Source organism: Diabrotica undecimpunctata, chromosome 6 (genome assembly GCF_040954645.1).
Source record: "Diabrotica undecimpunctata isolate CICGRU chromosome 6, icDiaUnde3, whole genome shotgun sequence".
Classification (NCBI taxonomy): Eukaryota; Metazoa; Arthropoda; class Insecta; order Coleoptera; family Chrysomelidae; genus Diabrotica; species Diabrotica undecimpunctata.
The window spans coordinates 117,968,032-118,112,210 of NC_092808.1; the positions used below are offsets into that span (position 1 = coordinate 117,968,032).

At 33.1% G+C, this 144,179-nt stretch overlaps 2 protein-coding genes across 3 annotated transcripts; both read right to left on the reverse strand.

The window, feature by feature from the left end:
* Window positions 1-21,166: 21,166 nt before the first annotated feature.
* Cad86C (Cadherin 86C) lies at window positions 21,167-97,805 on the reverse strand. Its single transcript, XM_072536343.1, has 9 exons — window positions 97,572-97,805; window positions 89,931-90,326; window positions 82,275-82,539; window positions 44,841-45,149; window positions 42,743-43,721; window positions 37,182-37,623; window positions 26,919-27,173; window positions 23,600-24,333; window positions 21,167-22,266 (listed from the first exon to the last, which is right to left on the reverse strand). Exons 1-9 carry the CDS (start codon window positions 97,803-97,805, stop codon window positions 21,759-21,761), a joined length of 4,122 nt encoding a protein of 1,373 aa, XP_072392444.1. The 3' UTR covers window positions 21,167-21,758.
* Window positions 97,806-137,829: 40,024 nt separating this feature from the next.
* LOC140442799 (uncharacterized) lies at window positions 137,830-139,697 on the reverse strand. Of its 2 annotated transcripts, XM_072533776.1 has the most exons (7): window positions 139,546-139,694; window positions 139,105-139,337; window positions 138,875-139,041; window positions 138,718-138,825; window positions 138,595-138,666; window positions 138,291-138,537; window positions 137,830-138,222 (listed from the first exon to the last, which is right to left on the reverse strand). In XM_072533776.1, the coding sequence occupies exons 2-7, from the start codon at window positions 139,335-139,337 to the stop codon at window positions 138,216-138,218; spliced, it is 834 nt and encodes a 277-aa protein (XP_072389877.1). In that variant the 5' UTR covers window positions 139,546-139,694; the 3' UTR covers window positions 137,830-138,215. The 2 variants fall into 2 exon arrangements, with proteins under 2 accessions (XP_072389877.1, XP_072389876.1); XM_072533775.1 differs by having other exon boundaries at window positions 138,595-138,825; window positions 139,546-139,697.
* Between the last annotated feature and the right edge of the window lie 4,482 nt (window positions 139,698-144,179).

Below are 144,179 nucleotides of genomic sequence, written 5' to 3' on the forward strand. Positions count from 1 at the left end.
GCTGGTATTTTTGCGCCACTTTATTATTAGGTTCAGTTATTTGGAGCATATCTTGCATCCTGAGCCTTTTTACATTTTAAAGCCATCGGTGGATATGCAGTAGGCATTTGCCACGTTTGACTCCTTATGCTGTGTTGTTTTAATTGTCTAGGGTTTGTCAAAAACAAACAGGTTTAATTTAGTCGCTGCCTGCCTGCCTGTGGCGCATGAAGCTCTCCCCACCATAGACGACATCTTAATTTTCCCATTGTTACATCAATGTTTGCACCCGCTGAGCGCAATCTCATCATTATCACCAGCGCTACTTCTTTGACATATATGTCTAGTGAGGTAATGCTAATGAGCAACTTTATTGCATGAGTTCGTATTGATTTAATTACACCTGACATATTAAGGTCAGCTATTCGCCGAATATGGTCTGTTGATCGCTGTTGCAAGTAGCACTTTTAATACCCCAGTAATAGCTCTGTAATTTAGCATTGGCCTAATGACACCCTAAGTGTAAATCCAGGCAATCACCCTGGGCAAAAGTCCCCAGGTGCGTCCGACCGTTCGTCGACACTGTTCGTAGGCAATATAGGCTCTTTATGCTCTACCATCTAAGTGGGAGTTGCATGTTATCTTCCTGTCAATAGTTATACCAAGGTATTTCTCCTCTTTAGAAAAGTTTGGACTGCAGTTTAAAATCCTTGGCGGTATTAAGCCCGTGATCCTTCTTTTTCTGGTGAAGAGGACCATCTCTGTCTTCTTAGTATTTATATATATATATATATATATATATATATATATATATATATATATATATATATATATATATAAATACTAATATTAATATACTTTCACAAAATGATGTTGGTCTTTGAGAGCACTTTTTGTGGGCTGAAAGCCTGCGGAAAATCTTTAATTTCCTCAAAGTAAGCTCTACAAGCAGTTATTTTTTGTCAGCAAACTTTCTTAAACTCGCTGAGGTTTGATTGATAAGAATCCCAATCCTCTTCGATTTAAGGACATTTTTCTCTATTAAAAGCTGTTCTTGTGGTCTTCCTAAGATGTTTCAGTTCAGTCCACCACCAAGAGTTCATTTTACGACTTCCCTTATCGGACAGGATTTTTTGTAAGCATAGCTTATTTTGTTTTAGATAGATACCGTATACCTTTCCAAAGCTGTATTATTTTTAGGAATTAAAGCCTTTCTATTCTTTATGCATCTTCCAAGAATAGGTTATAGACTTCTATAGCCGTCCTCCCAGGGTCGTGATATTTGATAAGGCTATGCTTACTTAATGGCGACAATACTCGCCATGTCACGACACTTTCTCTGTGTTTCTGTAACATTTTTAAGGTCGGCTTTTCTAAAAAATAGCAACTATACTGTTTGATTGAAGACTCCTTATTCGATATATTCGCAGCTGACCTTCATATCTTAAGATCATTCACTATCCGCCAGCAGTTACCCCGCTGATAGCCTGAAGCTTAGCTCCAAACTCGAACCAGTCTTTATTCAACTTCTTCCTTAAATTGAGTCCTTAATTGAGTCCTTAATTGAGTTATTACAATACAACATATTTTGAACAACACAATACTTTTAACAATTCAATTAGTAAAACACGTAACATATTTCGTCTTTTTACTTTTTACATACAGAGCCCCTGTATACCTACGTTCCTTGTCAGTCATATTTATAAAATTCTTATTTGAAAGTGAAACAACTTTTTGGAGTGATCTAGGTATCTAGGTACCTTTCACTGAATAAGCGACAGTAAGGTAGAAAGTGAACGACGCTGACTTTTTATAGAAATTAGGAACAAAACCATATGGATAACCCATAGAAATTAATTTTTAATTATTAGAATGGTCCACTTACTGCTGTTTACTAATCAGAGCGAAGTATTTCTAGTATAAAAGAAACCTTTTAATGGCATTTATTATAATTTAAGTTAGTCGCTTTGTACTAATAATTTAAAAAGTTAATTTTTGTATAGAATAACATATATAATAACGAGTATTCTGCTATTGTTAAGGTCGATGACATCGACATTATTTTATGAAGTCACTAAATGATCGCATGTAATAATACCATTTCTAAATTACACTTATTCTTTTAATTAAAGTATTTTGAAGTCTAAATTGAACTTGAGCTATATTATGTAATTTATGTTTATCAAATCAGCGATTTATAAGTTGAATGTTGTGGCAATTACATTACTATTTATCTCATATTTATATCTCATCGTTGTATGTGCTAATTTTAATAACGTATTTAAAATATCTTAGAATGTACATATTTTTTGCTAAAAAATATTTAGATCCAATACAGGACGATATTAAAATGAATAACCGTCTTATTACTAGTTTTGGTCGAAATCATTTTAGCTGTTATCTTTTCTATAAAAATAATACAATATAGAAAATACAAATTAGGGGAAAACTAAGAAACAATGTATGAAAAACAGATCTACAGAAAATAGACACAAATATAACAGAGCAACTATAGAGTTAAAATAAGCACTGTCTAACTATAAAAACGAAAATATTCAGAATTATCTAGAATCTTTAACCCCGACGAAACTTCAGATTATGCCACAAAAATGCTTTAACACCCACTACAGTTTAATCCACCAATCAGAAATGGAAAATCGTGCACAAGAAATTACCAAGAAAAATAGAAATCTTTACTGAACCACTAAAAAATTTATTCCATTCATACGATCCAGAGCAATACTCAAAAGATAAAGAAAAAACACTAAAAGCACCATTCCAAATTAAGTTACCAAAAAAAAAATTGAATTGATCTTTAAAAAAGCCCTTATTATATGATCTTATCACAGGTATCTACAGGTATCTACAGGAATCTGCACAAAAATGCTTTAAATAAATGACATATATATTCAATGTTGTAATGCAAGTAGCACAAATAATAATAATTCCTAAACCAGGCAAAAAATTAGAACCGGTTACCTCCTATCGGTCGAAATCTATAGCAGAAGTTATGCATTTAACTCCAGATATCAATAATAATTCCTAAACCAGGCAAAAAATTAGAAGCGGTTACCTCCTATCGGTCGAAATCTATAGCAGAAATTATGCATTTAACTCCAGACTATCAATTTGGGTTTTGAAACAAGCATGGTACCATAGAGCAAGTATATAGAATCGAAAAAAAAGATTCATGATGACTTCCAACAAAAACGATACTGTTCTGATTGCTTCATTGATATGTCAAAAGCATTTGACAAGGTCTGACATACTGGTCTCTGCTACAAAATTAAGAAGCTATTCCTATACCCTCATTTCCTGCTACTAAAATCCTACCTAACCAATAGATGCTTCCTTGTCAGATAAAACAATGAATATTCTCCCTTAAGTTCCATCGAATCAAGAGTATTACAAGTCAGCGTATTTAAACGCTTCCTATATCTGCTGTATACCAATGATTTCCGTACTACTCCAAAAGTTACAGTAGCTACGTTTGTAGACAATACACCTGTTCTATCCTCACATGAAAACCCAAAAATGGCATCAAGGCAACTACAAACTGTCTTAACAAAATTTAGAAATGGATGTCGAAATGGCGCATGGAGGCAGAAAAACTAAAGTTCACCCATGTAACATTCACACTCCATGAAGAAACTTGTCCCTCAGTACAATTCTTCTTTTCTTCTTCTTAGAGTGCCGTCTCCCTACAGAGGTTGGCAATAATAATGGCTATTTTTATTTTTGAGCTTGCTGCTCTAAACAAATCAATCGATCTGCATTGATACCAATCACGTAGATTCTTCAACCATGAGTTCTGCCTTCGGCCAACAGATCTTCCTTCAATCTTTCCATATATGAGCAGTCTCAAAATTTCATATTTGGGTCCCCTCATCAAGTGGCCTAGGGATTCCAGTTTTCTGGTTTGTATAGTGGTGATTAGTTCTGTTTCTTTATCAACCCTCTCCAGTACTTCTTTATTTGTAATTCTATCAGTCCATGATATTTTTAAGACTCTGCAGTATAACCAGAGTTCGAAAGCCTCGATTCTTTTTAAATTGCATTATTTTAATGTCCAAGTCTCAGCTCCATATAATAATATTGAAAATATATAACAGCGAATGGTACGTAGTCTGATCTCCAAATTTAAATTTTTGCACGTAAGGAGTGGCTTCATTCGTATAAATGCTGATCTGGCAATCTCTATTCGGCTGTTTATTTCTGCATTATTGGTTTCATTGATCAAAGTTACCAAGTACTGATATTTTTCTACTTGTTCTATCACGTTACCATTGATTGTCAATAGGTGATGTATATTTTGTGGTCTTTTTGTAATTAGCATGTACTTCGTTTTTTTAGCGGTTATAGTCATTCCCGTCTCAGCACTATTCACACTTAAGCTTTCGATAAGATGTTGTAGATCTTCTATACTCGTTGCTATGATCACAGTGTCGTCTGCATATCGTAAGTTGTTAATTAATTTTCTGTTAACGGTAACTCCCGCTTTGATATTATTGAAGCGTATTTTGGAAAAATTCTTCTGAATATAAGTTAAACAAAAGTGGCGATAAAACACATTTCTTTCTAACTCCTCTACAGATCTTCATTTCTTCTGAGTGCTGCCCATCAATTTGAACTATGGCACTTTGGTTCCAATATAATGTTTGCACTAAATTTATAATTTTACTGTCAGTGCGCTTGTTCATAAGTATTGATATTAGTTTTTATGTCTCACTTTATCGAAAGCTTTTTCGTAATCAACAAAGCACAAGTGTAGATCAACGTTTACATCCCGACATCGCTGAATCAATATGTTGAGGGCAAATAGTCCTTCTCGAGTACCCATTCCATTTCGTAACCCGAACTGCGTCTCGCTAATATCCTCCTCTAGCCTTTCGTATATTCTCTTATGTATTACTTTTAGCAGTACTTTTAAAGTATGACTCATGAGGCTCAGTGTTCGACAATCAGAGTACTCTTTTGCCGCTTGTTTTTTAGGGATGGTTATAAATGCTAACTTCAGCCACTCTTGTGGTATTATTCCCCTATCGTACACCGTGTTGAATAAATCTGTCAATACTTCCAAGTTATTCTCTTCCACTAGTTTTAACAGTTCTACTGGTATTTCATCTAATCCAGCTGCCAATTAAACAATCAGTACAATTTATCAGTACAATTAAACAACCACAATTTACCTCAAGATGAAGATGTCAAATACTTGGGAATCATAGGTTTAGTTGAGGTTCATTTAGTTGAATTGGTTACCGAACAACCACTTGATGACTTCTTCTTGTTATGATCAGTCTTCTGACCGTTCCCCTGTTTTAATCGACGTAAGTTCAGAAATCCTTTACAGAACACCATCTGCTACATTAACTAAATCCAGTAACTGGAAACAATTCAGGGAATTATTGATTGTACAAATGGCAGCTGACCACCACAAGAAAAGACCAATCTGAATAGAGCTACAGCACAGTTAAAAGCATTATTAAATAACCACACAACCACAACAATATTATATATTCTTATCTCAGACATCTTTCGGCTACAGAAGCTGCTAAGTATTCACTCTGGAAAGCAACCAGGCAAACAAAACGTCCTCAATTCTCCAACACTCCAATCCGCACTGAAGATGGCGCATAGGCAAAAAGCAATAAAGAGAAAGCCGAAATTTTTGCTGAATATTTTAAAACGGGTTTTCAGCCTTTTCCTGTAAATAAACCTATTCATATAGATAATGAAATTCAGATTTATCTAGAATCTCCCAGAGTTAGTAGAATCAACATAAAACTTCTCTAAAAAAATTTAAATTGAACTAAGTTAATAATATTATTTATACTGAATTAAACCCTAAAAAGTATTCAAAGTATGATCTAATTACCGTAATAATCTTAAAGGAATTACCAAGAAAAAGCACCACTTTATTTTATACAACTGTATAACGCCGTAAAAATCAGGCCATTTTCCTCTTTTATGACAATTGACTAATTGAAAAACAAATAATACCTCATCACCAGTTTTGCTTTTGGCCACAATACGCTACCACTGAACAAATTCACGGGCTTTACCAACAAATACGCCAATCATTTGAAAAATTACTTCGGAATCTTCTAAGACATAGTTTTTATACAAAATCAAAAAATCCATTCCTAACAATTACTTCTAAATACTAAGGTCCTACCTGCAAGTAGTCCCTCAAGGCAGTGTTTTCGGACCAGTTCTGTACCTGATATTCACTGCGAAATACCTATCTATCTATCTCATTTTTTGCGTATGGTGCAAAGTATTCCGCGGCAAATTCCCAGTGCTTCATTTGCCGCGGAAGCGGCAAATGAAGCACTGGGAAAAGTTGAAAATCGGAAAAAAGGAAAACCTGAATGGTTGTCAACGGAACTAGAAGAGAAAGTTCTCAAGAAAAAACAAGCATATCACATATGGCTTCAATCCAAAGATCCTCAAGACAGAGAAATATACGCTGAATGGAATAGAGAAGTTAAAAAAGACGTGGATAAGGCGAAAAATATAAACTGGGAGGCTAAGTGTGATGAACTGGACAGATTTATGGGTGGAACAAAAGTGGCGCAAGCTTGGAAAACATTAAAACAGTTTAGGAAAAATGAGAAAAATGAAGACAACATTTCTCTCATAAAGTTAAATGAATGGGAAGAATATTATACGAAACTGCTGAAAGAGGATAGAGTAGAGTACAGATGGGAAAAGATAAGGGAATTAATAGACAACAGAGACGAAAGGCAGGAAATCCCTATAATAACATTATCTGAATTGACGGAGACCTTAAACGAGGTTAAAAACGGAAAAGCCGCAGGGCCTGGAGACATTCCCATAGAGCTGGTTAAATATGGGCCGACTGCACTTTTAGAATTAATAGTAGACCTTTTCAATAAATGTATGTGTGGAGACCAGGAAATTCCTAAAGATTGGAATAAATCTTATATAAGCTCCATATATAAGAGAGGGAATAAAAGAGACTGTTCCAATTATAGAGGTATTAGTATGACGAGCTCTGTGAGCCGGGTGTACGGCAGAATATTAAAGAAGAGGGTTGAAAGACAGATACAAGATATTGAAGAACAAAGCGGCTTTCGTACCGGGAGATCCTGCCTTGATAATATATTTATCCTACGACAAATAATTAAAAAGCGTGTCGAAAGAAGTAGAGAGGCCCATTTGGTATTTATAGACCTTGAGAAAGCATATGATAGTGTCCCGTTAAAGAAAATGTTTGAGGTCCTCAAAAGGTCCGGATTGGATTCGACGTATATCCGAGCGATATATAAATTGTACGAAAATGCAGTTAGTTGTGTAAAAATTGGAACCAGAACCTCAAATGAATTTAAAGTCACTAAAGGCCTAAAGCAAGGATGCTGATTGTCACCGACACTCTTTAAAATATACGTCCAAGAAGCATTGAGGAATTGGAGAAATAAATGTAGATTTATGGGCATCGAAGTGGGACAAGAAACTCTGTATACATTGTTGTTTGCAGATGATCAGGTGGTGGTTGCAACCGATGAGGAAGATATAAATTATATGAATCGAAAATTATTTGAGGAATATGCCAAATGGGGGCTTACTGTAAACATAAGCAAAACAGAATATTTAAAAATTGGAGGAAATACCACAGATCTGAGGCTTGAAAACGCAGTCATAAAAGGCTGCAACCAGTATAAATATCTAGGAAGCATCATATCAGCAGATGGCAGAGTTAAGATAGATGTACAAAACCGAATAACCCAAGGGAAAAAATGCATCCGAATACTGAATTCATTACTGTGGTCTAATAAAATAAAGATGCATACCAAACTTCGCGTATACAGAGCAATTGTAGAACCAATTACCACATATGGTGCCGAATGTTGGACGATGACAAAGAATGAACGAGATAAAGTAGACGTTGTGGAAATGGATTATCTTAGAAGGTCATGTCGAGTATCGAGAATGGAAAGAATCAGGAATGAGGAAATACGAAACCGTACAGGGATTAGAGATACTCTTTCAGATAGAATACAAGGAAGGCAATTACAATGGTATGGTCACGTGATGAGAATGGAGGAGGAGCGGTGGCCAAAGAAAGCCTTAATGTATGTTCCGCCAGAAAGAAGGAAAAGGGGAAGACCACCAAATTCCTGGAGAAGAGAAATTACAAAAACAATGCAATCTAGAGGCTTAGAAGAGGGAGATTGGAGAGATAGGAAAAGATGGAGGCTGAAATGCGGGAAGCGGCAATCGCCGTAGGACCCCCGTTATATGATGATGCAAAGTATTCCAATTACTGGGGAGGGCTTCCTGTGTCCATATTTTTTATGAGCGGTTGTACTGCCATTATGGTATCGTAACCCCTTCTTTGTATAGTTTAACTGGGAGATTATCTATTCTGGGTATTTTGTTTCTGGCTAGTTTTTAACTGCCTCTTTAACTTTAAGAATCTTTGGTGGTATCTCTTACCTCTTAGTCTACCCGACTTATCTCATCTCTTTCGTCTTCCAAGTTTTTTTCCTTCTCTATATTAAGTGCCCGGTGTTAAAATATTCGATCCATTGATTCAATACATCTCTCCTTTTTGTTAATGGTCACCGGTCGGTTTTCTGCATTGGTTTGTGGTTGCCTTGAATTTTTTTCTGTTGATGTTAACTATCTTATACAATATTCTAAATGTTTTCTCTTGGTTAAGGTTTTCTATATATTTAAGGTACTTATTTAAGTAGTTTCATTGTTTCTTTTGTGTATCATATTTTCTTCTCTTCTCTTTGTCTGGTAATTCTCTGCAGTTGCTCTAGTTCATCTAGTAAACATTTTTCTGTAGGCTTCAATTTTTTGCTGTTATTACATTATTGCGCTCATCGTCAAACTCCGGTCTTCATTTGTCAGGAGAGTTTCTGGACACCCTGTATAGTGGATAATGTATTGTAGATTTCATAATAATCTGGAGTAGATCTACGAATTCCCTATATTACTTCTATCTCCACGTTTTACAGCCTATTTCCTAGTTGTAAACCCATTTTATGTTTTTTAACAATCCTCAATATGTTTTAATCATCCTCAACATTTACTAGTTAAGCTACAATTATCAAATTTTGCAAGAATTAAGTAGACACCAAATATTAACCTAACTTTACAGGATTTCTCATGTGTTTATATTTTTATATAGACTTTTAATCACCAACTAAATTAACATAAATTTTATCAAACCAGATAACAAGATAGCTGTACATTCTGATGTGTTAATCTACATACATTATACAAAAGATTGGCTATTACCAGAAAGTGAATGAGTATTAAGCAAGGCCAAGGTCAATAAAGTTCGAGGTTCTTTTATTGTATAATATGCGAGTATAAATTATCATTGCTGGTGTTAAAAAGAATCAAACCGTATTAACTAGATCATAAACGTGTAGCAGGTTTTTATTATCATTTTATAATGACACGGCTGATTTTATTAGATCTAATCATAGGCTTAACAAATTTAAGTAGTTTGGTATTTTACTTGTCCTAAAAAAACAACGACTCATTAAATCAAAATAGGATTTTCTGCAATCATTTATTCACGATACCTACCCTACAAAATAAATAAATTTTGTGAACATTTTATTTACCTTCATTTTGTCCATTAATATTTTTCTTTTATTAGTTTATGATACATGATATGACATGCTTCTTCATACCAACAATTTCATTAAAAATTATCCTCGTTATAGTCTTTTCTATTAAGATTAGCGATCAATATGACAATTTTTTTATTGTGTATCTTATTTCATATATGATACGTAATCACGTAATTTTTTTTAGAGTAATAAGGGGAGCTCAAGAAATAATTATGAGTACTGCAAGACATCCACAATATGATCCAGAAAACAACAGTGCCTGGATATGCTAAGAAAAACTTGCCGTTTATTCAGGCCGACTATACTATATTTAAAAAGTAACATAAAGTAAGTCTTTTTCTTCTTCTTCTTCTTCTTTCTCTTTATAAGCAATTCTGCTTGTTTATTGGCTGATTAATACCTTTATTGAAAGTTGTCACTCCATCTTTTGCGCTGTCGTCCGATACTTATCTGCCGATTGGTAACTTATCTCTTACTATTTTCACGACAAGGGTCTCCTCCATTTTGCTTATGTGGTTATTCCATTCTTTTTTCTATTTCGTGTCCATTCATTTATACACCGTACGTTACATTTTCTTCTAATGTCTTCACTTCTCTTTCGATCTCTCAGCGTATTTTCAGTAATTCTTCTCAGTATTTTCATCTCTGCTGTTTCTATTATGCCTATGCCTTTGCGTTGTGGCTGTGTCGGGTTTTGTTTCTGAGGCATATGTCACTATTGGTCTTACACTGGCTTTATAAATTCTTGATTTTATCTCAGTTTTAATGTGTTTGTTTCGCCATATAGTGTTATTAAGGCATCCTGCCAGTGTATTTGCTTTTTGTACTTGATCTCTCACCTCTTTGACTAGATCTTCATAGCTAGACAGTGTAATTCCCAGGTATTTTATTTCCATTACTTGTTCAGTACTGATGCCATCAATTTATATTTTATACCTGGTTGGTTCTTTGCTGACTACTATTGTTTTAGTTTTCTGAGATGAGATTGTCCTATTAAATTATTTTGCTCTTATGTTAAATCTGTGGACTAGTCCTTGTAGACTATCTTCATCTTAGGCTATCAAGCTGCGTCGTCTGCGTAACAGAGTATTTTTATTTTTTGTTTCCCATTCTGTATCCTCTTCCTTTGTTAACGCTTTTGATAATTTCATCCATTTTGTTGACTTTAATTTTGTTGTTTTGATAGATGTTTTCGATAGTTTTTAAAATATTTAGGGGAACTTTTCTATTTACAGAAGATGGATTACATATTTGAGTCTTCTCTGTTAAACGCTTGTTTTAGGTCAATCAGGCACAGAAATGATGGTCTATTACTCAGTAATTTGCTTTGTAACAATGATTGCATCTATACACGATCTTCCACTACGAAAACCCTGTTGTTCATCTGCTAAAGTTATCCTCTGATTTATTAGCACTTAAAATTTTAGTTGTAAGTTTTAGCGTAGTACCTATTTAACAAGTTTATACCTCTGTAGTTTTCTGGATGTTTTTTCTCCTTTTTTGAATAGCAGAATTTTTCCGGTATTTTATTGTGTTTTATAATTTTATTAATTAATGTTGTTAATTGTTCTGTCATTGCTGCTCCACAGTAGTTCAGTAATTCGTTTGGTATCCCGTCTTTACCTGCTGCTTTTCTGTTCTTCAGGTTTTCAAGTATTTTCCGAACTTCCTGTACATTTTTATTAAGTTCTTCATGTGTGGTCATTTCTGGTGTTTTCGGTTCTAGCGTCGTTTGTTCTTTCTCTGCATAGAGCTTTTTTAGGTAGTCAATCCACGTATCCTTTTCTATGTGTTTTGGTTCTTACTATTAGTTCCTTTCCTTCCTTTTTTTGACCTCTTATGAAGCGCCATAGATAATTTGGGATCTACGTTACTCTAAAAACTAATACTTCCAGGAAACTTTAAGGGTGTACAGTCTTAAAGGAGTTCGAAAAATCCGATTGGTTAGTAACTGCACTGGTGCGCTGACTTTGGATCCCAAAGGGATAGGCCAAAGCTCGAATATGGCGCATACTACCAATCGGATACACCCTGTACAATTAGCAATCACTATTCGCCGAATCAGAGAACTTGCTCTAAAAAGTGCTAGTATTTCTGATCCAATGAATATGGATTCCCAGCTCTACCAACGAGGAGGTTTGTACTATGATGATTTTATGTGGTAAGGATGAAACAAGACGTTCACCCAAACGCAAATAAAACTGAAGGCCGCTTACGAGAAGTTTGGATAACTCCGGTCGCACACACTTCAGTCAAGTATGGTAATGGTTAATGTAATTATGGTATGCCTCTTGTGTTTTGGTTGACATGTATTTCAGGTATGCTTTTTTCTTTTCTTTACATTTTTCCTTCACCTTTGTACAAAACCATGAAGTTTTTCGGCTTGGTAACGATTTATTTTTATTTTTATTTCTTTCACCAAGAACTTCCTTGGCCGAGAGATATTAGACTTAATTTTTGCCCAGCTTTCTTCTCCTCCATCACTTTCTGTGATATATGTGTTACTGCTTTTTTTGGTTATTCTTTTTTGGAATAGGTATATTGTGGAGTCATCCTGTAAGCTTTCGACGTTTATCTTTGTGGTGTATTCTGGTGTTTTGTTATCACATATATCTGTTTTCATTCGGATTTTGCACAATACCTATTTATGATCGCTTCCTATTTCTGCTGATGTTAATGCTCTTAAATCCAAGATTTAAGAGGGCTATAACTCTGTATTCGACAGAATAGTCTATCATAGATCTTTGTGCTCTACTGTTTTCAAAAGTTAATTTATATTGTTCTTTGTGAGAGAAAAATGTATTATTAATACGTATCTCGTTTATGCTGCAGAGGCCTGTCAGAAGGTCTCCGTGTTCATTTCTGATATTTTCGTCATATCGCTGTTTTATTCCTAAAACTATATATGTAATTGCCAACACATGCGTTAAAATCACCCATAATGATTATATATTCATCATTTTGGGTCTCGTTTATTACAGTCTGAAGGCATTCGTAGAAGTTTTCTCTTGTGGTGGTATCTCTGTTGTTCTCTGGTGCATAGATTGCTATCACATTCAGAAGTTTAACATTCAGTTTAACTTTTACAATTACTATTCTTTCAGACGTATATTTACATTGTTTTACTTGGTGTAAAAATTGTCTGTGTACTAACAGGGCGACTCCTTCTTTGGCTCTGGTTTCTTCAGCAACATCACTGTAAATCATCAGATAGTCATCTAGTATAATTTGACCCTTTCTTTTTTTCTTCGTTTTTTGTAGTACACATATGTCTATATTTTTTTCTACAAGCTTTTTCTAGAGACTTTATGTTCCAAGTACCGAGTCGAAGTGTATTTCTCGTTTTCCATAAATTCGTTGTCCTCTTTCTCGCGTTAGTCATCGTAATGAAATTATTCCTGTTTCGATGCATATTCCTGTTTCTATGAGCTGTATGGTTTTAAAGTCTGTTATTAGGGTGCTAACCTGGCTGTAGACTCCTCCTCCTTTATCCGGGCTTGGGACCGGCAACAATTCTGTCGAGCTACTTGATCCACCCAACAAAACTAAAGGCGGAGTTGTAAAGTAAGTAAATTCTCAGAAAAAAAACTAATTTGCTATGCATACCTGTGCTTGCCCTACAATGGCAATATTTCCTATTGGTAGTGTAAATGAATTTCTCGTGGAAGATATTTGTTTGAATCAACCAATCAAAGAGAACCTGACATTATCACAAAGAAATGAACGGAGGTGTGTTTGAAGAATATTTGTAACAAATAATTGCATTTCTACCTATACATGCCTATACATTTAGTTATTGTGATGGACAATACAAGTTACTACTCCAGATTACTTAAACGGTTGATAACTACGCAATGAAAAAAAAAATGAAACATGATTAATTTTTAAGTGACTAAACTTTAACGATACCCTGACAATGCCAAAAGCAAAATTATTAAATATACCAACATCCATAAACAAATATATAAAAAAAAAACGAGGTATTGAACTACTTCGCTTACAGCACATCATTGCGAGTTTAATCTTATAGAGTTGATGGTTGCTCAAGTCAAAGGTCACGTTGCTCAAAATATTACAACTCGAATTCATTCCATGAATAAATTAATATCGGAAGTAACGACAGGAAAATTGTAAAAAATGCATTTAAATACAAGAGATGTTTTTGAATACAGAATATGAGGCAGTATCCCAGCAAATAAACATACCAGTCGATAAACGATATAGAAGATAATACATCACTAAGGTATTTAAAAAAGTGTGGCACAAAGACTTATTTACAAAATGAGCCAACTTGGATACAGTGCTAGTATGCCTTCTCTCGTCGCACCTAGCCAATAGAAAGTTCAGGGTTCAATGGGACACGTCCTGTCTGAAGTCGGAATAAGTGAGGTTGGGTGCCGCAAAAAAAGTACTGTCACCCTTTCTGTATAACATATATATCGCAGACACCACAACCACCCAGCGAACCATGCTCAGTCTATATGCCGATGACATGGCAATAGCAGGGAGAAGTCTGGATCCAAACCTAGCAAGAAGATGTCTCCAAGATACACTAAATCACTTGGAAGATTGGCGCATTCAATTGAAAACCGCAATAAACTCAGAGAAGTCACAAGCAGTCATGTTACAAAAAAGAAAAAGGATGTTTAACACGTAGATAAAGATCCAAGCAAGCAAAATATTTAGAAGTGCTAATGAATAAAAGAGTGGCATGCACATGACATGTAAACAGCGCTATGATTAAGAACAAGATATTAAGAAGTGAGCTACGATCTCTTATAGGAAGAAATAGCAAGTTAACCCTGAAAAAGAAGATAAGAATGGCAAACAGCATTATGATCACAGCCGTAACATAAGGATCATTAGCTCGTGGCCAAACCTGTAAAACCAACAGAAATAAGATCCACGTTGCTCAAAACCACATTATAATACAGCTATAGGCTATAATAGACTATGAACATCCCCACATACCTATCTAAAAAGCTAATATACAGAGAAACGAACGATGTAAGACTCCTAGATAAAATAAATAAAAAAAAAGTATGGAATCTTCAACGAAGTAAGAAATTATTCAAATGAAAGTCTAAGAAACTTAAACTACTATGACAAGAATAGACCGGCTAGGCACAAAAAACCCAGACACCAACTAGTAGGGTATCAATCCGAAGAATGAAGAATGAAGAGAGAAACATGAAAAGATAGTTTCTATTAAGATTAGCGATCAATATGACAATTTTTTTATTGTGTATCTTATTTCATATATGATACGTAATCACGTAATTTTTTTTAGAGTAATAAGGGGAGCTCAAGAAATAATTATGAGTACTGCAAGACATCCACAATATGATCCAGAAAACAACAGTGCCTGGATATGCTAAGAAAAACTTGCCGTTTATTCAGGCCGACTATACTATATTTAAAAAGTAACATAAAGTAAGTCTTTTTCTTCTTCTTCTTCTTCTTTCTCTTTATAAGCAATTCTGCTTGTTTATTGGCTGATTAATACCTTTATTGAAAGTTGTCACTCCATCTTTTGCGCTGTCGTCCGATACTTATCTGCCGATTGGTAACTTATCTCTTACTATTTTCACGACAAGGGTCTCCTCCATTTTGCTTATGTGGTTATTCCATTCTTTTTTCTATTTCGTGTCCATTCATTTATACACCTTACGTTACATTTTCTTCTAATGTCTTCACTTCTCTTTCGATCTCTCAGCGTATTTTCAGTAATTCTTCTCAGTATTTTTATCTCTGCTGTTTCTATTATGCCTATGCCTTTGCGTTGTGGCTGTGTCGGGTTTTGTTTCTGAGGCATATGTCACTATTGGTCTTACACTGCGCTCTTAAACAGCGCTATGATTAAGAACAAGATATTAAGAAGTGAGCTACGATCTCTTATAGGAAGAAATAGCAAGTTAACCCTGAAAAAGAAGATAAGAATGGCAAACAGCATTATGATCACAGCCGTAACATAAGGATCATTAGCTCGTGGCCAAACCTGTAAAACCAACAGAAATAAGATCCACGTTGCTCAAAACCACATTATAATACAGCTATAGGCTATAATAGGCTATGAACATCCCCACATACCTATCTAAAAAGCTAATATACAGAGAAACGAACGATGTAAGACTCCTAGATAAAATAAATAAAAAAAAAGTATGGAATCTTCAACGAAGTAAGAAATTATTCAAATGAAAGTCTAAGAAACTTAAACTACTATGACAAGAATAGACCGGCTAGGCACAAAAAACCCAGACACCAACTAGTAGGGTATCAATCCGAAGAATGAAGAATGAAGAGAGAAACATGAAAAGATAGTCATACATTAAACGAGACTCTATATTTTGGAATTGCACTACATCTGCCAAGTGAAGTAGTTATAATTAATTAGTTAAAAAATAGAATAGGTAGGTTTAGGAGGAAAAAAAATACAAAAACACATATACGAGGCATATGAAGGCACTATCCAGCTGGGAATTAGATTGATTAGACACTAGGTCGTGAGGTGGGCACACATTTGGATAAGAGGCAGTTCTAGGGGATTCACTAAAAGAAAGCTAAACAAGGGAGAAAGGAGCATACCCCCATTAACGAGTTGTCTCCGCAAACAGTTTTCTTGGATTTCTCACCTCCCAGGCCATTGAAGATCAAAAACAAATTAACCCTCCACAACTTTATATCTGCGATTGTAGAGAGTTGGTAGTATCTTGGTGGTCAGGGTGTTACCGACTTCACAAGATAGGAGAATGTTAGCTTAGAAAAAGATCACTACAGTAGCAATGCGACCAATTTGTGGCAATCATTTTAGAAGACTCTGAGGTTTCCAGAGCAACAATTAACACATCCACGAAGGAAGCTACAGCTGCCTGAGAAAAGCAATGTCAAACATTTAAAACGTTTCAAACAACAAGAAAAGGTTAATGTGAGTTTATAGTAAAATAAAGGTAGATTGTATCGACAGTCATAAATACGTATTTACGGTTGCTTTACAATCTTTACATCTTATATACATATTTTTTCTCTAGTTGTGAGCTAGGCGAGCTATGAGGTATATAATATTTTTTTATACTAAGAAGAATTTTTAAGTAAATCTTGAAGTTTCTATGTGACTTCTAAATACCTCAGAAAGATTATTGAAAAAAAAACCTTTTTTAAAGGTTTTTGCTAATTTTGCGTCCACATAGTGAAATAATTATCATTTTTTATAATATTTCAAATCGATTAGCAAAAAAATATTATCATATACGATTTATCCAAATGAGAGTGTTTTAGAAAGATACCGCCTGGTCTACTTGGGTTATTCGTGAGCCAAGGTATTTTAATTTATTGACGTCTTCCATGGGGATATTCCAGAAACTGCTGTTAAAATTAATATAATTAAGTTTACAGAAATTTTAATCTTCTCAATTCCATGATTTAATTTACATTTATTTAAGTTGTCAGAGTTGGTGGAGTCCATAAAGAGTTGGGAAAAGTCAATGTCAGGTTCAAGACATTTTTTTATAATATTTCTCAATGGGTGTTAAAACATTTTAAAATAAAAACAAGATAAAAAATTATTTATTCTACTAAACCAATACAATCACTTTTGCAAATTAATATAGAAAAGACATTATATAATTTTATCAAAGTTCAGTGAACTAATTATTTACAGAACATGACATAGATTTAGTATAAAAATACACTTTGATAACCATGTAGAGCAAACAAAACAGTGGCTTCTTCTTGTTTCAAAGTCAATACTTTTTACAAACGTTAAGTTTGTTTAGCAAGCCATTTAAAATGTCTAATATGATGTTGAAAATTCTTGTTCCTTGTTTATATTTATGTCAAAAATTGTCTTAAACTTATCTATTATTATTATTAAAACTTTTGGTTAACTATTCTTTGGATACCATGTGGAAATCTGCAACTGATTCTGCTATAAATAGCATAAGAAACAAATTGGTTATTAATTGTAATGAAATTATTTCAAAAATTCAATGAAATTGGTGCAGAATTAACCGCCTGCAGATATTCACTCATATTACTTCTTACTGTTAGCAGTGTTAAAGGTAACAGCTAACTAAACAAGTATTAATCCAGAAACAACACAGTGCTACGAAACAGCTAAAAGATAATCAGATTTGAGGAAATAACTGCATAATACAGCCATAATCGATCTATAACAAACACAACAAAACCAGATAAAAAATCTAGAAATCCACAAATCCATAAAATGATAGAAAAGCAGATATTATAAGAATGCAAACAAAACAAATACCTACCTAGACAAATATCCAGAGATAATAAAAAACCGAGGTGCGAAGGAAAAGGGCTGCTTTGTGGGCATATGGAAATAAAAACTATTTAAGAAAAGCATGATAGTTTTCTATCCATTATATGCCAGGCCATGAAGTTGGGATGTCCACATTGTCAAAATGACGGGCACTCTATGCTCCATGCTGTGGCATGCTGAACGAGAAATATAGTCTGTAGTCAACACCCCGAGGTATGAGCGGGTCTCTATTAAGGGTCTTCACATTTTACTCTTTTTCAACTTTTACTCTTAGCTAACTCTTGTTTCTTCTGACCCCGAATGGCTATTAAGTTTCCGAGTGCAGAAGGGTCACTATATTTATTTCTACTGCACACTCTAGGAAGGCAATGGGAAACTACCTAAAGCCTAACTTTACCAAGAAACAATCATGGAAATGGCTGATAAATACAACGGACGCTATAATCTGGCAAAGTAACGTTAGACGATCACATTGTATTCTATTCTGAAGAAGACAGTTTAAAACACAAAAATGGGGTAGCAATAATTGTAACGGAGGAAACAGATAAAGCTGTGAAAAATGTTGTCCTATTCTCAGACAGAATACTAATGTTACAAATACAAACAAAAGCCATAAATGTGAATATATTACAAGCAGATGCACCCACATAAGACTATGAAGAAGAAGAAGAAATTGAAAAATCATGATTTGGAAAAAGTATTAGCATCTGCGCTGTTCCAATTTTGATGGAAACTTTTACCAGTTAATGTTAGTTTGTAGTTTTCCTGTTATTTGATCTTCCACTTATGCGAATAAGTAGGGCATAAGCAATGAGTCTTGATGGCATTCTACTTTTACATAAAATTTAACAGTATCTCCCACACCTGTCTGAGTTGGCTGGTATCCTTCTTCGGAGATTAACGTACTTGTTTCGAGTAGGGAACAGTATGTTCCATTAAAGCGAAATATTTGAAGATCCACCTCGTATCATATCAATTTTAATATTTAAGAATTTCAACATGAAATGTAGAGAGATCATTAGACTTTACTATGTGGTTAGTTACAATTACTTTTAAGATGATTTTACTGATAATGGTCTGACAAGACCAAAAATGTTCTGAAATTATTTAAAACGTTTGGATTATTTAAATTTTATAATAAATATATAACATTATACATTAAAAGTTGTTTACACAACAATATATCTTTACACAATAAACAATATTTAAACTTTAATGTGAAACTAAGCACAATGTGAATAATGATCCAAGTTATTTGATAATAAAAATAACAGTGACTGATGATGCTTACAGCGATGCTGTGCCTCAGAAGCCTCAGAACTATAATAGGGGACACATTAAAAAGTTTTTAACAATGGCAATGAGAAGAAAAACAAATGTAATATCCGTGAACATATCGTTTTCCAAAAAAATAATTGATATAAATCATATATCATAAATGATATAAGTCATTGATTGATATAAATCAGATAGTTGGGATACATATGAAAAAGAGCTGCCAAATAGAAAAATATAAAAATGATGAAAAGGTTGCTAATGTCCATAATACTAGTATATGAGAAATGAGTCAATACTCACAATCTTAAGTAGGTTTTATTTAATGATGGTAAATTTTGGACTACCGGTTTCAATATTGTTTACAATATTGATGCCCCATCATCAAGCCTAAGTACGTTAGTCTTATTTATATTAAAAACTACAAGATATCAGATACAAGAAAGCTCTATAAACTAAGGTTATCCTGAAAACCACCTTCTCCCACAAGGAATCCATTCACTTATATCCAGGAATGTATAAATTTTATATTTCATATATATTATTATGTTAATTATGTAGCGAGATGGTTTTTTTAATATATTTACCAATTGTTATAGCTTTTTTGTTAAGGTTGTAAAATTAAAATTTATGGACGTCCCTAAACGCCAGGTGACTGAAAAAAAAACATACCGAGTTAGTTATAAACAAGACGAAGCAAAAAAAATAAAAAATAAAATCCAAAATTGAAGTGATCTAATGACGATGCAGTCTTGAGTTAAAGGGTATACACAGCCGACCTCCCAACAACTGAGTATATAGACCTAAATATATATACAAATCACACTGATATCGCGGTAAGAAGCTGCAGGCCAAATATAACAGCCAAATATCTACAAAATACACATAACGTTCTATGGAGAACTAATGGTGTATCTGGAAAAATAATCAAACAGTCAAAAAGAGAAAATTCACCAAACATCAAACCAGAAATCTTCAACATACAAATTTAATGAAATAGCGAAACCAAATAGCTAAGAGTAATAAAGGAGAAATTTCATTCACAATCAGGTGAAACCACCATTATCAAGACAAAAAATGCCAGAGAAGCTATTTGAAGTGTATATTAATATATCTGAAGTGCCTGAAGAATGGAAAATGTGTAAACGTATACAGAACAATTTGGGTTACTAGCGCCATTAGTAGATTGTATAAAAAGAACTTAAAAATCGGATTGAAGGAGAGTACGGGAATATGGTAACCGAAAAACAGGTAGGATATATAGCAGAAATTTTTATAACAGATCACCTTTTCGGTGTAACTCAAGTGGTTGAAAATAAGACTGCGTTTAACCAATAAGTTGACTTGCTATACATGGACTTGAAAACTAAAAAAGCCTACAACAGAGTGCCTCGTCAAAAGCTGTGGAAATCATCGAAAAACCAAATATTAACATTGAGAGAGCATTACAGCAAACAAAAACTGGTATTTTATCATTAAACTCAAAATAAAAATTAGATGTAGAAGAACGCAACCAATTAAAAAGGTAACTGAGGAAACCCAACTGAAGTTACAATTAATCAAGAGTAAGAAGTCGATTAAACACAAAGATTAATAAAAAGCAAATAAGCACGCACTATTAAAAGACTTATCAAAATTATTTACATATATAAATAGTATTTGAACCAAAACAAAAAATTTAAATAGTAGGATGTTAGGTTGCCAAAAAGGGCATAAACAATAAGAAAAGATACTTTGATAGTCTAAGGAAAAAGGTTCTAGCGACGCAGTAAAAGTTTCTTGAGCCTCTTGAATACTGAAACTGCTACTAGTAACGCAACCAGTAATACAAGTGTCTGTAAAAATATAATGTAAAATATAAAACTAATGTAGAAAGATAACTAGTTTTGGGTAGCTTAATGTGGAAACACGTACAGTCTAATATCAAATTGCAAAATAAAACTGCGTGTATTAAATATGAAATTACACATTAAAAATACTCTAAAATAATGATTCCTTTTAATTTACTGTCTTAATACATAGGCTTTGAAAACCATCAAAGTCTAAGTCTAATATTTATATGTGAGCAAACAAATTAATTTTATTTTCAATTATGGTTAATTCTCATGATGTGGTAATTACAAAAGACTTAAATTGAGAGTCTCAATCGGAATATAGTTTGGTTTCCTTTTATCCAAGAGAGTTTATGAAATTCAGGAACGGGGTGAAAATGTAAAAAAAAGACTGTATAAAAAATAAATCAAATTAGGTATAAGTACAAAATCTCGGATTGAAAAAGTATAAAATATCACCAAAAATAGCAGAAGTGATGGCAAAAGTGGCGGATGCACTCTTGTATGCAAGCCACAAAACGAAGTGAAGTTATGTGATGACAAATGTGGAAGGAATCTTAACTGTTTGATTTCCCAGAGAAATTCCATTGTTTCCAGCGAAAATTTATGATAGGCATATTTGATAAAAAAATCTGCAGTCTTGGATCTCTAGAAACTGTTGTTCAGGTTTAAAAATGTTTTTAATGTAAGAAAACATATTGAAGATATTAAATGGCTTACTAAATAAACATTAAAAAACGTTCAGTTCGTATACTATCAAAATTATAATATAAATTATGGAGAAGTGGTACTGTCTGCTCTAAGTTGGTTAGTATGCATATCGTCATAAGCAATTGTGAACACACTTTTTTTCTGAGCTATTGGTGGTTTAGTTAAAGCAATTCCAGAGTCATTATCTTCATCAGGCCTTTTGGGTTGATTCGGAGCCGCGAGATGCGGGCCTTCAAATCTGTATTCAGAATGTTGAATAAGGGGATGATCGGGACCAACAGAATTCTTTTTATTGTCGACTTTTTTATTTTTACTGGATTCGGTATCCATTAGTAGTCTTGAACTAACTGCGGGTTTGGTACCGGAATTTTTGGAATCTTTGACTTCTTTCTTAGGTTCTTTTTTTCTCCCTTCTTGTACTTCTTTGTTTTTTAATTTGTTTTCATCGGATTTCTTGTACCAATCCATATATCTAGGTCCACCGTTTATTTTTCTAGCAGACGATTTGGATTTTTTACTTCCTGAAATTTGAGTAAGATCCATCTGGCTTCTTGATTTCAGTTTAGAAGGTCTGAAACATAAATATATTTTTAAAAATAATTAAAAACTAATAACAAATAAAATTTCTTGTTCGCCAATACAACTTCACTTATTCGACCGATGGACCAAGGAATAATTTCTGCTTTTAAGAGAAAATACAGGGTGTCTAGAAATTCTCCTGACAATAAATACCAGAGATTCCTCAGATAATTTTAGGACAATTTAATCCAATTCACCTAGTCCGAAAATGCTTCCTGTGGGAGCTAGAGTTCTTTGAAGATGGCGCCTTGTAAGTAGTTTTTTTTAAATACCTCCAGAACCCTTCTATTTAGAAAAACGAAAACTGGTACGATTAATTATCCTTCAGAGTTGAATCGATTCCAATAATTAAGAATTTCTAGTACTGTTCATAGTCGTCCGTTCTGGGTAGGTCAACCTTAATCGGGAAATTTTTCAGCGTATCTACGTTGTTGCTCAAGCGTTACACCTCATTTTGCGATCAACTAAATGCACATCAGCGTATTCCTCATTAGTAAAAACCATTTTTTTTTTAAATTGAAATTCTTGTGTTTGAATCCCACAAAGTAAAAACTAAAAGAGAAACTTCACGAACTGACAACAATTTGAGAATTAAAAACGTAGGTTATACTTCTGTTAACATTTCAAAGCCAACTAATGCAAAAAATAATAATTTAACTTTCATGATAGAAAAACGAAAAATTTTCAAATTAATTTTTCTCGAAAACGGGGTATCCTACCGACTTAAAACAAGAGTACCTTTTAATACTAGAATACCTGAAAATCTAATAATCTACTATGACAAATGCTTAAAAGTTAAAAATAAAAAAGTTATGCGGTAAAATAACCATTGACCTACCCAAAACGGACGCCTATGACCGCTACTAGAAATTAGCAATTAGCGGAATCGATTCAACTCTGATGGATAAATAATCATACCAGTTTTCGTTTTTCTAAATAGAAGGGTTTTCTGACTAGGTGAATCGGGTTAAATTGTCTTAAAATTACCACCAATGCCACCAATGATCGGTTATTAGAATATCCCGGTATAGGAATACTTTTCTTCACTAAGCGGGTTCGAATGTAGAAGAAATAATACACCACTAGCTAACAACTGGTACTCCCATGTAGATAGAATAAGTAAAGACCGCATACCAAAAATAGCAATAAAATACTACTCACGAGGAAGCATTTATCTTGTCGAGCTATTTTTGTTCAATAAATTGTTTTGAATGTTTGAGAATTACGGAATTCTAAAGGTAATCTATTTTTTCTTTTAAATATTATTTGAAAATACATAAAAACAGAATAAACTTAAAATTATTCAATAAAAAAAGTTAAATTACCTTGTTGAACTGTCTGATGATTTTCTTCGATTTCTGGAAGATATTATTCTTAAATCCATCTCCGAATGGTATCTTTGTTTACTAGAATCTGTGCTAGTCTTCTCGTCAGATTTTCCACTAATCTCGAGACTATCATCAGAAAATATGTCTTTTTTTAATAGGTATTTTAATCTTTCTTTTTTTCTGTGGTATTCTCCACTATCACTATCAAAACTTTGTTCTAAGGACGCTAGCAATTCTTCTAAGACTTCTTTTTTTAGTTCTGACTTGGAAGAATAGGTATCGATTGACATTGTTTCACTTGGAGCTCGCTTTTGCCTTACTTCACTAACTCTACTCTCTCTATATTTATCGATTTCCTTATGAGGATGTTCTATTTCTAACTCTACTTCTTCTTGAATTGGTGTTTTAATTTTTCTTTTGATATGCGTTTTGCGACCATTCCTCCTCTTTGCTCTAGCTTTAATAATGGCTAATTCATCTTCTTCGTCACTGTACTCGCTTTGATCGTTATCAGAACGAATTTCTCGCTTTGGAGGTTTGAGGAGTTCTGGTTCTGTCTGTGTCCCAGCATCTTGATCGGTTTGCGTACCGGCAGGCAAGGACTGGGTTTCTAAACGTAAATCTCTTTCTCTATCTAAAAGAATTTGGCGCAGCAATGCATTTTGTTGACGAAGCGACGCTTCTAACAGTTCATGCTCACTTTGAGCTCTAACTGCATTTGGTAGCAGAACCTAGAAATATATTTTTATTCAATAATAAATTGCTCTTCGAAATCAAAAATTAAAAGTGATCTATAATCTAATTTAGTTTAGATTTCAGACCCTTCATATGCTTTATTAATGACCAGAATATTAATACAGTTAAGTGAGAGTAAGTTTATAGAATGCAAATGGTTAAATAAAAACATTTTAAAATCATGAAACTGAAAAAAAATGAATACTTTTGAGTATGTAAGTATGTCTAAGTCAAATATTAAATAATAAAGATATATAAGTTAACGACTAAACATCATATATTAAATTACGTCATTTTAATTTTTGCCAAACATTTATAAGTCGAGATATCAAGTTTTGTCACAATCAGATTAAAAAAAACGGGTGTGGTAGTCCAGTGGGACTGCCGGTGGAAGTTACACTTCTATACACGCATTCGGCGTTACAAATTTATTTGGGAGTCAATCTGCACAATCATTACACATGTAATACTATGGGTAAGGCATAGCAGAAAGAGAAACAGAATTAATAACAACTTACTAACAATTATTAAACAACTTTTGACCTGTAATAGGAGTATAGTAAATGAAGGATTGAATCAATATTTTGATGAAAATGTATATTTTTATTTTTATTTTCATATATGTATGAAAGCAGTTGAATGCAAAAATTTTTTTACACATACTCTGCAGTAAAATTCATTGTTTATTTTGTTATTAATATAATAATACAATACAAATTAAAATGTAATATTCATAAGTATTTAAAAATGACAATAATATATATAAAAAATACACTACAATACAGTGCAACATAATTCAATATAATAATACAATACAAATTAAAACGCAATATTCATAAGTATTTAAAAATGACAATAATATACATAACTTTTTTACTTACGCATATATGTTTAATTTGCCTTGTAATATTATTAATAAAAAAGTCCTCCCCGACTGGAAATCGAACCCCGGTCTCCCGCGTGACAGGCGGGCATACTGACTGCTATACTACCGAGGACATGGCACAAACGTATTTCAAAATTGACAGTTCTACATCATACAGTGATTTATTGAGATTATTATTTTAAAATACAAAAGACTAATATAATTATAAACATTTAATAAATAATACAAAACATATGACATAAATAATAATATTAATAAGTATTTTATTATATATATATATAATATTATATGTATATATATATATATCTTTATATAATATATATATATATAATATTAAATTATATATACAAAAGGAACATTTTTATATTCGAGAGAGGAAGAGAGAGAAAATATATCTTCTGTCTCTCTCTTACTCATTATCTTACATATGTAATGATTTCACAGATTCACTCCCATACAAATTTCCAACGTGGAGCGCGCGTATAGAAGTATAACTTCAAAATGTGGACGGATGTTTTATAGACGTATCCAGTTTTGGTTACCAGCTAACATATTTATATCGCATAACCTAATTTTATTGTTGTGCGTTTTACTAAAACGTTTTACTAAAATGAGGTGGTTCTTTGATTCTTTTAAGAAAAGTATCAGTAAAAAGTATGACGCGTGGAAATGTGTTAGTTGATATAGTTATTAGCCAACCTGAAAATTTTAGTAAATATCGAAAAAACAGTATTACACACTGAAAGTGAGGATTTAAAAAGATCAGTGGGAAGTGATATAAGAGGATTGAAAAAGGTGTTTAGTTGATGCCAAAATTAAAGTAATAAGTTCAACTTCTGAAGCAACTGGTCATTCCAAAAAATTGTGGTCATTCTAAAAATTTGGGTAGTGATAATTCAGATGTAGATGAAAATTATATTCCTTCGGACACTTCATCTAACACAAGTGACAATAAGAGGCAGGTAAATATCAAGTAATTCAATCTAAAAAGAGTAAAATAATAGCTACTACCAGTAGCACAATGTGTCACATATGTGTGACAACGAAAGTAAGAATAATTTTAAAAATAAAAGTGATGATGGCAAAGACCAAATAAATAACTCTAATGTTCAACCTAAAAAACCAAACAGAGTAGAAATGAAAAAAAAAGAAGATTTTAGGAGAAGAACGTATTACAAGAAAAGGTATACAAAAACTTGCAAAAGTATTTCAAGCGCTTACTGCATGCTGTCGCAATAAATGTCACGAGAAACTCTCCCTAGATGAACTAATTTTTTTATGATTTTCTTAAAAAAGTGCAAGACAAAGTTCAGGTAATTCCTGAAAGAATGAAGATAGAGTCAAAAAAGACAGAACGAAAAGATAAAGGCAGAGGCGGAGATAATAAATACAGACAAATTGTGGTTTATATTATATCACATATAACGACAAAACATTTGCAAAGAAATGTTCCAGAATCTACATAGTATCACAAAAGGAAAAAATTGATATTTTGATAAAAAAGAAACAACTATCACCCTCTGGTTTTATAGAACTTAATGATGGAACCTCATAATGGAAAACTCCAACCACATAACGCTCGACCAAATAAAAAAGCTAAAGTTATAAAAAATTATATTATACTATAGAACCAGCTTTTTCATAGAACGTTATTTTTTACAATTTTGACAGGCGTGTAAGAAACTCTATATTTACCTGAGACCTAAGATCTGCTTGCTGCTGCTCAATATAGCGTCGCATTAAAATATCCTTTCCGGTATCAGTAGCCATATACTGTTGTTCTGTAGCTATATTCATTCCCCTTTGAGGCTCACCTCCTCTGGTTATCAGTCTTAAAATATCAGCGTTGCCTTCTCGTGTATAATATTGGTCTCTTAACGGTTCTTGTTGGACTTCACTCTGTCTTTGCATTGTTCTTTTTACTCCTCCTTGATCTGATCCTCTATCAACCTTAAACAGACAATAAAGTAGCCTTAAGTTAATATTTATATAATCGTAACACATCTTAACACGCAATATTTAAAAAATATTAAATAATAATACATAAAATATTTTTCAATTATGGAAAAAAGAGGACAGCCAATATACCTGATTAGAAAAATCAAAAGTATGTACAGAAGTATAAATCATCATCATTGTCATCATAATACTGTTCTGTAGCTATTTTCGTGTGATTACTATTTTAGTTGGGAATAAGCTACAATATAAGTTTAATATAAATTTATTTTTGACTTTTCGATTTCCACTTCGGAAATCGTTCTCAAAATACAAAACATTAATAAATTAAACAAATTTTGTTTTTTGTTACTTGGTGAAAAATTCTTCAAATAATTTTATTTTATCTGACTCATTCATATTGACAATTCAGATATTTATTATACATTTTAAAATAGATGACTTTATAATTATATTGCCAATATTGTTGAGTTGCGTTCCTGGGGCGACTTTATTGTAAGATATTGTATATGTTACGAGCAATGTCCGAAATTGGACAATCCTAGCATTGTACGGAAAATATTGTCCACTTCTAGCATTGCACCCCTTTACTGTACAGTCTCCGAAATAGACATGAATATCGGACTTTGTATAAAAGAATTGCTGTACAATGTTCGAATTTCAATAAGTAGCGATGCGTCAAAATTTGGGAGAATATGACAGGTATCGATTCATATCGATTTTTACGATTATTCCCCATTTGTTTTTTGTTTTTAAAGTTAGAGGTAAACAGAAAAAATCGTCACTGTGAGGCGTGAAGTTATAAATCCATAATTAAATTAATCACGGTTTCTGATTTCTTGATTGTAGGATTAAATTATTCTTGGAATAATCTACCAATAAGTTTAAAATGGTCCAGGAAGATATTTTTAATTTTAAAGTAAACGAGCTAGGTGGTACTATAGTTTTCGAATTAAGACAGAAACAGATTATAATACCCTTATTAGTGAAGTTATGGAAGCAAAAAATAGAAAAACCAAAACTTCATCAGACTATAGACGAATTAAGAGGTATGATGTTTTAAAAGTAGGAGATACATATAGGTTAATTGTTCCCATGTGCAAAACAGACAATAATATTAAGTATTTTGTATGCAATTCTGAATTGTATGGTATAATAAACAGTGCTCACATACAGACAGGTCATGGTGGCATTCATAAATTAGAGTACAATTTAAAACAAAAATATGCCAATATAACCAGGGATGTCATAAAAATCTTTCTTGAAAATTGTGAGGTGTGTGTAAAGAAGAAAACACTTCTAAAGAAAGGTGTTGTAGTAGTAAAGCCTATGGTGTTCAAGGAAGTTAATGAGCGAGAACAGGTTGATTTCATAAACTTTCAAACATGCCCAAGTGGCGAATATAAATTTATATTAAATTATCAGGATCACCTGAGTAAATTTGTTAGTCTACGCCCTCTCAAAACAAAAACTGCAGTAGAGGTGGCTACACATTTAGTAAATATATTTTGTATTTTTGGATCACCTTCTGTCCTCCAGAGCGATAATGGGCGTGAGTTTGTAAATAGTATTATAGAGAAATTAAAGGATGATGTGGCCACAATTAAAAATAGTCCATGGCAAGCCTCGACATTCCCAAAGCCAGGGAAGTGTAGAGAGAGCCAATAGGGATGTGCAAGAAATGATTGTTGCATGGATGGAAGATAATAAAACAAACAAGTGGGATGAGGGTTTATGTTTTTGCCAATTTCAAAAAAACAATAGTTTCCATCTTGGAATTAAGCAAAGTCCCTTTGAGGTGATGTTTGGTAGAAAACCCAAGTTAGGACTTGAGTCTGGTAGCCTACCAGTAGCTCTTAGTGTCAGTACGGAGGAAGAATTAGAGCAAGTCATTAGTTCAATGAATGTTGTGAAAAGTGGTGGGAAAACACTTTCTGAAGCTATATTAAACGAAAATGAGGTCCAAGTAGAATGTGCCATTGTTGAAGACTCATCACCAGATATGGAATTTATTGACTTGTGTCCCATGCCTGATTTAATATTAGAAAAAGAAAGCCAAGAAGATCCTGAGTCTACATCTACACCTGAATCTCAGCCAACTGTTGAAGTAGATGAATGTAACCAAATTTCTGCCATAAAAAGTAGTATTTCAAAAAACAAACATCTGGCAGTTATTGCTTTAGAAAAGCAAGCAAAAAAGATGAAAGCCAATAAAAAAAAAAATTTCCACCTATTGATGGAGGCTCTTCAGTTATTGTACCAGTGCCTTCTTTAGATAGGGGGAAAGGGGACCAGAGAAATATCCTAGGTGTTGTCTTAGACAATACTGATGGATTTTACAAAGTAGGAACTTCAAGTGGTATCCTGCCACAATTATTTTCAAGGAACCAAATTGCTCCTTGCAAGGCAATGTTTATGTCTAATACTGATGTTCCAAATACAGAATTGGCATTAAGAACTATAGTTAAGAAACAATCAAGGTTTGGTGGTCAAGGATTTATCAAATGCAATTGTAACAAGAAAAGTGTAGATGGAAAATGTCATTGCCGCATAAATGGACTTATATGTAACTCAAAGTGTCATTATTCACTTGATTGTTTAAATAAATAAAATAAAAGTTAAAGTTCTTTTTTATTTATATTTTATAATAAATTAATAGGATAATGGCATATATTAGTATTCAATTTTACTAAAGTTATTTTTTACTTTTATAGTGTTAGGTATGTATGCTCCATAACCAATTTGTTGTCAGTTTTTGAACCACTATTAAAGTGGAACAGGAAGTTTTGTTAAAGGTTACAATTTTGCTATGTCTTTAGTTAATTTAGTTCATAGTACATATTTTTATTTCAGTTTTGCATTGAAAATTTAAAACCTTTTATGAATTTCTCAGATTTCATTATTTCCTTTATATTGAATAATTTTATTCAATACTAGTGGAGCATTTATGTGGTAACCTGTGCATTACTTTCACTGATTTCCTAATTTTTACTGAATTTTTATATAACATTTGTCAGCATCCATCACTATCCTATTTCCTTGGTGCAAACTTTACACCATCCTAAAAATATGCATTGATTTATCTCACAATAGTTTTTCTTTTCGATGAACATAGTTTATAATATGTTATTGAATGTCAGATATTGAATATATAAATTTAATCTGCATATTTTAATTTTTTCTTCACTTTATATAATAATAAGATACTAGCACAAGAAAATAATATAAAGCAGTGGTGGAAATGATATTTTGAAAACTTATTAAATGTAGTGTCTGATACAGCAGCAGTAGTACAATTAGATACTGTCATGGCAATGGTACTTGACATTAGAAGGTAAGAAGTTAAACAGACCATAAAAACAGTTAAGAAAGGAAATCAAAAATAACTAGATAATATCTTTAGATACCATCTAAGGCATTAGATGAAAGTGAAATACATTAGCTCATAGGATTGTTCAAAAAAATTATGAAAACAGGACAAATATCAAATTAGTGGAGAAACAGCAAATTAAAGCCAGTTTACAAAAATAAAGAATTTATATAAGGTTGAATGCTCGAATAAATGAACTTTGATAAAATGAAAGGCAGATATCGAGCACACTTTTCTTAATTTAATCTTGCCCAAGTACTTTTGCTATCTAAAGCATCATCAGGGGCATTTTGTCAATTTTGAGCTATCCAACAAGTGCAGAATGTAATAAACATAAAACTGTACAAACACTACACTAAACAAGGACAAACAGTTTAAAATTACTTATTTAAAAATTGGTTAAAGCTACATTCTTGTGGCAACAGGAGAGAGAATGAGAGAATTCTCTCTCCTGTTGCCGACAAGAATGTAGCTTTAACCAATTTTTAAATAATTTTAAACTGTTTGTCCTTGTTTAGTGTAGTGTTTGTACAGTTTTATGTTTAATGTTATGTTTATTACATTCTGCACTTGTTGGCTAGCTCAAAATTGACAATTGAGGTACAATGCTAGAAGTGGACAATATTTTCCGAACAATGTTAGGATTGTCCAATTTCGGGCATTGCTCGTAACATATATATTTCAGGAATATGTCCAACAACTCTAATCCATGAGGCCATATCGAGAATACATCATCTACATATCTCCACTATACTATGGGTTTTAAATTTTGTTTAGAAATATGTAATATTTGTTTCAAAATCTTAGATAAATTCATCAACATTCAAAACAACAAACACATTGAGATCTATTCTGTCTAAAACTAAACCTAACAATGAACAAGAAAGAACAGTGAATTGTATTTATAAAATACTAAATCAAAGAAGCAGCTCTAATTATGCTAAATGAGACCAATTGCGTCGCAGAAAGCAATAAAAAAATATCAGGGTGAAAAGAATAAACTAAATATAAGACCATCTACTTACCATGTAGGGATCGTATCATGAGGTTTTTTCCTGTTTTTTTTTTTATCGTCATAATTTACTACAGAATCACTAACGGTAGAATTTTACTGTCATCATTGCATGTGATTGTCTTTTAAACAATGGATCACATGCTATGATTTTTTCTTACGGGTGCTTTCAAGTTAAAGTTGATTTCATGTAATAGAATGAACTATATTACAATAAAGTCGTCCCAGGAACGCAACTCAACAATATTAGCAATGCCATTTTAAAGTCGTCTACTTTAAAATGTATAATATTGAAGCATGTTTAAAATTTCTTTAAATTATTCCCCTTAGAAAATTACTTTCACGCCACCTGTGTCTATATATTTTGCTAGGAACCTTAAAAATAACCCAAAAGCAACGAGCGATTTGTCACGCCTTTTTTTAACAACGAAATAATTCGCCAAATGTTCGCTGCTCTTTTTAACTTTCATTTGTTAAATAGAAACCCTTCCTTGTAACAAAGAGATCATTTTCTATTGTCAAGTACCCTGCCTACCTTCTAAGAAAAGCAGAAGAGTTGGTTTTCGATGAAATTATAATTCCTGTCTGGAGAAAGTGGTTAGGTTACAAAAATGACTACACTAGCCTTGCCATTTAAGTATCATTTTCGCGTGGCACTCTTCGGCCAATACTCCCACTCTTTTTTTATCCTTAGCTTGTCTAAGAACAGAATTCGAATTCATTTCTCGAGTTGGTTCCTGTGGCAAGCGGTTTGTCTCCAGGAAACGGCGGTAAGTGTATTTTTATTTCACCCTTATCTATATATCTTCACACAGTGCTTCCTATATTAACTATTTTCTCTTTTGTCAAACAGACGTCTTCCAATTCGAAGAAACGAAGTCACTTCTGTTTGCCGTTCGTCTCTACGTTTCGTCTCTACTGTTCATCTCTACTGTTCGTCTCTACTATTCGTCTCTACTGTTCGTCTCTACTATTTACTACTACGTTCATTTTTACCATACCATAATGGCATTACAGCAGCTCATAAAAGAAATGTGAGCACACAAATCCTTCCCCAATGATTGGAATATTGACATATTGAAATACTTGCACCGCACATAAAAAAGGAGATATCTTTCAATGCTCTAACCAGAAAGGAATCACGCTTCTAAATACAGCGTATATAATATTCTACATTATACTATGCCACCGTATAGTGGGGGAGTGGTAGGAACACTGAGACACTAAACCTTCAATAAAAATAACTTTTTATTAAATGCTACTTTAAACTTATATTGTACCTCTATATTTGTTATATAAACAAGAACTAAAAAATCATGTCATTTTTTGATAAAAACTAAAGTTAACACCTCAAAAATATTAATAATAAAAATTACTAAATGTCTCACTATTCCTTTTAATCTAGGAACACTGAGACATAACAATTAACATAATTTTACGTTAAGACTGTCAAAGTTTATCATTATCAAATCATTTTTTTTACTTAAGACAAGACTTTGCCTACATAGTATGTCTTTGCTTAGAGTTAAATTCAACAAGCACATAATTCCCATTATTGGGACAGCGATCAAGATCTTAGAAACCAATATTGGTTCGGGATCTTCACCAATAAAATCCTCTTCTCCGCTGGAATCTTGTAATTCTATCTCATTTTTAACTTCCTCATCGGAATCACTATCTAATACGCGCCTAGTTACTTTTTTCTGTTTTGGTGTTTTTTCTTTAGATTTAATGTTCCATTTTTTCCGGGGTATCCGTAGCTATCATCGTCTTTTCTTTACGTTTTTTTGTTGCCCTCCCTAGATTTTCTTGTCGGAGCTTTAGGATAACTCTTAAAAACTGCTGGGCTAAGAAAGGTTTTCGTGGTATCAGTATTACATGGACCTGGATTTTTTACATCTAGAGATTCATTTATATTTTCAACAGCAGTTTTAACTACAAGTGGCCTGTCTTTCACAAAAAATCTTCTTCAGTGAAGACATGCCGATCAAATAGAAATATAGATTTTCGAAAAGCGCTTGTGATGACAATAACTGGCGTCATTGCTCGTGGATGTTCTATGCCCACACAGGCTGCTACGTTATAAATTGTAAATGTCTGACGGATGGTTCATCATCCATGCATTCACTGCAGGATTATAGAAAGTTTGAAATGGTTTTAGTAAGCCTACGTCTAACGGCTGTAATCTGTTCGTATAGTGTGGTGGTATAGTTAGGATTGTAACGCCATTAATTTTACATAAATCGATTGCCTCAATCGATAAATGACTTTGATGAATATCCATTAGAAAGAAAGAAGGGTTTTCTCTGGTACTACCAGTGTGCTTAATAAAATGCTTAAAAACTTGCACAAAGCACTCTGTATTCATCCAACCTGTTTTTGAAGCTAGTCCTAAAGTTCCAGGGCGACCCGTTTATCATACAATATTTAAAGTGTACTCTCGGGAAAACCAGAGCAGGAGGAATAGCTCCTTCAGATGCTCCAACAATACAGCATGTTGTTACGAGCGTTCCACGTTCGCCGCTTGTAGTCTCACCTGTCGTATACCTCTCTCTGCAAATACTTTTTGGGACTTTTGAAAGGTAACGGTTTCTGTCTCATCTAAATTATAGATTTGACTACCATCTCCAAACACCAGGAAACGCTTTAAGACAGTTTCAAGTTTACTGAAAAACGTTTCAACGTTAAATTTATTGAAACCGGTTGCCCTTGCAAGACTACAACCTTCTGGGGTCCGGAGGCATAAATTATTGGAATGACGTTTCTGAAATCCTTTCATCCAGGCAAGTGAAGCAATTTTTGATGTATGCCAGTTTGCTGGAACCACTATATTATTCTAGGACGGCTTCATATGACAGTTTTCGGGTATCTTCTCTTGATAGACCATAAAACATTTTAGAACATTTAATTATATATTCGCACAAGTCGTTCTCCTGTTCGATAGTAAAAAATTGTTTTACTTTGTAATTAGGGCAAAAACGGACGTTCTCGTCTTGTTGATGTTTTTTTTACATATCTGTGAACTGTTTGGAAAGATAGTCCTTTCATTCGTGCTGCTTGTCGTATAGAGGTGCCACCTTATACTAATTCAATAGCCTATCTCATCAGATCTTCAGAGAATCTTCCCATTTTCAGTTTTTTTTTTATTTTTTCTTGGCATTTTCTTTCTGTAAGAGAAATTATTTTGCAAATAATCTGGCTTATCTATACTATAACGGAACAGTGAGACAGTAAAGCAATCTGCTGTGTTGGCTCACTGTTCCATAAAAATTCGTTAATAAAAGTCGATTAAAAAAACTAATAGAATGTATACAAAAATCGTTTGTTTTAATTTAATTGTCCCGTAAAATGGTTTAACTTTTAGTTAAAATAAATTACCTTGTCTAAAAAACTTCAATTTCCGTGAAAACACCGGCCCCGTAGATACGGTATATTTACTACGACGCACTTTTCGAATGACCAGCGATAACTAAAACATTTCTTGTTAAATCTCAACGGTTTCTTGTTTGCTTCACTTTAAGGTGATAATAGGCATGTTCGTTTAGTTCTACCGGATAATACCAAACGTAGTAAGCTCTACCGGGCTCTACTGAGTTTGTCTCCGTGTTCCGACAGTCTCAGTGTTCCGACAGTCTCACTGTACCTACTTCTCCCCTACCATCCCTTTTTTTGTGTCGTGCTTGTTTTTAAGCGTTGGCTATCATCGTATTAACAAGCTGATGAAATGTTTCTCGATCGGCAGCTAGATGAAATAATTCCTCGACCGTTTAACCTGTCCATTGTCTAATGTTACACAGTCAGGACAGTTGCTTTCTTCAGACCCAACGTTTTCCTATGATTTTGCACTGAATGGAATCAACCGAAGTAAGCGATATTTAGGTCCTCTCATTATATGGCTGTAATATTGGACCTTTACTATTTTAATGATGTTAATCAATTCTCGCTCTTTGTACATGGTCTCTAGCACACGTTCGTTAGATTTTTTATTATATTTACCTTAATAGAAGCGGTCTGATTATAGTAAAGCTTTTTGAGCAATCTAATGTCATACGTGTCCAGACCAACTGAGTCCAAGCATTGAAAATAGTAGTGTATGTGGCATTTTATCAAAGGCTTTTTCGAAATCTATAAAACATACGTAAATATTTTTCCTAAACTCAATGCTCTTTTATAAGAGTATTGGCTTGTAAAAAAGATCCTCCCGAGTACCCATACTGTTTAGTAAACCAAACTGCTCATTACCAGTTATCCCCTCACAAAGTTTATATATGCGACAATGCAATACTTTCATAAACATTTTGGGCGTGTTATTCATTAAACTGAAAAGTCGATAGTCGCTACACTGTCTGGCATTCCTTTTCTTGGGAATCATCTAATAGTGTAACAATTCTGCAGGTATTTCGTCCGGACCAGAAGCTTTCCTTCGTTTCACTTGGTCAATGGTCTTCTGAACTTCTGAGATTAGAATCGGTGGGCCAGTATCTCGGTTAGATGTTACTTATTGGTTGATTCTTTGGTCATCTTTAAATAATTTTATTATGTAATTTTCCCATTCGGCGCATCGCTCTTTAATATCACTTAAAATTTTACCACCAGAGTCTTGTAATATATTTTACATGTAAATTCTACTTATGCCTGTTAATTCTTTTAGTTTTTTATGTAAATGTAAACTGTCGTGTCGTTACTCCAGTTTTTCAATTTCTAAACAGGATATTCTTGTAGCGTACCATATGCAGAACAAATAATCGTAAAGTACAAAGGTGGTTTCATAGGTGGTAAATCGACAATTCCTCAGATTGCAACCATAAAACAATTCTAGGAAAAAACACTGAAATAAGGTATAGATACTCACCACATATTTGTAGACTACAAGGCAGCCTACGACTATGTAAATAGAAGAGATATATTTAGGACAATAAAAGAGTTAGTAGTACTAAATCAGTTGGAAAATTTAATAAAACTAACCTTTGAAAAATTAAATGTAGAATACGAATCCAGAGAGAACAGTCTTAACGTGTTAAAACGAATAATTGGCTGCACCAGGTAGACCCTCTGCTTGTATGCGATTTAATCTGGTTCTGGAGAAAATGATACGTGTGCTACATATCGTAACCACTGGTTAAATATACAACAAATCAGTGCAAATCCTTGTCTATGCTTATGATATCAATATTGTTGAAACAACAAAAACTCTGTACGAGAGGCGGATTTAGCACTAAAATAAGCTACTACATTGGGTTCAATAATACACCAACAAAGCGAAGTACAACCACATGCAACCACAAATGCTACGGACCTTTGTTATAGAAAACAACGTCATAAAACAAATGATACAATGTTAAAACTTTGCAAGACAAATACGCAACGAGAAAACTCTAGAACCCAAGCCAACGAAATGAGATTTCTCAGAAGTAAGAAACGCATTACAAGGCAAAAAAAATACATGATCAGATCTAAATACGTAATTAATCAATAAAAAATAAAATACTATAGAACAATGGATAAAAATCAACTAAAAATAAATATTATTTATACAAGGAGTAGAGGATTAGAAATATTTTAAGAAATAAAAAATTATTAAACCCTTATATATAAATAAACTGTTATAAATGTAACTTACCTCATGCCGTCTTAAAGATTCTGCTTCAACATCTTGATCAGGTGTCCACGCTTCTTTCCTACCAAACCATTCTGCAACTTGTACCGACTTACTATCTCTACCTTCACCTGCTCCAATAATACGAACTTTCTCTACTTTTTCAACACTTGGAGTTTCTTTTCTGTTCCTGTAAAATGTATAGTAATGGTACAAGGGACAAGGCCTACATAAACAACAGATCAACATTATTAGAATGGCAAGTAAGAGAAGGACTAAGAAGAGAATAAGAAGCCACGTGAGATTTGTGCTGCTACTTTCTTGTATTTTGATAATTTCACGTTCTTTTTCTTTTTCTACTTCTTTTACTCGATGTTCTTCAACTTTTTGATTTATAATTTTCGTAATTTCATCTAGATCGACAACAGATCCCTTCGAAAATGTTACAGTTGCTTCTACGACGCTCCTAAAAATTAACTCATATATAATTTGAAGTTTATAATAAAAAAATCACATAAAAAGCAATAAATTTATTGTTAATCAAAAAATTAATAACATGTAATTTAAGAAGCAATTTCAGTCTGGTCTCACAATCTAAACTTGCTAATGGCTTTTAGACGCACAAATTACTATCTACCACGTTTACAGCTAGATACTCTATTTCTTAATTATTTCATTATTCATCATTCAAATATTGCCGCGCTCTAACGAGCACATTAGCTGGAACATTAACCACAGACACTTCTGTCATCTTTATATTTAAAAACCTGTAAGATTTTAATTGTGGTTAGGAATATTTAACATTGTGATCCGAAGGAACCGAATTCAATTTACAGAATAAACGTGAACCGGAGAAAATCAGTCCAATCTATCCCATATTTCCAAGCTAACTCCAATCTCAACACCCTAAGACGAAGAACAACATGAAGAAGATGGAGACGATTACAAAATTTTTGAAAACATGAATATTTTCTCCTCTGGGAAGGGGGATGTAATGAAATTATAATTCCGTCAATCAAATATTGCCGCGCTCTACTGAGCACATTAGCTACAAGCACTTCTGTCATCTTTATATATAAAAACCTGTAAGATTTTATTTATGGATAGAAATGTTTACCACTGTGATTTGGTGACATCAAATGTCGTTTCTTTAATTTCAGAAACTCTAGGAAATATAAATCAATCCTTATTTTTTCTTTATTGCGAAAACCCTGATCTTCTCGTTGGATGCGAATATTGTAAACAAGGAGCGTTCAAATTAACCCAGAGTATACAAAAATCCTCACGATCTCACTCATATTCATGATCTGAAAATAGATCAAACATTTTATCAACCAGGAACTAGGTACCACCCTGTGAAATGACGTGTACGGAGGGGTACTGAGGCTACAGATTCCAAGGGGATGCCCTCTTGTAGCTTATGCTAATGGTCTTTCACTGGTTGCGAAGACGACTCATAAAACGGACATGGCTAATGCGACTAACACAGTCCTGCGTCGTATTAGTAGGTTCATCAGCTAGCACCTTAGAAAATTGAGGTGCTAGCTGTAGATCTAGTTGTTTATTGAGTGGTAAGACTACACTACTTTTGTGCTGTGAGATGCAACGGTACAGTCTCAGAAGGATTCGAAGTGAAAAAAAGTGTTCGCCAAGGAGACCCGTTGTCTACATTGCTATTCAATATAGTTCTAGAAAAAATTGTAAGGATTAGTGGGATAAATAGGTCCGGAACTATTTTATACAAGGAGCACCAATGCTTAGCATACACTGATGATGTGGTTCTCATTGCAAGAAATGGAAAAGAACTATCAAATATAACAAAAAGACTGATTCGGGAAAGCTCTAAAATGGGACTGAAAGTTAATATTAATAAATCGAAGTACATGGAGATCTCGAGCAAAAAAGGAATAAGCACCAGGGGATCCTTTAAATTGGAGGTAGAGAATGGATCAGTTGTAGAATTCAAGAAGGTGGATGAATATATGTACTTAGGTACTCTTATTGATCAGACAGACAGACATGTAAGGAAGAAACTGAAATCAACCTGAGACTGACCAAGAGCAACAGGTGTGCTGGAGCCATGAGCAAAATAATTATGGCCAAAGATATATCTCGTAATACAAAAATAAGAGTATACAAAACTATAATTAGACCCACAATGCTATACGCTGCCGAGACATGGACTATAAACAAAACCGTACAGAACACATTGGAAGCATGGGAAAGAAAGATACTTCGCAGAATATTTGGTGAAAAAGTAGTAGAGGGAGAATGGAGAAGACGAACTAATGCAGAAGTGTATCAGTTGTATGCTAACCCTACAATATCAAAAGTGGTGAAAAAACGTAGACTAGAATGGCTCGGCCATCTAGAAAGAATGCAAGGTAATAGACTAGTCAAGAATATTGCTTGGAGAGTACCTGAGAGCAAAAAAAAGAGAGGTAGACCAAGAAAGAAATGGAGAGATGTAGTGATGGAAGATGTCAGAGAGATGGGAATCAGAGATTGGAAGCTGTTAGCTAAGAATGGAAAACGATGTAAATTATCCATCCAGCAATGGGCCTAAAAGGCCTGTTAACGCTGTACATACATACAAGACCACTACTATGGAACGTTCTTTAAGGTTTTAGCTGGAACATGGTTAATCCGGCACTACCCTGGGATCTTTCGGCCTAGTGTCCTACTCGACCGGAAGATGCCAGGGTATCTTGCTCCGTGACGTTAGTCTACGACGATGTCTAAAAAATATTTCCCTCACCGTTGCCAGCCACAATTCAATGGATACTTTCTTAGGCTCCTACTAGAGTCTGGCAACAGGGCAATTAAAAGAAAGGTACTCTAGACATGCCCATAAGTGCTGAATTGGTTCCTCTCTTCCTACAGTCTAGCTGAATTCTCGGTGAACTAAATCAACTTGTAGCCTTAGAAACTATTTTCGGTTATATTCTACAAGGGCGAGTCTCTGCGGCTCTTTCAAATTGTTACTTCACGTCTTTACATACGTTTATGAAGGTTAACATAAGCCTTCTTTTACAAAAGTTTTGAAAAGTCGGAAACATATCTAAACCTGCTATTTTGTCCTAGGACGATCAAGTTTGTGAGGAGAGTCAACAGTCAGATTTTGTTTTTCTCTACTGTCTCGACAACCCAACCCTCTTTTTTGCGATACTTATTCTCAGGCATATCGTCATTTTTGTATGCTAGAGAATCGTTTCAGGAAAATGCCGAATTCAAAGAGAAATATGCTGAGTTTGTAGCGTTTTAAAATTTATAATACGTCCCTGTTCGTTTATCTCGTCAGTACGCATAAAGATTGCCATAAAATCTGTTTTTGTCTTTTAAGAAAATCCTTAATGCGTAAATAACGCTGGATATATTTTTTGTCTATGTGTACTTTCAAATTCCATAACCTTTTGTTACAAAGTCAGGTAGAACTCCGGTTTAAAAACTACGTGCTAATTTGTTAATTTGAATTATGTTTTATCTATTTCGACAAGTTTTTTGTCGCCTAGAGGATTATATTTCATGATGCCCCCTAATATAAAAAAGAGTTTATTTGTCTTTCGTCGTTAAAACGCAATAAATTGGAATATTTAAAAGGTTTTTTTGTCGCTTAGAGCGAGGGTCCGAGTGACATTTGTTTGTTTAAGTCTTGTAAACACAAGGGGAAGAGTTATTTTATGGCGTGGAATTTGTAAAATTTAACGCAAATAGGGGGTCGACATTTAAGTTCCAAGCAGGGCAGACGTGCTAGAATGGAGTCAAGCGATAGATCTGAGACAGAAAAGATGTTTGAGTAATTAGGAATCGCGAGTCGATTAAATTTTTTTGTGTTATGTCTTAAGACCGGTTAAGGTGATAATACTCTTTGCATAATGGCAGCTTAGAACAGAGTAATCACCATAAGATTTGTGCACCGGAACTGAAGAAATTTTGTAAAATGAGTATATAGGATGTCCCCGTCGTCAGCTTGATTCCTCCACCAAGTTCCTGTTTCAATCGTCCCTGCGTATGGAAATGATTTCCTTTTGTTCAAGTTGAGAGTTTTGTCCTTTGCAGCTCCAATCCCAGAGATAGTAGCAAGTTTTTTCTTTGAAGTTAAGTGAAATTAAGGTAACAATTAACATTTTAAATTTTAAAGTAAAGACAGACTTTTTTTTGATAATTATTAATAATTGCTTTCATTAAAAGGATTTGTAGTAATTGATAAATTGTAAATTTTATGGTTTAACTTAGCTGCCATTTTAATTGTTTTTTTTTAATTTAATGTTAACATATGACAGCTAGCTTTATTTGTTTCAATATTTATTTGTTTTGTTTGTTTAAAAAAAAAGGTTAATCTCTTTGCGGTAACATTTTTAAGTTTTTGTAATATCTCCATTCCCTTTGTAAACGGACACATGTAAGTTTTTTTATTCTGTATTTGGCAACTATTTATATAGTATATTTTTTGTGCCATTTATATGTTTGATAACTGTTTGTTAGAGACACAAATAAATGTTTAATTTATTGCTCCAACCATTTTGTTTATTTTAGTTTAGAAAAGTCTCCTAACCTTTTTTTGTTTGTTTACTTTTTAGGAAGGAAGAGCCCTTTTCTTCTTTCCTCCAGCAAGTTTAGGATCCTTCAAAGCGGCGCCCTTTTTCTAAATTGCTAGAAGCCTTTCCTGGTTGTTTTATTTGCCCAGTTGCCCAGGAGATTTGTGTAAGTACCCCTTTATTTCATTTTTTTTTTGTAGAGACCCCAATCTGACACCCTTTTCGTTCACTTATCCACGACCCCAGCTCTCCAGCAACCCCCTGAGTGCCGTTCGCATACGTTTCGAATTATTTTGCTTGCCCTATCTTCGCCCCCATAGTTTCTGTCCCCTATTTCCACCCCAATGTTCGTACCCTGAGGTAGGCAAAATATATTCGTTACAAGTTCATGACCGATTTTATTAAATCCCAACATATGATACCAGTTTCCGAATAAAATTTTAAATTGTTTACGTCGTAACTTTATAGTTGTGTCTCTAAATGTACTTTATATACTGGTCTTAAGCTTCAAAAGGACATCTCTTCTCTATTACTTAATTTTTGATATTTTCGTTACTGCTTCAATTGCGATATAAAGCAAATGTATCGACAAATTAATGTAAACAAAGAATTTAAGAGATCGAATTCTTCTAATTCTGCTAATTCAGTAGAGTCGCGTTTTCCTTCTCACATGCTTAACGTGACTTTTTATATTGACAACGGTTTTTTAACAAGTGATTCGCTTGCATCTACTCGCTCTCTGCAGCTAGAGCTCATTTAACTTTTGAAGCTCGGTGGTTTTGAGCTAGCCAAATGGGGCAGCAACCATCCTAGTCTACTTCAAGGTTTTGGCTCAGATATTATGAAATCTTGTTCGTTTGACAAAGAGGAACCTTCTGTTATTAAGGTGCAAGGCCTAAAATGGGACTTTATTTTTCGGACTAATGGGACTGATATGATTCTGACTTGACTATGACTTTTCTTATTCTTACTATTCCTTTGACAAACCTAAAGCAATGTTAAAAATAGATATATTTGTTAGGTTGTAGTATTAAAAATCGAACTTACCTGTCTTTATCATCATCATGAGTTACATATGTTGCTCCAGGCTCGTAGCCAGTATAAGGTCTAATTCGATCAATTGCAACTTTCCCACCTGTTAAAGTTCTTAAAGTATCTGCTATAATCAATTTATCAGGATTTGAACCGGGCACTATAAATACCATTTTCCGAGATTGTCCTTCTGGTGGATATACCCTAATTTCAGATTCGTTGTACAACCTAGGTATCCCTCCGTCCCATGCTCTTGCTCTTAAAGTTACTATATCATCGATATCGTATGTTTTTGTTACTAATAGTTCACCAGAGGCTTCATCGATATAAAGATTTTCTGGTAGGTTTATAACTTCATAATGTATTTCGTTGTTTGGGGAAGAAATATCTTTATCTGTAGCTTTAATGAAAGCAGGAGAGGTAAAACCTGTTCTATCCGGTTTTAATATGAATTCGTAAACTTCTTTCTCAAAAATTGGTGGATTGTCGTTAATATCTACTAGTTTTATTTCAACAGTACTGTTAGCTTTAAGTCCTTGACCATTATCGTCAGCAGCTTCTACTTTTAGTGTTATTAGTGGTGTAACTTCAGCATCCAATTTAACGCTGTCGGCTACAGTGATCAATCCTGTATCTGAATCTAAGTTAAAAAGTTCACTCCCTTTGCCAGTGAGCTTCGTATATTGAATTTTACTGTTTGGGTTTGTATCAACATCAACTGCTTCTACTACAAGAATGTGGGTACCGACTTTAGCATGTTCCTGAACAGTACCATAATATTTATCTTTCGAGAACTTCGGTGGATTGTCATTCACATCATTTAGAAGCACTGTTAACTTTGCTTTGGCGGTATAATTTCCAGCACTTAACTCTTTAGCAATAATGTAACATTCAACTGATTGTCTTTCATCATAATCTAAATATTTGGGGTTTCTCACGGATATTTGAAACTTTGTATTACTTTCCACGACTTTAGGATTGATTTCAAAGGTACCTAAAATAACATAATAGTGTATTAAACTTTATATTAACTAAATCAGTGATTATCAACCTGTGGGGCGCGCCCTCCTAGGGGGGCGCGGTATTATTAATGGGGGAGCGTGAGCCTTTTCGAAAAAAACATCAACAACATTGACTAATTTACTAAAATCAAAGCAAACCAAAATTCTTACAAAATAAAAAATAAAATACACATGAACACTGATATAACAGGTATAATTATTATAAAGAGCACTGAACACTAAATTATGAACAAGTTTAAGTATAAATCAGTGACTTCCTTGAGCTTGTTTTGTAGAGCAAAGTTTATCGAAACTGGGTGTAATATTAGAAATAGACGTTCTTAGTTCTTTTTCTATATTTAGCTGCGATCTATATTTGGTCTTCAAAGCAGCCACCGCAGAAAATCCTGTTTCGCAAAGGTAGGATGTTGAAAACGGCAATAGTATACGGAACGCTCTGGTTTTCAGTGCAGAAAACTCATCATTTACTCCTGCACAAACTTCAAAGAGAGATTTATTATTAAACTGTTTCTTGATTTCATCATTTGCCGTGAAGTCAATGAAGGTTTCTTCTTTGGCAGTAGAGAGCCCTTCCGGTGTAATTTGGAACGGATTCCTAACCCACTCTACGTATTAATTTGTCGCCGGCAAAAAAATATCTTTTAAAATTTTTAGTCATCATCGCTAAATGATTTTCAATGGTTACAAAAACAACTTTCAGGTGTTGTTCTTCAACCTTGTAAGTTTTAATACATTCATCCACATTTGCAAACATTTCTAGGTTTTTTTGCTTTAAAAAAAAGTGGAATCCTGTATTTTCATAAAATATATTGAGATTTAAATATTAATTTACACAAAAACATATATTATTGAGATTATTGACTTCAAGTCCATAAATATCAAAAAATATGTAATTTACAATCATCGATATAGATGTTTACAATGTATGCAAAAAAATAAAATAGTTAATGTATAGTCATCACATGTCATAAAAAATAGCCTAAGAACCATATTATAAAAATAGATATCAGAGAAATATAAGAAAGGGTAATACTGATAAATTGAGTTTTTTGAATTTCGTACTAGTTCAACTCAGAAATAAATAACCTTACCATTATTATTCAGTAATTCCAGTGTAACCACATCTCCAGGTTGAATCGAAATTTCAGCTTGTGGAAGATCTAGCACAGTTCCTATTGGTGAATTTTCATCCAGCAGAGTGTTGTACTCAATAGCTCCAAAAGTAGGTGTGCCAGCAGTAACACCGGGTGGGATTAAAGCCAACTGAACTGTAGTGGATTGTGCTGGAGCTTCTTTTGGATTCGATCTAACTTCTTCTGCCACTACTGTTAGAAGTATCGGCTGACCGGTGTGCGATATTGAAAGAATCTCTGACAACGGACGAGCCAGCCGAAGTTCGCCTAAAAAGACAGGTATTGTAACATTTTTTATTTTTCTATTTTTAATTATTTCTCAACATACGACGTTACTGAGTGTCCGCGTGCTTTGCAATTTTTAAACGATACTTTGATACATTTTAAAATCGTAACAAATATTTGTGTCGAGGGTAACGACTATAGAAAAGTTTATCCGTTAAAACCGCGGAAGGTAAATGTTTAACGCCCGATTAGACATACACGACTTTCTCTTATAAGTCTTAGTGCTTTTTTCTTACATCAATGGGATTAAAAGTTGACATGTGTTCTAACTAGTAACTTTCTGAAGTGAAAATCTTTACTTCTAGTTGAGTTTTTGAGGGAACAAGACGTGTTTTCTCTGTCGGTTTGTTTGATTTTGCTATGTTACACCTGTATGTTGTCTGGATAAGCTTGAAGGTTGCCGGATCTTTATCAAATTCAAGATTATATCTTTGTCCGCCTGTCGAATTAATATTAAGTATTAGAGTAATTAAAGAAGATTGCACGAACTTCACTTTACTACAGAAATTGCATTTTAATTACCACAGTGCCGAAATTTAATTTGATTAAAATAGTTCCGGTTTTTATTTGGTTCGCAACAAAGACTTTTTCGACTTACTGACAAATACCGTCAATTATTAATCATAGTGTAAGAGTTAAATTAAATTATTAGGTTTAGACTTTCCCCTAACTCGAGTTAAGTCGTAATCCAGAAAGACTGAATTTTTTGTTTATTTGATTTTTAATTAACGGTAACCATATCTTTACTTATCAAATAAGATACTATTTATTTTTGCATTTAATTGTATATTGGAGAATTGTAAAAGTCTGTTTATTTGTTTTATTTTTATTTGAATTTGAACCGTTGGTTGTAGTAAATTTTTTATCTGTTTTATTTTTATTTGCATTTCAACATTGTTCTGAAGCTATTTTCTTGTGGTATTTTAAAGTAATTACTATTTTATTGGGAATAAGCCACAATTGAAAGTTAAAATAAGTTTATTGACATTTCAATCTCCACTTCGGAAATCGGTCTCAAAATACAAACATTAATAAATTAAACAAATTTTGTTTTTTGTTATTTGATGAAAAATTTTTCTGATAATTTAATTTTATCTGACTCATCTATATTGACAATTCAGACATGCATTATACATTTTAAAGTAGACGACTTTAAAATGATATTGCCAATATTGCTGTGTTGCGTTCCTGTGATGACTTTATTGTAAGATAGTTCATTTGATTACATGAAATTAAGTTTAACTCGAGAATATCCACCAGAAAAAATCATAACATGTAATTTGTCTTTAAAAAGACAACCACATGCCATTATGACAGTAAAAATCTCCTGTTAGTGATACCATAGTAAATCATGAGGAAAAAACTAGGAAAAAAACCTCATAATAATATCCCAACATGGTAAGTGTTTGTTGTTACATTTAGTTTACTCTCAATAAACACCAAATTCTGATTTTATATATTTGTTATTTAAAAAACAACATAAATGATGTATCCTCGATATGTTACTGGCTTACTAATAGTGGTATTTTCTTTTTATTAACTTCCTCTTTTAATATGCTGAGGAATTTGGTCATTTAGCATACATAATAGCATACATAAACATAATTGGCCTGATTTAGTATAATTTGAGCTGCTTCTTTGATTTTCTCTTTTTACCATCTGTTTCTTTTAGGACTATATTTGAATCATTCCATTGAAACCTATGTTCATTTTCCCATTCGTGTTTACATATTTGAGATCTATCAAATTCTCTTTTTTTAATATAAGATTGATGTTCAGTTATTCTAACATTTAATGACCTCGACGTTTCACCTAAATAAAACTGATCGCATTTACAAGGTATTTTATAAATACAATTACTTGTTCTTTCTTGTTCATGGTTAGGTTTAGTTTTAGAAAAAATAGATCTCAATATGTTTGTTGTTTTGAATGTTGTTAAAATGTTGAATTTATTTCCTATCTTTTTAAGTTTTTCTGATAATCCTTTTATGTATGGTATTGATATTTTCCTCGTATTATTCCTTGTGTATGCTGTAGGATCTCGTTCTAAGTTGTTCTGTTTTATTCTGTCGATTGTTCGAAAAATCCCTACCGGGATTTCGGGAAAAATTTCCTATTTATAAAAGATAAAGGGTTATCATTTTTTGATTAAACAGATATTAACAAAGTTTTTCGTCTTTAGAACAAGTAATTTGGCTCTATGGTAAACATGGTAAATGTTATTGTCTGTTTTTGTATACTGTTTCGTATTATCGAACGAACCATTTTTAATTTTTTTTCGTCTTTCTTCCAATGCATTTTTCTGCTGCTTCTGTAATAGTCCTTTTTATGGAGTGCCATTTCTGATCTAAATCTTTTCCTTTAATTTTCATCGAGTTCCAAACTCTGCCACATCAATCTGATAGCCACATACCATCTTTCGATTTTCATTTGCTTATCTATTTTTGTATTAAGATTAGGATTCTGAGCTTGTCCTTTTTAAGAAAATGGTCTGTGTGGTTAATCATCTCATACTTATTACGCTGCTAGTATGCCTCCTATCAATCTTTTGACTTATAAAAAATATCTTTGTATTAATTTCTTACCAATAAACCATCTATCTATCAATTAATACATGAACTCTTTGATTATTTGCACTTTTATCGTCCTTTGGTAAACAGGTTGCAAACTGGTCGCAAAATCATTCAAACGTGATCCATTATTACTGATATTGTCATGTAAGCTATGTTTCCTGTCTTTATCGATATTACGTACTAATCTTGGCTTACTTTTGCAGTTAAATCGCCTAATACTTTTGATGTCATAATTGAGGACTTCTGTATATAATTGATTTGAACAGTCGTAGAATTCCTTTTTGTTATCATCTGATGCGCCGTGGGTTGGCTCATAAATTGACCCACCTATCCCTATTTTTTATTACAGTCTTTCGTTAGTAATATTCGTTTAGTAGAAGTATCATGTGCGGATCGCCGGTCTGTAACAAAACCTCCATTTTGAGGACGTTTTCTTAATTTCTATAGTCTGACAAAAATTAAATGAAACTATAAATCATAAATCACGCGTCATAAGTGGTCAAAAGTAGCTGAAATCACGTGTCTTCCATGCATTTTCGGAAATTTTGAATTCGATCATTGGCGGCGCGTAAGGTTTGCTTGTCATTATGCTAAATTCATTACTAAATTTAGTACTAAAAATATTGTATCTACAAATTAGATGCGCGCGCTGATTCAGTACTAAAAATTAGAGCATGTTCTAATTTATTGTACTAAAAATGATGAAATATTAACTAAAAGTGAAGTTATTCTCAATTGGTCTTAACAATGTAACAAATAAAGAAATTATTATTCATTCGTAAAAAGTTTTGATATGCGAAAGGGTATTCTACTAATGGTTCTTCATTCAACCTATTTAATATTTCTTTGCATAAATGCTTGTTTTAAGAAGTTTATGATTTTTTTTCTTAAGCATCATTATTACAATTGAAGCTACTGCACATAATTTTAACTTGTTTTTCATCATTATTTACCTGTGTGTTTTGTTTACTCTAATCATAACAAACTTTATTGTTATGTTATGAATACAAAATTAGTAAAGCGCTTGCCTACATGCGAATTAAAATTAAAATAGTTGCAAACACAAACACACATTTTTCATACTAAATCGACTCGCGCAACTGACTAATATTTTTAGTACTGAAATCAGTACTGAAATTAGTAAAATGGCAAGCGGACCTAAGAAAATATGTTTCCTTGCTAGCTAGTCACTTTACATTGTAACAATAGAATATTATATTTCTGTTTATAATAATAAAAATACCGTAAACAGGGGTAACTTTGCCCCTGCCAGGGTAACTTTGCTCCATTACTAAAAATAGTTTCATTTTAATTTACCTATGAATTAAAAACCGTCTTCACAAAACGCGCGTCGCCGTTTTACTGGTTGCCTATTGACAAAGTCTCCCCATGTGCAGCATCGACTTGCTCTTCCATTTACATGCCTACAGCGAGTCGAGAAGGTGGTGGTGTAAAAACTTCGGTAAAAACTACGTATAAAATTTGGTGTGTGTAGAAAGTTGTGCTATTATCTCACAAGTAAGTATTTGTGTATGCGTTAAGTGTATACTGTTTATCAACTTTTTTACTAAATTGTGACTTATAAATAAACAAATGATAAACTTTTCTTTTTCTAACCTAATTTTACAAATTATCAGGTGACTCGGGGTAACTTTGCTCCAAAAAAGTGGCGCAAAGTTACCCCAAATCCCCGAAATATATATTATGTTTAATATATATTTTTGTTACAGATATGCCTAGAACACCTAAAACAGTACTAGAATCACGGCGCTATGCTGACTATAGACAAGAAACCCTACAAGAGTGTTTAAATGAAATAAGAAGAGGTGAAATCTCACACAGAAGAGCAGAAGAAAAATATAAGATTCCAAGAAGGACCATTTTAAATAAACTGAAAGGGAAACATTCCAAAACGCCAGGGAGGCAAAACGTAATTACTCCCGGCGAAGAAAACCAATTTGTCAATTGCCTGATTTATATGGGAGAGTATGGGTTCCCTACTAACGCAAGGGAACTGAAAAACATTATCAAAAATTATTTAAACCGTTGTGGAAGAGATGTCAAAATTTTCAAGGATAACTTCCCTGGAGAGGATTTGATCAAAAAAATTATGGTGAGACATCCTGAAATTTCCCTACGTTTTGCAGAAAATATTAAACGTGTACGAGCAGGAGTTGATGAAAACATATTGAGAAGCTTTTTCGAAAATCTGGCAGTCGAGTTAGGCGGCGTTGCTCCAACAAATATATGGAATTGTGATGAAACTAATCTCACTGTTGATCCCGGCAAAAAGAAAGTCATTGTCAAGAGAGGTTGCAAGTATCCAGAACTAATTAGAAACGCTTCAAAGACCTCTCTGTCCATTATGTTCTGTGGAAACGGCAAAGGTGAACTTTTACCATCCTATGTTAATTACCGGGCTGATAAAATGTGGACTACTTGGGCTGAGAATGGGCCAAAAGGATGCCGTTACAACGCTAGCAGTTCCGGATGGTTGGAAGCAAATATTTTTGCAGATTGGCTTGAATTCCAGTTGGTACCTATGTTTAGGAAGCTGAATGGTAAAAAGGTATTACTATACGACAACCTCTCTTCACATATTACAGTACATGCACTTCAACTCTGTCGTGAAAACGACAATCATTTAATTTGTCTGCCTCCAAACAGTACACATTTGACGCAACCTCTAGACGTGGCTTTCTTTCGGCCCCTAAAAATAGCCTGACGAAAAATTTTGTCAGTTTTGAAAAGTACTGAAGATGGCATCCGCGACACTAATATACAGAAGCAACACTTTCCTCCATTTTTGTCAAAGGTGATGGACTTGCTTGGTCCACAAATCAAATCTAATTTAGAGGAAGGGTTTCGAAAATGCGGAATATTTCCCCTGAATGTTGAGGAAGTACTCAGCCGAATATGTTGCCTTCTTTTTTAGTTTTTTTTGCACAAATAATATTTTTGGAGCAAGGTTAATATAAGCAACCCATTAGCTTTGCTCCAACTATATGTTACTATACAAAATTTCATGCTTTTATGAGGTGGAGCAAAGTTACCCCACACTATAGGTAACTTTGCTCCACTTTTTATTAAAAAAAAATATGTAATTAATTATTTTTAGAATAAAAAATACCATACAATAATTACATTGTATACCTTCTTCATCAGTTATTAAAAAAAAACATAATACTAGTAGAAAGTTTATACACTTTTCCTCGCAATTCCTTTAATAACTCCTAAAAGTGGAGCAAAGTTACCCCAGTTTACGGTAATACGTTAGATCTATATAATATTTTATAAAATAAGTTTTCATTCACATTAACCCTGTAACCGTCACACCTTAAATTCATTGAAATAAAATTCTAAAAATTCGTGTGAGTGTTTTTTAAACGACTATGAACGTATTGATGGTGTTGGTATATGCAATTTTTGTATAAAAAGTGGAGTTTGAAAATGTTGCCCTCAAGTAACATTGTCCATTAGTGGTATAATGAGAACGTTGCTCCAAAGCAACAGTAACAGTTTGAGGTTAAAATTTTTGTATTGTGTAAACGAGGGATCACCACTAACAAAATTTTTTAGGGCTTACAATATGTAAAAAAAAACTACAGAAATAAGCAAACATGAACTTTAATACTTACTCAGTTACATGAAAAAAACAAAGATTAAAATTTATGGAGAGTTATGAAAATTAAAAAAACAATTCTTGGCCGGTGAAAAACATAGTCTTATGTCACATTTTTGACACAGAATTGTCGTGTAGCCATTCTTGCAAAATCGACATCTTCCTTTTGGTCCATAGATAGGCCAGTGTCCTACGTTATCTTTCCTAGTGATGTTATGTGGTCGACTTTTCGTAGGAGTTACAATTTTTTCGACCGTCTCGTTCAGTGAAGGGCGCCCTTTTTTTTAATTTTACCTGTTTGGTAAAAAGATTCAGCTATGTCCATTTAAAATTTTTTTAAAGGTATTGATTTTACTTTTAGCTCAGCACAATGATGTTTATATACTAGCCAGGCGTTGACAACACATATATCTAAAAGATATGTAAAAATACCATAGTACCATTGTCTAGCCCTACTATGACTGCGGTATAATTCTAAAAGAGAATTAGCTTTATCTACACCTCTCATGTGTCGGTTATACTGTTTTATTATGGCAGGGCAAGGAACATCAGCTTTTTGTTTGGAATGTTTATCATATCGCTTTATAAAAGTTACAGCCTCGATTCCACAACGAGTACTACCTAATAACACACATTTGTTATCATGCCATTTTACCAGAATTATCCCCTTGTGAAAGTCAGATTTATAGACATAGGAGCCTCTAGGTCGCTTTTGCATAATTTTGTCAGCTTCTAATGGACAACCGGCAATTCTGTCTGCTCTAAATGTTCCTAAGCTCTGAATTCCAAAGTTAGTTTTTAAATATGAAAGCAATGAAAGGCTGCTAAAATAATTGTCAAAAAATACTACCGTCTCTTCTGGATTTGGAATGGTTTTACACAATGCAACAACAATACCGGAACCAACACCTAACTCTTTTTCTACATCTAACAATTCGTTAGAGATACCTGCTAACCGGTCAAACGTAAACGCACCGTGATAAGCTATGAAGTCTGTGATGATACCAGAAACAGTTGCTTTTACAAACAATTTGAAACCCCATTTGTGTGGTTTATTTTTTATATATTGTCTAAGATTGCCTGCAAACGTACCTTTGTAAGGAATCATAGTCTCATCCACAGAATATTGATTGCCCATGTGGAACTTCTGACAATTTTTTCTAATTTTTCTATTAGAGGCCTTATTTTGAAAAATCGGTTTTTAGTATTGGGGGATAATTGAGAATTATCAGCAAAATGTAAGTACCTTCTAATTTTAGCAAAACGTCGTAAAGGCATAATATCTGCTATTTTGTCAATTCGAGTATTCCTGGCCCAATAATCACTTATAGCAGGCAACTTTATAATGCTCATAGTAAAAGTTATGGAAATATATTCTGTAAGTTCTGCATTAGATAGTTGTAGAGAACAACCTGTTTTTTCAGTCGAATAAATATTAGTTTGGTGCACAATATCAGCCATTATGTTTAAGGAGAAAAACTGTGTGAAATATTCCAGTGGTGATAAAATTTCAGTTATTTCAGATGGAGGTAAATCTGGAACATCATTTGTAGGTATGTCTTCTTCTGACCAAGAATATGTTACTACTGGTTTCTTTCCTTTTTTTCATTTTCTTGGGTTGTGACTCTTCTAAAGCTATTTCTTCCTGCTCAATATCAGATTCTTCTATTACTAACTCCATATATTTATTTCTACTCGTTTGCATTTCATAATATTCATCTCCTGAATCTGCAGCTAAACATTTATCAAAATGCATACCTTCGACGTCGTCATCATCAGATATACTTTCTGTATCTGATACATCTGCCCGAACAGGAACTACGTAGCTCGATTTGTTTCCATAAAACGTAATAGGAGGGATATCCATATTTCTGAAAACAAAATTGATGTTATTACTATTACCACTTAGCGTCAACGTTGATTCTAAGCAACATTCTTTTTATGCGAAATTTTTGCTAAAACTTCTCAAAATAGAAAGTAACTGTATCTTTTAGATTATAAATACACCTTTCCTAAATATATTCTAAAAATATTACAGCAAAATACCTGTTTTTACTTACCGATTTGTTTATATTTAACTGTCAACGTCGGCACTACAACACTGCTGTTGAAATCTCACAGTCGAACTGATGTTTAATAAGTTAAAATAGTTTAATACAGGTGGCGCACATACCGGAACCATAGACGAACGGTTGTCGCTTGCATACCACACCGTTCTATTGTGGTAGGAAATTTTTAAGTTTAAAGTCAACGTTGCTTGAGAGCATCAAGCGCGCTTACAGGGTTAATAATATGTAGACTGAGCGGATGTGCGGAAGTCGACTATATACATAGAGATATAAAATACTCAAATTAGTATATTATTTTTATTTCAGAACGATATTCAATTATTTAGTCTGTCAAGAGAAAGAGTGCTAACAATCGCATATGCTTGTTTGGTATCTATGTACATAATGTCTTTAAAAACATGCCAAAACGTGTTTATTTGGAGGAATTTATACATCGAGCCATGCATGATGTGGATCATATTGTTACAAATACAATACTCACCGCAATTAATTCTACGTATTGCGTTTACAGCAGTAAACAGAACGAAATGTAATTCTCGAGATTCGAAGTTTATGATAACCAAGAATAAACAACCAAGAAAAGAACCGAGAAGTCTATTTAATAACGGAATTAATCAATATCCTGACGTTATGTCGAAATGTGTTTACTCAGCAAAATAAAGACACAGTAGATGAATCAACAGCTGAATCAGCAGATTGTCCCAACTACACAACGAAGTAAATACTTTCATTTTATAAGCGTCACTAAAAAACTAAAAATTCCGTTAAAGAAAGAACTAAAATATAAAGTAAACGTTTAACTTGCATGGTATGGAACAGGAATGATAACACCCCAACAAAATGAAAAATGTTAGCTTGAGAAATAACGAATTTGACATTTAACGAATTTTTGATGCTCGTGTTTTAAAAGCGACTTCTTTTTCATAGTAGTTTTTTTTTTGGAATTGATGATGGTGTAATTTTACTTTGCTCAAAAATATATACACAAAGGCACCTGGAAATCACCAGATGGTCTTAAAGTAAATATTATAGATTATTCTATTGTAGACTCAAGACACCAATCCAATATAATAAACGTTCGCACAAGAAGAGGACCAAATGCGGGTTCTGATCAGTATTGGATCGAAAGGCGGGTAGGAGTCAGAATTTTAAACGTTTAAAAAAGGAAATAGGTTCTAAACATGAACGATACAATGTAGAAGGACTTAAAAATAGAGAATATAAACAAAATATAAACGTCACAATAGAAAACAGACTAAAATATGAAAACGTAAATGAAGAGTGGAAAGGATGCAGAAACATCATGAAAGAAGCAGCTGAAGAATTACTAGGTAGGGTAAGGGCCAGAATTTTAAACGTTTAAAAAAGGAAATAGGTTCTAAATATAAACGATGTAATGTAGAAGGACTTAAAAATAGAAAATATAAACAAAATATAAACATCACACTAGAAAACAGACTAAAATATGAAAACATAAATGAAGAGTGATAAGAGTAATGAAGGGGAAGAATTACTAGGCATGAAAGGTAAACAAAAAATAACAAGAACGAATGATTGAATAGAGAGAAAAAGCAAAACATATTTAATGATGCAACAGGGGTACAGAACCCGACAAGCAGAGGATGAATATAAATAACTACGCAAGGAAGAAAAGAAAATCCACCGGAGAAAATAGAGAAACTATGAACAAAGAACTTTAAGAACTACAAGATCTAAGTAGGCCAATAGAGACGGGAAAATTTTACCAGAAACTGAACAAAAACAAAAGAGAATTCAAACAACAGAAGTAAAAAGATAATATATTGACAGAACAGCAAGAAAATCTAACAAGAATGAATTCCTGAATGAGACCGAACATGTTTTAAATTATATTGATATATTAGATGTTCGTTTGTAATACTCCATTTACCGTATTTTTTATAAAAATATTGCTTTTAATTACGTGTTCTTAATATGCCGCTACTGATACGCTTCTTGGTAAAATTCATAATGACAGCTAAATTATATGATGACTTACGATATTACGCGTATGACCCATTTCATTATTTCTTTGCTGGAGTATAGTTAGTCCTGACCCTGCCTTCCATTGGGTTGGTTAACCAATATCTGGAAGAGTTGCTCAGGTTTCTGTGGTTAGCCCTTGTCTTCCAAGCCACATTTCGTGGGGGTAAAGATAGGAAATGAGTAGGAGAGGCTAGAGATGTTAACTGGAAACAGCATCTTATAATGCGTCACTATTAATTAGAAACCCATATTATTGGTTTGCTTATATAAACTTATCTACATATACTAAAATTCATATTATTTCTCTTTCTCTGTGTTTAATTTTATTATTTTTTTTTGTATTTGAGTTAAAATCTATTTCTTTTCTGCGATTTCCCTGTAGTTTTCTGAGAGTTTTCACGCTTTTATGTCCTGTTTTTCTGAGATTTCTTTATATTTGTATTTATTAGATTCTTTTTATTACATTAGACATGTCTTTACATATAAAACTCTTAATTGTTCCTCTTTTAAGAATGGTTTTCTTCCAATACTAACAGTTCTCTGCTAACCGTTTTAGTTAAATTGTATTTGAGTTAAATTAAGACCATTGTTTTTCAAAAAAGAAAATCAAAGATAAAAAATTGTTAGACAGTGTTAAATTGTGTAATTAAATTTCCCTAAATACTTATTACATATTACGTGTTTTACAGTTATTATCCCTTTAACCTTCACTATCTACGACTTTGTGTGCACTTTCGCTATTTTATTCCAATAAACGAGTAGGTAAAAGTTTTAGACACGCAATAACTTTAGCTTTTTTCTATATAGAGTTCAGTGTAATGTTTGAAGAACTTAAAAATTTAAAGTATTATAAACTATTCTATTGGTTTCTCAGTGCTACAATTTGTCTACTTAATTAAAAACAACATTTTCCGTGTAATTTATTTATAAACAACGTGCAAGTAGCGTGCCTAAGATATTTGAAAATTTAATATAGATGGTCAATATTTAAAACCAATTTGGTATCAGCTACTTTTTAGCTACAATTTTAAATTCATTCCTCGCCACGTTCGTCACGAGGTCACGCTGTCATGTTTGACGTTTACGTTTTTATCGTTTAAATCGTGTTTAAATATACAGTGTGTTTCATTAAGAATTGTCCATATAGTAACTGGAGAACCCTTAGAACAAAATACGAAGATTTAACCCAAACACTTATAAAAATATTCCTATTTACCGAGATACAGAGTGGTTTATTACAAATTTTTAAAACGATTTTAGCCCATTGTTTTAACACCTTCCAATATTTTTTGGTCAAACTTGACAAACAGTTTACACATGTTAGGATACTTTAAAACTAGTGTTAAAAGATAGTTTTCCGCTGTTACCAGAGGCGTGCTGTAGGGATAGATACTTCCTTTTTTACTCTCACAATCTACGCCATTATCGTAATAATCATTTCGGCATGTTTTTTGATCCTACGTTACTTTTTACGTAAATATCATCCTTTTGTCTCAATGCGATGGAGTAAGTAGTTTTCAATTTTTGCGTTTAAAAATAATATTTAAAATACATAATCTTAATTTTTGCTTATTTTTCTTAATTCTTATCGTTCATTTTCATAAATCTTTAATAGTCATTAATATTCCAGATTTAGCCATACGGCTCGCACTCCCTCTAAGGGGAAAATTCACTCATCCCAGATACCTACGACATCAAAAGGATTGAGCTCTGGTGGGACTCTTTCCGTGTTATCGAGCCCTAGGTGACTTGGTATGTTGGAGTATCTCCCAAAAATTTTCGTACACATCTGGACGTCGCGAGGAGTACCTACAGCTTTCTGTATGGCCTTACAGAGATGTTCATTTAGACCCAGCTGTTTCAAGTTCTCTATTCTTCGTTCACAAATTGTTGAGAGCACGAAATATGCCTCAAACTTATAAAACGGTCGTAAATCATAGGCGTTCCTAAGGTGTTTATTCATTAAATAATAATATAATGTTTTAATACTGTTATATATAATATTAATAATATTTTAATACTAATATATTTAGCAAAAAACAATTAAAACTTTCACGAATAATGTTGGTTATTATATTATATTAATAAAAATAAGAATTTAACCATTAACAATTTTGTAAATAAGAATACCTTATCTCTTTGGATATTTCAATACTAATCTTCGCGTTTAATCACTTTACTAGAAAACCTGGAATTCATATCCGAAGGTACTATTCGTTCCAAGATAATTAAGATGGAATTCCCCAGATTTTTAATAATATAATTATATTCGAAACTTAACTTGAAAGGGTGAAGTTATTACGAACGAAAACAATTTTTTTGTTTAGTACGTTTTTGATCGCATGTAATTTACGGCTCGTCGGTGTTTCCGCGTCTACGGCAGTAATTAGCGTCTCGAATATTTCTTTTGCGAATTATATGCAGTGCGTGAGTGATTTTTTATTCCATATACTTACGAACATATACGTACCTTTCGCTCGTGCTCGTTTTGTTGGATTGTTTATGATGGCTTCATCATGAAGTTTTACACCGGTACTGTTGCGTACAGTCAGTAAGTCTGTCTATTCACCAAGAGAGAAGACTATTGTCCTGAATGTTCACGATCCTCTGGTTTCTCAGAATCCCACAAACACTGTTCGCAACATAGTCGAAAGTTGTGCCAACATGACTGGCGTAGGAGAGTCAACTTTATATAGGTTATTATCAGAAAGAAAAAAACACGGTATAGCTAACCCAAACACAAACGAACACTTAAAGAGAGGGAAAAAGCCTATTGAAATTGATGAATTTGCCAAAAATGGTATTCGAAGGAAAATTCATGGATTTTTTTCAAAAAAGAAATACCAAACCTAAACAAAATTTTACAAGAAGTTAGAGACGACCCGGATTTGCCTCATATCGGACGAACTAAATTGTGGCAAGTTTTAAAAGAATTAAATTTCCGGTGGGAGAAATCAGACCGAAAATCACTTTTGATTGACCGGGAGGAGAAGATGATGTTGAAGAAGAAATTATCTAAGATTCATACGAAAATTCCGGGCTGAAGAAAGGCCCATCTTCTACCAGGATGAAACGTGGGTAAACTCAGGTCATACTCTAAAAAAAATTTGGTCAGATAAAAATATATTAAGCTCCAGGCAAGCCTTTATGGAAGGTTGGTCTACTGGTATCTCCTGACCTTCTGGTAAAGGCAGTAGATTAATAATTTCTCACATTGGCAGTGAAAAGGGATTTGTTAAGCATGGTGTGTTGGAATTTCATTCCAAAATCACAAAAGACTATCACGAGGAGATGACAGCTGATGTTTTCGAAGAGTATTTTGAGCAAATGATTGAACACATACCACCAAATTCAATTATAGTATTAGATAATGCACCTTATCATTCACGACTAGTAGAAAGACTTCTAACGAATGCGTGGAAGAAACAGGATATTCTTGACTGGCTGCGGAATAAGTATCTGCCTTACGAAGATGGAATGGTAAAAGCAGAACTTTTAAAAATTGCCCGGCAACACAAATCTAAGTTCAAGAAATACGTAGTTGATAAAATGGCGGAAAGGCGAAACATCACAGTCTTTAGACTTCCCACCCTACCACTGCGAAATAAATCCAATTGAACTCATTTCGGCACAAATGAAAAGTTATGTGGCTAGAAAAATACGTCATATAAAATACAAGCTGTACGTGAATTGTTATACGAGTCTTTATAACATATTACAAAACAAAACTGGAAAGATGCAGTAAGACATGTAATAGAAGAAGAACAAAAAATGTGGGATCTTGATAACATAATTGATGCGACCGTAGAGATTATTAACCTAATTATTAACCCTCAAGATGACTCGGATTCCGAAGTTGATCCTATTTATTTTGAATTTGAATAGTTTTCTAATCGTAATTATATAAGGTAAGTAATAGTAGTTGTAATCGTAAGGTATTAAAGGGGAAAGGCGCAAAATGTCGCCTGTCAAAATGTTCAATGTGTTTTAAATGTATCCATTCTTTTTTAAAATCCTCAGAAAACTAAAAAGCATTTTTGAAAAATTTAAAGGCAGAATGAAATATTTTTTAGAATAAATAAAAAGTTTCTTTTGCATGCAATATTTTCAATTAAAAATTATACTATATTTTCTCTTTTATTTTCACTCCTGTTACATAACATATTAAAATAAACATTGTAGAAGTTTTCAGGGACTTTCTGCCCTGAGTAATAATGTAGTAATCTTTCATTCTGCGTTTAAATTTTTCAAAAATATTTATTAGTTTTCTCCGGATTCGAAAATAATGGATACATTTAAAACACATTGGAAATTTTGCCAGGCGACATTTGACGCCTTTATCCTTAATTAAATAAATGTATCTTTTACAAATGGCAAGAAACTTTTTATTTTTAAATAAAATAAATAAGTTTTATTAAAAAATACAATTTACATAAGTACAATTTAAAAAATATATTTATTTAGTTCAAATAAATGTTTCAATCATATACTCTACGACACTGGTCGTTTATCTCTAACCATTCAAAATACCCCCGTAATAGGATTAGAAGGTATTGTATTCCTTCAGATATAAGGTGGGTTAGTCGAAAACGTCTTAAACCGTCAGTTTTAGGTTGGTTTTTACTATTATGTCGTATTACCTATCCTCTCTGTATTTCAGTTTTCTAATTAGGGTTAAACTTGTAGTGAGCTATCAACAAATTGTGAACCGACTATAGGTTTTTGGGAATAAGACCAATAGTAGATAGAATAATAGGTACTGTCTGGGTACTTTCCATTCTCCATTGTCTCCTGATTTGTATTTCTAGATCTCTATACTTGGCGATCTTTTCGTTGTATTTAACACGTAAATTATTGGTGTTGGGTATCGCCACATCAATAAGTGTTGTTCTTCAAGTAACTGTATTAACTAGTATGAGATCCGGTCTATTATGCGCCACTGGTTGATCTGTGAGCACAGTGCGGCCCCAGTATAGCTTGTAGTTGTCATTTTCAAGAGACGTATTGATAACATATATATAAGATCATGCAGAAAGCTGTGCTACTTTCGACGTTCAGATGCGTGCGAAAAGTTTTGGGAGATACAGAGCTCAATTCTTTTGATACCGTAGGTAACTGGAATGAGTGAATTTTCCCCTTAGAGGGAGTCTAAGCCGTATGGCTAAATCTGGGATGTTTATTAATAATATTAAAAATATCTACAATTATATTCTAACAGACAAAAACCCCATTACAAGACTTTAAAAAATATTTACTACCGTAAAGTACTTTACGGTACTTTAGTTACTTTTATTGGCTCTGATAGTCTATTTCCGATTTTTAGGTAAGTAGTGCTATTCTTGTATACTTCTGTAATTATTCCTAAAAGGTATGGACTACTGTCGAGTTATTGTAAAACTTTGTTTGATAATAGAAGGTGATATTTCATTCTTATTATATTTGGATAATTCGATATTGAAATTTGGAATTTTACATATCCATGGAGGAGTTTGAGGGACCGTGAAAGGGCTGGTCGACAACAAATTGATATCTAAATAAGGAAATCATGTTTAAATTATAATTCCAAAAGATTATCTTTTAAATAAAATCAATTTCATGTCATCAATTTAAAAAATCGTCTTCGTTTTATTCCAATTTAAAGTGCTATACCTACAAAAAAAAAACACCTATTATAGGTTTATATGTTTTTTTATATAATTGGATCTGATGTCAAGTATTGAGTTAAATATTTTACAGTATTCAAAAAATGCGTATTTGGTTCATCTTTATTAACATCAAGGAATTGCTCTATATTCTTTAATTATTATTCTTTAAGACAAAAGCAATCACTGGAAGAATTTCGAAAACGACGAAGGACGATATTACACTACGCGTATAAAATAGAAAGGGAAGATCAATAAAAATAAGAAAAATTATTTTATGACTCCAGTACATTTTAAAATCTTGCTTTCAACTCAGAAATAATCATTTAACCATCATTTCTAATTATCCTGATCATTTAAAGCGTTATTGAAAATGTATAACTCTTTTATTTTATATTAACAAAAATTTTAGATCTAATTGACAGTAATGGTCAGACTGTTCTACTGACCTGATTACATCAATCTAGAAAACAGACAGTGGAATGAACTAAGTTCATAAAAGGGACGACACTTATTCCCAATAATCATCACAACCTGTCTTCATTAGTATCGTTCGAAAATTGATAACATGAATATTTTATTAATGGTTCCGGGAAATTCTGTTCATTTATTATTTATTCAGTTAATATTGAAACGATGTCACACATTTCTCCTACTTATTGTACCTGAAATACTTTTGTACTAGTAAAGGGAAACGAAAAGCAATAAATTAAAAATTTAATTGTAAAATTATTATCTTTATTTTTAGAAATATAAATTGTGATAGCTTTTCTATTAGTCTTATTGTACTTATGTCTTCGGTTTGTTTGAGGCACATTATATTTCTACATTAATAAATTGCAACCTTTATGCTTCATATTATGCCTCAAGTTTTCATTTATTCAAATTATGTATCTAGTGGCTTCACACATATACACATGCATTACATAGAACACAATGCATTTATTACAATCCCTTAAAGAGATAGCATAACAAACGAATGGAGGCGCAGATATAGTGAGGTATACAGCTAACTTATAAACAATGAGTTTTGGGAAAGACCAGATAGAAAAACCGCCAAGAAAAATCTGAAAAAAATGAGTAAGAAGCGGTAAACGCGGCGAAGTCTCACGAAAAGTTGTAACGTCATTGATGGTGATAATTAAACTAATGGTATATAGAAGCACAACTGAGAAAAAAAATCTACTAGAGACTACAAAAGCATAAATATGTACTAAGAAAATGAAAAACAATAAGAGACATGAGGAGAATGGTATAGTAAGGGAAATTATAAAACTTGGTGTAACAGTAATACAGATAAAGATATTGTTTTTAAATTCCAATTGAGCATAATGCGAAGGTGAGTTATCAAACTTCCAGGAACCATGTGCGTGAAGATTGAAAATCTAGACGCTCGAAAAATAAATTGGTGTAAGAGTTGCTCAAGATTTGGTTCGCTAATCAATTGCAATTAACTCCCCACATAAATTTAAAATAAAATAATAAAATCATTGTATTTTAATATCCACTCGATACAAAATTATTACGAACTACTTTTACTTATATATGGAGTATTTAAAAAAAACGGGTGTGGCAGTCCAGTGGGACTGCCGATAGAGGTTATACTTCTATACACGCGTTCATATTTACAAATTTATATGGGAATCAATCTGCACAATCACTACATATGTAATGCTATAAAAACACGTGAGAAATTTGCCAATTAGACATGACAATAACGTATTTTAAAATTGACAGTTCTCGGTCATACAGTGATTTATTGTAATTATTTTGAAATGCAAAAGCCTAAAATAATTATGAACATTTAATAAATAATACAAAACATATCACATAAATAATATTAATAATATAAATAATATTAATATATATTATATTATATACATAAGATTCCATTAAAACAAATTTAGGTCAGTTGTTTACAAAAGAAACAATGTACTTAATATTAATTTAATATACCATTTTATATAAATAAGTACGCTAATAATTCAAAATAAAGTAATTAATCAGTGGAAATAATAACAAATAAATGTTTGCGATTCTAAAAAAGATATTAAATAAGTAATATTCATCAGTATTTAAAAATGACAATAGGTATACATAACTTACTTACCCATATGTTTAATTTACCATGATAATAATAATAATAATAAAAAAAATATTTGATCAAATAAAAGGCATATATCGAGCACAGTTTAATTTAATCTTGCCTAAGTACTTTCGATCCCTAGATCATCTTTAGGGGCATTTCGTCAATTGCGGCCTATCCGACAAGAACAAAATATCATAAACATATAATTGTACATCACACTACACTACAAAAGGACAAACAAACACTTTAAAATTATTGAAGAAAAGCTACATTGCGTGCAGAAGCCGGAGACAAAATGTAGCTTTTCTTCAATAATTTTAAAGTGTTTGTTTGTTCTTTTGTAGTGTAGTGTGATGTACAATTATATGTTTATGACATTTTGTTCTTGTCGGATAGGCTGCAATTGACGAAATGCCCCTTGAGATGATCTAGGGATCGAAAGTACTTGGGCAAGATTAAATTAAACTGTGCTCGATATATGCCTTTTATTTGATCAAAGTTCATTTATTCGAGCATTTAACCTTATATTTATTTAAATATATATATATATATATATATATATATATATATATATATATATATATATATAATATTATATATATATATATATATATATATATATTTAAATAAATATAATATATATAATATTAAATATATATACAAAAGGAACATTTTTATTCTCGAGAGAGGAAGAGAGAGAAAATATATCTTTTGTCTCTCTCTTACTCATTATCTTACATATGTAATGATTTCACCGATTCACTCCCGTACAAATTTCCAACGTGGACCGCGCATATAGAAGTATAACTTTACAAATATATGAAGAATTAATTTGCTAAAGTCTGATGTATTCTTCTTCTTAACGTGCCCCATCCCTAAGAACATTTGCGATCATCATGACCCATTTGACTCTATCTGCAGCCGTTCTGAAAAGTTCTATTGACGTTCTCCCACTTCATTGTCTCAGATTCTTCAGCTCGGACGTGCGTCTTCTTCCAGATCATCTTCTGCCTTCCACTTTCCCTTGTATGACCAGCCGCATCAACTCGTATTTCTCGTTTCTTAGTATGTGACCAAAGTAGCTCATTTTTCTTTCTTTATAGTGTTGAGTATTTCTTTATCTTTTTTCATTCTTCGTAGCGTTTCCGCATTTGTTATGTGTTGTGTCCAAGATATTTTCCACATTCTTCGATAGCATCACATTTCAAAGTTTATATATATATATATATATATATATATATATATATATATATATATATATATATGTCCATTATTTGTTGACTAGTAAGTTGCACTAAATACTTGTGATATTTTATAAATATTTACAAATTTTTCTTATTACAGTGTCTTGGAAAAGGAATAAAACCATTTCGAAAGCTAGACAAAAAGTCAAAAGATTGTTTCATTAACATCCCGGCCAATTTTCTGACTGCAACCCTAATAAACTGTGTTGTTTGTATATATATATATATATATATATATATATATATATATATATATATATATACAGGGATGAGTGCCGGCAAAATAACGCAAAAGATAGAAAACATAATACGTTGTGAAATAAAAAGAGATGAAAGTAGTATAGGTGAGAAATTATCGATATTAACCTATAATTTACTTTACATTACATTAGAATTATCGAAAATTTCCCACCTTTAGACGTTAGCTTATGAGCTGGTTAACTTCAGTCATAGTAATACCATTATACGTATCACGTAATGTAAGTAAAACAGTTTAAGTAGGAGTATTTTTTTATCCAAAATTAAAATATTGATCAATAATAAACTATGATTTGAGACGTCGCATACACTCTTCTCAATACAGAATTATCATAGCTTGTTATTCTGTATTCGTCAACACAGAATTAATTATCAAATTACTACAAATTAAACTGTTTACTTACATTTGCTTTATTGCCTTCAATCAGTTTTTACTTTATGCGAAATTTAAAAAATGTAAATGTTCGACGTCATAGTTGTAATATTATGACTGATGTCAACTAGCTCATAAGCTAACGTCTAAAGGTGGGAAACTATCGATAGTCCTAATATAATATAATGTAAATTAGAGGTTTCTATCGATAGTTTCCCACCTCTACTACTTTCATCTCTTTGTATTTCACAACGTATTATGTTTTCTTGCTTTTGCGTTATTTTGCCGGTTCTTAAGGCACTCATCACTGTATATATATATATATATATATATATATATATATATATATATATATATATATATATATATCTTGGTTCATTTATAAAATAGGTACTTAACAAGATCTACCATTGGAGGAGGTAGATTTTTGAATCAGATTTGAGGTGAATTCTTGTGACATTTCAACAAAATTATTGAGTTATTGAGATTTATCCTCTAGTTTTGTGTATTGATTTTAACTCAATATTTAGGTATTAGAATTCTTCTCATCCGTAGTTGGTATCATGTTTTCAAGCACCGTGATTTCCTGAAATCTCTTGTACTGCCAGTTTCCAATTGTCTCGACCTTCTACTATTTTTATTGATTGTGATAGAGTCTTGCATGTAAGGTTCATAATATAAGATCTGTATATCTAGTTGGCTATCCTTTTTGACTTCTATTTGTAAATAATCCCTCTTTTCTAAAACCTTTTTTATTAAGCAGAATAAATGATGGGTGTCATGAGACTGAATAGTTCATGAATGTAAAGTCATGTGATCATGGATCGCTTGGATCACTTTGATTTCTTGTTTGACAGGACGATGACACGAGACAGGCGGTACAAGGTCTCACGGCAGAAATAAAGAGTAGCATTTAGAATAGATTATTATTCTACAAGAAAGTAATAAAGATGTACGACAGTCAGTATTAAACATTATTACAATGGGGCATACCCATTTCTTTGCTTCATAGTTGCTGCCAATGCACGCAGTCAAAAGCTTTGGTGTAGTAAATATAGCATAAATAGGTTGGTATTTTGAATTCCCTGGCTTTTTCTACAATTTGTTTTATGTTAACAACATGTGTTTTATTGTCTCTGCCAGCTACACTACAAAGTCGACTTGGTTCGGGAGTTGTGGTAAGATCTAATATTTGGAACGTTCTGATATACATACTCTTCAGCATCATCTTGCTCACATTTGAAATGAGCGCTATGATGATATCATTTTCGCATGTCTTTCGCACCTTTTTTCTACATATGGATGAATATTGATGCAAGGCGTCAAAGAAATATAACATGCATTGTTTTTATTTATATAAAAATTGGTTAAACATGTAATATCATTAGCAAACTACTAAACAGCATACCCGATTTTGTTTATTTTTATAATCTCCTAATATTTATATAATAACAATGTTTTATTTTAGTAGTTAAATTTTATAATGTTCATGTTAACAAAATGCATGCTTAAAGGAATGTTATTACTCTTTTTATGTAATCCCTTACACGGATGTGCCCCTTTAAACCATTGAAAGTTTGCGTGATAAAATGACACAAAATTCAAACGCAGTGAGTTTAACATTTGAAACAAAGTTGTGTGAGTGATAAAGGTGCAATAACCAACTTTAAAATTACCCCTCAGGAATATGACCTATATACTTTTTTCGAAAATCGATTTTAATTTATTATCTATTATACCAAACTAACATACGTCATCCATTTAGCACTAACACGAAATTAATTTTCATTTTTATACTACATTACTCACAAAATTCAGACTATTTTTATTTTGTTTTATATTATTTTGGAGTATAATCTAGCTATTGTTGGTATTACTGCTATTCTGATTTAATTTGCTGGATAAGTGTTTGTGCCTTTCTTATGTATTAGGAAAACTCGAGGCAATGAAGCAAAAATCGGCTCAACCCTCAAAAATCTGCGCAGAAGGACAGATTGAGATGCAATTTGGGGCATTCGATTCGTGAGAGTGTCAGGAATTTTTTTGAACCAATAGAACAATTAAAAAAATGAAAAATTGCATTTCAAAAATGCATTTTCTAGAGTTGCAAATAAAAAAATTTTCAACTCAGGAAATAGTAAATAAAATACGTTCAATTTTGCTACTTGGGGGGTTTTGGAGGTCGCTGAACACGAATATTATGTCGGCGAAGGTCTTCGGTATACCTGCTGCGCAGGGCTTATGGTACATACCTCGTCTTTGGGGGTTTTCCGCAGATTCCACATAAAATCAGGATTTCCGATGTCGCTGAACACGAATATCATATCGGCTACAGTACGCCTGGTGCCCAGTGCGTCATCGAACTCACCTTGTCTCCAGGAGTTTTATACAGATTTCATACAAAATCATTCGAAACTCGTTTCTTGGGGGTTTTCAAGATTGAAAAGGAATATTATTTCAGCGAAGGTGAGGAATGCAATAAAAATTTAATAAATATATATATATATATATATATATATATAATAAAATTTAAAAGAATCTATATAAAAAATATATAAAAAAAAACAAGTGCTACCAACTTTACTATAAAAAAGAAGGTCAGTAAAAAAATTTAATAATACCGTCATTCTGTTCTGTTGCTTAAAAGAGTTAAAATTTTTCTAATTTGCAACAATAAATGGAATTTTTCATTTCTTCATAATCGCATTAGTTCACAAAATTTCCTGACGCTTTCACGAATCGAATGCACCAAACTACATCTCAATCCGTGTTACTGCGTCGATTTTCGAAGGTTCATTACTTTATTTCTTCAACTTAGACATTCTTCAACATAAACACCTTTCAAATATTCTGCGAAGAATTTAAAACAGTTTCTTTAACCCATACTTTATTTGCTCTGAGGGTATTCCGTTTGAGCCTCATGATTTTTTTTTTAATTTGACCCTTAACTACATCTCTTATCTAGTCTATTTTTAGCTCTATCGTTTCTTCAGTTTCTATCTGTTCATTTGTTTGTAGGAACTTTTTTCCGTTTTCAGTCAGCAGATTCTCGAAGTACTTTATTTATATTTCGTCAGATACCATATTTAATCTAACGTTGTTTTTATTAGTTGTTTTAACGGTTTGTATGGCTCTTAATGCTTCTGAACTCTTTGACGTTCTCCTCCTAGACGTTCTATATATTTGCACTTACTTCCCAGGCCCTATTTATGTGATTACTTCTTGTTTTACCTTTCTATTCAACTCTTGATATCCGTCTCCCTTTTGCAATACTTTTTTTATACAGTTTCTGTTTTTTATCTGATCTTTGATTTCCTGGTCCCAACAATAAGGTTTGTTTGTTCTTAGATCTTGTTTTTCTAACGCTTCTTCTGCTGCATCTTTTATCGCGTTTATTATATACTCATATTCAACCGTCGTCCATTTCTAAGATTCGTTTAATTTTTGTGTTAGTTTCCAGGAATTTAGCAGACATGTGCTTTCGTTATCTAAGCTATTTAAGTTAAACAACGTTTTTTTTTTCTATTTTCTTTCTATTTTTCAATAATACAAGATGTAAGAGTATACAGACAAGCAGAATGTGCAAGTAACCACCGATTAGTACTAGGTAAATTGATATACACGGGAAGACGACAAAAAGATAATATCCAGAAAAAGAAATAGATGCAAAAAATGGCAAATACGAGACTTAAACGAGAACTTCTACAATAAGTTAGTATTCAAACACTATATCAGAATAGGCTACAGAATATTCTACAGATGAACAAAGAATGGACCCCAACAGAAATGTATTAACACCTAAAGGAAAAAATAAACAAAGCGGCAAACGAAGTCCTAGATATTGAACAACACAAAAATAAATATTTGAAGAAATGCAGTGACGACCTAGAAGAGATGATTAAAAGAAAAAAGTACGTTTCATAAATGGCTAAACGACAGAAGCCCAGGAATACGAGAAGAATATGTTACCCTCAGACAACAAGTGAAGCAAAAAATAAGGATTGAGAAGAACGAATACTGGAAGAGAATGTGTAGAGACATAGACAATACGATAGGGTCTAACAGATTAACGCAAACATGGAAAAAAATAAAAAATATGAGAAGTAATAAACGAAGTAAAAATATTATAAAGATAATTACATCAAAGGAATGGACTAAGCATTACACAAAATTATTGCAGGAAGATAGACTGAAGTATATCTCACAATACTAAGTGACAACAATAACAGAAGAAGTTATAAATCACAGTGAAAGATATAACTTAAGCACTAAAGAAAGCCAAAAACAGCAAAGCACTAGGACCAGGGAACATAAAAATGGAACTGCAAAAAAATATGGAGGTGCAACGATCGTATTATTCATACGAGTATTATTCAGTAAAATCAAAGCAGGGGAGGAGATTCCAGAAGAGTAGAACCTATCATACCTGTCCTCCATTTTCAAAAAAGGTGACAAAAGGTTGCCAAATAACTATAGAGGGATCAGTGTAATGCCTTCATAGTAAGTATCTTTTCCACAGTAATAAAAGAAAATTAGAATAACACATGGACCATTATGGCGAGGAACAAGCCGGATTCCAAAAGTCAGATCGTATCTAGATAATATATTCATCCTAAGACAGGTGATAGAAAAGAACAAAGAGCAAAATATTGAAACATATATGACCTTTATCGCGAGAAAGCATATGATAGAGTACCCAGAAAACCAATATGAGAAGCAATAAGAAATATTCATAAAAATTACCGCACAAAAGTCACAAACAGGGATGTGGTCTATCACCTACACTTTTTAACATATATAATAATAATAATAGCCATACCAATACATGAGAATATATTACATTTACTACATTTCGCAGATGACCAAGATATTTTTGCACAAGACAGGGAAAATATGGAATATATGAAAAGAAAATTAAAGAAAGAATATAAGCTATGGTGACTCATATCGGAGGTAATAAATATGTGTAAGACCGAATACTTGTGTATTGGATCCGAGGTTGCAGATTTAAACTTAAGTTTAAAAGAGGAGACTATTAAGAGTTGTAAGGCTTTTAAGAATTTAGGGTCAACAATAAGCCGAGATGGTACTTGTATGAAAGATATGAAAACAGCACGGAGAAAGTAAGCCACGAAAGCACTCCATGGAGTGATATGGAACAACACTTTAACCAAAGAAAACAAAAAAAGGATCTTTCAGAGCAAAGTGATGAATATTACCTTATATGGAGCTGTGTATGGCTAATGACGACATCAATACGAAATAAAATAAGAACAGTTGAACTCGATTTTATAAAAAGATGTCTACAAATCACCAGATCGGGTAGAATACGAATAGAGGAAATATGGAACAGAATGGAAGCATAATACACAATTAGAGCACAGGTGGCCTAAAAGAATATTGGAATAGGACCCGCCCTGAAGAAGACGGAGAGGAAGACCTTCTACAAGATCGAAAATATACATAAGAAATGCTACGATAGATAGAGACCTGAGAGAAGGCGACTAGAAAAATAGAGTGCTGTAGAGGACGAAAACGGTGAACTCATAATGGGAAAAAGCCAAAGAAGAAGAAGAAGAAGTAGATTCTATTTTTTCCGTTTATGTTTTTACGGTGCCTTTTCACAAAAAGTATGTATATCTTTCCTATAACTAGGTGGTAGTCCGAGCCACAGTCTGCTCATTTCTTTACCTTTAAACCTTGGGCTCTGAATTTAGTAATTTGTATTATTATTATGTACTCTAATATCGATTTTAGACCACTCGTAGGTTGGTACCAGGTAAATTTATGTATACTTTTATGTACAAAAAACCCGTTTAAAATCTGTAGGTCGTACTCCTGGCACATATTTATAAACCTTTCGCAATTGTTTTTTACTAATTCTTTACCATACATTCCGATCAATTTACTATAAGCCTGTTTTCCTACTCTAGCGTTAAAGTTTTCTCCATAAGTACTTTCGTGGATAGTCGATAAAATATAAAGACAACCTAAATAACTGCCGTTATATCTCCGAAAGAATAATACATATGAACTACCAAAAATTAAATGTCATATCTGTCTATAGCCCCGAGGACTGCAAACCTAAGAAGGAACGAGAGGCGTTCTACGAACAATTGTAAACCATCCTAGATGAAATACCTCATGAAGAGTCCTTAATTCTTATGGGTGACTTTAATGCACGAATCGGAAATGAAATAGTTCCAAGAGTAAAACAAAGATTTAATGAAAAAACCACGCCAACGCAAATGGAGAACTCATGGCTAAAATCTGTGCTTTTAACGAACTGAGAATCAATAATACATTTTTCGACCATAAGCTCCAGTATAAATATACATTTGAAAACTCCAGGGGCATAAATCTATGATTGATTTTATAGTTACTAATAGAAAAATCCACTAAGCAACGATAAGAATAAAAATAACACCAAAACATTTTCTACAGGAAATCACTGAAGAAAAATTTAATGTGGAATCACTGTGGAACGACTCTACAAGAGAAATGTACCAAAAGAAGCTAGCACAGAAGATACAGCTGAAAATCAAATATGTAAACGCGAGCTGGAAGAAAAAAAATTAAAAACAACATTGAGGAAGCAGCAACAAAAGCTTTAGGAAAACGCAAAGTCGTACTGAACAAAAGAAACAACAACAATACACCATGGTTCAGAAAAGAAATAAAAGAGAAATGTAAAGAGAAACGAGAGGCCTACAAGACGTACAAAACATCAAATTCTCCAGAATCCCGAGACACCTATAGAAGAATACGAAATGAAACAAAGCAGTTGGTAAGAAGAACAAAAAATGAACACTGGGAACAGTTTACAAAAAGGATGAAAAGCGACTTCTACGGTACATAAAAACAAAATATGGAGATTCATAAGAAACTAACAGAAAGAAATGGCAGAATTGAAGAAATACAAGAACATACCAGCAAACGAATGAGAAAGATACCTGACGGAACTGTTTAAAGGAAAGGAAAATAATAATCAACACAATAATGTACCTGAATTTAAGACACAAAATAGAAATCAGTTTTCAGGGAGTAGAAATAGCTTTAAATTCACTTAAAAATAGAAAGTCACCAGGACCAGACGGAATAACCAACGAACTTCTAAAGCACGGAGGAGAAAGTATAACTCTAGAGATGACAAAACTTATACAAAAACTAATATTGCACTGTAAGATAGCAGACGCATGAAAAAGCAGCATGCAAATGATACCAATGTTCAAGAAAGGAGATAAAGAAGACCTCAACAATTATAGAGGTATAAATCTACTGAACACCGCACTTAAGCTTACCACAAAAGTCCTAACCAACAAAATCAATAAACTAACAACTTTATCAGATGAACAATAAAGATTCAGATCAGGAAGATCCTGCGTAGACGCCGTATTTATACTAAGACAAATCACAGAAAAAGCCATCGAGTACAATAAACCAGCATATCTATGTTTTATAGAAATGACAAAAGCTTTCGATCGCATCCAAGTCGAAGACGTCTTACACCTACTGCATAAAAGAAACATACCAATCAATATTATACAAACCATCGAAAACATCTACTTCCATAATCGAATACAGGCAAAGATAAATAGAAAACTAACACGGCGGAGACAAGATCTGACACATCTAAAACGAAACGATTACTAGAAACAAGAGGGATAACATAAGAAGGGCATGCAATATAGAAGACATAAATGGATGGGTGACAAAACAAAAACAGGAGCGGAACGAACACATTAGTAGGGAGAGGATAGGATAGTACGAATAGTCACCAAATAGACGAAGAAGTATTGACAGACCAAGATAAAATGCTGCGATAATTTAAACAATTTATGAGGCTAACCTTGAAGAAGAAACAGGCTTTAAAGCCTATATACAAGAAGGAAGAAGAAGTGATGAATATTCGGAATTTCATTTAAAACATTTCTAAGATCTTCTAATACTATAATATTAATCGAATTCAAAAACTGCTATAAATAGTATTAACTTTTAATTTTATTTAGGAATATTATCCTAAAATTACTTTATTTGGTTAGCTTATCCAGTTTGCAAATTTATTATAGTACGACTTTATGATGACGAGCTCATCATCATCATCATCACCCAGCCTTCATTTATCACGCCCACTGCTGGACATAGGCCTCCCTTAAACTCCTCCATTCTTTGCAATTTTGTGCTCTTTGTTGCCAATTTTTCGTGATAAGCCTGATGTCGTTAGCCCAACGTGTAGGTGGTCTTCCTCTACTACGATTGTCTGCTCTTGGCCTCCAATGTGTAATTTTACTCGTCCATCGTGAGTCATGCTTTCTCGCTACATGGCCTGCCCAATTCCATTTAAGTTCCGCTATGCGTTCCACAACATCAGCAATACTCGTCCTTCTTCGCAGATGACGAGCTAGATGATAGAATAGCTGAAATCCAATTGGGATTCAGAAAATTCTTTGGCACCAGAGAAGCATTATTTACTGAACAAACACTAATCGAACGATGTCAACATGTCAATTGTGACGTATTCATATGTCTAGTCGACTTCGAAAATTTCGACAAAGTACAACTCCTATAAATGACAAAAATACTGCAGAACACAGAATTAGATGACGAAGACGTGAGAATCATTGCCAATCTATACCGATATCAGAAAGCCATAATAGGAATAGACCAACAAAAATCGAAAGAAATACCTATAAATTGTGGAGTAAGACAAGGATGTATGCTTTAGAAATTTACTTTTTAATATGTATTCAGAAGAACTGTTTAAAGAGGCATTAGAAGACGTAAATGAAGGCATATTTATTAACAGAGCACTTCTAAATAATCTTAGATACGCAGATGACACAATACTCCTTACGGACAGCAGAGAAGGACTACAGATCTTGGTTGATCGCATTACCCATTACTGCGAAAGGTATGGAATGGCACTGAATACGAATAAAACAAAATTCATGGTAGTAAGCAAGAACAAGATTGAGGAAGACAGTGTTTATGCTAAAGAAAAACTATTAGGCAGGGTGCACAGATATCAGTACTTAGGTTGCGAACTAAATGACGAATGGGATAGATGTTCGGAAATAAAACGGCGTATTGAGATAGCCAGAAGTGCTTTTAATAAGTTGAAAGCAATATTATGCAATGGAAAACTCAACATCGAAATTAGAACTAGAGTATTAAGATGCTACGTGTTCTCTGTCCTGTTGTATGGAGTTGAGGCCTGGACAATTACAGAGGCGACAGAGAAAAAACTCATTAACTTTGAAATGTGGTGCTATCGAAGAATGTGAAAAATATCTTGGACACAACACATAACAAATGCGGAAACGCTACGAAGAATGAAAAAAGATAAAGAAATACTCAACACTATAAAGACAAGAAAAATAAGCTACTTTGTTCACATACTAAGAAACGAGAAATACGAATTAATGCGGCTGGTCATACAAGGGAAGGTGGAAGGCAAAAGAGGACCGAGGAGAAGACGTACGTCCTGGCTGAAGAATCTGAGACAATGGAATGGGAAAACGTCAATAGAACTTTTCAGAACGGCTGCAGATAGAGTCAAATGGGCCACGATGATCGCCAATGTCCTTAGGGATGGGCCACGTTAAGAAGAGGAAGACGAGTTAAAAAATATTTCTTTTTTAATTAATATTTAAAAATTGTTTTAAAAATATGAAGTTCTTCTATTAATGTTTAAATTGTATTTCAAGAGATGTAAAATATGAAACTAACAATCAATCCTTTTATAGCTCATTCGTGCTTGGTACATACCTAAAAAATCGCTTTATTAAATGCAGCGCTTTCTAGACGTAAAGGTTTCCCAGAGAGAATACTAATTGTAAATAATATTTCCCTTTAATAATAAATCGTTCTTATCAGAGTGTAATAAGGCAATAAATTTTCTCTAGTAAACTTCCATTAATTATAACGGTGCACCTGCTGTACAATTGTAGAGTTGTTTGTATATGGTATAAAACCAAAATTAAATATTTTGTTTATATTTTTATACATAAAATTTATTATCCAATACTATATACTCTATCAGACGAATAAAACAGAAAGCTACTATGTTCCTGGGCAGATGTAGAAGAATGTGCGGTAAAAATTAGTGACTTAACCCCAAAATGACTCTATGGTTATACACAAGGGTTATTAGACCCATGATAACCTATGGCTCGGTGACGTGGTGGACAAAGACGCAGCACGTGGGAGCAATAAGACTGCTAGATAATATACAAAGGCTAGCATGCCTGTGTATTACGGGGGCCATAAAAACAACTTCTACTGCATCGTTGGAAGTCTTGCTGAATCTACCACCACTTCATATCTTTATACAGGGCGAAGCCAGATCAATGATGCACAGATTAATGCATAGTTAGCGACATATAAGCCAGATGCATGGTACTGACAACAGAAAGCTAATCGAGCAACTAAAAGCCGATATTGTGATGGGGAAACTTATCGATGCAACAGCTACGAGATATAGCTTTAACAATAAGTTCACAATACCAGGCAGGGAAGACTGGAATAAAGGTGTACCTATACAAGCTGCTGCTATCTGGTACACGGATGGCTCAAAAACATCGGAGGGTGTGGAAGCCGGCATAGTAGAGACAAATCAAGGGATACATTTCCCGGTAAGTCTATCTAAGTATGTGACAGTTTCCAGGCGGAAATCCATCATTATAATAAGTGTTCATATAATAAGTGTTCAACCATTATACCAATTACATATCCATTAATCAGTTTTAATAATTTAAAAATGAATATAAAAAAAAACATGATAATAACAAAGAAAATAAATATACAAATAAACATACATTTGGGAGTTGTACCGATAGAAAGAGTTAAAAAATACAAATACCTGGGAACCTGGATTTCAGAAAATAATGATCAAACAACAGAAATAATGGCCAGGATAAAAATAGCAAGAAATGCGTTTGTAAAAATAAAAACTATTTTCTGCAATAAAGACATCATAGACTACAAGCCCAGGGGACATTTTTAATGGGTCATTAGACCCAGCAAGAATCACATATAAATCAATACTACAATATGTAATAATAACTTTAGAAACTTTACCGCCAATTCTTATCGTTACAAAAAGCATGGTTGTTCAAATTTGTAACATTTTTATATTCTTTCGTATATATTTCAATCACCCCGTATGTGTTAAAACACCGAAAAAGTATTTTCAATCCATTTTGCGTCGACGAGTTGATAATAAACACATTTTAAAGTTTGTTTATGTATCACAGATGTGTATTTCCTCGGTATTTTCTTTAATCGTTAAGCCGCTTAATATTGCGCCTGAAATAAACATCCACTTAGATCGCTGAGAAGGTTTTGCGGGGAAGAGAATTACATCACTCTCGCTCTAACCACTGTCAAAGGCAGTTGGTGTCCGTGTTAGTCCGAATTTTCTTCAAATTCGCAAATATTTTTTCGTTATTCCTTTTTTTATCGGGAATTAGTTAGTGAGCAGTTGAAAAGGAAGTTGCATATTTCTAATTGTGCAGTTAAAGAGGTTTGGGAGAATCTTTGAATAGAAATGACGCAGGCGAGTGTCGGCGTTAAGAACCGGCAAATTTGTTCTGAAAAAGTGATTTTTAATTTTTCTCTAAACCAATTTGTTTATTTATTTTAAAAAAGTTTTTAACCCCTTTTATATTTTTGTATTAAGGAAGAGCCTTTTCTTTCATCCAGCAGGAAGATTTTTCAAAGCGGCGTCCTTATTTTAAATAGCTTGAGAACCTTCTTGTGTTTTGTTTGTCCAGGAGATTTATGTAAGTACCCTTTTGCTTTACTTTTTGTAGTTGCTCCAATCCAATCCCATTGTTTCATTTACTTATCCATGACCCAGCTCACAAATAAACCCTGAATAGCCGTTCGCAACAGTTTCGTTTTATTTTGCTTGCCCTATCTCCACCCCAATATTTTTTGTCCCGAATTTTTTAAACCCTTATAGTATACCCTATGTGGTAGGCAAAATACTCGTTACAAATTAAGGGTTACGCCTTAGATTTCTCACCCCTGTCCCAGCCAAAATGTAGATCGTTGCAAAGAAATTAATCTATATACCAATTCAAAACTTTGTGTATGAATGCGGTACTGTATCAAATTACCGAAAATGGAGAAAAAGTTTTTTGAAAATAAAAAATTTTCCCTGATCCTGGTACCAATATTTTTGTATGGCATTAGGTCGCAGGTCATTATTTTTGTTTGGCAAAAAAAACACCCTCTTGAGTGGTAAGTTACTCTTACCTGTAACTCATATGTACTGATAAAAATTATCGGCATAGTTTCTAAAGTTGGTATTACATATTGTGTATTGATTTATATGTGATTCATGTTGGGTCAAATGACACATTAAAAATCTCCCATGGACTTGTAGACTATTAGATTAGAACTGAGAGTCAGAACTCTGAGATGTTACGTGTTGTCGATACTACAATATGGACGTAAAATCTGGACACTGAAGTAAGAACATATAAATAAGCTACAGTTATGTGGTGTTACAGAAAGATGCTTAGAATAGCATGGGTTTAGAAAAAACGAACACAAACTATTGCGAGAAATGGGCCAAGAATACGAAATAATAAATACAATAAAAAAAGTTATAATATTTTGGTCCCAAACAAGGGAAAACCCTCGCCAACCCTGAATCGGACAGACCTATTTCTTTATTGAACACCCTAGGTAAAGTCTACGAGAGGATTCTTAAGGACAGACTCGTAGAATTCCTAGACGCTCACCTTGCCATTCCAGACTACCAATTCGGATTCAGGGCTGAACACTTCACGCAAAATGCATTGGTTGAAGCAACAACTTTCATCTCACAATCACTTAACGAAAGGTTCCACTTCTTAGGCATATTCATAGACGTCCAGAAGGCATTCGATCAGGTCTGGCATACAGGCCTGCTCGAAAAACTCCACCTTGCTGAATTGCCTACACCTTTCGTTATACTAATAAATTCCTATCTCTCTCATCGGGCCATCAGGATCAAAGTCGGCGATATCTTATCCACACCCTTCACTCCACAAGCTGGAGTACCCCAGGGCTCAATTCTTGCTCCAATACTATACACAGTCTACAATAGTGACATCTCCCGCCCACAGCATAGATCTGAGACCCTTCTACTGTACGCTGATGACACTGCTCTCCTCACGCCAGGACCACATAGAGAGCGTGGACAATTGTCTGTATTCAAAAGAGCTCAAAATTATCTAGACAGAGTCATTAGGTGGTGCAATAAATGGAGGGTGACCATAAATCCCTCCAAAACACAACTAATTTTATTTAAATCTTCAAATTGTCGCGATGTCCAAGGCCGAATAACTCTGTTAGGAGAGGACCTTATTCTCAGAAACTCGGTTTTCTATTTGGGAGTTTATTTTACTAGGACTCTCAACTAGAAAACCGACATTCAAGATACCTTTGATAGGGTGAGAAGGAGGTTTAAACTCCTCGCAGTGCTAGCCGGCAAATTGGGCAAGACGTCATCTAAAACACTATTGCACACCTATAAAACTTTCATTAGACCTATCATCGAATACAAGGCATGCACCTACGCCTCCCTTAAGACCTACCAAATCAATACCATCATAGCTACCGAAGGAAAAATTCTCAGATTCTGCATGAGGAAGAGCAGGCTCTATTCATCAGCACATATATATATATATATATATATATATATATATATATATATATATATATATATATATATATATATATATATATATATATATATATATATTTAGGGATTCTACAGTATTCGCTGCCTTCCCTCGCTCAACCGTTTCCATCTCTCTCTGTTGTTCCATTCTCCATCGTTTAGTCCTCTCTTACTCATGGCGTCGTCTACTTCGACATACATATACATACATATACATACTGGCAAATATAACACCTATTACGACAGAATTCTATCCCTCAGTAGAAGGTATGCCCTTCGAACCATTACAGGCTCGAACAACAGAGCAAAGCAAATATTAAAGACACCTTGCAATCGCCGAGGGCAAATACTCACCAGGTTTCCTCAAAGAAAAGTTCCCTTCCCTACAGCTAAACTTCTTCACAACACTGGACATGAACTTTCTGATAAGTATTTTGACATATTAGAATCAACCCCCATTAAATATCGCAACTAACAATTGCACGCCAAAAATGCTGATTAAGAGCCGTTCCTATTGTATATCTGGTAACCCCTGAAGTACCTCCTGCGACATGTTTGCCATAGCTCACCTAAATTCCTCTTGTGCGCTTCTTAATACATCGTCCACATATATACGCCACCTTCTGAACCCCAGCTCCTTAGTAGTCTACTACTTCTCCACACATAACATCATTCATCACGTTTTATCATACCTCCATTACTCCGAAAAAAAAGGAATACCCCTTCCTTGAAGAAAGGAAAAGCTTAAACAAGGTTAAAACTCTAGATCCAATGTTTTGGACACGTAATGAGGGAAATGTTAAGATTCATAATACAGGGAAAGATAAGAGGAGGAAGGAGTATAGGAAGAAGGAGAGTGTTATGGTTGAAAATTTCAAAGGACTGGTTTAGATGCAGTTCAATAGAAGTTTTCAGACCACCGGTAGATAGAGTGAAGATAGTGATGATAATATCCAACCTCCGATTGGGAAACGGCGCTTAAAGAAAAAGACACTATACATCAGAAAATTTGTAAAAAAAAATGACAGCATGTGAATTTAGTATGTAAATAAACATGTACGTGTACCTAAAAACCTTAGGTTGGATATACTTAAAATAAAAAATGCTTAGTTTAGCAACTAATTAAAGAATAAATTCTTTCATAAACAATTAATCAAAATAAAAATATATGCAACGCCCACTCAGACACTATTTTTCCCTACATTATTAACGAGGGACCTTCATTTCTAATTGGTGTTGTGGAAAAGCCAGTATTTTCACATTTTAGCATAAAATATCGACCGCAAAGTTTCGTGCTAGATCAAAATGCGATATACAGCTTCCGGAAAATCCAGCACCTCATATGTCCGCCATTGGAAGTTTATGCAAATGGGATCCCATTTCGGTATTCTACAGAATGGATTTCAAAATGAATTACAAGGGCTTCGTGATTCAATTTAAAAACACTACTTTTTCAAATAGGATTGTATGTTTCTTGGTTACTCCAATCTTAACCGGAACTAAATTGAGGTTAGCAGAACAATGAAGTTCGACATGGTTGAAAAATATATCCTTTTTGTATAAACAACCTTGATTTAAATATAGAACTGGTTTGAATTTAATTGAACTTGTTTAAAGATGTCAGAAAAGTGTCAGTCGACTAAAAACTAGTCCAAAAACAAACTATCGTATGGCACACAGGTTTTAAGAAAAAGTCCAAGTTGAAATTTCCACTAGATTTTTTATAAATGTTCAACTTATTCAATAAATTATTTAAAATATAATACAAAATCAATATGTTAGATAGCTTTCACACATGAAATTTATAACTTGTTTAGAGATCAAAATTTTAGTCATCCAACCAACCAACTAGTGAACATCAGGCTTCTACTAATAGTATTTTTAATAAAAACTTGTTAGTTTAATGTTATTGTTTATCAAGTAAATATTGGTAAGTTGACAATACTTCCGACAAATAAAATTAGGCCAGTCATTTCTGGTCATACTTAATATTTTGGCATCCAAAATATTAAAATCAAAATGCTAGCTTCGCTGCAGTAACCAAAATCACACAGAAAAAATCTATGACAGCAACAGCATGTTCCAGTAGAACTCAAGCCATTGTTATGAACGCTATCCCAGACGTAGTGCTATTTTATTACATTTTGGCAATCGGCGAAATTGTTACCCCTAAAGAAATAACCTTTGCTTCACGTATTTCTAACCAGCGTATTTACAGCTATCTTTCTTCCGTAACCGTAGTAGATAATCTTCTAAAAAATAATCCGACTATTTCTGTTAGAAATCAAATAATATCTATTCGCAGATTTGTCACACCTGCAAAGAGGCTACTACTTTCTAACGTGTATCCTTCGATCCCGAATGCACTCATAGAGCAAGCACTTAAAAATGAACTTGGATTACAACTTGCTTCCCCTATCTCGCTTATCTGTTTTAGTTCACCAGAAGATGAATATGCTCACATCTTCAGTTTTCGACTCTCAGTCTTTGTAATACCAGATAAAGAATACTTTGACTTAAATACTTCAATTGTAATCTCATATGAAAATACAAATTATAGGATCTTTATTAATTCGGACAAACTTAAATGCTTTTTATGCAAGCAATCTGGACACACTGCAGACTCCTGCCCTAACCCTCAAGAAATATCTAGCAATCCCTCTCCAAATCCAACTTCTAGCCAAATCTCAATTGATTTTCCTTCTAGTATATCTCCTCTTTCATCCTCCTCAAAAGAAGAAATCTATTCAAATAACCCACCTACTGACATAACAATCCCAAATGAACAGTCTCTAATACCAGTATCTGTCTCTTCTAACTCTGGCGTAAAAAGAACTCATTCCACTGACACCTCTTGAATCACCTTCTTTACTGGTTATCGCTAGCCCCCTAAACTTAAACTCTAATAACACACCAAACACGACAACCTTCGCAACTCCTAAATCAGCTCCTAAAAAGAAAACAAAAACTGATGACAAAGAAATTGGTAAAATTAATCCATCTCCCCATTCAAGCATTAAAAAATTAATTTGTGCTAATCCAGAAAAATTTTCGATATCAGCATTACAAATAATTGCCTTCCTATTTCAGAATCGCTCCCCTTAAGGCTGGTTTGGTGGTGAAAAATTATTAAGGTGGTAATAAATTAGTGAAAAATAGGTGAAAAAATATTACGTAGGTTAAATTAGATTCCGCTCATTTGTTCCCGCTAGATTAAGGGTCCTTGAGTACTCGCGGCATCCACTATAGTCCTCCATCTTCTACGGTCTTGGGCTTCCATTTCCCATTGTTGAACCCCAAGTAATTCTTTAAGTTCCGTGCTTTAAAAATCCCTTTTTTAAATAATTCTGAATAGTTTCCTTAAAGGTTATTTTTATAATAACTATCACTGCTCTCTCACCCTCGAGTTCAAAAATTAATTTCTCTTGTGTTTAGCTAAATTATGTTCTATCGATCTATAAACTCACCAACACGTTTCCTATTGTAGAACACTAACATGCATTAATTCTAAAACCCTTAATAATAAGAAACTAAAGTATAAAATCAAATTTGACTTACCCGTTGTCTCGTCTATGCTAAAAAAGGTGACAAACGGATTTTTATCTGGAACGAGTCCATAGCGAATATCTCTTGGATTTCCTTTGTCGCCGTCTTCGGCATGTACTCTGAGTATTAAATCACCTGAACTTAAATTTGGACTAAGAGTGGTTGTTGGGGGTGCTATGGTAAACACAGGAGGAGTATCTTGCTCATCTAATACTGATATCAATAATGGCCAACCTGCTATATTTCTTGTATCTTCGGCCATGTTGGTCCAGGGATCCTGGAAAAGTATTTTTGAAAATATATGATATTTTGAAAGAATAATGTGAAAAAAGTTATTATATTAAAAGTTTACATAACTCTACAAATTAAATATAAGTGTTGTCGATTTCTTGATTTAGAATTTATTAATAAAAAAAGCTGATTTGTAGTAAAACGCATTATGTATTGAAATAGGTGGAGTTAGAAAAAAATAATCAATATGTTGGAAAGTTTTAGTTTGTTTTATATATAGCAATACAGACTACAAGTTTTAAAAATAACGACTATATTTTAATAACCAAATGTAAATTGATGCAACAAAAATTTGCTCGTGAACCATACTACAAAATGAAATATCTTTTGATTTACGTACTGTTTGTCACAAAGTGGTGGGCAAAAAAAAAATATAATTTACTAAATTAACTCTGGCATTGCCGGTCTCTATACCGGATGGGAAAGGGAGAGAGCAAACAGATAGTGGATGGATCTTGGTGGCAATAACCATGCTAAGTATGAAATGAAATATGAAAAAACCGCAGAGTGAACATTTAAAGGGGTGCGTTTTTAAGAATGGGATGATTTTGTCCTTAGGCACGGTGCATTTGGGTCAACTCTATGCAGTTTTCGTATACAGGGTGGTCCTTAAGTAATTGTACAAAAGAAACAGTAGATTCTACACTTTAAAATATTACGATTTAAGCAAATTGCTCTAATAAAATGTTGATATTAAGAAAGATACAGGGTGTTAAAGTGCAAATTTTAAATTTTATTTTTCGCTATAACTTTCATGTTTGTAAACATTTATGTATAAAAATTTACAACTGGGTACTTTTAAATATGAGAAATTATAATTTAATGCACACTTTGATGTAACTGATAGAGGGCGCCACATACGCCATATATGTGGCATAAATTTGCACTTAACTTTTTTGCTCTTTAAGTTACCTATATTTGGGACAAAAAATATTAAAGATACATTATTTTAACAAAAAAAACGTATACTTGTTAATAACTTCAAAACTCAACAGTTTTCGAGATAATCGCATTTTACAAATTAGCTGCATAATTCTGATTTAAAGCAATTACTACAGGCAACGAAGGAAAAATAGACAAAAACATTAATACTTCTAAATTTTGGTATAAAATACCTTAAACTAAAGTTAATAATTAACGAAATATTAAATAAAATAAATATATCAGTGGGATAATTAATAATAGGATTTGACAAAATAACAGAATAATAGAATTTTACATCAAACATTTTACATTTTATGTTAAATTAAAGTCATAATCAAAACATTTTGTTTACAAACCAAATTAAGAAATAGTTAAACTAAATATCATAACTTTTTGTCAAAGTAAGTGTTCGATATGTCCACCATTTTATTTAATTCATTTGTCGATATATTCCATAAAAGATCCTCTCATATTAAATAGCATCATTGGTTCTAAAGAAACTGCTGCAGTATTTATTTCTTCCCACAGTTGGTTGCGAATATTTATGGGATTCTTATAGACACGTTGTTTTAATACGCCCCATACACCCAAATCAAGCGGATTAAGTTCTGGGCTACTTGGTGGCTATAATGTATAATGTATGAATATATTCTTTTGGATACATATCCAAATCTTATGGTATTTTATGGAACTACATCTTATTTGTCGCAGAGGTTAAATAATATATTAAACTGTGATGTATCTCGTCCATTGGTTACTTATATACACACACGGAATAACCTATCGATGACATTACTTATTTATATGATTATGTTACAGCTTACGAGTAACTATAATTACATCTCGAACAAATGGACTATTATTATTTACTAACGAACTAATATTATGCTAAACTAAATTGCCCGTGTGTTTACTATATTTATAAAAATATCGGTTATTAGGCCAACGATGGTGTTTTTGTAACAATGCTGAGTCTTTAAGGCTAGATTTGTAGCAAAAGTATTATGAAACAAGACACATATGTGTTATTCAATACCTGTGCTCTAGTTTCTATTATTTGTCCCAATAAAAATGAGTAAACAATTTACGCAATGAATAATAAATATTCTTTTCGGATTTTTTTATGAATTAAATAATTATATCAATATTTCACCACATCTCCAAGGAATATGACTACCACTACCAATCCAACGTTCAGAAAAGTTGTATTTAAGTATGTTCTAACTGCCTTCTCTCTAGAATGTGGTGATGTACCATTTTGCATAAACCACATATTTTGGGTTTTCAGCATTTTACAATAGAGAAAAGTAATACAACGCCAGTATAGAATCTTAAGAAGCGATAGAAAAGGGAAATTGTCAACATGATGACGGCCAACGTCTGAATACGGACACTGCACCTAAAGAAGAAGATGTATAACAAAGCATTTTGTGATGTTACATTATCATTTTTAAGTTGTTTTAATAAGAGTAAACTATAAATGATGCTTATCTAGAGGTATTCAGTGCTTTACCGCACAAATACCAAACTAAGAATTAATATGCAGCTGACTTATAAAATGCGATTATCTCGAAAACGGTTGAATTTTAAGGTTACTAACAAGTATACCTTTTCTTTGTAAAAATAATGTATCTTTAATATTTTTAACACAAATAGAGCTATCTTTTAAGAACAAAAAAGTTAAGCGCAAATTTATGTCACACATGTGGCATATGTGGCGCCCTCTATCAGTTACGTTAAAGTATGTATAACATTTTAATTTATCCTACTCAAAAGCATCCAATTGTAAATTTTTGTCTAGAAATATTTACAAACGTAAACGTTATAGCGAAAAATAAAATTTGAAATCTGCACTTTAACACCCTGTATCTTTCTTAATATCAACATTTTATTAAAGCAAGTTGGCTTAAATCGTAATATTTTAAAGTGTAGAATCTACGGTTTCTGTTTGTACAATTACTTAAGGACCACCCTGTATATACATTTACAGAAAAGTTGTTTAAAATTAAATTTTCTATTGAAATGTCAACTTTTAGAGTCAAAAATAATTTTTTTTTGGCAAAAATATATTCAAAAAACGAAGCAAAAAACAGGAACACAACAACTTTTTTCCACGGGAGTATACGTATAGGCATTGCTTAACAGAAAAAAACTTTTATTCTTCTTTTCCAAAATGACATTTGGTAAAAGTACTTATGATTTACTTACAGTATTCCAGATACCATTTTTTAAACTTCGCCACTAACACCATTTTTTAGCCATTTTCTCTATTTTTCGCAAACATCCTTCTATAACTTTTTTCTACGCAGATTTAGGTATATGCAGTGGTACATTTAATTGAAAGAAAAATCCATTATCTTTAAAATGGGTTTATAGTAAAAGGCTCTATGACTAATTCTTAGCAAGATACGGTTCATCAAAGTTTTCTACTTTTAACGATATTTGGTGCTATTTTTTATTTTCTTATTATAACTTTTTTTCTTGTACATTTAGGTATATGCATTACTAAATAACACAGACAACTTATTTTCTGTACTTTAGAATAATCTATTGTACAATATTCTAGAACCAATGGTAGTCAAGATATGGTTCGTCAAATTGATACTTGCAAAGATTTGTATATACCTAAATGTACAAGGAAATAATACTCCAGCCGCAGTCGTCAGGGACGAAAATGCCACTTAACCTCTAAAACCCATACGAACAAACTGAATTTTGCTGAAAATGTCAATTTTGGGAACCCAAAAAAGATGCAAAACAGTTTGCCACTTCTACCCAGGCTTTCCCCTAAAACCGCTCCTGGCAGGGGGGAGGGAACAGAAAATCGATTTACCCAGAATCTATACACCGTAGAAAAAAAAGTTTCAAACAAGAAATGTAGCTGAGATGACGGTAAATAAAAATGTGCAGTAGCACTTTTTCTGTAGAATGAACCGTTCTCTCAAAAACAAGTCCTGAAGTGATCGGCGATTTTTTGTGCGCGCGAAATCAATTTTTTAAATAAAATGTGTATCAACTCGACGGTAAAAATTCGATAGCTTTTGATTAGAGTGACTTATGGACAAAGTTAAAATGGGTTTTTAAAATGAACAGTACAACTTTTGTACGCAATTTTTGCATTTTGCCGTAAATAGTAAAAATTGTTAAAAGTAGAAAATTTCTAAAAATCGTATCCTGCTTAAAATTAGTCCCAGAGTCTTTTGCAGTAGATCATTTTAAAGGTAATAAAAAAAAGTCACTAAACCTCTGATTGATTTTTGTCGATAGGACACTCAAAATAAAATAAAAATAAAAAATCAATCTTTTTATCAAAAGATTAATTTTTTACTGTGCAGTTGATACAAATCTTATTTAAAAGTTATTTCGCGCGCGTAACTGACATTCAACATCGCCGGTCGCTTCAAGCTTTGTTTCTGAGAGGACGGCTAATTCTACACAAGGAGTGCTAATTAACATTTTTGTACTTTTGTTTATAATTATCTTAGCGAAACATTTTTTTCTACGGCGTATAGATTCATGGTAAATTGATTTTCCCCACTGCGAGGGGTGTTTTAGGGGGAAGCCAGGGGGTAGGAGTGACAAACTTTTTTGTATATTTTTTGTATTCCCAAAATTAACATTATCAACAAAATTCAGCTTGTTCGTATGATTATTAGTGGTCAAATCTCTGGACTAATATTCTCATTGTTATTCTACTTAAACTCTCTTGTAAATGCTTTCGTTTGTCTTTTTCACATTATTGAAGGGGTACTTTACTTAATACTATTTCTCTATCTCATATGAAGTAAGCATTTTTGGTCTCTAGTGCTAATTTATTTGTTTCATCTTCTTATATTTCGTTATGTCCATCTGCATATTAGTTATAGAATATATTTGATCCTGGCCGTCGTTTTGAATTTGCTCATTTAGTTTTCTATCTGCCTTGCAATGATGGCACATGGGATTTACCATATTGAATGCACACACTATAAATAGATGTACCATGCGGTCCATATGTATGGAATAAATTCATTTTAGCGTTATTATGTACTATGTGAAAAACACCTGAAACAGGTTGATTTTTATTCTTAAATTGAAAATTTATAGTATGAAAATATTATTCCCCTTCAGCACCCCCTTTGAATTATAAGCACCCCTCGAAAATTTTAAATATCAAAGGGAGTCGTATGAGACCTTGTTAGAAAGGGATTTTAGTCCTCTATTCAGCAATATAAAGTTTTTTAAGTTTGTTGCAATCATAACTAAGAAAATTGATTTTTAAGATGTAAAATTTTGATAATGTGTCTATTACAAAACTTTAGGTTGAATGAAGATAATAATATCACATAATATTTAAAATGTATGTTCAATATTGTTCAATGTACTTTACAATTAAATTAAATGTTTAAAATGACCACCATTCACAACTTGACAATAACCGAGGCGATTTTGGAATTCTCGTACAACATTTTGTACGGCCTCGGGGGTTATTTTGTTAATTTCTTCCGTTATCCTAACTATTAAATCAGCAATACTGTTTGGTCTATTAAAATTTACTTTAAATTTTAAATAACCTCGTAAGAAGGTTATTTCGATCGTTCCACGTCTTCCAATCCACCTATTGGGAATAACCTCCTTTAAATAATTTCTAACTGTACGTGCAAAACGCCGTAGAGCTCCGTCTTGTTGGTAGTAAATAGATCGATCTATAACATTTGGATGATTAACATCAGAAAAAAATCTTCGTAATGTAGGCACTAAAAAGTTAATCAAAAAATCTAGATAAACTATGCCCTCAAAAAAATAAGGACCAATAATTTTAATTTTATTTTTATTATTAATGATGCCATTAATTTTTTAAGATATGGCGTGTGAGTCTCACACATCCAGTGAGGATTTTCTCTGCTCCAATATCTACAGTTCCGTTTGTTGACTGTTTCGTTTAAATCAAACGTCGCTTCATCAGAAAAAACTATTTTGTTTATTAACTGCAAATCTGCGTTCATTCTGTCCATCATCATTTCATAGAATTCTTGCCTTCTATCAGGATCATCTTCACTTAACTCTTGTACCAACTGAACTTTGTAAGGGTGTTATTTTTTATGCAAAACTCTCAAAATAGATGATTTACTTACATCAGTGACGGCGGCAAGTTCTCGAGTTGTCTTATGCGGATTTTCCTCAATCTCTAGAAGTACGTCTAACGTTTTTTTATCAGTAAATTTAACATTTCTACCTGGTTTTTTAATATTTTTTACATGTCCAGTATAACGAAACTTCTTTTCAATTTTGCTAACTGTAGACTACGAAACTAGTTGACCAGGGTATTTATTATTAAGCATTTCACAAACCTCCTTTTGAGTTCTTGTTTTATTACCAAAACAAATCATAATTAAAATGTCTATTCTTTGAGTCTCGGGCAAATGAGCCATAATTAAATTTAATACGCGCACAAATATTATACTGACGTCTTTTAGTAACTTTAAATACCTAAATGACAGCAGCCTACTAGATTCATATCAATTGTTTATTTGGCTTTTTGACTAATATTTTATTATCTTCAAAGTTTTTTCCCTAATGTTTAGCAGAACAGATACGAAAATACCTGATTATTTCTAAAGTATATTTTACTAGACCATGGAATATTGCTGATTTAAAAGTTAGGATAACGGAAGAAATTAACAAAATAACCCCCGAGGCCATACAAAATGTACGAGAATTCCAAAATCGCTTCGGTTATTGTCAAGAAGTGAATAATGGTAGTCAAGTTGAACATTTAATTTAAGTGTAAAGTTCAATTCTCTCAGTTATGAGTGCACAGACTCAAAAAACTTTATATTGCTGAACAGAGGACTAAAATCCCTTTCTAACAAGGTGCCACACGACCCCCTTTGTCATTTAAAATTTTCGAGGGGGTGTTTATAATTCAAAGAGGGTGCTGGAGTGGGATAATATTTTCATACTGTAAGTTGTCAATTTAAGAATAAAAATCGACATATTTTAGGTTTTTTTTTCACATAGTACATATTAACGCTAAAAATGAATTTATGCCATACATATGGACCGCATGGTATATTATTTTTAATGTGGGTCTCATCAAATATTTTATTATATTTTTCTATTTTGTGTCGTATTACAAAGGCAGGACCTTTCCAATCTAAACCGTTGATGCTATTTAGTACCTATTTATAGGTCTAACTAAGAAATTTTCTGAATAGAAGCAGAATCAACAAATAAGACACCAATTTCTGAAATTGAATTGTAAATAAGGAGGCACGGTATACAATAATCAAGAAATTTAATCAAACCGCGTAATAAAAAAATAATAACAAGAAAAATAAACTTTTTTTAAGCTACAATTTAAATTAATATTTAAGTTTCCTACGTCAACTTTTTTCGAATAAAAGTTTTAAATAAATTGATTAAATTCAACTCTAACTCTAGCTAACAAAATGTAAAAATAACATTACTTACATTTGCAAAAATTGTAAGGTGATGTACAGTCTTCTTCTCATAATCCAAAGAGCTGAGTAGTACAACAGTCCCTTCAGCATCTCTGTCAGTCACTAACTTCTGATGAAGTCCAAACTCGGGCGAGCCCCATAATTCTAATAGAGCTGGCGTAGGACGTCTTGGATTCCCCGTGGCTCGGATCGTTCCAAGTTCAGTGTTTCTCCTTGCACTTTCAGATATTGAAAGAAGACTTGGCGCACCCGGAAAAATTTTCTCCAGGGGGGTTGTTGCGTTTGTGGCACGAAATGAACAGTCGAGTAAGGAGGTTTCGCCCCTTTGGTTTTTTGATTCTATTGTAAAGTCGTAAAAACGATTTGCTTCTAATCGTTTTTTGATAATCATATTTGCTTGACATACCTGCAATAATGTTTGGCAAATTTTAAATAATTAATATACTTAGTGTTACAGATATTTAGTGTTTACATTTTAAAAAGAAGGCATATTTTTAGGATTGGGTTTTCATGTCTAGATACATGTTCTACAAGTCATTTTTATTACTTAAATCATGGTTAAATATTATATTTATATGAGTTTAAGCCACAATTGATTGTAATGAGGACTTTACGCCAACAATAAATTCACGAAGAAATTCATGAATTTATTCATCAATTTCTGTGTCAACAAATTGGTGAATATCTTGGATGTAAAAGTTTTTTTGACTTCAAACAAATTTTTATATCAAGTGTCATTATTTCAGTAGTACCAATCGTTTTATTATTGGATGTTATTTATTGTTTGTTTAAATGGTTTGAATAAAGATATATTTGAATATATCAGAAAACAATAATATTGTTTTAAACAGAAAATAGTGTTTAAGAAGTAATGGATTGTACAAAAAATTATGCTGAATTTAATAAAGAGTAAGAGCTTTAACAAGAGGTCAAAATTAGTGGCAATTACATGTAATTAGTGGAAACTGTTGATTTTTAAACACAGAAGATAATTTCAAATAACTTAAATAAGGACAACATAGCCAAAGAAACAGAAAAAGTGGTAATTTTATTTGATAGAATAAGAAAATCTAGAATTCATTACCTACTAAAAATTAACTGTAGTTAGTAGAAATGTTAATCAATTTATTGTGACCTTTAGAATGATGAAAGCATTTATTTAAGTCTACATCAAGTTGAAGTAAAGAAGAAAGAAAGGTAAAATACTTTTTATATTCTTTTAACCACTATTCATAATATATTCTCAAGAGATACATAATATAAATAAATATGCTTATTGTTAGAATATTGAGATGTGTAGAATTCTATTCAAAAAGACATGTTTTAAAGAAATGAATTCTTAAAAATAAATGAAAAATGGAAATACCCAGTAATACTTTACCACCAGTTTGTGAGCTGACTCTTTAAAATTTTAATGATTTGTCTGTAACATATTACAATTTGCTATAAATTGTAGAGTATAGTAGGACTAATCTAAATATATAAAAATAATTCTAATTTTAGAAATGCAGGATATGGAATCCTGCATTTTTATAGAAAAATAGTCAATTCAGGAAGGAACAGAAACATGTCAGAGAAATGGAACTGGCAGAAGACATGCACTGAAAAGAAAAAGATTTATTAAATTTAAAAATTAAATTATGCAAAAAACAATTTAATAAAAAAATAAAAAAAAATTATATGTATATTAATGATTATTCTGAGGCTTTCCCATAACACCACAAAAATATTTTATAGGGCTCCCAAATTAGCAATTAGTTAGCAATTCATCTTCAAAATTGTCTCCACTTTGATTTTTTAATTTAATCATTTCACATGTGCAGCCACTTCCATTGGTTAAAACGGGAAATTTTCTCTTCCATACACATCCTGTTACATATCTGGAATTCATTATAAAAATTTTCAGGACGTCTTGGTGAATCGTTTTGCTGGACTTGATATGGACTTCTTCTTCTTAACATGCCATACACCAAAGTGCGTAGGCGACTATCTCATTACTAGAATTCTGTTCTTGGCGGCGTGACACAGCTCGCCTGTATTGTGTATTCCTGTCCATTCTTTAATATTCCTTAACCAGGATAATTGTTTGCGGCCGGCTCCTCTCCTACCTTCGATCTTCCCTTGTAGGACTAACTGTGGTATTTCATATTTTGCTCCTCTCAATATGTGCCCAAGGTAACCAATCTTGCGTTTTTTAATTAATTCAAAGAGTTCTCTTTCCACGCCGGCTCTCTTAAGGACGTCATCGTTTCGAACTCTATCCACCCAAGGTATGCTCATCATTCTTCTCAATGACCACATTTCAAATGCTTCAAGTTTGTTGATAGATGTTTTTTTCAAAGTCCACGTTTCCATGCCATAAAGCAAGATGGACCATATGTAGCACTTGACCATTCTGTAGCGTATTTCGAAATTTAGGTTTTGATTACATAGGAGCGGTCTGAATTTCACAAAAGCTTGTCTTGCCATTTGTATTCGGGTTTTTATCGCTTGTTGTGGATCCGATTGGTCATTGATTGTGGTGCCAAGGTATTTAAAAGTTTTCACGCGTTTTATGCGATCGTCACCTATGCATATTATCGGGTTTTCTGGAGGGTTTCTGCTAATGACCATATATTTCGTTTTCAAAATGTTGATTTTGAGGCCATATTTTTTACCTATGCTATTCACCCTATCAAGTAATAACTGCTGATCTTCCAAATTATCAGTTATAATCACTGTGTCGTCCGCGTAGCGTAGGTTGCTAATTGGTATGCGGTTCACCTTAATGCCTAATTACCAATGCCTAATGCAGACCTACCTAGTTCAAAAAAAATAAACGAGTGGACTAGATCTGAAGTGAATTTAAAAATCCTATCAATAATATAGAATTATATACACCAGGTTCAAAAAAAAATATTAACAAGTATTTGTAACATCCCGGGATTATCACAAAACTATTAGAATTTAAAATAAATTTCATGATACACCCTTGATATGATTTGGATACTTAACGCGTTCAAGTCCGACAACGCGACTGCCACGTTCAGTGAATATAGCCTCAGATGCCACCAACGCGAGTCGCGCGGTCTTTGACTATATGACAATATATGAATTTTATGAGAGCGGATTTTTCACGAACTACAACAAATATCTGCTCGCCGCTTGGAAACACTTTCATATACTGGAGTTTGTGTTTGGTTTTCGAATTTTGATGTTAAACTTTATTCTGAGTATATGACAATGTATGAATGTTATCTAGGCGGATTTTTCACAAATTATTATAATAAATATCTTCTGTCCCGTTGATAAATTGGATGATAATATGAATTTCATTGCTTACTTTTCAAATATTCAAGCTAGACGTGCTCAAAAACGACAAAATTAGCTATAAAAAGAGGTTGTAAAGTAATAAAAGTAAAAGCATCGGTAAGCTTTGAAAGAACCACCAGATGTATTTAGAAGATATTGCATTTTTCAATAATTTGTTGTATTATCATAATCCAATCCCATCGGTTTATTTTGCTATGCATCCAGTTATATTTTGTACGCCTTCGGTGTTGGATGTTTTTTGGTTTTACTGTGAGTAATTGCACGTGTTTTTCTAAATACTTCAATTTTAAATTATTTTTAAAATGAGTGATGAATATTGCCAACCTTCGACTTCTAAACGAGGTAGGTGGAAAACATCTCAGCCAGTCTCAGATGATGAATTATTACACATATTAGAAGATTCACATGACGATAGTGACGCAAGTGATGAAGATTTATATTGTGATGAAGATGATCGGACAGACGATCCTAATTTACAAGAAGAATCTGAAGATGCTGATGGTTATAAGGAGCCTCAAAATATTATTGAATGATCTTCAGAGGTTCATCATCCTACAGTGCTACCATTACAGCAATACCAGGATTGAAAATTAATGTGGGTGGCAGCAATCCTATTAATTACTTCAATTTATTGGCATGTGAATTATTCTATGACCTGATTATTCAAAATACCAATTTATATGCCGCTGATATTCTTTCTCTAAGCAAATCTAAGAAAAGTAGAATTGCAGCTTGAAAGGATATAACTGTAGAAGAATTTAAAATTTTTCTTGGTTTGTTGTTTCACATGGGAACCATAAAAATTAATCGTATGAATGATTATTGGAAGAAAAATATACCTTAATACACACGAACACCACGTGCTTTGTATTCAACAGGTATACTAGCCACTCCTGGATATCTCCACTTCATGGTTTGTTCCAGTTTCACTTTTAATTTTTAAGGAAGAAAAATCATTTATTTAGTATTCCAGTGTGTGGACAATACATGAGCCGAAATCGCTTTATGTTAATTTTGCGTGCCTTACATTTTAACAATAATAGTGACAATAATCAATCCAGACTTGCCAAGATATCTTCATTGTTAGATTTTTTTAATAATAAAATGGAGAATCTTTATTATCCAGAAAGAAAATTAGCCCTGGACGAATCTATGATTTTATGGAGAGGAAGACTTAGTTTTCGTCAATTTCTCAACGGCAAACGACACAAATATGGTGTCAAACTGTATACTTTGGCAGAATGTACCGGGATGATTCAACGCATATTAGTTTATAGTGGAGCTAGTGACCCCGTAGTTGTAGGACGTAATCATACGGAAAAAGTAGTGTTAAATTTGGTGGATTCGAAACTAAATGTTGGTCACTTCTTATATATGGATAATTTTTATAATAGTGTTCCATTGTGTAAAAAACTACTTTCGGTTAAAACTTATCTTACAGGAACATTGAGAGCAGGAAGAGCGGAATATTCACACAAAGTTGTTTCTCGAAAATTAAAACAAAATGAACTGGTGAGTGCTTACAATAATAAAGGGATATGTGTATGTTTTAATGATCTCTTCCAAATTTGGTCATGAAATGGTTCCAACAATATCTAGGAATAGAATTGATAAAGAAAAGCCCCGTTTAGTCGCTGAATATAACAAAAACAAAGGTGGGATTGACTTAGGTGACCAGATGTTAAATTATTATAGTTGCGAACACAAAACTATGAGGTGGTACAAAAAAATAGGCATACATATTTTTAAAATTATGCTAATCAACGCATACTATTTCTATAATAATTCTAATACAAAAATGTCATTCTACGACTTTTGATTGTCGGTAATTGATAGTCTTTTGGGACCAAACCCAAAGGTCCCTCAAGTCAAGAAAAATGTGACGTTTCATTTGCCATCCCATTCCCGTAAAATCAGCTAATGGTATTACAAAACGAAGACGGTGTAAATATTGCTGGCAAACTAAAAAAGAAAGAAAAGACTCATTGTCTTATTGTGCGGAGTGCCCTGAATATCCGGGATTGTGCTTAGAAAATTATTTTAGACATTTGTTTCATGAAGAAATTGAAAATTAGGTAATTAATTTGTTTTTTTGATGTGGTTGACATTTAATAATTATTGGGGTTAGTTATCTAGGTTCATAATTATATCTTTTCTCAATCAGATTATTATTTTTTTTTTAAGTTCAACCGACACATTTTCTGCCCTGTGGCCACCAACGCGACTCACGCGGTGAGTTTTTTTTGTGACCAAATTAATTTTTTTTGTACACATATTTATTATTAATGACTTTTTAAAGTGTTTGCACAAATACATCTCAGTGGCCCACTGCTTTCCCTTAAAAAAGAGACGGAGCTGAACGGAGCTGATTTATAACTCTGTCTATTTTTTTAAGTTGCTTTAAGAATCATGAGCGGAATCTGACAACCTAGGTACTATATATATATATATATATATATATATATATATATATATATATATATATATATATATATATATATATATATGTATTTAAATTAATACAAAATACCTAGTAAACGTTTTTATTGACATTCACAATTAATAATCCTTTTATGCTATTAGTTACTTTTCAGAATTTATGAAAAATCACCTTAAATAATTAAAGTCATGACCTACCCTTTACTAATGTTGAAATAATTAAGTGTTGTTAACTTAGATATTGAAATATCACAAAAGTGGTTAGATTTGAGTATAGGGAATATCGATATCAAACGAATTGGCTTAAAAAAATACAGCGGAAAATGTAATAAAATACAGGGTGTTCTATTTAAAGTAAACAACATATAATAAACTATTTAAATCGTAGATCTTGTGTGAAATATCGATGAGATAGACATATGAAATTAAGGGGCAAGCGCTTGTTGTTATTGGTTACAATTTCACTTCACTAGCCTCGTTATTAATGGAGATATCGTTATTCAAGTTGGAATAGGATTGTTTCAAATTTTTTTAAAAAATCGGAATATCTTGAAAATACTACATTTTTCGTATAGGGCATTCTGCGCAAATTTTATCTAAAATTGCATGAAGAATTTAAAAATAATATTAAAGGGTTATTTAAACGCCAAATTGAAATAACACCAGAAGAAATTAAAAAACACGCCAACGCTATGAAAAATGGAAAGGCTCCAGGACCGGGGGGAGTACCCATTGAACTGATTAAATATGGCCCTGACAAACTATTTCAGCTATTGGCTTATACTTTTAATTTATTCTTGAGAGGAGAAGAGCTACCCCCAGAATGGAAAACTGCATATATCAGCAAACTATACAAAAATAAAGGCGACAGAAAAGATTGTAAGAACTACCGAGGGCTTAGTGTAACTAACTTAATCTGTAGAGTCTACGGGAAGATAATTAAAAGCCGAATTGAAGATTGCTGGGAAGACGCTGAAGATCAGAGTGGCTTTCGTACTGGTCGTTCTTGTATAGACAATGTGTTCTGCCTAAAACAAACAATAGAAAAGCGTTTGGAACATAATATGGAGACACACATGGTATTTATTGATCTTCAAAAAGCGTATGACAGTGTCCCATTAGCCAAGCTATGGCAGGTGCTAGAAGACAAGAATATTCCACCGATTTACATTAATGCTGTAAGGGAGTTGTACGATGATATGACGAGTGTAATAAAGATTGGACAAAAAGTGACAAAAAAGATAAAAGTCACCAAAGGACTTCGCCAAGGCTGCTGCATTGCACCTACACTCTTTAAAATTTATTTGGAGGGGGTTTTGGATATATGGAAAAGAAAATGTGAACCTATGGGTGTTAAAATTGGAGACCATACACTGTACAGCTTGCATTTTGCTGATGAGCAAGTAATACTTGCAGAAGATCAAGATGATATTCACTGCATGTTACGAAAAATAGATGAAGAATATACTAAGTGGGGCTTATCAATTAATCCATCAAAAACGGAGTACGTAGTAGTGGGAGGTGAAGGAAAGCAGTTAGAACTAGGAAGCAAACAAATTCAAAATACTGATAGCTATAAATATCTCGGTGTAAACATTACAAACAATGGTCGGAATACAAAAGAAATAGCTACTAGAATTGGTCAAGGAAATTCAGCAATACGTCAACTGAATAGTATACTTTGGAATAACCACATCACCCGAAACACAAAAATTAGGATATACAAAAGTATCATAAAAAGCATTGCTTTCAACTTCAATTTCAGATTTTTGTATCCATCATTACTATTAATCAGAACTTGTCGCTCGACACCCTGTATAGATACTCCCATTTTGCAAATCAAATAAAAAATTAAAGCAGTAATTTGGAGAAATGAAGATTAAAAAAGTGTTTTACTTACCGAATTAAACCTACTGCAGTTTAAACTCTCTACACCCACGATACTCGACTGCCCGACGATATGGAATTCCAACGGATAATCGAAAGTTGGATCGCTTGCTCTTAATCGGTAGAACACCGATCCAACTGCAGCATCAGCTGGCACTAACACATCTTTAAGAAGGGCTGTTGAGTCAAAACGGGGCCGAGTCGTTACCAGAAGAGGTCCGCACATGAGAAGCAACCAGCAGCGCATAGCAAAGTGGAAAACTCGATTTTTCTCACGCGATTCTGGAAAGTTCAATCAATTATTTATGACGGTATTTCAAAGCTTTTTGAATAGGGCTATGGCGTGTAAAAATAGAGTCAAATTATTAGTTCACCGAAAGTAAATTGCAATAAAAAACGTATAAGACAATAAGGTGAATTATAAAAAAATTCTAAATATTTAACACTTCCAGTTACTCATTATGAGATAATATACAGTGAACGGCTAAATTATGGAATATTATCATTATTTCGAGAACCGTCGAGTTTTGAGGGAAACCCCGAAACAGGTCGATTTTTGTTATAAAATGTCCATTTTATAACGTACATGGAATAGGGATGACGTCACCAGTGTGGGTGTAGTGACATAACCGTTAATTTTTTTTCCGTCGACCGTCCATTTGTGATCAATTTTAACACCCTCAAAATCATTGATTAATGACATCTATTAATGAATGATTTTCTATTAATGAACGATTTTATTATAGGCAACACAACATACATTGCTTGCATAAATTAATTAAACGCTCTGTGATTGGCAGTGACCTGTGGTGTAGGCAACCAAACATATACCTATTTATATTCCCACTAAAAAATTAATTTAAAATGAAGTAGCCGCTGTTAGTACTATCTGTCATTGTATGTCATTATTTATTTTATTGTTTAAAATTCTGTGAATTTGAAAAATCAAAGGATGGATATTGACGAAGAGTTTAATTTAACTCCACCAGAATTTAACTTCTTCTATCACAGAATTTACAGAGGTCCAAGAAGACTTAAATATAAATTTGTCAAAATGCTATACAGCAGATAATCATTTATCAATATCTTCCTTTAATTTCAGTAATTGCACCATTTCGAATATTAATGTTTACTATAATAAAACTACCACTAAGGAAACTTTGAATAAAGTCAATGAAAGCTGAAAAAATTGTTGTTTATCGTTAAGTAAATAAATATTTAAACTAAGATATCTTTATTTCTGAAAAGTACGGTCGACGGACAAGTTTTATAACGAACTCGTGAATTAAAATGGCGATTAACAATCTCGAACATTAACGCGCTCGCTTCGCTCACGCGTTATAATATCTCAATTGGTAATCGCCCTTATTAATACACTTGTTGGTTAAATAACTATAAATAGAAATTGGTATAATGCGACACCACATTTGAAGGAGAATTTAATTATCTATTTACCGACATTACATTTTTAACTAACATATTTTTTTAAAGGTACAAAAACATTTTTTTTAATTTAAATTCAACTAAATTACAACTAATGATTTAATTCATTTTATAATTCATATTTTAAAGTAACCGAATTTTGCATAACAATTATTTTAAATTAAATGTTCGAAATGCCATCCATCGGTTTCTGCCATGACTTTCTGAAGTAAATACTTAAAAAGCAGAAATAAGTAAAAATAATATATATATATATATATATATATATATATATATATATATATATATATAAGGTTCTTGATATCCTAAGTGGAGCATAGAGCTTAAGTGAAAACGCGCCATCGGGTTCTGTTTTGCGCTAAGGCCTTCACCTCATTCCAAGACTTTCCTTGGCCTCTTATCTCGTCCATGATGGATCTTCTCCAAGTTTGTACTGGGCGACCGCTTTTTTTTCCCTTGAGGATTCCACTCTAGGGCAGTCTTTGCGATACTGGAACTATTTTTTCGGAGTATGTGACCGATCCAACCCCACTTTCTGGACTTAATTTCACTTTGTACCCTCTTTTGTTTGGTCAGGTGTAGCAGATCTTCGTTTCTGATGGTGTTAGACCAGAATATACGAACAATTCTTCGTAGACATTTGTTAACAAAGACCTGCATTTTGTCTGTGAGGGTGTTTGTCACTTTCCGGGTTTCACATCCGTAGAGTAGAACAGACATGACATTTGATCGGAATATTCGGATCTTTGTCCTTGTAGTATACTCGATAGATCTCCAAATAGGGTTGAGCGTGCTGAAAGCTTGTTGGTCTTTTCGTATCCTCATACGAATATCGTCTTCTGTATCTTCGTTTTCTGTTATGACACTTCCAAGATACGTAAAGTTTTCCACATTTTCATTCTGCATATTGTCGATAGTAAATAGCGTGTTGTTCCTTGCATTTATTCTCATGGACTTGGCATCCGCAATCCACATTTCATCAATCAAATCCTTTTTTTCGATGAAGCCACATTTTTATACATGGTACCGTGAATCGTCAAAATTGCAGATATTGGAGTCAATAAAACCCACATTGGATGACTGAGTCACACACGCAATATCCTCAGAAAGTAAATGTATGGGCAGGGATCATTAATGACAGAATCATTTACCCTTTTTTCTTTGAAGAAAATCTAACAGGAGAACGTTATTTGACTTTTTTGAGAAATCAACTTATACCTGCCCTTGCTAACATGTATCCAAATGCCAATAATCCAAATTTACCTAGTGAAAATATCTGGTTTCAACAAATGGAGCCCCTTCACATTACGCACGTGAAGTACGTCAATTTTTAAATCATTGCTTTCCCAGGAGGTGGATCGGAAGACGAGGTTTTATAGAGCGGCCAGCAAGGTCGCCAGATCTAACACCTTTAGACATTTTCATGTGGGGTTACATAAAATCAAAAGTTTATGTCAATAGACCCCAAAACTTACAGGACTTGAAAGATAGAATTTAGACATGAAATGAGTCTAATTACTCCCTATAAGAAGTCATCCGCAATGTACTTGATGAATGTGTCCGTAGTTTCGCATATAGTCAAGAAACCGATGGATGGCATTTCGAACATTTAATTTAAAATATTTATTATGCATAATTTGGTTACTTTAAAATACATTATTAATGAAATCATTAGTTGTAATTTAGTTGAATTTAATTTTAAAAATAATTGTTTTTGTATCCTTAAAAAAATATTTTAGTTAAAAATGTAATATCGTTAAATAGAGAATTAAATTCTCGTTTAAATGAGGTGTCGCATTATACCGATTTCTATTTAAAAAAAAATTAACGATTAAGTCACTACACCTACACCGGTGACATCATCCCTACTCCATGTACGTTATAACATGGGCACTTTATAAAAAAAATCGACCTGTTTTGGGATTTTCCTCAAAACTCGACGGTTCTCGAAATAATGATAATATTCCATAATTTAGCCGTTCACTGTATATTAAAAAACAAGTAATAATTAAGATTGGAAATATTTTATTAACTTTTCATTTTTAACTTTACTTTCATAACTATAAAAAAAAATACTTCAATATATAGATATAATTGCTTCAATAAAATGTTCCAACCGTTCCATGAGCTGTATGACTGCAAATAATCGTCTTCTCATACTTCTTATGATATTAATGATGATTTCTTAAGACATATTTTTCCATACTTTAATTAAAGCAGTTTTCACTAGATCAGTATTTCGAATAGCCGAAATTTTTAACCTTAGTCTTCTCTCTAGCGTGTTCCACTAATGTTCAATTCGGTTTAAGTCTGGCGAAGATGCAGGCTAATTAACAGGTGGTATTTCCATTTTGTTAAAAGTCACTTAACAAAAACCAATTTGAAAGCAAACATTAACTTGCACGACGAGGAAATTTTCACCAACATATGGGACGAACGTACCACATGAACTTGCACAATGTTAATAATGTACTGATTTGTAGTTATAAATGGCTGGTAAAATGTTTGAAAACAGTAAAAGAAAGAAGAAAAAACAAAGTATGACGAATAATGTCAAAATCAACTAGAAAAAAGGCAAGTAATAAGAAAGAGGTGGTTACAACAACATACAACCGAAAATAGGTAAGAGTATGATGACTACCGAAAAGAAACAAGGAAATTAATAAAAACAAAGAAAAGAAAACATGAAACCAAAAAAATTAAAACAATATAAAGAGATCGACCAAAGCTGGTTCTAGTATGGTCTATAAAGCAACCTCCTCAGAGAAAGGAAATTACAGGACCAGCTCTGTTCCAGCACTAAGGAATAACGAGGGGTAGTTGATACTCAAAGATGAAAAATTATAAAAAATATTTCAAGAAACTTCGAAATATAGTACCAACAGTATCGCGTAAAGAAGAAATTTACATGATAGCGAACATATCAGTAAAAAGACTCAGAAAGCCTTAAACAAATTAAAAAACCACAAAGCACCAGCGAGTGATGAGATATCAGTGGAATTTTTAAAGTACGGGGAGAAGCACTACAATATCAAATATACCAGCTAATAACGCTAATATGGCGAGAAGGAAAAATTCCAACAAGATGAACGGAAAACATTCACAAAAAAAAATGATTTCAAATCCTTTATAAAAGGTATATAATAAAATACTCAAACAGGCTATATCACAATTACATTACAGAACGTTTTCGGAATGTAAATTCCATCATCAGTGTAACGAAGTATAGATAAGAGTTGTTATCAACAGGTCCTCGAAGACACTTTGTCTCAGGACCATGTAACTTATGTAGAGTCATACGTCGCCATGTTACCAATTCCAACGGTAACTTAAACATCCTAATTTATAATAACATATAATGTCACATATTTATAAATTAATGACATTTAAAGGGTTTTCACCCTTATATTTTAGTGGCTTATAGCATGTATACTTTGCTACACTGATGATGGAATTTACATTCCTAAACGTTCTGTAATGTAATTGTGATATAGCCAGTTTATGTATTTTATTATATACCCTTTATAAAGGATTTGAAATAAAAAATTTTGTGATACATGGTATACAGCCAGCTACAGGAACTTAGTTTCCTAGTGGAATTCACAAAAAAAGGGACAAAAGGAAATGTGTTACTTAACTACGCTTACAAAGGGCACTCAACCGATTGCAAGCATGGTGTGTGCAATGGAAAATACCCATAAACATGGAGGCCGTCATGTACTAACAAAGGAAAGTACGGACAAACAGGGAAATATCTCTGTTTAACAACATAATTGAATGGGCAAACCAAGCCAAGTATCTAGGCATAAAATTAGATAAAAAGCTAACCTTCACAGAACACGTGATCCAAACGGACAATAAAGCTAAAATACTTAGGATTCAACAACTCTCAGTATTAATAGGTCGTCAGAGTAAACTAAGATTCAAAACAAAGATTATGATGGTAAATTGTATAATTTTGCCAACATGCTGCCCCAGCAGCATGGAGGCATACATGTAAATCCAACAAAAAAAAGATACAGACCTTCCACAACTACATGATCAGAGAAGCTCTAAATGTATCTAAATACGTAGAATTAAGGTAAGTATTTAGAGATTCACAACAAAAAAAACATTCTGAGACCAATGGACAAAAGAGCACACGAAATATTCAATAATCTCAGGAACCATGAGAGCAGACTATTAAAAGAGTTGACAGACTACGATGAAAACCAAAAGACGGTACATAGACGGCTCAAACAATAGTTAGCTGTATATAGAGAAAACTCAGAAGAATAATGATGAAATGGGATAGTTACGGAATAGTCGAACGTATGCAGTAGAAGAAGGCCACAAAAAAAATAAAAAATTGAGCTTAGCTCACCATAAACATAATATCTTACGCTATATTATATTTTATTCCTTTATTTAGTTATTTTTATTTTTACTAACCAATTACATTCCAAAAAAGAAAAAAATTAAAAATATATATACACGCGGTGTATGACGGTATACACCTGGGAATGCACAGCTCACACATTACTACACTCTTTCTATTATTAGTTCAGCTTAACCTCTTACTAACAACCTTTTTTTACAGCAGCCATTCAACAAACACGAATATGTCAAGTAGATGCTGATCTTCAATCACATTTTTACATAAGCTGCCCTTTAGGCAACCTGCCCTTTAGCAAATTTTCCTTTAGTCTTAATATCCTTCAGGTAGGTCAAACGACCAAATCGCGAAATCTTAGCATCGAGCTCGCGTACGAGAAGTGTACGACAAGTTTATTTTGAAACTTCGGCGGTTGAGTAACCGAGCACACACATTTCGGAAGGAGAGACACCGACTCAGGTGTCTCTCAGGAGTGGCTCACTGTCCGTAATATACCCTTTTTGGGGTACTTGGCATTTATGTACTCAAATATTTAATTAACTTCAGTCATTCATGGGAAAATAACCTCTTCTCTAGCTACCCCTAAAATCAGGTGGCTTAACCACACAAAATAAAATAGAGATGTCCCATTATCCAGGGTATTTAAAGAAACGTTCAGTACAAAGCCTCCTCAGTCGTTATGTCCTGCGATGAGGAGGAGTGGTGGCATAGCTTTGGGGTCAGATAGGTACCACTACATAACGGAGTGTGACCGGTTTGATCTTCGGACATGTAGGTGCCACTCTTCCATTGGAACATACATGTCTTTTGGAACTGGGTTGTAAGCGTTTATTTGTGTGCATCCACTAAGATTTTCAAAAAATAAATATTCCACTGGACAACAAATAGATGGAAGACCGAGCCTTTTGAAAAAAAGTTGTACAGTCAGCCAAGGCTCACCCAGAGTAGTGGCGCTACATGATGATGATGATGATTGGTAGGTAAAGTTATGTTATTAATCACCACCAACTATGTGCATACCACTATTACATCTCACACCATATTAAATCTCATACCATAATTGAACCGACGTCAAAAACAACTGTAGAAATAAAACTAAACTGTTTATTTATTTTTCTCTTGGGCATCGATATTTCTCTGCAATTAATCAAGTTTAGTCGTGCTACTCGATGACGTATCAAAATTTTTATATATTTTATATATATATATATATATATATATATATATATATATATATATATATATATATATATATATATAATATTTATTTACTTTAAAAAATGATACAATAGTAATACACTTAACACTTCAATACAAAATATACAGGGATGAGTGCCTTAAGAACCGGCAAAATAACGCAAAAGATAGAAAACATAATACGTTGTGAAATAAAAAGAGATGAAAGTAGTAGAGGTAAGAAATTATCGATATTAACCTATAATTTACTTTAAATTACATTAGATCTATCGAAAGTTTCCCACCTTCAGACGTTAGCTTATGAGTTTAAGTGTATTTTTTATCCAAAATTAAAGTATTGATCAATAATAAACTGTGATTTGAGACGTCGCATGCACTTTTCTCAATACAGAATTATGATAGCTTGTTATTCTGTATTCGTCAACACAGAATTAATTATCAAATTACTACTAATTAAACTGTTTACTTACATTTGCTTTATTACCTTCAATCAGTTTTTACTTTATGCGAAATTTAAAAAATGTAAATGTTCGACGTCATACTTGTAATATTCTGACTGAAGTCAACTAGCTCATAAGCTAACGTCTAAAGGTGGGAAACTATCGATAGTCCTAATGCAATTTAATGTAAATTAGAGGTTTCTATCGATAATTTCCCACCTCTTCTACTTTCATCTCTTTTTATTTCACAACGTATTATGTTTTCTATCTTTTGCGTTATTTTGCCGGTTCTTAAGGCACTCATCACTGTATATTCATTATTAGCATACTGTAAAAGTTAAAAAAAACTTTAAAAAGAACTGTTATATTCGCACCCTTATATTTCTAATGTATCCGCCACTGCACAATGTCCCATTAATTATTTCCAGAGAGCTTATTCTAGTATTTCATTTTTTATATTGTTCCTACTTCCGTAGCGTGTTTGTTATTTATGAAAGTGTTAAGTCGAATTTGACCCTTTTGTATCCAATAATGGTTTTGGTTTTATACAAGTGTTACGAGAAACATTTTATGTTAAAAATTAAGAAATTACTTATGCAGACAATGTTTTAAATGTAAATCGTATATAATTTAGTACATAAAAATCTTATCGTAATTCATATATAAAAAAATCTTAATTAAATAATATAAAGAAAGTATAAATCTAATATTTAACTGGAATATTAATATTCACCCATAACCACAGACGTGACGTCTCAGAAACGGAAAGCAAACGCTTATTTCCATAAATATCCTCATTACATACAACTAGGCCTCTGTAGCACTCTTTACCTTTTTCATTATCAATTGTGACACAGTTGACTAGCAGTCTACAAAGCCAAGGCATTAAGGAGTCAACTCTCTTCGCTAATAGGCCGGAAACGTAAGCTGAGATTCAAAACAAAGATCAGAGTTACAAACAACATTATCCTGCCAACATTAGAGTATGCCTCTGCAGCATGGGGACAGACCTGCAAAACAAACAGGAAGAAGATCCAAACAGTCCAAAACTCCATAATCAGAGAAGCGCTGGGAATATCAAAATACGTACCGTTAAGGTACGTATATAGAGACTCAAACCAAAAGAAGATCCTACGAACAATGGATGAGAGAGCATACGAGATTTTTAATGACCTCAGAAATCATCCCAATAGAATATTAAGAGAGTTAATAGACTATGATGAAATCCTAACGACGGTACACAGACGGTCCAAAAAACAACTAGCAGGATATAAAATGAACCAGCAGGATCTAAGAATACTGAGATAGCCATGCAACAGTCAACACAAGCGCGGAAAGCAGGCCCAAAAAACCTCCAGAACAATATACACTGGGCCTGTGATGGCAATATACACCTGGGAATGCATACCCCACCTAATAAACACTTTTTAGCATTTAAGTGAACATATACATGTTGTGTGTGAGAGCACTATACACTTGGGAATGCACTCCCCATAGTAAAGGATAAAAAACGCAGAGGCTTAGACGTAGGCCCTTATGGCAGGTCAGATAGAGACCCTATCGCGGAACCTGAGCCTCGAGATTATGTGCGACAAACATGGGCTTGGCGGCCAGACCACTCGGATGCACAGCCGACGAGGAGAACAAAATTTATTTTGCCAAATCGGTGGCTGAGTGACCGAGCACACACAAAGTTCGGACAGAGAGTTATCAACTTATCAACTTCAACTATCGACAATCAAATCTAGTTCCAAATTTAATATTATTTATTGAACCTAAACCCAAGAAATACTAATTTTATATTATATATATATATATATATATATATATATATATATATATATATATAAATATAATATATATATAATATATATATATATATATATATATATATATATATATATATATATATATATATATATTATATATATAATATATATATAATATATATATATAATATATATATATATATATTGTAGTGAGATTAAATAAAACGAGCGGTTCGAATTTATATACATATATTTATTTATAACTTTACAGTTCGATAGTATCTTAATAACTCAAACTCCTCCTAACCACGTTACATATATATAATAAAGTTACTTTTCGAGAACATTCTGGCGTTGTCCCACCTCTAATTGTCTCCCGTCCGAAGGACGGGCGCTATTGACATGCCGATTCTTACGTTTTCTAGATTCGTCCTTCTAAGAATTATGACGTATCGGAGATGGGCTATTTCGTTACAATATATATATATATATATATATATATATATATATATATATATATATATATATATATATATATATATATATGTATATATATATATATATAAATATATATATATATATATATTAATGTGATATCAAGAATTTTAATTTTAAAACTTTACAAAAAATATATATATAAAACATTATTTAAATTTTTGATTTATGATTTATATCACACCTTTCAATTTTGTTATCTCAGGTTTTACTCGTGCTTCAATATCTATACCTTACAGAATAAAACAACATAATATGATATGAAAATAATGTAATAAAATAAACTGATTAAAATACCTCCAAAAATTATTAGCATACAATGTTTATCAAACAAAATTCGTTCTACGTACGTGAACCTTCAATAATGCATGGATAATAGAATACAATTACAATCTAAAATCCAGCTTATTATTCTACATAAACAAATCAAGTAATATTCAGTGTCCTTCCTAATGCAATTTTGGTATATCGATTGTACCAAGAAAAATTTGTATGAGTTATCCAATTCTCTCCACAGCTCCGTGTCCTCTCTCAGAACAAATCTGATCTCCTTCGACTATCGACAACTTTACTACTATTCACACGTTACTAATATGATATAATATTATTTGACACAAAATTCTCAAATTGAATATATTATAAATGTTTCTCCCGTTGAAACGCTTCCTCTGCCTTGAGTTGTCTAATTCCTCGTTCTATGCAAAATTAATTATCAGTTCTCAGCAGCCTCCTATGTAATTGGCAATATTAAACAAGATATTGCAATTTAGTGTCTTCAATGCTCTCCTTCGAATGCACGTACCTTTCCAATGATGCCAGCCTCTTTTCCTCTCGCCAAACTTAATCTCTCGTTCAGAAATAAACAGTGATACGTAGAATACAAGTAGGAAAAGTTTACTTACAAATTTGTACCAGATCAACTACCGTCGGACACACTTACTTCACCAACTCACAACTTATTCTTTATCACTTACTACCCCTGGAGACCACCTCGAAAACCAACCATTCACTTTAAGAAACTGGAACTAATTAACTCTCTCATCTCATCTATACATCCATCCAACCTCTCATTATACACACCTATCATACCACTTTCCAAATTCTCGGCCAATCAGAAATTTGCATACCACTCCCCACATAAAATCAGAAATACCTACAAACTTTCCTAATTCATATTATTTCTACAAGGACACTTAATTTCTACTGGGTATTTACAGATTCCAAAAAACCATTTATTTATTAACTATTTTTATTGTCCTGTTCATGGCGCAAACCCGGATTACGGAACACTTTATGGCTTATGGGAAAAAACCATCGTTAACTTCTATTCATTGTACCCGCACTATCCACTTGTTATATTTATACAAAAGATTATTTATGACTAAGATTACCTTTGGTTAATTCCAGGCAGCTAGTATTATTTTACTTTCAGATTTATTTACACGTCCTTTTGGTAAGTTTTTATTTAAAATAAATGCGGTAAAATCACTTCTCTCTTTTATATTTATTGGGGTTAAATTTAAGCCTTTTAAGAAGCGGTCTCGCTGGTAACTTAACCCTTTCACTCCTATATATATAATATCCCAACACATGTTGGGACGGGATATTTCAGTAGACTATGACTATGGCATTTCTTATAACTTGAAATCGAATATCCAGCGTCAGCATCAAATTTTAACTTAAAATTTAGTGTAATGCGAACACGTTGTGAGTACGATTATATAAAACTGTGTTGATAACATATTTCTGTTGGCGTAAGGACAATTTTGGTTGCTGATTATTAAATTATAAAAGATTAAGATAGGTGACTACATAATTTAATATTGCTGCTCAGTACGAAATTTATCGTAATGGGCAATAAATCTTGAATGGGATTATATATCCCAACAGGTGTTTTTACTGGGAAATATTATCCCGACAGGTATAAACAACTTCCTTTTTTTAGTATGGATCGAAAGAAACAGAAACTTACCAAAGATGAACTTGATTACTATGCTAATAACATTGATGAAATTGAAGGTATAGACTATAGTAGTGATGATAGTATGGTGGATAAGGACTTCATTTTGTCATCAGATGAACTAAGTGAGGCAAGTTCACTTGAAAGTGAAGTGAATATAGGAAATGAGAACTGAGAACGCAGCTCAAATTTCAGATCAGGAATCCTCTGGAGATGATGAAGATATCCAAGATGCAGGCGAGGTTATGCAACCTTTGCCGCCAACTAGTACAGAATTTTCCAGTTCTGCATTAGACTGTTTTCTATAAGTATTTCCTAAAAGTTTGTTTATGTATATGGCCCAGTGTACAAACTGTTGTCAAAACGTGCCAAAAAGAAATGATGCTACTTACTGGTGTTACGTTAGTTATGCATTATAATAGAGTTACTTCTTTCGAAATGTACTGGTCTAATAATAAATCGCTTGGAAACGATTATATTCGTAGTGCAATATTAAGGGATAGGTGCCAACTACTATTATCAAAATTGTATTTTGCCGAAACCAATAAATCTGACACAGCAAATAAAACTTATATAGATGATGTTATTTCCTGCTTAAAGACAAGTTTTATAAGAGCTAGAAGTGATTCTACCTATCAAGCAATTGATGAGTCTATGGCAAAATTCAAAGGGCGATCTACATTGAAACAGTATATGCCACCGTCAAACTCATAAAACGTGGCATAAAGTAAGATGCGATTCGGAAACTGGCTATGTTTACGATATAAATGTATATGCAGGCAAAAATGATAATAAGATAGCAGGTACTTTGGGAGAACGTGTCGTAAATCAGTTATCTTCAACAATTTCTAATGAAAATGTTGTAATTTGCTTCGACAGATTTTTTAGAACAGTTCATCTTATGGATACTATTATGTTTTCTGCTGTCGGTACATGCATGAGTACCCAAAAAAATTTACGCAAATTTCATGGCAAGCTAAATCGAGGAGAATCGCAAGTAAAAGGTAATAAAACTGGAACATTAGCTATACGATGGCAGGACACAAAAGATTTTATTGTACTAACTAACTGCCATAAGCCAGAAGAAACATCTGTGTAGAAAACTGAAAGATGGTACAAAAGCCAACATTTGTTGCCCTGTATCGATTGAATTCTATAACCGTTACATGGGAGGTGTAGATAGATGTGATCAAATGAAATCTGTGTACGATCTCAATAGAAAATCTCAAAAATGGTGGAAGAACAAAGTTCTAATGATGGCAGTATACAATTCATATATTCTATATACTGAGTTACATACCAGAAATGGTATCTACAGGATCCTTCTGTATAACCATAGCTCAAGAGCCTGAAGTTTTGATAGGGTTTCCGACTTCAATGTCCACGTTTCTACTCCGTACAGAAGCACTGAGTACACATAACATTTAAGGAGCCTTATTTTTGTTTCTAGGGTGAGGTCATGGCTTTCGAACACAGAACACATAGTCAAGAATGCACTTTTTGCCTTTCCGATGCGATATTTAATCTCTTGGGTATTGTCCCACGACTCATTGATTATAGTTTCCAAGTAGTTGTATTGTGAGACACGTTCAATTCTCATTTGGTTCACATACAGATTTGCTCCAGTTATGTATTCCTTTCTGATGATCATTAGCTTGGTTTTGCTGGTGTTTCGTTTCTATATTAATACTATTTATATCATCGTTTAGCGCTCGTTTTTATTTCCCTTTTTCCTCTTAATGCTTTATTTTTTATTGAGAACAATCTGTTATGTTCCTTGCATTTTGAGTTTATTTCCTTTCCGAATAGTTTCCTTTTATGCCTTCATTATAAATTTTTTTCTCCTCCTGATTTCTCTGTCAATGTCTTCTCTCCAACTTAGTCTAGATCTTCCTCTTTTCCCTTTACCTTCTGGTGTCCAGTGTAGTATCTGTTTAAGTAAACTATCTTCCCTCGTTCTCGACAGGTCACCATACCGTCTTAGTTGGTTTATTTTAATGTCTTCGCTCATTGCATGTCTAACATTCATATTTTCTCTAATTCTATTATTCCTAACCTTGATTTACCAGCACCACGTCTTTAAAAATCCATCTCGGTTGCCTCTAAGGTTTTAAGAGCTCTTTCTTTCAGCGGCCACACCTCACTGCTATATGTTGTTATACTTTTTATGATGTTGTTATATATTTTTTGGTTATTTTTTTTTATATTTCTATCCCACAATATGCTATTCAGGTATACTATTCTTCGTTCGTTGTTTTTGTGTTAATAGATTTAACCCACCCTCCATCCTTCGTAATATTCATGCCCAGAAATTTTTATTTCCTACATTGTTTTATTTCTTGTTGATACTCCTCAAGTACCATGCTTTGTTTGCACTTGTATTCTCAAAAGACTTTCTTTTTATATTCTTCTATTCATTTTCGCATCATATATTCAGCATCCTCATAATCCTGTGCAAATACTATCTGGTCATCTGCAAATTATAATGTGTATACCGTTGTATTATTGAGAGGTGTATCCATATTTTTACATTTCCTTTTCCAAATTTCTAAAGCTTTTACGAGATAGAGTTTAAAGAACGTTGGTGAGCATCCTTGCTTTATTCCAATGTTGATATTGAAACCTTTTGAAAGAGACCCTTTTGATTTTATTCTGGCGGCGTTTTTTTGATACAGTTTCTGGACAACTTTGACTCCAAAGTTTTTGTTGAGGAATGCTGTCATATGATTTTCTGAGATCCACATATACAATGCTTCTTCCTCCTTTTATTGTGTCTTGCTCGAGATTTGTTTGTGGCCTTCCATGCTTCTTTCTTTGTCTTAACTTCTGCTTTTATATTCTTGTTCCACGATTTTATTCTCTTTCTTCCCTTCCTCATTGTAGCCATTTCGCATACTTCACTTGCTATTCCTTGCTATTTATTAAGAAAATACCCTTTCTAAATTATCTGGTTAACTGAGATTCTGAGATTCTTATCAGTACCAGCCTACAAGGACTCCAAAGAAGAAAAAAAACCAAACATGTTGGCCGTCGAAGCATGTCAGCCACAGTGATGAGTCATATTGGTGACCATTTACTTATATTAGGAAAACCCAGTCGCTTGAGGTGTATAAGGTGTACACAACACAAGAAAGATAAACTTATCAAATTTATTTGTAAAATGTGTTATGTTCCGTTATGTAGCGATTGTTTTACCCCATATCATGTATAAATATTTATCGTTCATGTATACTGTTGGGATTATATATCCCAACAATATCCCAATATATCATATATGAATGTTGGGATATATAATCCCATGCATTTTTTACCAAAAAAAAATAAAAAATAAAATTTTTTAAATACATTCTTAGTTCTTTTAAATGCTCTAGAACAACAAACAACAGACAAATATATCAAATTTTAAAATAAGCAAATCAGGAGTGAAAGGGTTAATAAGTACATAGCTAATTAGTTTTATTAGTGAACCAGCATCTATAGAACCTGAGATTATTTAATAATTTCACATAGGAGGGTCTGATTACAAGCCCCTATAGGCACGTATGCCTCTTATAAGATGGACGGAAAACAGTCAAAATTTTGAACCTGATTGGGTTGTATAAAACGATGTCTAGAATTTGTGGACTTCTTTTTTAAACACAGATTTTAGACATCCTTTATTGTTATGTAATATTATAATGTTAACCGTATATTAGAAAAACTTATTTATTACGTGCTTGCTATCTCGTCATCTAATTTCTTCCCTAGCACGAAAATAAAAATGACTCCTGTAAATAAAGAAAATCACTTGCTTATTGCTTAATGTGATTTAGATCCTGCGACTGATTTTTTGTTCGAGGGGGTGACAAATCCCAAATGACTGATGATTGTTTTGGTTAAATCAAATACTATGTACACGTACGTACATTTGCGATCATTTGACTCTTTGCGTGTCCAAAGTAATAACTAGAACACACGCGTTTATATCTTTATTTCGTCATCTAATTAGGTTATAATTTAGGTTAACATTATTGCGTTGCTTTTCCTCGTAAAACGACTATTCAACTCTCCCGAAAAACAAGCTTCTTAAGAAAACTGTTCCCAATACATATTTTATATATATTTTTTTAACTTCCCCATTTCATTTATCATTAAGGTGGCTCTTATAAATCGACTTACTTTTATATTGTTTGTATTACGTTAACTTTCATTTGTTGTTCATCGATTGGTTGTTTTGAAAAACTGTGTCAATTCACTGTAGAATTATTTATGAGCGATGGGTAATTGATTTACATTGGAGGTTCCTTCAGATACCTACAAATTGACTTGACCATAGTCAATAAGTTGGGACAAAACGACCGTGAACTTCGGAAGTTCTGTCTATTTTCTTTAATGCAAATATCAATACATTTACCCTAATGACCGAAAAAAACTTCCTTTGTAATATTTTTTGCTCTATATTTTGTTTTTATCGTTGTACTTATAGACTTATTATTATTATTTTATTTGTTTGCTCATCGGCTACCAATATTTTTACTAATTTTAGGGAACATTACATTTTTAAATATTATATAAAGGGAGGACATCGGGCCACCGCGGATCAACGGGCGACATGACACAGGTCAGCAGCTGTGTCATTAGTGGCCCGTGGCTAAGGAATACAATTCCTGACAGGTACGGTATTGCAAAGTCGCAGGCGAAAATCAAATACTGATTTAACCGGCTGTGATACTGCGAACACTCACCAATCCGTCCGGCAAGCGTGGTGTTTTAATGCCAATATACCCCTCAAAACACAACATGTTGAACTTGAAACAAAATGGGACGACACCTCAGATGGGTAGAGCTAGCAGCTCAGAATCCCACACCGAAAAACCGGTCAGCTTCACGGATCCTGGGAGATGCACAAAATCAACAAAATGCGCCAAAATAGATACGAACAAACAAAAATAGTTACTACTAGCCACATACAACATCCAATCTATGGCTAAAAATGAAAAGGTCTACGAATTAGAAGAAGAACTATCCAAGATAAAGTGGGATACTGTAGGACTGTCAAAAGTGAAAAGAAAAAGCGAACAATGCATGCATCTAACCTCTGGAAATCGCTTATACTATACAGAGAAACTAGACGAAACATATAGTGGAGTAGTGTTTCTTGTCAAAAAGTATCTCACACCATATATTTCTACATAGAAAAGCGTTTCTTATAGAGTAGCTTATATTATAATAGATCTAGATAATAAAACCAAGATTAAGGTTATACAAGTGTATGCTCCCACAACACATTAGGAAGAGGTAGTTGAAATCTACGAAGATTTGATAACAGCATTAGAAGAAAATGATACAAAGTATACCATCATTATGGGAGATTTCAACGCAAAATTAGGTAAAAAAGAAGAAAATACTGAAACTAAAATAGAGATGCATGGTTAAGGCACACGAAATAAAAGGAGAAAAATTATATATCTTCTTAGAACAACAAAATTTATATGCCATGAACACACACTTTAATAAACCAGCAAACCAAAAATGGACGTGGATATCTCCCGATAAAAAGACGAAAAACGAGATCGATTACTTCTTGTGTGGGATCAAAGACATTTTTTAAGATATAACTGCTCTCAATCGATTTACAACTGGCAGCGATCATCGCCTTTTAAGAGCAAGGATTCTTATTAAACAGACGAAAACCAGTAGAAACAGACCACATAATTATTGTAATCAGATAGATCAAACTAAAATACGACAGAATGGAGATGAGTACACAGAAGTCTTAAGAAAAGAATTTGTAGAACATTATCAACAAGAATATTCTGACATGAACACAATTAATAAAGAAATGCAACGAAAGCTCTTGAAGGCAGTACTGACTGTTGCAAACAAAATATAAAGAAGACAGAATAAGTGATGGAACAAAACGGTTGATAGACAAGAGACGTACATTTCGAAGTGAAGGAAAGCGAAACACCAATGGCTTCAAAGAATTGAATAAACAAATAAAGAAGAGAGTAAAGAAAGATTTAAGAATCTATAATGAAAACAAGGTAGAAAAAATAATAGAAAAGAACCGAGGCCTGAAATGCTTAAGATCAAACTTAGGAAAGCCTATAATAATCTCATTGAAGAATACAGATAGAAAAGAAATAAAAGGAAAGAACGAAATCCTAAAAGTTACTTAAACATTTTGCCGTGATTTATATTCCTCAAACAAGAACCCAGAAAACACTGCAAAGGAAGATCTTAAGAGAAAGACAACGAATGTCAACTCAGAAATACATAGAATCCCTAACATAGAATCCTTCGAAATAAAACAAGCTATGGCACAACTAAAGAACAATAAGGCTCGGGGCTTAGATGGAATACTTGTAGAAATGTTGAAGGAGGGGAGTGAAATTATTCTCGAAGAATTGAAAAATTTTTTCAACGAATGTCTTCACAGAAGAGAAGTCCCAGAGATTGGAATGAAAGTTTGACAATACTTCTCTTCAAAAAAGAAGACAGGGGAGATCTGAAGAAGTATAGGCCAATCTCCCTGCTGTCCCAAATGTACAAACTATTTATGAGAGTAATAACTAACAGGTTAACGTCGAAGCTCGATAGTTATCAACCGGTAGAGCAGGTAGAATTCCGAAAGGGTTACAGTACAGCGGATCATCTTCTTACAGTCAGAACGCTAATAGAGAAAGCCAATGAATGTCACTTGAACTTATACATTGGCTTCGTTGATCATGAAAAGGCATTCGACTCCATAGAACTTTGGGCAATAGGGAGAGAGCTATGAACAACTGCAAGATAGACTTCCGATACAGAATGCTCATACATACTATTTACAAGAAAGCTACAATGAAAATACAAATAGATGCGAAAACCAAAGCTATACCAATAAACAGAGGAGTTCGCCAGTGAGATGTTATGTCACCAAAGCTATTCACGCTTAAACTGGAAGAATATTTAATGATATTAACTGGGCAGATAAAGGAATAAATGTTAATGGAAGAAAACTGAGTCATTTGAAATACGCTGATGACATTGTAATATTCGCTACAAGTTTTGAAGAACTACAGACCATGATGACGCAACTATTTCAAGCTTCGGAAAAAGTAGGTCTTAAAATAACAAAAATAATGACAAATACACCGAGCATTAGAGAAATAACGTTGAACGACATAAATTTAGAAACAGTAAGCGAATACATACACCTGAGACAGATAATGAAAGTTAACAAAGAAAATCAAACTGCCGAAATTACCAGAAGAATAAGGTTAGCCTGGGCAGGATTTGGAAAACTGAGTTGGATCTTGAAAAGCACTAAAGTAGAACAGTATTTGAAAACCAGAATTTATGATCAGTGTATCCTCCCTATACTCACGTATGGTTCACAGACGTGGACACGCACCAAGTTTAATATGGATAAAATAGTAAAAGCACAAAGAGCGATGGAAAGATCAATGCTCGGGGTGAGACTTATAGACAAAAAAACAAACAAATGGATTAGAAGCAAAACCAAAGTAAAAGGCGCAGGAGAACATGCTGACAAATTAAAATGGAGCAAATGGAGCAGGACACAATTTACGACTGAAGGATAAGAGGTAGAACCACGAAATACAACAATGGGGACAATGGTTAGGAAAGATAAGCAGAGGAAGACCACAAATGAGATGGGCTGATGACATTAAGAAGATCGGAGGACACAACTGGAAGCAAGTGGCGCAAAATAGAAGACACTGTATTGATTTGGGCGAGGCCTATGTCCAAAGTTGGATTCCTTAGGGCTAAAGAAGAAGAAGATATAAATGGAGAAGGAAAATTATATTTTCAGTGTTATCTGACTGTTACGTATTATCACATGTTAAATTATAAATAATTGAAACGTTTATTTAAAAAACAACACTTGTCCAAAAATTAAAATTTTGGCAAATCAAGAAAAACTGTGCAGCATCAATTTCAGTGGCGGATCCAAGGGGAGGTCACGGGGGTCATGACCACCCCCAAAACAAAATTAAATATCAATCAAATAATCCTAAAAAAAATAATTTAAAACCCATCAACCCTATAAGCAGAAAGTCTAGAGTTAAAATGATTCAAACTCATTTATTCTAGGAGTAAGTGTAGAATTATACGGAAGCCTTTTTAAATGGTGCTTTAAAAAAATCAACAATTCTAAATACAGTAATACCTCGACTAAGACTTTCACGAATTCAGAGTTACGCGATTTTCAAATTTTGTCAATTCGTCATTTGAGTGCCAAAGAATCGTTCGATTATCGATGAGATAGAATTACCGTCCACACATTATTGCTCATTCAATGTACATGACATGACTTTTCGCACGAAATCCGCACATTTTTATTTTCTATTAGGTATTTCTTATCTTCAGTTTTGTCTACGAATTGGTTGTTTGTAATTTGAATATGTATTATAATTGTTGAGACTGTGTGCTACATTTTATAATTAATCTATAATAAATATCAAAGTGAATATTGTTGTTGCATTAGCTCTGTCTGATACGTTAGTGAATACAAATAAAGGTACTGGGGGCTGCTGTCCAAGGTATTTGTGAAACTGTGAAACAGTAGTTTGTCTTAGTAATGTTTTAGGTACAACTGTATCACTTATTCGTCTTCGTCAGTCACCAAAATTAGATTTTAAGTAGGCTACTGAGGCCATAGAAGACACTAAATGGATTCTTCAAAATAAAAGATCAAATGCTCAATCTGTTTTTAGCAAACTTTACTCCGAATCAAACAAATAGCTGAACAACTAGACATTGAATTGAAGATGCCTCGTATAGTTTCTCGTCAAACCTGTCGTCAAAACCAATCTGTTAACTCTTGCGAAGAATATTTCTGAAGATCTATTTATATTTACCCCTTTTAGATAATATCTTAACTGATTTAGAAGAACGACATTCACCGAAAGTTATAAATCTATTTAATCTTCGAGTTGTTTTACCTAAAACTGATAACACACCAGAAGATAAAGTTGCATTAAAAAAAATTGTTGACACCTTCCAGGATATTATTGGACCAACTACTTACTGCATATTCCACAGTAGAACAAGAGTTTTCACTGTGGATTCAAAAGTGGAAAAGAGTCGTACAAAATAATGGAAAACTTTCTGATTGTATTTTAGAAGTATTAGAAAACTGCGATATTCATACGTATCCAAATACCAGAATATTTCTGCAAATATTAATTATTCTTATAATACTTTTAATGACTGAATTTTTATTTACCACTCGTTGTCGGCTATTGCTGACAATTCTTGAGAAAAATTTCAATACCGAGTACAAAAATATTTTACTCACTTGTAGCCTAATATGCCTAATTACAGAAATAACTAGTCTTAAATTATATTATGTTATTTGTTAAATAAATCAATTAAAATAAAATGCTGTTTACACTTATTCTTAAGGTTTCTTCTTCATTACGGAAGGGTGGCTATAACTACAGCAAATTGCTCTCTATCGTGAGCTGTTGTTAGTATCGAATGTGTGTCCGTGCCTGTCCAGACTCTTACATTCTTCAGCCAGGAGCATTTTTTTCTTTTTGGACCTCTTTTTCCTTCTACTTTCCCTTCCATTATGAGTTGTAGAAAGTTATATTTTTCTTCTCTGTAAATATGTCCTAGATAACTCATTTTTCTGTTGTTTACAATATTTAGGAGTTCTCTCTCAGTCCTCATTCTTCTCAGCACCTCGTTATGGGTCACGTGCTCTGCACGATTTCGCTCCACGAAATCTTCAGCATTCTTCGAAAAACACACATTTCAAAGGCTTCTATACGCCTCATACTTGTAATTCTGAGAGTCCATGTTTCCACTTCGTATAGCAATAAGGAATAAATGAATGTTTTTACAAATTGATATCGGATATCCAACGATAAGATAGTTTATTAGGAATGTTAAATACATTAATAATTAATGTTTACACTTACATTGAGTTATTGCATTTAAAATACTTAACTTTGGTTTATACTTATTTATCCTTGGTTTGTTCTTGATTTTGTAGCTTTAGGATAGGTGGGTTTAAATTGTCTTTAAAATAACTAGTTTAAATTGACAGTCCTTGATTTTTCATTATTTATATTTTAATAACTTTCCTTTGGTTTACTAGTCTTGTACACTTGATTTTACTGTCATAGAGTATGTGGGTTTAAATTATTATTTTTTGTTTAAGTTTAAGATCCCTTAATGTTGTACCCTTCTTTGCACCCGTAAGGTATTTGGGTTTTAATAACTTTTAATTTGTTTAATATATCGCTTAAAATAATTATTGAGAAAATGGTTCCCTTACATGAGGCACAAATTATATCAATCGTAAAACAAAATATTTCTGGGGATCAGCCATTGAAAGGTGCAAAAATTTAAATCCTGTACCAAAATCACCCTCAAGACCCATGACCCCCCTGACAAAAATTTCTGGATCCGCCACTGATCAATTTATTTCAAATCTTACTTTTACTAAGATATTCATTGGAAGAAATGTGGATATCAAAATAATTGTATAAGTTAATTTCATATTTTTATTAATATTTTAAACAAAAATCGGTAGAAACTTAGCAAAATATATTTCGTCAAGTTCACCTTGAATCAATGCATTATGGTGAACAGGAGTACCGTCATGCAAAAACCATATTTGTTTACGTATATGAAGTGGAACGTCTTTCAATAATATGGGCAATTGATTTACTAAAAAATCTAAATACATCACACCAATTACATTTTCTTCAAAAAAATATGGTCCCAGAACATGGTTACGAATAATACCTCCCCACACGTTCAGCGACCATTTAGCTTAACTATGTGGTATGGATTAGTTGTGGCATAATAACGAAAGTTATGCCCAATAACAGAACCGTTTTTATGAAACGTAGCTTCATCTCAAAATACGGTGAAGGGGAAGATGTAGGGGAAGTACACATAGTTTTATTATTTGATCACAGCTCTTACTTAATAACACACAGAACTGTCAGATTCCACATCAATTATCACTGGTTCTCTATTTATTGAAACTAATCTATAATTATTAGGTAAATTTAACATTAAAAAATTCTTTTTAATTTAACTGAGATTAGCCAAAAACCATTTTGTCCATACGCTATGGACAAAATGACATACACTCTTAATTATACTATTTATTTAAATGTATATTGTCCTATTTAAAAAAAATAATATCAACAAAATAATTACACATACATTTTATTATTTTTAATTAAAAAAATATTTATTTACATAGCTCACAAATAAAATCAAAGACTTTTTTGGAAAGTTAGCACAAGCAGCGTGAGCCCAATAAGAACAATTATTGCACCGCACCCAATCTTCTTCAGCTCTGGAGTGGGAATAAAGATCGTTGCAATATATGCATGGAGAGTCTTTCAGATCATCATCTTCAGTGCTGTTAAACAAATTTTCCTCTTCTCTGTCGTCTTTAACTAACCTTTTACTGACGTGTCGTTTTTCCTTTGCTGGAGGATCTTTGGGCTTATTTTTCCTCCTATTTAATTTCCTCCATATTAGGAGTCGAGCTTAGAACTATTGATGTTTGATGAGTCTTTGGTTTACGTTTTCCCTGTCCACTACTAAATTTACCTTTTGGAGCCAGAGAAAGTTCCTCTATGGAAACAGAAAAAATAGAAGTCGAGGCACGTTCTTTTTGGTAGGTGGATAGACAATTGTCCTGTAAAATACGTTTTGTAAAATATTAGATACTGGAATTTGATATAAATCATTATCAGCTTGTTGCATGGATGTATGCAGCTTGCACTGAGATTGTGTAGTCGGATTAACTTGTAGAAAATTTGTTGCAGGAAGCAAAAAGGTATCATCTTGTGGCTCTTTAGATGACCCAGCAATGGAAATATCGTGTGGTTATTTATATAGCCCAGCATTAATATATATTTGTAGTTTCCGTAGGTTCATACATATAATCAGGACATACGTCCGGATTTAAAGGCCAAATACCAGCACTTTTGAATCCGTTACAACCATTTTGCACTGTAGCTACCTGGATGTATGCTTCCTTGAACAAACCGGATATCTATAATTGTGCAACAACTCGCCCAGGACGTGCTTTTAACCACTTGGATATTTCTTGGTTAAAGTATGTTTTTAAAGGTGCGAAAAAAGTAATATCAAGAGGCTGCATGCGATGGGTGCATTGCAGAGGCAGGCAAATAATACTGATGCCGTTTTGTTTCATATATTCTAAAGCACCAATCCCCTTATGACTTGAATGCTCATCAAGAATAAGAATATATTATTTTGGAAATGCTTAATCCATTTTAGAATTATTTCGGTTGTTAGCCATCCTGATTGTTAAACCACACCTAAAGTTCCTGCAGGAGCTTTGTCGACAAGTTCATTTTTCATATTTTTCCTCTGAAATATCATCATCGGTGGGATAAATGTACCAATAGCATTAACGCAGCAAACAATAATGGTGTTTATTCCGCGCTCTGCACTGGTTATAACGCCAATCTGCTTTCTACCAGTAGTAGTCAAAATTTTGTGTGGTTTTTGTACAGTAGAAAGGCCCGATTTATCAGCATTATATATTCTATGTAGCTTGTAGTCTACAAAATCCAGAAGTTTTTCATATAACTGAAAAAACTTTTTTGCTTGAGGCATATTAAAGGCCTGAGCCCGGGCAACTGAAGTAGGTTTAGGTTTCCGTAAAGATACTTTATCGATCTTTATTTCGTCTTAGAAATCACTCCATCTATTCTTGTCCAGCCTTTTGTTTTTGTGGGTTAAATTTATGAACAAAGTTATTTTTCTCAGCAAACTGAAAAGCTACTTCTTGGACCCACGCGCGCGTCAACCCAAAGAAACGAGATTCAAAGAATTTCAAGTGCTGCACTAAGTCTTTCCACATCACAAGGAAAGGTGGGTTTTCAGCATCCTTTCAAGGAATGGACCTTTCTCCATGGACTCCAAAGTTTTATTATTGCCCAATGCGTGCCTCCGTAGAGTTGCTTGGGGAACAGCAAATGTTTTTGATGCCAATAACCAATCCATTTCCTTTTTTCGAACTGCTTCTATAGCTCTTTGCATTGAATATTCACTCCAGGATTAGCGATCAGTCTTACGCTTATAATTGAGAGACATTTTGTTATATCTATAGTAAATAAATACCTAGATTACATTTTCAGTTCATTACTGAATTCATAAGGACAAAATGATATTTATATGTCATTATGTCCGTTGTTCAACTATGTCGTTTAGTCTATATAGCGTTATGAAAGAAAACAATGAAAAAATAAATTTAAAAAAATGCTTTTTTTGTAGAATAAATTATATCAGAGGCACAACAAATCCATTAGTGATAAAATAAATGCAACAAAAATAAGTAAAATAGCAAAAAACTTACCATTTATACATAAAACTTTTCGTCTGTACAAAAACTTATACTGTACAAATCCCTATACTACGCGATAATATCGAAATGAATGAGATGGGCGTAAGAACGTTTAGTAATGACACTACATTACTAATAACTATGATCTGATTATTGTCTGCACTGCAACGGTCAGAGATGTAAAATTATTGAGCTAAATAAACAAATAGAAGAGATTGAACAAAATATGGAATCTTTGAAATCTCCAGGAATTTTAGATGAAGCTTCAGATAAAGAAGAAACCATAAATATTCAAATCCATAATGAAGATATTGAGATAGATTTTGAGGAAAAAATTACTCAGAAGATACTTTAGCTACCTGTCCTGCCAAAAAAAAGAATAAGGGTTTAAAAAAATAGTAGTTGATTAAGCCAGAATACTATGTACAGTATACGTTATTTTTAAATAAAAATACGTTTTCAAATTTAATAACTAAATTTAAAAATTCGCTTCATTTGTAATGTTAGAAAGCGCGTTGTGATTTTGAACTCGCCGATTTATTTTCTGCTCAACGGGCCGAGGGGCTACCGCCACCCTACCTCCCATGCACTTTGAGCGACTTTTTACGCGAAAACGATTTTTTTTTTGTCTTTTTTATGCATGTTGTCACGAGGTGCATCACGCAAATACCTGTATATAAAAATAACTTGACAAAACAAGGGTATTCGTTTAAAACCGAGCCGTCTATCACTTATGGTTAGCCGGAAAACAGATGCCAACTTTAAGCATCGATATCTCGGAAAATACTAAACCGAATGCATTTTTTTTAAGAAGCGTGTTTTAAAGGTCTATAAGTCTATGAATTTTGAAATTGATATGTGTAAAATTAGGGAAGTTATTTTATTTAGGTAATTATGTCAAAAAATTATTTATAAATTTAAAAAATTTCCAAGTGTTCGAAACCAAATTTAGATTAATATAAAAATCTGTGCTTTCTACGATTTTCAATGCAAACAGACGGTAAATTGGACAAACATGGGGAATCTAAAATTACATTCCATTAGGAATGCAATTTTAGATTTAATTTAGTTTTATTTAGGTCATATCAATTCACCTAGGTAAGAACCTTTCGTCAATTGGTTTCTTATCTTCTTCTTTTGGCATCATAAACCTGGATGGGTCTTTGCCTGTCTGGCTATGTCCTTCTATTCACATCTCTCTTGGGACCTTCACCCCCATTGTCTTATATTCATGTTTTGCAGGTCGTCTTCCACGTCATCCAACCATCTCGTCCTGGGCCATCTTTTTTTCGGCCTTCCTACCCGCTTCAGCTGTAACATCTTCTTTGTCGTTTTCATGTCTTCTTCTCGCTGAACATGTCCCAGCCATGACAGTCTTTGACTTTTCACAAATCTTACAATGTCATACCCTTCATTCAGTTCATTAACCTCGTCGTTTCTCCTGAGTCTCCATGTGCCGTCTTCCTCTTCCACCGGGCCATATACTTTTCTCAGTATCTTTCTCTCGAATTTCCTGAGTTGGGCTTCCTCTTTTTTCATCATTGCCCAGGTTTCACAACCATAGGTTACTACGGGTCTAATCAAAGTTCTGTAGATAGTCATTTTGGTTCTTTTGTCTAATAATTTGGATGTCATCAATCTTTTATTAGCATAGTATGTACGATTTCCACTGGAAATGCGTGCATTAATTTCGCTACTTACAAAATTCTTCTGATTGATTTCTGTGCCCGGATATGTAAAGGCATCCACACGTTCAATAGTATAATTCAATTTCCTTGAACGTTTCCATTAGTCGTGTCTTACTTCTACTAATAATGGCAACATCGTCTGCATATGCAGTAATTTCTACTGTTTTCGTGTTTATACGGCTGGTTACATTGGTTTTTCTGATGACTGCTTCAAGAACTATTGAACAGTATGGTTGAAAGTGCGTCTCCCTGTCTCACTCCCATGTTTATGTTAAACAGGGGAAACAGTTCTCCATCTACTCTAACTGCGGCTTTTGGAACCCTGCAACGTCATTTTTATGAGGCTGATATATTTTTTGGTATACCTACATTTCGGAGGTCTTACAGCATTTTGTCTCTTTTCACACTATCAAAAGCTTGTTTAAAGTCTATAAACATATTATATAGTTCTATGTCGTATTCATAAGCTTTCTCTTGTATTGTACTAAATATGAATATGTTGTCTGTAGTGGCTCTATTTGGTCTGAATCCATTTTGATAATCACCAATTATATTTTCGGAGTATTTTGACAATCTAGTGTAGATAATGCCAGAAAGGATTTTGTATATTACATTTAGCAATGTAATTGGTCTGTAATTCTGGCATTCTCTCTTATCTCCTTTTTTATATATTGGCTTTATAAGACCCATTCCTCCGGCGTTTGCTCCTTGGTCCATACCAACTTTATCAGGTACCTAATGGATTTTTCCCCAGAGTTCGAATCATCCATATTTCAACAATTCTGTCGAAACTCCGTCCGTTCCTGGCGCTTTACTGTGTTTTAGTTTCTTTATTATTTGAACTACTTCTTCATAACTCGGATTTTTAATGTGCTGCTCCGCCGTAAAATATACTATCTCGTTTTGATCATTTTCATTGTCTGCATTTAGGTTTTCCTTAAAGTATTCTTTCCATCTCATTGTAATTTTTTGTTTCTCTGTTAGTAGTTCTCCGTCCTTGTCTTTGCATATTGTCAATTTCGGTCTAAATGACTGTGTGCTATCTTTTATTCTTTTATAGAATTTTCTGCTCTCGTGTCTGTTGTTATGTTCTAAGATTTCTGGTACTTGTTTTTTCAATGCCTCTTTTTTTTTCTTCGGCATATTCTAGTCGTTTGTATTCTGTTTTTGTTATATATTTCTCTGCTATTTCTTGTGTTTCTAAGTTGGTTAAGCCTAGCTTGCCTTTTTTCCTCTACTGCAGTTCTGCATTCATCATCATACCATTGCGCATTTCTTTGCTTGTGGCTGTTAAGAGAGTTTCCTCTGCAGATTATTTTATGATTGTTTTTGTCTCCATTTCTTCCTATGCAGTATTTGCAAGAGTATTTTCCATTCCATTTTTTAATTTGGCTATTTTTCCCTTTTGCCACTGTCGCGATTTTCTGCTGCAATTTTGACCCCACAAGATAGTGATCTGACTCAGAGTTCGCCTTGCCATACGTTCTGATATAAGTTATGTCTGTTGCCCATCTTTTTGAGATAAGGATGTGGTCAATTTGATTGGCTTCATTGGTTCCTGGTATTTTTCATGTTCCTTTATGGATATCTTTTCTCTGGAAGTTAGTGCTGACAACTACCTAATTATTTGTTGCTGTTGCAAATTGTGCAACCCTTAGTCCATTTTGACTGATTTCATTATGCAAACTATGTTTCCCAAATATGTTTATGAAAGTTTCTTCTTTCTCCAGCTTAGCATTAAAGTCGCCTAATGTTATAACAGCATCGTGTCTTTGGATTTTATCACATACTTCCTGAAGTTCTCCATAGAATCTTTTAACCTCGTCTTCATCAGCCTCTTCCGTCGGTGCATATAAATTAACCATTGTCACGTTATACACTTTACCTTTGAGTCTTATGGTGCAAATTCTGTCTGATATTGGTGTAAATGCGATAATGAATTTTCGCAGTCTTTTGGTTACTAATACTACTAATTGGTTTCTTATACTCAAAATAAACTAGTAAATAAAGATATAGAAAAGACAGTTAACATTTGATTTGACGCATAGTGCCTCTAATATTCGCTTATACGTATTTCGTCTTAAAAATCTTTTCCGCCCTAGGAAGTAATAATAACGTAACTTCATACAGACGCTAGAGACCCAGAACAAGATTCCTTGATAACATCGATGAAGATATGAGAAATATGGGAATACGTGCTTGGCGGAGGAAGGCGATGGATAAGGACGACTGGAGAGAAATTCTTGAGGAAGCTAGGACCCACGCAAGGTTGTAAAGCCAGAATGATGATGAAACATTAAATGTTCAATTTCTAGGTGGTCAAACATTATGTAAAATATGTGTACAAGGTACATCCTGAAGTGATTCCAGTAAAAGAAATGGACTCCTAGGAAAAATGTCCAATTCAAAACAGACCCTTCCTGGATTAAAAGCACATAATATGCAAAATCAAAGGAATAAAACAAGTAGATCAAGAACAAGAAACCGCTAGTCAGAGGAATAACTCCGTACAGGTATTTATAATTATAGTAAGAAGAAAGCATAGAAGATATTCAATATCATTCATGAATCTTTCTGTCAAGTGAATGACTCAGTTGGTTACTCATTACTAAGCATTTCATGTTTTTGGATATGTGGTTAGCAAATTGTAAATAATTTTGCTAAAAATTCATATTTTGAAGGTCTTTTTTTATTTTTATTTTTAGAAAAAAAAATTTGACTCATCAAAATAAATTAGTCTAATATCAATATCTTATTGAGTTTTTATGTTTTTATTCGTCAACTTATAACAACTTTAGTGAATTAATTTCGAATATAATCTATCAAGTTGTTTCGATGGGAAGAAACTAAGTTTGTTATTATACAAACTCACAACAAAAAAAGTTAGTTTTTGGAATAAAAAATCTTGCTTCTATATAATTGTTCTAAATACACTTTACCTTTTATCGTCATTTTAAAATTTTAGTCCCAAGTTTAAAAACACGCCGCACATGCATAACTATTTTATATTCAAAAGAAAGTCCCGTGATTTCCCGGCATGCCAACAAAAAGAAAATCGTAAGAGGGTAGTCCACCCCTTCTCGCGTTACACTGCCCACTGCGGCTGCCTCCAGCGGTCACTTTCCTGACCCGCCACTTATGGTAATCAAGGTATTGGTCATCTGGTCTGCTGGTCACCCTGGCGACCGCCACACATACATACTAGAATATCGATGATAAGACTCCTACCTACGTCTTGTCTTGATGGACTACTTCTTACAAGTTGTTAATTTTGTTTAATAGGCTGCAGTACTGAATTTTTGAGTGAATTATAATTTTTAAAATGCAAAATATTAATGACCGTTGTTTACTGGATATAGGGCAAAATTTACAAGTTACAAAGGATATTGTGATTTGTAGATATCCGTAAGTTCTTGGTATAACCACCTTGCTTTAAAATTAATATTTAATTTTTAATTGAGTACTTATAATATGTAAAAGTATTTAATTAACTACTCAAAATTTAAAAAAAAACTATAATATACATTTTAAACTTTAGCATTACAAATTTTAAGCATTAAAATAATTATTAAGAAAAAGATAGCTCGTTTCTCCTGTAGGGACCCATCAAAACATTGGAAGGAAGGAAAGAAAATGTTATTCAAATCGCCTTCTTTTTGACTCTCTGGACATAGATTTGACATAGGCTTGAATTTACAATTTTTAGTTTTATCAGATAACTATGATTACAGGAGTGTCCAAATTGTATTCTAATTATGGATGGTGTATACCTTCGTGGACAGAATAGTTTTTAAAGCAATAAATCACTTGGGATTAAGGCTGTATAGAGGCATATTGCGAGGAAGAATGTGTACTGTTTATATGCCATGATTGTTTCCATTTGGTATTGATATTATTTTTAGTCACTCTTAATGCGTCTTGTTTACAGAGTTTGTGACCAGTTTGCGTTCCAGTATCAATGGCTTTTTTAGCCGTTAGGTCAACATGTTTGTTGTATTTAAGATCTACGTGAGCTTTAACCCACAAAAAATGAACAATTCTTTGTTTTTTGTAGATATCATAAAGAAGTTTTTTAATTTTAAGTAAATTATATGTTTGAGCTGTTACTAAGAAAATTTGAAGTTTCAATGGCTATGTAATAAATTAGGGTGGCTAACTCTAATAATTTAGGGTTGAAGCTGTAAATATAAATCTAATAAACCACTCTAATAAATGCTGTCACCATTGTAGAAGACGTCTGTCTCGATATCCTTAACAATGCATCTACAATTCTTAGGGGATACTTATCCCTGCGAGCGGGGCAAGGCTTACTGGTTCCACTAGTCTGGACCGACTGGTTCCGCCCTCGCGGATTTACAAGAGGGTATGGAGATTTTTGGAAGGAAGGGGATTAAGGACTTCTCGGTCTCAGGTCCTGCAAAGAGTGAGAGGCTATGGGCTTACGTTAGAAGCCGGAGCACTGCATAAGCGGAAATGTGTATCTCTTCTAGTCTCTACCTGTAACGGCCGGGAATAACAAAAAACAAATTTCGAGTTTACAATGTATTAAATAGACTGCACACTACAAAATATCAGTTATGACCAATAATATTTCGATCAGGCGCGAAGGGAGACGAGAAGAGACAAAGCAAGGAATTAAAGGGCGGACAATTCCGTATCATTAGATATACCTTGGGTTAGTATATAGATCTTAGTTACCTTCGCGTATTTAGGCTCTAGCTAATGAATACGCCTCCAGTCCTACAGGGATTCGAGATCGCGAACTTTCGAATCTCCAGATACCGGCACTTATACGTCACACCGTCCCGTCGAGTTACAACAGCGCGCCCGATCACCGAGCCTCTCGCGTGGACCACTCTCGGGCGCCGCGCTCTTACTGCACGTTTGACCAACTTCTGTTTGTTTTTATCTATTGCCAACTCGTACCTTAGATTCTTTTGTCACGTCCGAGGTGGAGATTTGTTTCTACGTTTTCGCTGATTATGCCATCTATTCCATGTGTTAAACTGGATCACGCTATGTAAAACTTCTTAGTCAGCTTAATTCTTATCACTTGTTTAACAATTCGTACCTTGTATTAATTTCCAACAAGGTCTAAGTGTCGTAATTTTTTAAACATTCAGGCTTGTGTTAAACTGGGTCAATTGTTTTGTTTTTAATTTGAAATGTATACGTTAAACTGTGTCGAATTTATTCTTTATTAATTTGGAATATATAATTTTGGATTTAGTCAACAAATTTAGTTTTTCGACGAATAAAAATGTCCAATGTTAGGTTATCCTCTGATTTAAAGTCATAATCAAAATTAGAAAAGTGGAGGTGAGTTCTTGAGTCTCCAATATCGTTTAATTAAATCTTCTTCATTTAATATGCTTTCATTTGATATTTGAGTTGAGAATAGAATTAAGAAATGTTTTCACCGTGGTCAAGTGACTAAATATTAAAAATCGTCGGAAACTTCATGCTTTATGTTTTTACCATAAAATCATTCAAGAGAAAGTTCCACCATACCTGTACAATCGAATAACTTGTAGGTCGGACGTTCATAACCTTAATCTTAGACCCAAGAATACCCTCACTTTACCTAAACATACAACATGCTTTTTTAGACGTTTATTTTCGTATTCAATTGCTTGCAATATTAAGAGTTTGTCCTACAATATTAAAAATATGTCTGGTATCAAGTTCAAGGGATTAATTTATGAGCAGTTGTTAGCTGAACTTCTTCTTCTCATTGCGCCGTCTCCTTTCGAAAGTTGGCGATCCAAATGGCAATTGTAGTTTTGGAAACTGTAGCTGAATAGCTGTTCAGATGTTAGCTGAACAGTAATTTAAAAATTTAAGAATTAAAAAAAAAATAAATAGTTTATAATTTATAAATTTAATATGTAATATTTTTATGTTTCATTGTAAAATACAATTTCATTATTTAGATATAGTCTATCTATCCTATCTTCGGGGCTTAGGTGGAAGAGCAGTTGTATGCCGCCGTTACACAGTGGTATATTATATATTGAATCTCGCCCTACTGATATAATATTTTATTGTAAAGGAAAATTCATTTGTTTGATTTCATGGCACCCAAACAAATACGTATTGCTGCATTTTGAAATACCTCTATGGTTTTTAGTATACAGTGTGTCAATTTGAAAAGGTACCACCCTCTATAAATTGGTCCCTACAGAAAATCTAAAAACATGCAAAAACACTTCAAATTTATTTGTGAGGGGGACATTTTGTATACCAGTTTTCAACTAAATTGCATCAAGCCTCTAGCGGGGGTGGACACAACCCCCCAAAATCTTTAATGTAAAGGTGGGTTGAGTAATACCTCCTTTTCAAGGTCGTTCAATTACCTTTTAAAAAATATCACATATAATATATTTCTTTTCAGTACTTCTTCTTCTTCATGTACCATGTGCTTTCAGAACGTTGGTTACAATAATAGCTATCTTAATTTTATTCACTGCCACCCTAAATAGCATGCTTTTATCAACACCATACCAATCTCGCAAGTTCTTCAACCATGAGGTCCTTCGTCCTGGACTGCGTTTGCCTGCTATTTTTCCTTGCATGATATTTTGTAGCAACCTATATTTGGGACCACTCATTACATGTCCGAAATACTCCAGCTTTCTCTGCTTGATGCTTTTTATGATCTCAGTAGTCTTGCTGAGACGTTCTAGTATTGTGGAGTTTCGAATCTTTTCCACCCAGGAAACTTTTAAAATTCTTCTATAGCACCACATTTCGAAAGCCTCAAGGCGATTTAGATCGATTTTATTCACAGTCCAGGACTTGACACCATAAAGTAAGACCGAGAACACGTAGCAGCGAACTAGGCAGATCCTCAATGCCAATTTTAGGTCTCTGTTACATAACACCTTGGACATCCTTCTAAAAGCCGCTCTAGCCTGCTCTATCCTAGATCTAATTTCGCCGTGACTTTCTGCGTTACAATTTAATTGCTGTCCAAGGTAAACGATTTTATCAACTTGCTCAAGTTTAATATTATTTACATATATAGACGGTTTTATATGCTGTTATTTACTTATTACGAGTATTTTGGTTTTCCGTATGTTCAGATCCAAACCTGCCTCCCTACAACTCTCAACGACACTATCAAGTAGTGTTTGCAGATCTTTTTGATAGAAGCTAGGAGTACTGTATCGTCCGCATATCGCAAATTATTGATAACTTCACCGTTCACAAGTATTCCTTCTTGTTTTTCAGAAAGTGCTTTTCTGAAAATTCTTTCGGAGTAAACGTTGAAAATCAGGAGTGACAAGAGGCATCTCTGCCGTACTCCTCTTTTAATATTAAGAGCCTGTGATTCCACACCATCTACTAAAACTGATGTTGTTTGATTCCAATATAAATTTGCAATTACTCGAACATCTTTTCAGTACGTTAAAAAAACAAATAAAACTGTAAATTTATTTAAGTATAAAATATTTTGCAATAAAACATAAAATTCAATGAAAGGTAACTTCCTAAAATAAAAAAATAAAAGTAACTTACTAAAGTAAATGTTTAAAATGTTGTCTATTATTTTGTAAACAGTAATAAAGCCTGCTCTCAAACTCCTCTCTAACATTTCGAAAATTCAGGCCGAAGTTCCCTACAAGAAGCTGTTATTCTTCCCTTTAAATCTTCCAAATCTCGAGGTTGTGATTTATAGATAATTGGCTTTAGATATTCCCATGGAAAGAAATCTAGAGGTGTTAGCTCGGGTGATTGTGGTGGTCATTCTATTACTCCTCTTCCACCAATCCATCTGACAGGAAATCTATCATTTAGCCACTGTCTAACTGGAAGAAGGTAATGTGGTGGTGCTTCATCTTGTTAAAAGTGAATCAGATCTTCTTGCAAAATCATGTTACTAGCCGCATCAATTTGACTTTCGAAAATGGTGTGGGTATGTGTGTGTGTGTGTGTGTGTGTGTGTGTGCGTGTGTGTGCGTGTGTGTGTTTAGAGAGTTGGCTTGGAAGCTAGTCCTTTAACCACAGAAATTGTAATATAACATATTATGTTTAAATAATAAACCAACTTTAAAAATAATGTTACATATTAGTTCATATATTTCTCTACTGTCTAAGGAAAGTAAATGGGTGCTGTTTACGGGGGTCTGAATTTTAAAATATGTTAGTTTTGAATACAGCTGATCTGTTTCATACTTATGTTTATAATGGGCAGCATTTTTAGCAAGCTGGTCAACCAGTTCATTTCCCTTGATGCAAGTGCAACTTTATACCCAAATAATTGTAAAATCTTTACTATATTCTTTATTTTTAATAGCACAAAGGATATTATTTCTTTTATGTTTAGTCATATTTGAGGTTAATCATTTAATGACCGTGATATAATCATGATACATCTGAAAATAACTAGAGAGTTTTATAAAGATTTCTATACCAGCCAAAAACCACAAGAAAATTTACCGAAACGATTAAGCACTCTTATAAATCAGGAATCTAAAGTACTTTTGCCCATCACAGTGTCAGAAATAAGAGCAGCTTTAAAAGAAATAAAGAACCATCGGTTACTGGAGGCGGGCATCTCCAATATAAATTGACAATCAAAAAGTTAGTAGATTATGAGGAGGAATTTAAATGCTGTATCACAAATAACCAGTAGCAGAAGTAAAATAGAACGATAATAAACGAGAGACAATACAAAACAAGTATGCATACAAGTACCGAAAACCCATTAATGCAATCATGTAAACCAGAAAAAAACAAGAAATTTTTAATTACACTTAAAAGCAACCAATAATTACCTTCTTCTTCTTAAAGTGCCTATCCGTTCCGGATGTTGGCGATCATCACGGCTATCTTTACTTTATTTATTGCAGCGCGGAACAGTTCAGTGGTAGTCGTGTTATACCACTTTCGTAAATTTTGAAGCCAGGAAATGCGTCTTCTTCCCGGTCCTCTCCTACCATTTACCTTCCCTTGGAGAATCAGCTGGAGAAGGCCGTAACGTTCTTGATTTCTCATTACATGTCTTAGATATTCCAACTTTTTAGTTTTGACGGTCATAAGAATTTCACATTCTTTCCCCATTCTACGCAGGACCTCCACATTAGTAACTCTGTCAACCCAGGATATACGTAAGACGCGCCTATAACACCACATTTCGAAAGCTTCGAGCCGATTCATAGATGCAACAGTCAGTGTCCATGCTTCCATTCCGTAGAGCAGAACTGTGAATATGTAGCACTTCAATAGACGGCATTTTGTTTTTAATGATATGTCTCGACTGTTGAAAATGGTTCTCATTCTAACGAATGCTGCTTTTGCTTTTAGTATTCGCTGTTTAATTTCTGTTGAGTGGTCCCATTGGCTATTGACCGGCCACGGTCTCCGCTTTCGTGGAGGCAATTACCAAATCATTTAAAAAGGAAAAATTACTTCCTGGTAGAAATATACGCGAGACATGGTCTTCGAGATTAATAATTAGAGAAGTTTATGACATCAGGAGACGAATCTCAAGAGAGTGAACAATATGAAGGATACAGAAAAACAAAGATAACCTCATTCCAAAGACGTTCCAACGAAGTATTGGAAGAAGACGCATCTCCTGGCTCAACAATCTGGGAAAGTGGTATAATTGCAGTTCCGTCGACTTGTTCAGAGCTGCAATCTCAAAAGTGAAAATAGCTGTGATGATTACCAACCTCCTTAGAGGAGACGGTACCTAAAGAAGAAGAAACATGTTAGAATCGTTCTTCAATTGAAATAATTAGACAAAGCTGTATAACATATTAAAAGAAAGGAAAGAATACAACGTTAGATACGCTATTCGGTATTAATCATCAGAGAAAACGGATCATAACATATGAAGTTGAAGAGGAGTGAAGGATGAATGTAACGACGTGGCAAAAATAGAAATGATATCCTGCCAAAAAGGAGTAACAGAGGAGGTTTGGTATTACAACGAAAGTGGAGGGACCAGACAATATAAAATATCTATATCGAAAAATAAAAGATCATGTAACCCATGTGGGACGTATATTTGGAAAAACTGTATAGGAAAGAGGGACTAAACAACATAAAAAACAGCCATCTTCTAATTGTAAACTGCGTTTAGTCGAAATATGCCTCACAATTCAATGTATCGCCGTTTTCCTGGCACCCAACCACAAACCCTTACACAATACAACAATCACCATCCTCTAGGTCACAGCCTGGATAATTTTAGTTCTGACATTCAAAACACTTACACATCATCTAACATTCAAAATACTGAAATGACATATAACATACAAATTAATAACTACGCACCACAAAGACAACCCACACATCTTAATACACACCAAAACATCATTTATAGTCACTCCACAAATCACAGAGAATTACCAACAACTACCAACAACAACAAACTCGGCCCATATTTATAGTCGATGCTCAAGTATCGGTCGATGCTTGAGGTCGACCTTGAATGAAATTTGTGTTCTATAAACCGTTCTCAAGTACGAAATCGAGCTTGAGTACGCAGAAATGACAGCTCGTACTCAAGCATCGGATCGACCTGCCTTGAGCACGGGATCCTAACCTAACTTTAGTTGTTTATATTTGTTAAATTTGTTTTCCGATTCGCTTCCAATATATTTTTTTTGTTTTTCTCATTACAATAAAAAATGTATGACGAAGTTGAAGAATTTTTAGAGTTTATTGATCATATTGAAGAAGGAAATCAGCCGGAACGTATACCAAAACGATATATTCGTGATATGGAAAATCCCATGGAGTTTTACCGCGATGTTGAATTTCGTCAACGGTATCGTTTCAACAAAGATACCGTTGCAGATACCATTCTGCCTCTGGTATTTGAAGGTCTACGAAAAGCAGACAATCGTGGTTTACCAATACCTCCAATATTACAATTGTTAATTTGTTTAAGATTTTATGCTACATCTAATTTTCAGGTTGTATCTGGTGATTTGCGGGGTATTAGTCAATCGACAATAAGCAACACCATTAAAAAGGTATCAATATTAATAGCTCAACGTTTAAATGATTTTGTAGGGTTTCCCCGTACTGGACAAGGATTTAGGAGGAATATAACAAGTTTTTATGAGGTTGCCTATTTTCCAAATGTTTCTGGGTGTATTGATTGCACCCACATCAAGATATCTAATCCAGGTGGTAATAATGGGGAAGTATTTCGTAATAGAAAAGGCTTTTTTTCATTAAATGTGCAGGTATAGATTGATCTTTCTTATCCAGGCCCTCATTATATAAATAAATTGCAGGTTGTTTCAGGTCCTAGAAGAGAGATTATGGATATTGTTGTTCGACATCCCGGATCAAGTCATGACAGCTTGATATTTGATCGAAGTGCATTACGAGTTAGAATGGAAAGAGGTGAAATTCCAGGATTATTAATAGGTGACAGTGGATATGCATGCAGACACTATCTACTTACTCCAGTATTACAGCCAGGTATTTATTGATAATTGGCTAAAAAATAGGTTATTTGATGGATATCTCTTTTTAGGTAATGATCAAGAAAATAGGTATAATAGTGCACATATAAGAACAAGAAATGTTGTTGAAAGGCTATTTGGAACCTGGAAAAGACGGTTTCCTTGTCTTCAACGAGGTCTACAAACTAAATTAAATACATCTCTTGCAATAATATGTGCTACAGCAGTACTTTATAATATAGGTTTACGAGAAAATAATAATGATGATGATGATTTTGTAGAAAATATTGATGTGCCAGTAAATAGAAATGTTAATGATGTGGAACGAGGTTTAAATTTTAGGAGACATTTTATTCACCAATATTTTGCATAAGAATTAAAATACATTATTGAATACTTATCTTATTATAGGTAGATATATGTTAGCATCATCATTAGCTTGATAACACTTTTTATTCATGATTTGTTCTTTTAATTTTTAAAATTTCAATATTTAATTGTATTCCTTATATCTAACCTTTGTTCAATTGGCATTTGTTTGTTTAGTTTGAGAATACATTATTGAATACTTGCATTATGTTAGCTGTAGTATGTTTTATCTTATTTCTCAAAATATCAGCATCATTATAATTAGCTTGATTACACTTCTTGTTCATGATTTGTTCTTCCAATTTTTTATTTTTAAAATTTCAATAGTTTATTTCATTGCTTCCTTATACACAAGCTTTTTTCAATTGGCATTTGTTTGTTTAGTTTGATAATACATTATTGAATAGTTGTATTATGTTAGATGTAGTATGTTTTATCTTATTTCTCAAAATGTCAGAATGATTATCATTTAAAATTTCAATATTTTATTTTATTTCTTTCTTATATCTAATCTTTGTTCAGTTCAATTCAAAGTTGTTTATTTTAAGAATACATTATTGAATACTTATATTATGTTAAATATAGTATGTTTTTGTCTTATTTATAAAAATGTATTTTTTTATGTTTTAATTTAAAATAAATGAGGGTTTTTCACTCACTATGCTCAGACAACTTAAGCAAGTATGTCTTTACTGAGTACAAGGAGTTTCCCTCCTTTTAATTAAGTGTTTATTCCTTTCATAAAACCTTTCCTTACCAAATAAAAATTATACAAATTTAGAATATTAATATTCTTTATTTAAAAAATTTTTATTTTATAGCTTCATCAGGAGTAAACTGTAAAACAATTAGAACATTACAAAAAAATGATGTAATTATATATATATATATATATATATATATATATATATATAAACAAAGAAAGCAGTTTATTAGGGATGCAGTCAGTAGGTTTGGCCAGGATGTTATAGAAACACTCTTTTGACTTTTGGTCGAGCTTTCGGAATTACTTTATTCCTTCTTCAGGACACTGTAATTAGAAGAAAGTGTAAATATTTACAACATATCTCAAATTATCATTACAACTTACTAGTCGTTGAGATTATCTGTGTAAAGCTACGACACTCAACATTGAAAACACACATATAAATAATTTCCCTAATAAACTGCTTTCTTTGTTTATATAGACAGTCAATAATATCCAGTATTTCTTATATATATATATATATATATATATATATATATATATATATATATATATATATACATATGTATATATACATATGTATATATACATATGTATATATACATATGTATATATACATGTATATATTGCAGTGGCAGCAATTTACTAAAAATTATGCAAACTCAGTATTTTAATAATTTTCAGTAAACAACATAAAAATATGATCTATGTAGCAATCAATACTTAAAAAAACTGAAAGAGAAACATACATATTCTAAAAACAAAAGACTATACAACAAATAAAAAGGTAAAACCATATCTTACCAGCTGAAATTAAAATATTAAGAACCTTAAATCTACATTAAATACTATCTAGAAATAAAATAAACAGGAAGGATAATAGAAAGAAAATAACCATGATTTTACAACACAAAGTATATTTTTTTTTTTTATTTTTTTTTCGTCTTTATAGAGGGGGGGTCTGAAATCTTCAAAAGACATCTCAGTCCAGGACGCCGCCTGACTGACCTTAGTGCAGGATTCATTCTTCGTAGTTCCAGCGATAGTTCCCGAGGTACTTTAAAACGCCCTCTCGTCGCTGATTCTACGTCAAATGCCTACCTGCTAAAACAGACCCTCCTCTGACATTCAGTGCTCCGAAAGTGAAAAGGCCACTGTAGGACTGAGTTAACACTATCTTCAGTTGGGAATAAGCCACAATGTTTATTTATATGTTATAGTTACTGATGTTTTGATGTCTATGACCAGATATTGTTACCAAAAATACAAAATTGTGATTTATTTTCTGAAAATAAATCACAATTTTGTATCTATGATAACAGCCCTCTGGTCATATAGATTGAAAAAAATCAGTAAATAAAATATGTAAATAAATATATTGTGGCTTATTCCTAACATTCTCTCTAAAAATGCAGAGTACCCAACAAAGGAAAAAGATCTTCTAGCGCCTGAAAATATACAATTAATTATAGCCAAATTCTAGTAACAAGTCAAACATGATAAAATCTATAATTACCCTTTTTTATAGTCTATTAACTTCAATGAAGCTAATTCAGCTTCATCAGTAGCTCTCTGCCTCTCCTTCTCAGCTGCTTCTCTTAAGGCTTTTGCCCTCAGCATATCTTCTTCCAAAATCTTCATTTTCATCCTGTGAATCTCGTCTTGCTGTCTGATGGTATCCCTCATTTTCTTGGACCGTTGTTTATTTTCAGACAATATTTGTGGTATAGCACCCAGTGCCCTACTAGAAGTAGGAGTGTTTGCTAAAATTGATATTATTGTTAAGTACATATGGCTTTAACTACATTTAAAACACTTACCACTTTGAAGCACATCATCATCATCCTCTTCTGTATGAACAGCAGGTGTCACACTACAAGTATTACCTGAAACTATTATTAAGTGTACAGGAAGACTGCTCAAAATTATTACATCATACTTACATAACAAGTCCATTTCTTTGTACTCTGTAGTGGGAAAGAAGTGAGGGGGGTCAGAGGCTACTGATGGTCCTGCTATTGAGCTTCCTAGCTGGTTGAACTGTTTTTGGCCTACAATTATACTATGAGTAAAGCACAGTTACAAATTTAGTACATTTACCTTTTTCAAAGACTGCTGTGCTATCAAAAGAACAGTCGATGCTGACGTCTATATTGAGACCAGCCTCTTCAACTAACTCCAGCACTGCATCACACTCTGGCTTCATCGGGGGACCACCACCTGTAGCTAACATGCTGTGACGCAGTGCTGTTGTTTCTTTGCGTTTCCTATGATAAAAAAATTATTGGTCAATACTTAAGCATTTGCTTAAACTAATAAAAGTATTCTACCTTTGTTTTAGGTTGTTCCACAATTTTCGAAGCTGGTCGCTGGTCCTGATGTTGTTGATCTCAGGCTGGCAGTTATAATTTCTTGTTATTAACTCCCAAGCCATCTTTTTCTCCATTGTCGAAGCACCGTCTGTCCTTTTATTCTCTACCACACCGTTTTCAGTTACCAGCTGGATTAGGAGAACTTTTTCCTTTGTTGAGTAAGGTGCATATTTCATGCCATTTCCACTCATCTAAAATTTAGATAACCAATTTATTTAGCGTACGGCTTATACAGACAATATAATTATAATGATTGTAACGCATTACACACATATAAATATATCCAAAAACAAATATACATGTAAGCATATATTGAACATCTAAAATTATGCCTCAGACACAGTAACAAAATGGAAATTAATTCTCTAGAATAAATATTTTTTATAATATATTACATACCTTAAAATAGTTAATCCAATATTAATTTCAAACACAAAATATTAATACCAAACACAAAATTTCAGTAAGTATACTATACTATAAACCAACTTTGCGCGGGCTAAAGCATAAACTAAATTTGGCGCTAAAAGTTTAGTCACAATTATGATATAATTGACAGAATCTTCTTTTTATTCGATATTTATTCGAAACTTACTTTTACTGTACTAATTTTTCGTGCTTGAGATCAACCTTGTACGAGAATACCCGAAGTATCGTTTATAGAACACAACAAATACTTGAGCATGACTTTGACGTAAGTTCGACTTGGCGGAGCACATGCTCAAGCACGGGCTTGAGTACCGACTATAAATACGGGGCTCAGAGAAGCAGCGGCGAGTAAACTGAACGATTACGATTACCTGAACGACGAGTCCCTTGAATCACTTGACGCAACACACTTACACGACACAAAATACACGATAAACCACATCCCAACCAAATTCTGCAGCCAAACCGCACTAATCCTAATCATTACGGACAGGTTAGATGAGAAAAACGATTTCTTCTAACTCTTCTAATCTTTCTTGTATAAATATATTTGATGTATTCTGCCACTGGATTCTTCCAGAGTAAATTTAGTTCGGCTCGATTTTCTCGTAGTATCTCCTGCCTTATTGTCCTTTTCTATGCAAAAGTTACTGGTGTCGAGGAATGACCAGTATTTTCGCGGACAGAAATACGCCAGGATAAGTACCCTACTAGGGGAGGAGTACTGTAAACTTAGGATTTCGGTAAGACTATGCTGCAACCCTAGCAGTAATCCATTGAGTTGAGTACGTCTAGTGTTTCTGTATTTTTATAAAAACGATCATATTTAAGTGTCATCCATCGAACATGTAACTTATGCATATTCTGATTCGAAAGAGCTTTGCTTTTTGTGAAGTGGAAGAGAAAGTGGTGGTGGTGAATATGGTTTTGATGATATTTAAAGCTCTATCTCGTTTCTGAAATTAGCAGATGGGGGCATGGTTCATTTTGTAGGAGTAAGGCAAGCTGTGTTGTGACAATGTTTCCATTGTGTAGTTTACGTCTTGAGCGATACGAAAACAAGTTAGTACATATGTTTCTATTGGTGTAACGAACAACTCTGTTGACTATATACTTCTTCATTTTTTATATTATTATACCTTTTATTTTTCTTAAATCAATGTGCTACAGCCTTGAAAGTTGGCAATTAGGTATACCTTGGTGAAAGTAACAACTGTATTGAGTTTGGAGTCAACTGGTTATTATTCTTATTATTATTCTTTTTGTAGTTTTTAAATGATATGTCCTCAATTCTTGAAGCTTGGTATAAATTGTATTACTTTTGCTACAAGGACGAAATGTATTAAATATTGGATGTCGTTTTGTGAGGTCGTGTGGTCTTTTTGAGAAAGTGGGGGTGTTGAATATGGTTTCTGTGACAGATAAAGCACTAGGTATGTTTGAGAGTCAACTGGTTATTATTTTTATTATTATGCTTCTTGTAGTTCTTAGAAGATAAGTCCTCGATTCTTGACGCTTGGTATATATATTATTTTTGTTATAAGGAAGAACTGTATTAAATATTGAATCAACAAGTCTTCTGCTTATTTTCGTATGAATATGGTTTTGTTTATTAAACAAAAGAACTGGATTTTGAACGGATTTTGTTTATTAAACAAAAGAACTGGAGTATTTAAAAAAAAAAACAAAAGAACTGGAGTATTTAAATTAGATACTTAAGTTTGTCATAACAAGAACAGCAATCCGACAACTTAACTCAGTATGGTGGGATAGACACCTAAATATGAAGACAAAAGCACAGATTTATAAAACATTAGTGCGAAGTATTTTGACATATGGGGCTGAAAATTGGATCATAAACAAGAAAAACAGCAGTAAATAAAGCAAAGAACATCAATAGAAACAGACATACTAACATACAGAGAACAAAAAAGACTAAAGTGATATGAACATGTAAGAAGAACTAGTGACAGCAGATGGATAAAGAGAATAACCGAATGGAGCCCCATAGGAAGAAGGAAAAGAGGACGACCCCGAAAATCCTGGAGGAACGAAGTAGACGACGCCATGAGTAAGAGAGGCCTAAACGATGGAGAATGGAACAACAGAGAGAGATGGAAACGGTTGAGCGAGGGAAGGCAGTGAATACTGTAGAATCCCTGAATATATATATATATATATATATATATATATATATATATATATATATATATATATATATATATATATTTTTGAAGAGTTTTAAATTCTCAACGCGGTTCTTCCCGAGAACTCAGTAATTGTCATATATATATATATATATATATATATATATATATATATATATATATATATATATATATATATATATATATATATATATATATATATATATATATATATATAAGTTTGTCATGGTGTAAATCAGCAAGAATGTTGAAGCTGAGGCTACCAAATCTTCTTTGTATTCTGATTTTATTGTGATTTTTCAATAAACAGACTCTATTATGAAAAGTTGTTTATATACTAAGATAAGTAATTAGCCTATAAATTTTGTTTTGCCCTTTTTAAATAGACAGATTGCAGATATCTCTAGGAGTCAATAAAAGAAGAACTGTTCTAATATTTCCTGTATGTATTCTACCACTGTATTTTTCCAGAGAAATTTAGTCCTGCTCTTTTTTCTGGTAGTATCTACTGCCTTATTGTCCTTTTTCTATGCAAAAGTTACTGGTGTCGAGGAATGACCAGTATTTTCGCGGACAGAAATACGCCAGGATTAGTACCCTACTAGGGGAGGAGTACTGTAAACTTAGGATTTCGGTAAGACTAGGCTGCAACCCCAGCAGTTATCCATTGAGTTGAGTACTTCTAGTGTTTCTGTATTTTTATAAAAACGATCATATTTGCATGTCATCCATCGATCATGTAACTTATGCATATTCTGATTCGAAAGAGCTTATCCTTTATTTTCTTTTTTTTAAGTGCTGAATTACTTTGATCGCTAAAAATTGATGTTTTTTAATGTTTTTTTTTTAGCAAGATGAGGCATGGTTCATTTTGTGGAAGGAAGGCAAGTTGTGTTGTGACAATGTTTCCATTGTGGAGATTACGTCTTGAGCGATACGAAAACAAGTTAGTAGGTACGTATGTTTCTCTTGGTTTAAGGAACAACTCTGTTGACTATGGCGTTAATACTTATTCTTCTTCTTTTTTATATTAATATACCTTTTACTTTTCTTAAATCAAAAGTGCTAGAGAGTTGAAAGTTGGCAATTAAATACACTGAGTTGGTATTGAGTTTAGAGTCAACTGGTTATCATTCTTATCATTATTTTTTTTGCGGTTGTAAATGATAATTCCTCGATTCTTAAAGCTTGGTATATATTACTTTTGCTATAAGGAAGAAATGTATTACCTAAATATTAGATGTGGTCTTTTGGTGTGGTAGTGTGGTCTTTTTGAGAAAATGGTGGTGGTGAATATGGCTTTTATGTTAGTTAAAACTAACACTATATCTAGTTCCCGCAATTAGCATGTCGTGCGCATGGTTCAGTTTATATGGAAAAAGGAAAACTGTTTTGCGACAACGTTTCGATTGAGTAGATTACGTCTTGAATGATACGAAAACAACTTAGTACATACGTTCCTCTTGGTATAGGGAAGATCTCTGTTGAATATGGTGTTAATAGGTATTCTTCTTCTTGTTTTTATAATATTATGCTTTTTATTTTTCTTAGAGCAAAAGTCCTAGATACTTGAAAGGAACGTACCTATTGAGTTTGGAGTAAAATTATTGTTTTTAAATGATAAAAAGGTTGCCAATGTGTATTGATATTTATAGTAGTTTTTAGCAAACGGAAGTAGATATGATAGGAGTGTTGGATGTACGTTATATAATAGTGTATGTATCAACCCTTTAACTATTTTTAAAGTTCGGCAGGCAATTATATTTTATAGCCTTGGTATTGGTATTGGTAAATATATAACATCAAATTTATTTCTTTTTTTATTCAAAGGTAGTAAAATTGTTGTCTTTAGAACAATAAATATGGTTAGTGTTACGATAGCGTTGCTACGCCCATGATGCGATTGCATGTATCCTGGCGTGAGAATTTGATGACCTGCGGCGCACCAGTCTAGAAAGCAGCGTTCAGAGGGACAATTAACCAGTCCCCAGTGGGTACACGGTAGAAGCAAAGGTACACGGTATAAAGAAGAGAAGATTTAGAAGCACAGGCATACGGTATAACTAAGAGAAATTAAATTATAGAGTTACTCTAATAAGTATAATTGTAGCGTTCAGTAAATAAATTGTTATAAATTGTGTTTTTAGTGTTAGTGTTAAAAGACTGTAAATAAATTTAAATAAATGTTAGAAGACTGTTTATAAAATTAAAATTACATCAGATTAGTATTCTAGGGTTTAATAAAGTAATTTTCTTGATGGATCTTTCTTTATATTGATGTATACATCAAATGATGTTTACACCCAAAAGAAAGGCACTTGAAGGGAACTTTAGAATTTGATTTTTGCAGGAAAATATGGGAAATATGTGAAATATATAGATATATATATATATATATATATATATATATATATATATATATATATATATATATAT

Excerpts from the sequence above, each read along its gene's own strand:
- LOC140442799 (XM_072533775.1), bottom strand. The coding sequence starts at position 139,337 with ATGAGTGGAAATGGCATGAAATATGCACCTTACTCAACAAAGGAAAAA. Across the intron at positions 139,042-139,104 it reads TGGAACAACCTAAAACAAAG|GAAACGCAAAGAAACAACAG; the intron begins GTAGAATACTTT and ends TTTTTATCATAG. Across the intron at positions 138,826-138,874 it reads CACAGCAGTCTTTGAAAAAG|GCCAAAAACAGTTCAACCAG; the intron begins GTAAATGTACTA and ends GTATAATTGTAG.
- Cad86C (XM_072536343.1), bottom strand. The coding sequence starts at position 97,805 with ATGCGCTGCTGGTTGCTTCTCATGTGCGGACCTCTTCTGGTAACGACT. Across the intron at positions 82,540-89,930 it reads ACCTTACAATTTTTGCAAAT|GATCCCTGGACCAACATGGC; the intron begins GTAAGTAATGTT and ends ATACTTTTCCAG. Across the intron at positions 45,150-82,274 it reads TAGCATAGACGAGACAACGG|GCGAACTTCGGCTGGCTCGT; the intron begins GTAAGTCAAATT and ends CTGTCTTTTTAG.